Source organism: Alligator mississippiensis, chromosome 6, assembly GCF_030867095.1.
Source record: "Alligator mississippiensis isolate rAllMis1 chromosome 6, rAllMis1, whole genome shotgun sequence".
NCBI classification, from domain to species: domain Eukaryota; kingdom Metazoa; phylum Chordata; order Crocodylia; family Alligatoridae; genus Alligator; species Alligator mississippiensis.
In genome coordinates, this window is record NC_081829.1 from 46,879,023 (window position 1) to 46,995,985 (window position 116,963).

A 116,963-nucleotide genomic window follows, 5' to 3' on the forward strand; every position below is an offset into this window, starting at 1 on the left:
AACCAAACCCTTTATTATGTTAGAATTGTTTAAGAAAGGAGTTCTGTAGTTTGGGTTCTTTGGTCTATCCCTTTTTAAAAAGCAGGTTACCTCATGATTCCCTCTGTGAATATGGGAATTAAATTCACTAAAGGAAAGCAAACACAAACCAAGACTTTAGCAAAAGTGAGCATTAAAAGAACAGTGGATGGGGAAGTTTGTGAAGGAACAATAAGCCTTCCTGGCTCCCAACAGTTTGTAATGGGATATGTTTGACAGCCAAGCTTAGTTCCATAGTGAATTCTAAATGTTAGAGACTGTTTGTGCGGAGGAAGTGAGCATCCAAGGAGTATTACTGATTGGCATACAAGGAGGAAAAGCATATGCTGTGAACAGGAGACTGTCCAGACATGTGTCCTTTGCTATGGGGAAGAATTTCAAAAGCTTACAAGGAAAGATGGATGTACAGGTTTATGGAAAAACAAGGGCTGTGCTATGCCGATATTCAAGTCAAAGTATCCACTTCACTGGGTACTGGTTCTCAGACTAGGAGGGTTTAGAAGTGGATTCACAGGAGAAAATAGACTAAACAAAAAATAAATAAATAAAATAAATATATTAAACAGAGAGAAGTTTGTTTTGTCTGAAAAGTACAGTTTCATTTTGTTTTGGGGATTGTTGAGTTAAAAATAGTAGTCATGTTTTTGTATAATGAGGACCTAAACAACATGTTTAAACCTTTAACTGAAGTCCCTGTAACAGGTCACCTGGCTAACCTGGCACCACCAGGCTCATCCCAAACAGTCTCTCTCTGGGCTTCACCACACAGGCAATAACACCCACAGTTCCTTTGCACTGCAGAAGTGAGTGGAAGACATAAACAATCCAATGAAAGTTTAAAGCCCCAGCTTAATCGACACAACAGAAAGTATACACAGTCCACAACAAACCCCCACAAGCATAGAATAGTTTTTGCCTTCTAGTCACATTTCTTCCCCAGGGAGACCTGCCATTCCACACCAAGTCCACATCCAGATCCTCTCCTACACATCCTCTTCCTGTCCTCTTTTATTTTTGAGCCACCCAGTCAACTTCTCTTCATTTTCTGATTGCCTGATCCAGCTGCAGCCCCTTAGACCCTAAGCCCTAGTCAGGCCCTAACGAGTTCAGACCTAATTGCTCCAGACTGCAAGCCTGCAGCCTGTTACAGTCTCTTACTATCCTTTTTGGTGGGCAAATTCAAATGATTTTAGCAAGAAGTTTCAGTTTTCTCCAAACAGCAATTTTCAGCAAGCTTGCCATTCACAGAAAAGTCTTATTACTTCAAGGCTGCCTTTAAACTGCGAAGGGGAAATAAAACTGATTTCTGGGCCTTGTCTAGGACTGGTTGATCTGAATGGCTTCATCTGGAGCAAGGAGCAACCAGGCCAGAAATAGTGGCTGTAATGAATTAATAGTTGTCTTAGTAATGGATATTCCTTCCTAAGAAATCTTCAATATGTTAGCCCCCAAATTTTACAAGATAGTAAATTGAAATAGTTTTATCCTTCACTGGGGCTAATAACATTTGAGTCAAGATGATTATATCAGTCAATAAATGTACTAGAGTATCTGAACTGGGAGATTGGAAAGTTGTGTCCAGTCCATATATAATCTGAACAAAATTAAGCACAGAACCATCCATCAAGGGTTTGATTTATTTATTTATTTATTTATTTATTTATTATGTCTGTGGTGGTGGTGGTGGTGTATGATGTGGTCCTGGTATAGGCAACACAGCAGGGAAAGCTCTGGCACTGGTCTTGATGTCTGGCTGTGGGTTTTGCATGCTGAATTGCTGGCTGGAAGGTTATTAGTTCAAGGCTGGGTGTGTCCACAGATCCCCACGTGGGTGTGTGGCAATTTTTTTCCCACCACCACATATGGCAAGCTGCCATGGGCCCTACAACCAATGGGACTAGTGGCAAGGTTCTGGAGCTGCAAGGTTCAGGCACCCAACACCGAGGTCCAGAAGTAAGGCCCATGCTTCCATGAGAACATTCAGTGTGTCTCTCAGGAAGGGGAACTTGGTGCAGCAAAAGTGGGGGGTTTCTTCTTTTTAAATTTGTGGGCATCTGAGACTGCTGAGGTCCAAGCAGTGAGGAAACCAGCAGCCCTGGAGGTTTGTTGTCTACCTCTGGGGCTGAGCATCATGGTGGGCACGGGAAAGGGGTATGTTTGGGGCTGCCTACAGACTCTTCTTGCATAGCACAGGGCCGTTCATCAAGGGTTTTCAATTTGTGTGTGTGTGTTGTTACCAGATTTGCCCATCTCTTTGGAGTGTGCTCATTTATTAGGGATATGTTTCTAAGTTCTTTGTAATTCTATCAACGGGCTGCTTGTGTTACTTGTGTTTCTATATGTAGCTGTTTCTCTCCCTTCTGCAAGCCCTCACCCCCAATGGAGCTAACTTGCAGGACTCAGTTTCAGTGGGGCTGGGTTCCTCTAGTCACCAAATCAATCAAATAAACACACTGACATGCCTGACCCAGCTGGGTTGATCAGCATGGACAGGCTGACACCCTCATATGCCAGGAATCAGTTCATTAAGGTAACAATAAAATGCAGTCAGACACAAGCACACAGTGAACAGAATACTTCTGAATCTGGCTGGGTGTCCAGCTGACACCCTCATGGGCCAGCATTCAGTTCATTAGGGCACATCTGAGCCAACCTGGGTTAATCAGCCTGTATAAGCTGATCCCTTTATGTGTCTCAAACTCAGCATGTCCCCTTATGCGTCCCAAACTCAACACATCCCAATCTGTCCTAGTAGTGGTAGCCTCTTGGTGAGCAGACCCCACAGTATTTCTGGGCTTCACAGGGATCTTTGGCTTAGGTAAAAGAAGTGTTGCTGCAGAGCAAGTGGGGAAGGAGAAGTAGAGAAGGAAAGATAGACCCAGTTACCACCAGTTTGACTATAAAAGTTATTTATTACTAAGTATATGAAATGTATAGTGGTACTAGTAGTAATAGACATGCAAGGGAAAACAAAAAAAAACAATTACAATATTACCCTGGTTTTATTGAGTATTTAGGGAAACTTAGCTCAAGCTTAACTAATACAATTCAGGTTCAGAAATCTATGCCTAGAGAGAAAAAGAGAAAGAGGGAGAGCAATAGCTGGGATCTCACCATTCCAATGCACTCAGGTTGTTTGCTGACAGGTGAAATTCTCAGCATGATCCTTGAAGGTTAAACAGACGATGGAAAGAGACAATCTGTTTCTTTCAGCTTCTTGAGAACAACAGCGGATGGTGTCAGAGAGATTTCTCCCTCTTGAAGCATACTGCTTGCTGCTTTTACAGATTTCTATACCCTCAGTTCACTTTCTTCAAAACATTCTTTTAATTGTGTAAATAATTATCTTTTCTATTGACAAGGGGTTATCTGGTTTTGAACATCTCAAGAAACTGTTTAATAACCAGGAAAAACATAAGGTTAAGGAGTAACCAGACACTTAGGAGTCAGCTTGAAATTCTTATGAATAGCAGATATACTGGATGGGATACCTCATTGTTCCTTCTCAGATGGCTTAGGTATGCTTGCAGCATCAGGGTTTTGTATTTTTACCTGTTGTAACCCTTAACCATTGTTTAAATGTTGCCCATACCCCCTCTGACTCGGTCTTTTGCCTCAGCGTTCCCTAACCCGGTGACTGAGTTTTAGTCAATCGAGTTTAAATAGGCCTCCCATAGTGGGACTGGGGAATGTACAGCCCAAGATGCCTATTAAACTTCTCTTCTGCTTCGTTCTGGTTAGATGAGGTATGTGTGTGTGTGTTGGGGGGGAAATAGAAAAAGTCCATTGTAAGTCCAGCAAGCAGGGTGTTAGGCCTCCCTCAGGAAGACAGAGCTGACAGGTAACAGTGTGTGTGTTTGTGCGCCATGTGGGTATGTGCATACATATGAATGTGAGAAGGAGAGGACATGAAAACAGAGACAGATGGAGATGGGTTGGAGATGGAAATGGAGAATAGGTACAGACTGTGATGGAGACAGTGACTGAGACTGAGTAGGAGGTAGAGAGAGAGATGGAGGTAGAGATTGAGATGGAGATGGGATGGAGATGAAGATGGAGATGAGATGGAGGCGGAGACAGAGATGGACACAGAGACAGAGAGGAGAAGGAGATGGAGATTAAGGCAGAGACAGAGATGGGATGGAGATGGAGATGGGATGGAGACTAGGTGCAGAGAGAGAGAGAGATGGAGACACTGACTGAGATGGAGATGGAGACAGACTGAGATGGAGATGAGATGAAGACGGGGACAGAGACAGAGACAAGGATGAGAAGGAGATGGAGACAGAGACAGAGATGAAAAGGGAGACAAGATGGAGCAGGAGATGAGACAGAGATGGAGAGGGAGACAGAGACAGAGATGGAAATAGTGATGAGGTGGAGATGGAGACAGAGACTGGGTAGAGAAAGAGAAAACGATAGAGATGGAGACTTAGAGGGTGATGAGACAGTGACTGAGATGGAGATGGAGACAAGATGGAGATGGAGACGAAGAAGGAGGGGACATGGAAACAGAGACAGTGACTGAGTAGGAGATAGAGACAAAGATTGAGGCAGAGAGGGAGAGAGATACAGGGATGAGCTGAAGGTGGAGACCATGTTGGACACAGAGACAGGATGGTGACAGAGATGGTAACAGAGACTGAGACATGATGGACATGAAGCCAGAGATGAGATGGAGACAGGGACAGTGATGGAGAATGAGATGGAAACAGAGATGGAAGCAGAGACTGAGATGAGACAGACATGGAGATGGAGACTGAGTAGGAGATGGAGATGGAGACAGAGATGGAGACAGATGGCGATGAGATGGAGATGAAGATGGGGACATAAACAGTGTTTAGTAAGAGATGGAGAAGGAGGCATAGACAGAGACGGAGACTAAGACAGAGAGGGAGACCAAGAGGGAGATGAGAAGAGATGGAGATAGACAGGAGACAGAGACAAAGATGACACCGAGATGAAGAATGAGTCAGAGATGGAGGCCAAGTTAGAGATGGAAGTGGAGATGAAACAGAGATGAAGACGGAGCCGAGATGAAGATGGGGACATAGAGAATTTGTCAGAGATGGAGAAGGAGGTGTAGATGGAGATGGAGATAGGGACAGAGATGGAGTCCAAGAAGAAGACAAGACATAGATGGAGATGGAGATGAGAGGGAGACAGAGATAGAAATGGAGAATGAAACAAGAAGGGAGAAAAAGGGACACGAGTAACATAGGGCCCCTTCAGCATGGACTAGGGCAACTGGTAATAGATAGGATGGCCAAAGCAGAGCTTCTAAATGATCTCTTTGCATCTGTGTTCCTGGACATGAATACAAACATGCATTCCATTGGGACTTTAGGTAATCGCAAGATAGATACCAACCCTCCAACTGTTAGTGCTGACTAGTAAAGGGGCATCTGGAGGGGATGAATGTATTTAAGTCAACAGGATCTGATTGGAATTAACTGGAGTCCTAGTGGATCCACTGGCACAACAATTTGAGCACTCTTGGTGCTCAGGACAGGTCCCAGAGGATTGGAAAGGGGCCAATGGGGTCCCTATTTTCAAGAAGGGAAGGAAGGTGGAACCAGGTAACTATAGGCAGGTTAGCCTCACATCTATCCTTGGCAAGACCTTTAAGAAAATTGTTAAGGATCACATTTGTGGGGGACCAGCAGGTAAAATAATGCTAAGGGGCAACCAGCATGGGTTCATAGCAGGCAGATCCTGCCTAACTAACCTGGTTTCTTTTTTATGACTGGGTCACAAAATGCTTGGATGAAGGAATAGAGGTAGATGTTATTTACTTAGATTTTTAAAAGATTTTGACATAGTGTCACACCAAATTCTTGTAAATAAACTAAACAGTTGTAATGTAGATTATTACACAGTGCAGTGGGTGGAAAATTGGCTTATGGGACACACTCAGAGAGTGGTGGTGGATGGGTCGGTTTCTACCTGGAGAAATGTAGGCAGCAGAGTCCCCCAAGTCTCTGTCCTGGTACTGTTCAATATCTTCATTAGTGACTTGGACAAGGGAGTAGTAAGCACCCTGTCCAAGTTTGCTGATGACAGAAAACTATGGGGGGAGGTAAACACACTAGAGGGCAGGGAGTAAATCCAAGCAGATTTGGACAGGCTGGGGAGATGGGCAGAACAGAATAGGATGAAGTTTAATAAAGATAAGTGCCATGTGTTGCACCTAGGGAGGAAGAATCATTAACACTTCTATAGCCTGGGAGGCACCATTCTAAGTAGAACAACTGTGGAAAGGGATCTTGGAAGTCGTAGTTGACTCCAAAATAAATATGAGTCACCAATGTGATGAAGTAATAATTAAAGCAAACCACACTCTTTCTTGCATATGTAGCTGCATCACAAATGGATCTAGGGAGGTGATACTTCCCCTCTATGTGGCATTGGTCAGGCCACAGCTGGAGTACTGTGTCCAGTTTTGGGCACTGCACTTCAGGAGGGATGTAGATAACCTGGAAAGGGTTCAGAGGAGAGCCACCCATCTGGTTAGAGGTCTACAGAAAAAGTCCTATGAGGACTGATTGAGGGACATGAACCTATTCAGCCTCTGCAGGAGAAGGCTGAGAAGTGATCTTGCGGCCCTCTACAAATTAATGGGCGGCGGGGGGACAGCAGGAAATAGGGGATACAATGTTTACCAGGGCATCCATCAGGGTAACTGGAAACAATGGCTACAAACTGAAGGAGATATTTAAGAGGAGATTTGACAAACACCTGGCTGGGGTCATTTGACCCCAACACTCTTTCCTGCCCAGGTCAGGGGGTTGGACTCAATGATCTAACAGGTCCCTTTCAACACTAAAATCTATGAAATCTATAAAAAAGACCAAGTAGGAGACAGAGACAGAGATGGAGATGGACATGGAGAAGGAGAGGGAGATGGAACCAGAGATGAGATGAAGACAGACATGACAGAGAGACTAAGAATGAGTCAGAGACAAGGACCGAGTTGGAGACAGAGACAGAGATAAGACAGAGATGGAGAAGAGGTGAAGATGGAGACTTGAGTCTGAGTTGGAGATGAGATGGAGACGGAGATGGAGGTGGAGCTGGAGATGAGGCAGAGACCAAGACTGAGACTGAGATGGAGATGAGATGGACATGGAAACCTTCACCGAGTCAGAAATGGAGACAGATGGAAATCAAGATGGAGATGAGATGGAGTTGGAGACAGAGATCAAGATGAGATGGGGATGAAGATGGAGATGAAGATGGAGACAGAGAAAGAGACAGAGATAGAGACAACACAGAGAAGGAGATGGAGGTGAGACAGAGATGGAAAATGGAGATAGAGATGAGATGGTGACAGGCATGGAGACAGAGACAAGAAAGAGATTAAGATGGAGATGGAGACAGAGATGAGATAGAGATGGGGATGAAGAGAAGATGGAGACCGAGGTAGACATGGAGATGGGATTGTGATGGAGACAGAGATGGAGATATGGAGATGGAGGAGGAGACAAAGATGCGATGGAGATGGTGATGGAGATGCAGATGGAGACACAGATGGAACCAGAGATGAGATGGAGACAGAAATTAAATGGAGGCAAAGAATGAGTCAGAGACAGAGACTGAGTTGGGTACAGAGAGGGAGATGATACAGAGGCAGGGAAGAGGTGAAGATGGAGTCTGAGATGGAGACAGATGATGAAGGAGGAGTTGAGATGGAGACAGAGATGGAGAAGTAGATGGAGAAGGAGACGAGACTGAGACGGAGATGGAGACAAGATGGGAATGAAGATGGAGAGGGAGACAGAGATAAGAAAGAGATGGAGACAGAGACAGACACATAGACTAAGACAAAATGGAGACGGAGACAAGACGGAGATGGAGACTGAGATGGAGCTGAGAAGGAGATGGAGATGAGGACAGAGACATGATGGAGACAGAGCTGGAGATGAGATAGAAACAGAAATGGAAATGGAGACTGAGATGAGACAGACATGAAGACGGACACCGAGTAGGGGATGAAGATAGAGACTGAGATGGGGATGAGATGGATATGAAGATGGAGATGAGATGAAGACAGGGACATGGACAGTATTTAGCCAGAGATGGAGAAGGAGGTGTAGATGGAGACAAAGACAGAGACCAAGAGGGAGATAAGACAGAGTTGGAGATGGAGAGTAGAGGAAGAGCCAACATCTCCATTTCCTTTATTTTTCACTCAGCTAATTTATGTAACTGATAGATAACATTTATGTAACTGGGAGGATACTGAATTAAGTGTGTGTGTGTGTGTGTGTGTGTGTGTGTGTGTGTACATGTAATTATGTGTGACTGTGTTATAAATAAAAATCTATTTGTTTTTTATTTGCCAGCATTTCGTTTCAGCTGCAACAGTCACTATCATGGCTGCTTTAAAATTTATTAGACAATTTCACTTGAAATTTAACTCTGGATATGGCAGAGAGAGATAAGCCTTTGAATAGAAGCATAAAGCATTAATCTTTTGGTTCTCCAATTGACCTCAATGAAGCTGGCATTTCATGTTTATTCTGGATCTTTCAGAACTAAAGCCTTATATTCAACGTGTGAACAGCACAAAGATAAATGATTTCTTCAGCTTCTGATTAGAAAGGTCAAGAATCACTGGACCATTACCTATTAAATACATTACTCAGACTTTTGTAGAAAGCAGTGGGGGGTCTGGAATACACGGTCACTAGTTTCATGGAAGGACGTAGGCCTTTGTTCTTTCCTGTGCTGCAGTAGCATGAACATGCTTGTATCCCTTTTGTACCGTATTTTCTCACATATAACCCACACCTTTTTTCAAAAACAAGTTGCTAGAAATCTAGTTGCACATTATTTGTGATGAAATACAGCAATGCCATTTAGCTGCCAGCCAAGATGGAGAGTGGTGACTAGCCCTAGGCACCCCCAGGGGGATCCCACAACACAAGACTCTGTCTGTCCCCAGCTGGAGTTGTAGCTAGCTCACAGCAGGCTGGGTCAGAGAGCAGGCTGTCTGTCCTTGGCCAGGCTGCCACAGGCTCTTCCTCCAGCAGTCACATAATATGTATTCCACCCCTTCCCTCCTCCCTCTCACTCTGCCCAGGTCACCACATAGGCGTTTTACAAATGCCTCACATTCCTTATTGCAATATTGTGGTGTGTAGCTAACAGTCAAACACCAGCAGCTGCTAGGATGCTAATGGAGCAGTGATAGGCTCTCCCAACCCTTTGCATTGCTGGCTACATGCCACAATATTGCAATTAGGGATGAGGTATGCACAAAGCTTATGTGTGGTTTTTTGCATTTTATAACTTGTTCTTTGTAAAGATTACCACTTTTTATAATTTGTTATATTAAATTACTTTGTATTTTCAAGGAAAAGGCTTTTTCCCCTCTATTCCACCTTCCTAAAACAAGTGCGTATTATATTTGGGTACATATTGTAGGAGAGAAAATATAGTAATTCATTTCTTACTGCCAGTATGAGAAGAATGGACAACTAAGCAGCATTCAAGAGAAAATCAGGTGCTGGATAAAAAAAGCTGTCTAAAGAGCAGGTGACAAAAGGAATCTTTCAATGGCAAATTACAAGTGTGGTATCTTTTGCACACGTTGTCGGACCTCTGCTAACCATATTGCCTGTGCACCAGTTAAACGGGGAGGTGCTGGCTGATTCTGGTAAACAAGCATATAGGCCTCGTGCCAGTCCTTTGTAGCAGATTGTATTTCACCCACTATTTATAAGTAATCTGACTAAAAATACTGAAAACAAAATTCCTAGTTTGATATACTAAAGGCAAAACAAAAAAAAGAGCTATTGTTCCATATGGTTAAATAGGATATTAGGTCACTATTTGGAGTATTCATATATAATATGACCAAACTTTTGTTAAGCATCTGATAGACTCATGAAATTTATTTGAAAAATCAATTCTAGTTGGACAATAGTCTTGTCACAGTGGATTGAAAACTAGCTGAAGGGCAGTGAACAAAGGATTAAGGATAAGGACACAAGCCAGTGCCTCATATTGTGAAATAAACCAGGGAGATGCTTCAGAATACAGCATGGGATTCCATTTTAGCATCTTTGATAAGGATTACAAAAGAAGAACTGAAAGTTCAGTTTTTAATTCTGGAGATGATAGTAGATTGGGTCATGCATAGTACCCAAGAGACAGAAATATTTGAAGGAACTGACATATATGAAAATGGACAAGTAATGCAAAAATGAGAATCAAACTGGAAATATGCCAGCTATGTAAGGGAAAATAAACATAGATATTGAATAGGATGGAGATAGTAGGCAACTAGAAATTCCCATGAAGACCAAAGGGATATAGTAGATAGCAAATTAGATATGAGCTTGCAGTGCAAATATCATGTCATAGACCAAGCAGGGTAAAATCCTTTATCTGTAGCTGCACCTGAATATTGTGTATATTTCTGAATTCGAATTTTGAAAAATATACTACCAAATCAGAAGGGATCTGAACAGTAATAAGAAGTAGAGAGGAAATAAATGACTGAAAAGGAAGACATGAATGTGCTAAATAAGATCATGATCATGGGAGTAAGTGTATGGATGTAGTCCATTTGAAAGACTACCCTAGACCTGAATTTTATAGATTCATAGATTCATAGATGCTAGGGTCGGAAGGGACCTCAATAGATCATCGAGTCCGACCCCCTGCGTAAGCAGGAAAGAGTGCTGGGTCTAGCTGACCCCAGCTAGATGCTCATCTAACCTCCTCTTCAAGACCCCCCAGGGTAGGGGAGAGCACCACCTCCCTTGGGAGCCCGTTCCAGACCCTGGCCACTCTAACTGTGAAGAAGTTCTTCCTAATGTCCAATCTAAATCTGCTCTCTGCTAGCTTGTGGCCATTATTTCTTGTAACCCCCGGGGGCGCCTTGGTGAATAAATACTCACCAATTCCCTTCTGTGCCCCCGTGATGAACTTAAAGGCAGCCACAAGGTCGCCTCTCAACCTTCTCTTGCGGAGGCTGAAAAGATCCAGTTTCTCTAGTCTCTCCTCGTAGGGCTTGGTCTGCAGGCCCTTAACCATACAAGTGGCCCTTCTCTGGACCCTCTCCAGGTTATCCGCATCCCTCTTGAATTGCGGCGCCCAGAATTGCACGCAGTACTCCAACTGCGGTCTGACCAGCGCCCGATAGAGGGGAAGTATCACCTCCTTGGACCTATTCGTCATGCATCTGCTGATGCACGATAAAGTGCCATTGGCTTTTCTGATGGCTTCGTCACACTGCCGACTTATGTTCATCTTGGAGTCCACTAGGACTCCAAGATCCCTTTCCACTTCCGTGCCACCCAGCAGGTCATTCCCTAGGCTGTAGGTGTGCTGGACATTCTTCCTCCCTAGGTGCAGCACTTTGCATTTCTCCTTGTTGAACTGCATTCTGTTGTTTTCTGCCCACTTGTCCAACCTGTCCAGATCTGCTTGTAGCTGTTCCCTGCCCTCCGGCGTGTCCACATCTCCCCATAGCTTTGTGTCATCTGCAAACTTGGACAGAGTACATTTCACTCCCTCGTCCAAGTCACAGATGAAGACATTAAAGAGTATCGGTCCAAGGACCGAGCCCTGCGGGACCCCACTGCCCACACCCTTCCAGGTCGAAACCGACCCATCCACCACGACTCTCTGGGTGCGACCCTCCAGCCAATTCGCCACCCACCGGACTGTGTAGTCATCCAAGTCACAGCCTCTTAACTTGTTCACCAGTATGGGGTGGGATACCGTATCGAAGGCCTTCCTGAAGTCTAAGTATATGACATCCACCCCTCCTCCTGTGTCCAGGCGTTTCGTAACCTGGTCATAAAAAGAGAGTAGATTGGTCAGGCACGATCTGCCTGCCCTGAACCCGTGCTGATTTCCCCTCAGCATAATTAAAATGACAGCTATGTGAGGGAGGCATATATGCACATCTGCTGTGTATGTCTGGTAAGGAGATGATTTTCTTAGGGTGAAACAAAAAGTGTTTTTCTGAGAAATTAAAGATGAAACTGCAAAAAGGACATTTTCCCAACAATGAAGGCTTTAAACTATTGACAGGCAAAATATAGCTGCCAGGCTGGACCTGGCCCACCAGCTCATTCTATTCAGCCTGTGGGGCCCCTCCAGAAGACAATTATTACTGGCCTGTGGCTGCCCCTCTGAAAGCTAGTGGGAGGTGTGGCTTTTCAGAGGTCCCATGCCATTAGGCCAGGCTGGGTGGGCTCTGTGCTGCCAAGTGTGGCTCCCGGCACTCCATCTGGGACCAGGCCAGGCTAGCTCCATATCACCACATGCAGCTCTGGAACCATGCACCAGAGCCATGCACTGCTGGGGGGTCCCTGCCTGCTGTTAAGCATCTGGGGGCCATCTCCCGCACATCCCCTCACAAACCCTAACCCCCCACAAACCCCATACCCCCCACACATGCACACCCCTCACACCCACCCACCAACCCACATATACCCCTCCACATCCTTCCACAAGCCCCACACCCACAGCTCCCCACACACAATATACAAGAGTAAGTCTTGATTTTGAGTTATTATGCAGTCACCTCTATATACACTACACAAACGCACATATATCAGGTCAAAATATTTTTTTAAATAAAATTTAAATGTTATAGTGGATGTTTGATTTTTAGTGTATGATTTGTTTTTTTCCAGTTCCAAGATGGCAGACCCCTCCCAAAAGGAATATTTCTGGGGCCAAGGGAAGGACTTCCAGTGGCAAAGGTCAGGGGTTAGGGACAGGACTTCCAGTCCCAATATGGCAGCCAGGGGGCAGGGTACCACTGTGGCCCTCGACAGCTCACCAAAAGTCATTAAGCCCTCTAGCCAAAATAATTGCCCACCCTTGTTTTAAACTGTAGATTAGTTTCCTAGTGCTTGTCAGGGGTGTCAAAGTAACCCAGGCCAAAGGTCAGATACAGACAATGGGACACCTCCCGGCCTGGATCTGCATGGCCAGCAGCAGCTACAGTGGGACCAGGGACAAGAGGCAGCAATGGGTGTCTGAGATAAGTAGCAGGGTGAATGAGGGCTGTATCTACACAGCCCTAACTCAACACCCTTCTCCCTACCCATGCCATACTGTTGATTACTTAGAAAGTTTAAGGGCCATAATCAAAATATTAGAAAAGTAGAGGTCAATATGGAGTCTTGGACAGCAGTTGAATACACTAGGGGTCAACCACCTACAGTCCACAGGCCAGAGCCATCCTACAGAAATTAGATATGGCCCATGGCATAAGTACATGTAGAAATTTGCAGCCTGTGGTGGGGCCTGGTTTGCAAGCAATGGCCCCCAGTGGCCAAAAGTTGCCAAACTCTGGAATATACCAGTCAGAAAATTTAAGTTATCTAGAAGGAAAAATGACAGAATTGTCTCATACAACTTCAAATGCTCTTTATGTATGCTTCCAAACAACAAGCATATATTTTAGGGAAGAGGCCAAAGGAGACCCATCATCATCAAATAGTGGTGCGAAGTAATTACATGTTGCAGTTGCTACAGTTACTGCCATGGCTTAGAATGCAGTTCTGCAGTCTACAATAACACATTCTAACATTACTTGGCTATTCCCAAATATTTTATTCCAGTATCACACAGTTTGAGATGGATTAATATGATTGTAATCTTATACTGGCCATTTAGTTTTACTGAAAATCTGCTTCTTAATACTTTTGAACATCTAGTTCTCAAGAATAGGATTTACATATAAAGCCTTTTCTAAGGGGATTACAATTTTCTCCAGAATTTTGTAGGTTGCAAAAATTAGCTCTGTTTCCTGCACTGTACAGGCAAGAAAATATTGCATGTCATCTGCCTCCTGAGAGCTAGACTGTTGTCCTTGATGTTGTGGAGATCAAGCATTTCAGCATCTTGTGAGCAACTTCCCTAGCTGTGAGAGAGAACCTGTATCTTTCTCGTCAGCATGATGTTGTCTGAAGCACTGACACAGAAAAACAAAATAAAACAATGTAAGCAAATGGGAATAATAAAACACAGAAGAACTCTTTGATAGGCATAAAGTCCAAAATCAGCTCATCATAGATGGGCTATTTTTACGAAAAGTGGTTGTGATTATTTTAACACATGCAGAACCATTTTTTAAACTAGTTAGGATTCTCTATCTTAATTTGTCTTGAAATTAATTATTGGCTACCCCCTTGCATTGATGTAGACCAGAAGGAATTCCATTGAAGTCATTGGAATTATATTAAGACTTTGAGAAGAGTCCCAGACCTGTTTAACTTTCATACTTTTTAACAGCCTTAGCATTTTCTTATCAGTATCCTTTACTGTGATCAGAGTATATCCTGCCCACCTTCCCTCAAATTCATCCTCTCCGTATATTCTGTGATGTACTTAATACTATCGTTTTAGTCCATCAATGTTAACTTAATTGGGACACTGGTGAAAAATGCATCCTATTTAAATAGGATTTACATATAAGAGGAATAAAAAGGGTTATAGAAACTTACTTTCAAAATTACCTTAACTTACATGACGTTCTGAATCTATTTTTTGCTAGCTGACTGATCTGATTTTTTGTTTTTTAATCCCATCAGGATGTACCCATTAAACTGGTGGCAAAATGTGTTCCCCTACCAATGACTGTCTGTGGACACTGATTCTTGAGCCCAAGAACAGAATATACAGTAGCATTAGAGCCTGCAAAACAAGTTGATGGGAACTATGTTGTTTCTGAGTGGAGTGAAATCACAGTTTTGTACAGCAGGTGAGTTTGGAAAAATATACATCATAGAGTAATATATGCTACCCTGTGAGGTCAGGCCAACTCTCAGGATCTCAATATTGCACTGTTAGACAGGAGGGTGTGATACAATTGCACATATACAAACACACAAATCAATTTGGCTCATACCCACAAACACACTACCAACTCAGGCACATACACATCCAAACCAGCCTAGGCACATGCATATCTATCACCAATTCAAGCACATACACTATACACCCCAAAAGTCAGACAGAAATCAATTGTTCTTACCCGCACACTCAGTACACATAGAGGTCACTAATTTGTATATCATGCACACAATGACACACACACACACACACACACACACACTCACTCACCAGTTCACACACATACAACCCACCTACACATACACACAAGTAAGTTCCTAACTTGGATGGTATGGTATGCATGTGTGTGTTTAGGGTACCTGGGGGAAGGTTAAGGTGAGAAAGAGAGAGTTAAAGTGTAGGGAGTGAAAGTTGCCAGAACTGGAATTAGAACCGGTAGACTAGAGAGAAGCTGGCTAAGGAACTAAGGCTTGGGTTTACTTAAGATCAAGTGGCCCCAAAGTTACTCAAGGTCACTGGTGCAAGGGAAAAAAGCCTGGTGGCAAGGAGGAGACAGCCAAGAAAGAGAGAGCGACAGAAACCTGGGAGCTTGGGGATGGAAACTGAGGAAGACAGCTGAGATATTGGGGGGGGGGGGGGCCGCAGATAAGTGGTGGCAAGGAGGAGACAGCCAGGAAAGAAACTGAGGCAGAAACCTGGAAGCTCAGGGGAAAAGGCAGTGGGGCTAAGACAGTGGCACAGAAACAGGGGATTTGCAGGCAGAGAGGAGCTCAGGACAGGTGTTTGAGGTGGCGGTGAGCCAGAAGCAGGAGAGGGAGAAATGAGACAGAAGTTAGAGGGGTGAGGAGCAGAGATTGGAGCAGGGCCGGACTGTAGTAAAGCAAACCCAACTCAGGGGTCCAAATAACAGTTTTATTTAGCAGACAGCATACTACACAGCCCCATGAAGTTATTGGTTCACACACTCACATGCACACAAGCACTCACAATGGCAGCAAGAGAAAGAGACTCAGTGGAAGGGTCCAGGTAGGGAAGAGAAGCAGAGTCCAAGTCCTTGGTTGAAAATGGGGTGGGGGTGATAGCTAACTATCCAGACTGGAAAGGGGTCTTTGTCCAGTAGGAAAGGGGTCTCTGTCCAGTAGGTGTTGTGCAGAGGGGAGTTGCTGGCAGGGCCTCTGGGTGGATAGGTGGTGTGGCATGGTGCTGGTCCAGATGGAGAGGGCGTCCCAAGGAGTCAGTCTTCACTACCCCTTTTTATGGGGCAAACTACCTCTGATCTCCTATGGGGAGGGCCTGTCCAGGTAATGTCAGTCCTGTTCCAGAGGGTTCCAGGTGTTCTTACTGGGCATGTGCAGTCTTGGCACAATGGTGGATTGCCTCATCTTTTGTTTTTTGAATGCTGAGGGTGGTTCCAAGGGTTGCATCATTGGTCCCGGTATTGGTGTTGATGGTTCAGTCATTCAGAGGGAGCTATTTTTAGACCTACTGCCATTGTCTCTCAAGCACCCATATTCATCCCCATTCATTCAGGAATGAAGTGACATAGAAGGGGTAGGTATGAGTCATAGGTTAGGGGACACAAGATGAAGGCTTGATATTACAAGATGGAAACTTGACATGACTTATTTTAACTTACATATGTAGGCCTAAAACTGTAATCACACAATAGAAAAGCATTAAAAATATCAATACAAACATAATACCTATCACTTATAAAACAGTGGATATCTATATCAAAATAGCAGGGCACTTATTTTCAAAACAGGGAGATAAAAATAAAACTTACTACCTAAAATAAAAAGGTAAAGCTTATCCTACATCTTAGCTTACTTATAGTTATCTATAGGGAATGCAGAGGGAGAGAACAAGTCAGAAATGGTTGGGGAAGGGAAGGTAATGCATTTTTAAGTAATAAAAAAAGAAAAACGGGGTTTTACTACATATAAATAAAACAAAGATCAAGTGTGCTACATGAAAAGATTTCTCTTCTGTTTGAGCCAGTCAGCTAAAATAGTCTAGTATACAAGTTTGTCTCCAGTACTTGTCAACATTGGAAATGGAAGGGTTGGAAATTTGTATGTAAACTGGAGCTGCTTCTTTGTTAGGTGGTGAGAAGAAATTCACACCGCACCTGCCAGTGCTCCCTCATCAAAAGTACTCAGGCCCAAATCCTGTTAAGTCTTTAAATTGCATATATGTGCCAGCTGGACAGTTTTTAGACACTTAAATCACTAAACAGCATCCTAATAAACTCCCACAAAACAACATAGCTCCTGTTTGCATACCAAAATTTCTGATGTTGCATGTAGGCATTTCTGCCTTAGCCTGAAATGTTCCCTGCAGTCCATTGTGTTGACAGAGTTGCTCACCTGAGCTTAGAAGAGATATGAAGCAGCCAACCAAGGTGCCTAATGCCACTTTCACTCTCTCCTGTTCCTCTTGGGATAGGGCAGCTGTTCTACATAGTTTCCTGTAATGCATGCAATAGAGAGAACCACAGTTAGGGATTGTTAGACATAGAAACAAGAGCGTGTAGCCAGGTGGTGGTAGTGGTGCCTGGGCAGGAATAATTTTAACATAGATTGTGATAATAATAAAGTAGTAGATTTGTAACCATGTGATCCTTGTTATTGTAACCTATGTTTACTGAAAACACCATTTTGTGTATTCTTGCCTGACATGAGTTGCTTGCTTGACATAAGTGAATGAACCTTGTATAACTTTTTTGTGTGTGAGTGTATGTGAAAGGGTGAATGGTGGGAGAAAGGTATAGAGATGGGAAAAGGAAGATTTAACTGTTTATGTAGGCAACAAGGCACTGAATGTGTAAGTTACCAGTCAGTAAACTAATTACTGGATGTCTGAAGAATCCCTTTGAGGCCTAGGGCACAAAGGAGAAAACCAGGAGAAAGAATGCTGCACATCCTGCCAGATGGGCAGCAAGGATACTTCAAGGCTGAGATACCAACTTTATGAACAAACTGACCTTGAGCTGAGATAAAAAGACAATGGATGAGAAACAACTGTAACGACAGAAATTGGCCATGGAAAACCCCAAAGTGCTGAACAAAGGATGCCAATCCCTGTAAAAGAAAGACTCTGAAAATGCCAGGTTGGGTGAGACTCTATCTTGACTGCTGCTTTCTTCGGAGCACAGACGTGTCTGTTCACCCCACTCCATCTTCTCTGAATAGGCCTGGGCTGGCCACCCAGTGCTTCTATTGAGAAACCGAAGCCGGTAACTATAATATCTGAATGGAACGGTTGTTTTGTGTTTGCATATGTCTATGCGTAATGATGTGTATGATGATTTGTGTGTGTCTGTATGAGTGGTGTATCTGAACCTCTATGTCTGATTCATGTAATCAATAAACACAGCATTTAGCCTTATCCCCCTTTATAAGGTCTTGCTCTTAATTTGATATATTGGATTTAAAGTTACAGGTGCCCACCTTTGGTTAGGCAGGCAAGATTCTTTGGGTGAATCTGATATATTTTATTAGGCCAACTTAAATAGTTGGAAAACAATTAGTAAGCAAGCTTTCGGGTTCAAAAACCCTTCGTCAGGCTAAGGAAGTTTCAGCAGTTAGTGTGTGCTCTTCCTGGATGGAATGAAAAGTAAAGAAGCCAGAGGCTGGTCTGGTATGCATACAAGACAGGTAGTCAGTGAAAATGTAGATTGATGAGTCAATGGGTGAGAGACAGGCTGGGGGCGGGGGGGGAAAGAGAGAAGGTGGATGAATAGTGGAGAGATACCTGGGGAGTCAGATGTCAGGCAGGTTATAATGTGTCATAAATCCAATGTCTATATTTAGTCCATTATTTTTAGTATCCAGGAGGTTGATGAAGTGGAGTTCATAGGCTCGTCTCTGGGAAGTGTCTTGTAAGTTTCCTTTGAGAATCAGGACTAAGAGATTGGAGAGAGAGTGGTTTTCTTGTGAGAAGTGTGCCCCCACAGGTAATTGTGTATTTCTGTCTTTGATAGATTTCTGGTGTGCATTCATTCTGGTGCGCAGTTGTTGTTTGGTCTCTCCTACGTATTTTCCATCAGGGCATTTGGTGCACTGGATGAGATATATTACATTTCTGGAGGTGCAGCTGTAAGATCCAGGAATGCTGATGGCTCTGTTGTGGGGTGTAGTAATTGTGGGGGTGCTGAAGATGTGTTGACAGGTTTTGCATTTCTTGTCCTGGCATGGTCTGGATCCTTTTGGTGTGTTCTGGGCTTGAGGAAGTTTGCTTCTGGTGATGAGGTTAGCGAGGTTCAGTGCATGTTTGAATGCTAGGGTGGGTGGCTCTGGGAAGATCTTTTTAAGAATAGGGTCTCTTTCTAGTACAGGTTGCAATTGTTTGAGAATTTTCCGTACAGGTTCGAGGGAGGGGTGATACGTCATAACCAGCAGTGTGTGATCTGTGGGGGGGTTTCTTCTGTACTGCAGCAGTTCTTCACGTGGTATCTGGGTGGCTCTTTCAAACGTGCGATCTACCTCTCTGGAGCAGTGTCCTTGCTGGGTGAAAGCCTTTTTAAGATTGATGAGGTGGGGATCCCGGGTGTTCTTTTCAGTACAGATGCAGTGGTATCTGAGGGCTTGGCTGTATATCACAGCTTTTTTGGTGTGTTTCGGGTGATTGCTGGTTTTGTGCAGATATGTGTGTTGGTCTGTGGGTTTCTTGTATACTGTGGTCTGTATTTTACCCTTCTGGATATTGATCCTTGTGTCTAAAAAGGGGATGTTGGTGCTGGAGTATTCTAAAGAAAGTCGGATGGAGGGATGGTGACTGTTGAATTTCTGGTGGAACTCAATTAGAGATTCCTGGTTCTCACTCCAAATGATGAAGATGTCATCGATATATCGTAAGTACAGCAAGGGTTTGATGGTGCAGTTCTTGAGGAAGTCTTCTTCCAGGTGGCTCATAAAAAGGTTGGCATACTGCGGGGCCATTTTAGTGCCCATAGCTGTTCCCATCGTCTGGAGGAAGTGTTATTAGAAGTGAAATTGTTGTGTGTGAGGGTGAAGTGTATAAGCTCAGTGATATCTTTGGGTCTGTATTCTGGGTTGTAATCTTGTTCCTGTAGATATGTAAGGCAGGCATGGATGCCATCCTGGTGTGGGATGTTGGTGTATAGGCTGGTAACGTCCATGGTGGCTAGGAGTGTGTTGCTGGGAAGGTGGTCTATGTTTTTAAGTTTCCGTAGCAAGTCTGTGGTGTCTTGGACAAAACTTGCTCTGTGGGTGACAAGCGGTTTTAGGATGGATTCAACAAAACCTGATATTTCTTCAGTTAGGGTCCCATGGTTGGATATGATTGGTCAGCCAGGGTTCCCTTGTTTGTGGATTTTAGGGAGCATGTAAAAAGCCTCTGGGTTAGGTAGTGGGGGGATCAAGGTCTGTAGTTTTTCTTGTAATCTCGGTGGAAATGATTTGATGGTATTGTTGAGTTTTTTGGTGAAAAAGGTTGTAGGATCTTCTTGTAATTCTTTGTAGTAGGTGGTGTCAGAGAGCTGTCTCTTGGCTTCCTTTATGTAATCCTCACGGTTTAGGATGACTATGGCTCCTCCTTTATCTGCTGGTTTTATTACTATTTGGTGGTTAGATCTTAGAGATTCTATGGCCTTTTTCTCTGGTAGAGAGAGGTTGTTGTGGTGGCGCGTGTTGCTGATTACTTCATTGTTCATTCTTTCCCTGAAGTAGTCAATGTAGCGGTCAAGGTTAGGGTTTCGTCCACTGCGAGGTGTCCAATCTGATGTTTTTTTGGGTTTTTTGGCATTGATCTTTTCTTGAATGTTGTCAAAGGATGAGTTGTCGTTGGGTGTGGGTTCAGTGTGGTCGTGGAAATATTCTTTGAGGCGCAGGCATCAGAAGAATTCTTCTAGTTCTCCACATTAAAGTATTTTATTAGGGTATTTTTCTGGACAGAAATTTAGTCCTTTAGAAAGGACAGATTTTTCAGTTTTGGTAAGCGTGTGTGTGGAGAGATTGATAATATTTGTGGGTTGGTTGCTGCTTGCAGTTTCATCAAGTCTGAGGTTGGAAGGTTGGAAGGTGTTGGTGTTGTTCCTCTGATGGTTGTTTTGTGGCAGGGGAGCTTGTTCTTGGAGTAATTTGTCCCATTTCTTCTTTTTATGTAGGATGAATGCTGTAAAAAGTTTTTCGTAGTCTCTTTGTATCTGCTGTATATTGTCAGGGAACATGCATGGATTTCTATCTTTTAAGTTGTTGTAGTGTATGACGATTTCCTTCCTGAGTTGTTCTCTTTTGGAGTAGAGTAGGTGAAGTAGATGATTTCTAATTTTCTCTGAAGTTCTTCTGCATAGCTGTGCAGCATATTTGGAGTTGTGTGTAGTGGTCAGGGGATTGTAGATGTTTAGTCCTCGGGGAATGAAGCTGTGTTTCTTGCAAAGGCTTAGAAAATATATGTCGCTGTTGAGTCTGGCTTCTTTCTTTTCCATGTTGTACAGTTTCCATTTCAGACGGCTGAATTCGATATCTTCCATGTTGCAGGGGTTTAGGTTGTAGCCACGTTGGTCTAAGGATATAGGCAGACAAGGTTCCTTGGGTGAATTTGATATCTTTTATTAGACCAACCCAAATGGTTGGAGAATAGTTATTAAGCAAGCTTTCGGGTTCAAAAACCGTTCGTCAGGCTAAGGACGCTGCAGCAGTTGCTGCATGCTCTTCCTGGATGGAATGAAAAGTAAACAAGCCAGGGGCTGGGCTGGGCTGGGCTGGGCTGGGCTGGGCTGGGGAGTCAGTTGCCAGGCAGACTGTAATGTATCAAAAATCCAATGTCTGTGTTTAGTCCCTGATCTCTAGTATCCAGCAGGTTGATGAAATGGAGCTCATAGGCTCGTCTCTGGGATGTGTTGTGTAAATTTCCCTCGAGGATCAGGACTGAGAGATTGGAGAGAGAGTGGCCCTCCTGTGAGAAATGTGCCCCCACCAGTAATTGGGTGTTTCTGTCTGATGGATTTCCGGTGCGCGTTCATTCTGGTGCGCAGTTGTTGTCTGGTCTCTCCTACATCCAGGAAGAGCACACAGCAACTGCTGCAGCGTCCTTAGCCTGACGAACGGTTTTTGAACCCGAAAGCTTGCTTAATGCTTATCGATATATGGGAGATGACCAAACATGGAAAGTTGTGTCTGTCTCCCCAGAGTAGAACACAATTGGACTGCAGGTTGCCAGGCACCCTGGCTGCCTTCTTTATCCTGTTTGGAGTCTGATTCCTTCACAGGTGCAGTAGGATTGGGCACAGAGGGAAACTTAGGTGCTTTAGGGGTGTAACAGAATTAGGCCTCCTGAGAGACTTTGCGATTAATGGCAAACTGAACGGGAGGCATGTCTCATCATGCAGCTGGCCAGCCTGTGTACCTGGCAGCAATGCCCAGTCCCAAAGGTGGGTTTTTAAAAACCATTTGGAGTAGAATTGCCCTTCCACCTCTTCTGAGGCTCAGACAGCTGTATAACAGGATATGCAGCTTCCTGAAAAGGTATAAGTAAGTACTTTTCTTTGTAGTGTTCTCCAGCAGCTTCCCTGCCTGAGGCATCCCCTTGTGCCCACCTTAAACACCTTGAATACCTCAAGGAAACACTAGCTCTACTCAACATGTTTAGTTTTGTGCTCCAAAAATGTACATTTGGTTCTTAATTTAGTTTTAAATAGCATTGTGAAGATAGGCTTTCCCCTGTATCTTAGGTCCTGCCCATGTGAAAGCCCTCCTCTTCATATTAAAAAACTTAAGCGAGTGTTCCTGTGATCCCTCTGCACTGATGTGTGTTTGACTCTGTTCCAGTAGCTTTTGGCAAGGATCAGAGATTTGGAACTTCTTTTTTGTAATACTGTGATCTTTTTTTTCCCATTCATTCATCAGGCACTTGTGTCATAGTGAAGAGAAGCAGCTTGCTTTACTAGACAGGGCAAGACATCTGGGTTCTATTGCAACCGTGCTGGTTGATATTAATCAATTCAACTTGCCTGCTTCCCTTATTTAAAGGAATCTTATTTAAACTAAGTTCAGACTGTAAAACTAGGAGATAATAGTGTTTTTCTTTCCAGGCTAACAAATTCTTTTCTTCCCAGATTATTCAAAAGTTCACCTAACACAACTTCTGGAAAAAGGTGAAGTAATTGCGAGATGTATGCTCAAACTTTCTGTTTTTTATTGGAATCAGCACAAAGAATACTTTGATTATATCAGGTAAGAAAATAGATGAAGAGTCAATGGTGCTAATTAAGAGAGGTGCAGCATGGATATAATAACTTGACTCTAGTTGGTATGAAAATAAACGTACTAAATGAGTCACCCATTTCAGTTTTACAGCAGAAAGTCTGAGTACTACATTTCCTCTTCAGGAATAAAAGTGACTTTTTATTTAAGATAAAAGTTTGCTTTTGGGAGGGCGTTGAGGTGGATGTCATCTTCCTGGACTTTAAGAAGGCCTTTGACACTGTTTCCCACCACATTCTCTTAAAAAAACCTAGGTGATCAAAAAAACATGCATGCCTACACAGCCAGATGGGTGGCAAATTGGCTAGATGGTCACTCCTAGAGAGTGGTGGTGGATGGGTCATTTTCGACCTGGAGAGATGTGGGCAGTGGAGTCCCCCAGGGTTCGGTCCTGGGGCCTGTGCTGATAAAGATGTTGAAAAGTAATCTGGATGTGGGTGTAGAAAGCATGCTGTCCAAATTCGCTGATGACATCAAGATGTGGGGCAAGATGGGCACGCTGGAGGGAAGCGACAGAATCCAGCTACATCTAGACAGGATAACTAAGTGGGTGCATGAGAATAGGATGGAATTCAACATGGACAAGTGCAGGGTACTGCATCGAGGGAGAAGGAACCAGCAACACACCTACAGCCTGGGGAACACCCTTCTTGTCAACACAGTGGCAGAAAGAGATCTTGGAGTCATTGTTGACTCCAGGATGAACATGAACCGCCAATGCGAGGAAGCAGTCAGTAAGGCTAACTGCACCTTGTCATGCATCTACAGACAGTGGCGGTGGTGTAGCAAAATCCCCAGTTTTTCTTTTTTTTTATTTAAAAATATATTCTCTCCCCTTCCCCAACCATATCTGACTTTCTCTCTGCCCTCTCTATCCCTTATAAGTAGTCATAAGTAGTCATGGATAATGTGACAAGCCCCTTTTTATATTTTAAATAGTGTTCTGTTATTTTTGTATTTATTTTTACTGTTTTATATTGATATTGTATGATTTAGGCCTGTTCCTTTAAGTTAACCAAAGTAATGTCAAGCCTCCCTTTTGTTATGTCAAGTCTCCATTTTGTGTTCCCTGGCTGGTCATACCGTATTTTTCCCTATTGTAACTGTGTTGCAACTATGACTCATACCTACCCCTCCTATGTAAATTGGTTCCTGGGTGAATGAGGATGAATGAGGGTGCTTGACACATAATGGTAGCAGGGCTAAAAATAGCTCCTGCTCAATGTCCAGACCACTGCCTTGCATTGACTCTCCTTGAAACCACAGACCTACTCCCAGGACCCAATATTTGACAGATAAGGACCCTCCAAGAAACCAGCAATATAGAAACAAAGAACAGAATAGAAACCAGAAACTCCACCATTGTATTCCACCAGACAATGAGGACACCTGGAACTGCATGACCTCATCTAAACAGGACTGGCCTTTGCCTGGGCATGTCCTGCCCATTGGCGTCATAGGCAGCCCACCCCTATAAAAGGAGTGGTAGAGTGTGACCTCCTTGGGACGCCCTCTCCATCTGGACTAGCACTACGCCATGCCACCTATCCACCCAGAGGCCCTGCTGGCAGCCCACACTGTACAACACCTTAATGGAGAAGACTCCGACTTGCCATCAAGGTTCAACTCACAGCCTGGATAGGTAGCTATCAGTCACCTTCCTCCAAGTAAGGGACCTGAACTCTCTTTGCACACCTGGACCTCAAATCCCTCCATTAAGTCTTTTCTCTCCTGCTACCATTGTGTAGGTGTCTGTGAGAGAGTGTTTGTGTGTGTGTGTGAACCAATAATTTTGTGGGGCTGTATAGCGTGCTGCCTGTTTAATAAAACTTATTTTGGAACCCCGAGTTAGGTTTTTGCCTTACTGACCTCCTGACCCTGCTTCAGTCTCTGGTCTCTGCACCTCTGACCTTCATTCTCTCTCACGGTCATCTCGTCTCTCTCTCTGCTGCCTCCAACCTCCAATACCCCCATCTCTCTGACCTCCATCCTGGCTTAAACCCCAGTTCTGCTCTCCGGGAAAACCCTGGCTTTCACAACCCCTCACCTCCACTCTGCCTCCCGGCTTCTGCCCCTTTATCTTCTGGCTAGCAGCTTTACCAATCTCCTCTGGCTTTTGCTTCATCCATTGCCCTCTGCTTCACTTGCTCCACTGTCTCCTGGCTGTCTCCCTCTCTCTTGGCTGCCACCCAGATTTCTCCCCCGACTTGTGTCTCACCTCTGCTCCAGCTTTCGTCCCGGTTTTCTTCCGTCTCTGCCACTTCTCTGGCTTTCTCCCCCATCTCTGCTGCTCCCCAACTTTCTCTCCCAACTTCTGCTTCACCTCTGCCCCAGCTTTCTCCCCCAACCTCTCCTCTGCCTCCCCTGGCTTTCTCCATCTCCTAATTCCCTCTGCCATGTGGCTTTCTCCCCCAGCCTCTGCTCCACCTCACTGCCCCTTACCTTTGCCACTTCTTCCCATTCCTTCCAGCTCCTGGCTGCCTCCCAGCTTCTGTCCCACTGCTCCTTACCCTGCAGTCTCCATCACTTCTCAGTGATGCCCTGGCTTTCTTCCCTGGCTCCACTGCCCACTACGCTGTCTCTGGCCCTGTCTTTTTCCCTCAGTTCTTCCCAGGCCTCAAGTGACCCCAAGTAACCCCGGGGCACTGTAACCCCAAGTGCCCCCTAGTTAACATGCACAACCACTGAACTACGTGTTTGAGTGTGTGTTTGTGTGTGGATCCATAGTGTTGTATGTGCAGTTGTGTGTGTGTGTGATTTGTGTCATGCCCTCCTGCCTAACAGCGTGATGATATTGAGATCCTGAGCATTGATCTGGTGCGTGTCAAGTCAACAGTGGTGGTGTCTAGAACCCAGTTCCCCTGCTTCCAGGGCAAATACTTTAGTCTCTAGGCTACTGGGCTAAAAGCTGTACTGATCCACTGTCATAATTTCACTTCTGCACACAAGAAAAGCAGAAATGGGAGAGGGTAATAGAAATAGTCCCAAATGGCATTAGTGGCAGAAACAGCTATGGACCCACCAGTTGGCCCTTTATTCAATATGCTATTCAGATACATGTTACATTTTCTGAACACACCTAATTTGAATTCAAATTTCTTAATTGCTTGAACAAGCTGGCTCATTAATTGATAGGGCTTTAGTTTTTTTTTTACTCTTTGCTTCCACAGTTATGAGAGCTCACACTCAGAAGAGGAGAGAGGGTGGGAAGAACATTTCCTTCTCTCACGCAGTTTGTTCATGGAAATTTTAATTCTTGCCAAACTTGGGTTTATTTGATTTTTACTTCTCCTAACTTTTGGTTTCTGTAACCTTACTTTTCTAGTTAACAGATTATTTTTCTTTCCTTTGGGAAAGAAAGGGGACAGGGCAAAGCAGTAGTTTTACAAAGAAGGCAAAGCAGTAATTTTGAATAATTATTGTTTTTTATGTCATTTCAAAATAAACAATGGTAGTCATTCATTTTTAGAGAACATTATGGGAATGTTATGCAGCCCTCGGTCAAGGATAGCAGTAGCTCTTCCAAATCAGTGGGAAGTTGGAAGGCATCTTTTTTAGCTGCAACACTGAGTTTAACACTGGTAAGTCATCACAAGATTCACCTTATGGAAGACACAGGTTTGAGATCATAGCTGAAAAACTTTTCAAACCAAACACTAACTTATACTTTGGAGACTTCTACTGCATGTACACAGCCTATCACTATGTCATTCTTGTGATTGGTTGGTTCACCAGGAGATGAATTCTGTAAGCAGTGCCTTCCTCAGCTAAATATAAAGGATAATATATTTTTTACCTGCTCTGAAGAAGATGGCATCATGGCTTACCCACCATGCCCAGGATGTTATTTTGGAAGTAATTTACACTGATTCCATGGATCTGTTCCTTGGCAGAGTTGCAGAAGTTACTGGCCATCAGCTAATGAGCTTGTCTACTGCAAATGCAAAGAAAGATCCCAGCTGCAAGACCTGTAACATCAGTGTCAGATGTTAATTACTTCCCTGTTATTTAGGAGCCTTCGAACCTCTGTTGTCCATTTCCATAGTCAGATGTTCTCTTCAGAAGCATGTACATGCTGCTGGCACCAAAAGCAAACACAAGTTTTCAAATTCTTTAACAGCATTTTTAATATTTCTTCTTTCCCTCCTTCCCCTTCATCTCCAAATGCTTTAAACTATTAGGAGTCCTGGTTTTCTTCCTGACAACTGTTTATATCCAGATTCTGCAATAATGTTTTTGTTTGTTTCTTGCCAAACATAACAAAATCCTATATAAACTGCTTTAGCAAAATAAAAATAATGGCTTATAAATGGTATTTAAATAGGCATTCATTTTCATCTACTGAACAAATACTGGGATAACTCCAAATAGTATGAGAGGTTGTAATTGCTGCATGATTCAAATCTCAAAAGCTAGAAATGTCAGCATTTCCAACTTGTTGTTTGACAGTGTTATTTATACTAGCTAATTGGAAACAAAAACCATGTTTCAACATAATAAATATAATAGAAAAATACTTTATTTATATTAATGTATAAAATGGTATACAATCATATAGAATATATAGATTACATTTTAATAGCAATTGTATTCATATGTCATGAAACCATTTTCTCGTATCAAAGATGTAGTTTGTAAACTTCAAATAGTTGTATATCTGTTCCTGTTGTTCTTAAATGACTAATTAAAACAGATTTATGATGGAGATCATTCTGATTAATAAAAGTTATAAATCATCAAGTCAATACACTGAAACAGCAAATATCACATAAATAAAAACAACACTTGTCCTTTACCTCCAAACTATTTAAAAATGTATACTTCTTTAAAATCATGCTGAACCACCACATATAGTAAAGTACAAACATGATTGTTATATACTAGACTGTAAAAAAAGATCCTTTTCCTATTAAGATAGAAAGCAGGTGCTCTGTGTTAATACAAAATGGCAATTTAAATGAAACAGCATAATTTTTAAATGAAAAATGAAATTTATGATGCAACATAACCTAATTTTTCAGTTTTCCATAATTAGATTAATACTTTCCAGAACTAGTACAGTGACTTTCTAGTACAACTTGCTAACAATCCTTCTGTTAAACAGCCAACTCTACACACAAATGATCTATTGCAAATAATGAGAAAATCCCCTTAATATAGTGTGCTGCTTTAAAAGTTAAAAAAGATGCTGAAATCCAATGAAAAATAGCTTTATCGTCTTATCTTTAGTAAAGAAGATGATTAGTATTACTCATCTTATAATCATGACACTTGAATATATACTGCATACATTATCTAACCAAAATATCTTATCATAATGCAAGAAACTGTTCTCATCATTGTCATAATATAGATATTTGGCAATTATAGCACAGGAAATACTTCAACATTTTACAAAGTGCATGCTTCCAAAAGAGCTTTGGTAGTTAGAAAAGCAAAATCAGGCAAAATAAAGTGCAAAGTTAATACAGAAATAGAACTCATCATGTATGAATCATTTATTTTGCTGAATTTTATTTCAGATACTATAAACCAACTGGTTTTAAAAGGACAACACCCAGGATCTTTATATCATGTCCACAGTTTTTTATAGTACCCTTTTACATGCCCAGTAAAAAAGCATCCCTTCCCTGCTCACTGTTTCTTTTTTGATTTCCCAAATAACACAGGTATTTTTTTTTCCCATTTCTAAAAACCACGCTTCCATTTAGCAGTTATTTTACTACTTTAATTCTGCACCTACACCAGTTTGCTTCACTCCAATAATCTAGAGTCCATGGATACACTTGAAGCACATGGGAGCTACACCTACATATCTCATGGCAGAATTTGGTCACAGTGATTTAAGTTAACGTTGTTTCCCCTGATGGAGTAAATTCATTTTTAGGTCCTACAGAAGTATTTAATAATAGTGCATGATATTTTTTTTTTGGTGACACAGAAGTGGATTTGTTTGTTGTGTGTAGGAATCTGGAGAGCATTCCCTGACATTTTATAAATGGTAAAATAGAGAAGTCTGATTGAGAGCCTAAACTACATCACAGTATCCTTTAACTTTATTATTACAGTGCACTTCAAACCTTCCCACCCCACCCCTAAAAGTGCAAGCCATTCGCTCCTGTTTACATACTCTTACACGTTGCTGTCCTCCACACCTGATAATATAACTATTAAAGTGCATCACAATCTCATTGTGTCCAATAACTGTGCAGAAACTTATACTTGTAAAACTATTTTTTTTGCTAGAGAAACAGTAGCACTGCATAACACAGAATTCCGATCTTCAGATTGTTTAGACAACATCATGCTTATTAATGAGCACCTCTAAGAACCTGATTTTGGCTTTTGTGTGCTTGTATTCAGAGTACTCTTCGGCCATTGGTATGCGATCTTCCTTTTGTGGACTCCTATAAAAGGCAAATAACACCCCATCACATTTTATTATGAAAAAAAATGGATTTTAATTTTTTTCACTGGAGATTAATGCATTTTATTTGTTTCTAATTTTCGACACCCACAGATAATATGACAAGAGCAATAGGGAAGCAGGATTATACTAATGGCTATTAAAATATTGAATTGTGATAATAAGCTTACTGCACATAATTTCTTATCAATGGTGTAATTGCTAATTCACTCTAAGATACGCAGACAAGGTGTTCCACAATTTTGGAAGATATGATTACCAAAGTACTGGCTGAAGCAGGCTGGAATGGGATAGCAGGGAAGTCTGGAAGCATTTGAACTCTGTAGAAATTACCTTCATTTCACAGGGCCTCCACAATTTGTTCAGATCCCTGAGACTCTTTCAGGTTTGGGGCCCTTCATTTTTTTATCACGTTTTTTGGAGCATGTATGTTTGGAGCAAGTAGCTCTTCATTTCACCCTGCCCCAGATGTGGCCTGATGGATAGGTGTTATAGACATGAAAGCCCATTGATCTCAATAAGACACTAATTGCTTTCAACAAAACTTACTTAGACCCAGAAATTACAGAGCAGAAATTCCCAAGCCTTCTGACCCCCTACTACTTATTGATGATACTGTTCTGTTTGTGGAAGAGTACATGGAAGGATTGGTAAATATCACATTTTATTGATAAATATCACATTATATCTAAAATAAGATAGGCTAGTTCTATATTGTAGAATTACATTTTCACATCACATTATTTCTAAGAGCAAAGTGTGACGGTAGCAAATTTACATTGCTCAATTGCTTAAAAACTCCTGAATTCATTTGAGTTATCACACAGATAACAATTACTTAACTCACATCTTTCAGGTGAGTCACTCCTACATAAGAGCACATACTTTAATGGAAACATATTAATAAGCTGAAATACATGAATGCAGTATTGTTTACCTTCCTGTTTGTTTGAAGAACTGTTCCTCAAATTCTCTCAGGGCTTTGCGAAGCCTTCTTTTGTCTGCTTTTGCTTCTCTGAGATGTTCAAGCAGCACCGGCCTGCGAAGGAATATTTTGAAGTTTGTATAGACCTCAAAATACTTAAGAAGTTGACGATCAGCTATCATCTCTGGAGTCAGGTATAGACATTACACTTTCACCAGTATAAGTGATCAGAAACCAGTACATACCCATAACAGACCAAAAGTTCAGCACACACAAACTGGTTTGGACATGGTGGAAACCAATCTAAAATTTCTCCTCCCCTTCCAGCCCCCACAAAGGGCAAATGTGTATTTTGTTCACTACTGTGCCGCATGCAGAAAGCAGTGTAACTTAGATCAATTCTGTCTTGGGCTTTTTGAATGACTGTACCCAGTGTGGATACACATAGACTCCCATTGAGTTCTGTGGTATCTAAGTGCAGAGATCAACTATCTGGTGTGAGAACTTCAAAGAATTCTAATAGTTTTCCTTAAAGGGTAATAGATTTCTGACATTAGAAGTTTAAAACTGATACTTAAAATCTGGTGTTATATTCACTCCTCAATAAGATGAGTCCATTTGCACCATTTGGACCTAATCCTATGAGCATTCTCAGATTTATGGGTACACAGCATCTAGGATTCACATACCGTCTTGCAGGATCAAGCACCTAATTAGCACAATAACTGCATAAGACCCACTTCATCAAATATCTGTTGCCAAACAGTACTGCTTACTGTAATTCAGCAAAACTGCAAGTAGTAGTAAGAACTAGGCAGGGCAGCATTTGCAGGACAATGTTAGGAGACAGAACACCTCCAGAATATGTCCTAGGTAGTATTATTTCAAAATAATGAACTGCCCTGAGATACCATTTGTGAACACACATAAGTTATGAATTCCGCAGAAAAATATGCCATCTTTATTTTCACTCACTTGATAGGACCTAAGTGATTTAATTAATTATTTGTTTCTCAGCCAAAAAATAATAATAATAAAGGGAAGGAAATAAATCAAATGATCCATTCTCTGCATGCATTTTCTTGAATGAGTGAAAAGGTTCAGTGACATCAGCACATGCGTCTCACAAGTGAATATGTTGGCATAACCTGAGCTGTCCAATGAAATACAAAACAAACTGCATCTCTGCTTTGTTCCTCTAGAGTTGGCTGGCCATCCTTCTTAATAAAAATACTTTATTTAATGAAAAGTTTGACAGGATGATGCTACGAAGTGGTGAAAATATATAAACATCTATACTAAATCAGACTATAAATTTAAACCTATATTTAAAGTCTATTGTATAATAATAGATAAAATAATATTCTGATTCTTTGCTCAATTTGCCTGTTGATGCTAACAGAAAAGGTGTTTTATTTCACATCTGTGGCACTACTATTACAAAAAATGACATTTAACTAGTATGGGCATGTCCAGATGAGTGTGCACATGCCTCTTGCCCCGTCTCAAGCCCCTTTGAGATGCAGTTAGAGGCATATGCGGAAATGAAAAAACTCTCCCCGTGCTGCAAACTTAAAATTAGACCCCTGGGGTCTAAAAAAAAAAATTAAGTTAAAAAATGTGGGGCAGGAGATGCTCTGGCTGCCACAGTGTCTCTATGGTTGGCCACTTGCCCTGGTGCTGAAGCAGCTGCACTAGGGCTCCAGTGCCCATAAGTAAGGGGTCGGGGGGCTGGAGAAGGGGGGAGGGGATTATGGGGGGACCCCTGCTGGCTTCACCCACTCCCCTAGCCCTGCCCTGCCCCAGCCCTTCCCCCTGCCTGCCCCCATGATCCCTCCAATCCCTGCCCTGCCCAGCCCCAGTCCCAATCCCAGCCGCACCCACCGCAGCATCCCAAGTTTAAAACAAAACAAAACAAAACAAAACAAAACCAAACCCCCCCAGCACTTACTGGCAGTTTGAGCTGCTGTGTCACTGGGGCCCTGTCCACACAGTGTGGGGGAGAGGGACAGCCCCAGCTGAGGCTCTCCTTCCCCCTGCTGCCCTGTGTTGCCTGGGGCGGGGGGCTCTACCAGGAGGCCCCAGAGCCCCCCCAACCCCTGTTACTAGGGTGACTAGAGGCTTTTTTTTTTTTTTTTTTAAATGAAGGTGCCTGGGGTTGTGGAGGCAGCCATGGGGGTGCAATTGAGGGATAGGGTCAGGTGGGGCAGCCATTGGGGGGTCTGGGGGAGTGGAGGGTGGGGGATGGGGTAGCAATCAGGGTCTGGGGTGGGATATGTGGGCCTTCAGGACAGGTGGTAGCCCCTGCAGGGGCCATTTGGCCCCTGTTGAGGGACTGTAACCCCTGTGTGGGGCCATAGTCCCTGTGGGAGGGCAGTAAAATATATATTCATGTTTCATGAATTCATGAATACATGTATTTAGAGTTCACTTTATTATTATGACAGAGACACTGGTAGGCTCCCGCATTGCTTTAACATTGTAGATATATCAGTAGAATATTGTCCAACTGATTGCTGTCTCTGTCTCACTCTCTCTTTTTATAGTGGTCTTTTTTTTTTTTTTTTTTTAACTTGTGGAGGAACATGGATTTTGGGCTATTTTACACAGTGACTTTGGGATTTTTTTTTATCAGGGATTTTTCAGTTTTCCAATTGGGAACACCAGAATTCCTGCTAGGGAAGCCAGTGGCAGAACTCTTCCTGCTCAGAGCTGGCACCTTGGACCCAGCTGGCTTGGGCTGATCTCCAGGCCAAATGGGGCCAGAAGGACATGCTTTGACAATTCAAAGCAGGCCACCACACCCAGAACATCTTTTGGGCAATAGCTGCCCAGGTGGCTGAGCAGGAACTCACATGGCAGTAGTGCTGCACACAGGCCAACTCTGCAACCACAGTCCACTGGCAGCTGGCCCAGAAGGGCAGATTCCTCTACTGGCTGTGCAATTCCCATCCGGGTCTGGCAGGTGCGCAGCAGGTCACAGCCCGGCAGCAGCCTCTACTGCCAGACTGCTGCAGTGGGTAATGGGTGCAGGGAACTCTCAGGGCTGCTTCATCAGTCCAGCCGGCACAAGGGGTAGTGTCCCCAGGTACCAATTGGCTGGGCCCCAGAAGCTCCTGAGAGTGAGTAGCCCTGAGTTACTTACCAAGGCAGCTTTTTGTACTGTGGGGCCAGGACAGGGCAGCTTTTTATACTGCTGGGGACAGCACAGGTGCTGGCCCCGGGCTCTAGCTCTCCCTGGCTGCAAATCTGGGAGGAGCCAGGCAGAGTTATTTTGCCCCAAGTGGCACAATTTGCTCCATAACAAAGTGCATGCCTGAGCACGTGTGCTGAGGCAAAAAGCCCTGGGTCAAATTTGCACCGCTTCTATTTGAGCTACTGCAAGCACACATGCTTGCATGTGTGGATGCACCCTATGACTGTAAGCATAAACTAACCTCAACCACTATTGAAATTTCTTTATCTTAAATTATCTTGCAGTTGCCTCTAGGAATCTAAGTAGATACATTTCTGAAATAATTGATAAAAAGAGGTAAGTCAACAAATCTTTTATCTGTCATACCTATTTATAATTATTTCCCTTACTTACTGATACTCCCCTGCCACTTTTTTCTGGACTTACGCCATTTTCTGTTTGAATTGCACACTGTACATGAAGCCACAGGTAAGTTCATCAAACAAGTATCCTGTATTTGTCTCCTCTCAAGCAAGCAAGTAACCAGTTCCTTGCATCTAGAGCCTCCAAGCTGCTCAGCTTGTCACAGTAAATATAGATCACGCTATACCTCCAGGATGTACAGAAAAGCTTTAAATGTAAGAAAATGGCAGCACTCACATTGTGGCCTCATGTAAGTTGGATAAAGACAGGGCTGTTTGCTGGAATGCCTTCTTTTCATCCAAGGGTGAAATAACTGCAGGCTCATTTTCCTCGTGTGAAAAACATAGATGCTCCTCAACAGGAAAGCAAGATGCTGATCTGGATGATAGTTCCCGGTTGCTTTGAGAATGATCTTCATCTGAATCTTCTTCCTCCTGCTTGTAATATATAATGTCATTATCAGATCAACTACCTGCACTATATCTTTGTAAATTAATGAGATGATTATTGTAATTAATTCAATTATCACCAGGTACATCTTTACTGAAATGAGGTGCAAGTATAAAAAAAATAAGGGCTAAAAATGTCTTGAAATTTTCTCACAAACTCTTGAAAGCATTATGTTATAAGGTAGCTTTCAACATGAATCTGATTTCTTTGGGTAGTTGTAACAATTAATTTATCAACGCTGATTAGTCATTTGAGTAAAATTTTGCATCAGTACGTGTTTAAACAAAAAAGACATTGATCACAATCCTTCGCCCCTTCTTCTCTTGCATGTAGTCTCACTGAGATCAACAATATTATGCACATGAATAGTGTGACATGACTATCCTTTGATAAATTCTCCATACAAGGAACCTGAACTATTTAGCACTAAAAACAGGCTTCATAAATTAAAGTTTTAGTATGCATAAATCATTGTTTCAAAGTTATTTGTAGAGTTACAAATGTTAACAACCAAAACAGAATGTCAATGACACCAAAATACAAATACCTGCCCTCCACATGCACACGCACTTTTAGCTGTTGTTTGTAACTAAAAAAAAAAAGTGTGAACAATTGCTCATTACAAATATACGCAAGGAAGCTTTACAAACATTCTGAAATAAAATATTTATTACAAAGTTAAATCCAGGATTTTCAACGTCATCTAAGAAGCTTATTGCCATGGCAATAAATCACCTGTTTTATGCTTATAAGAATACCCCTGCCTGAATTATTAAATACAGATACCAGGACTCAGGAATTAGTATTTTCTTTGAGATGTGAGGAGTAATTTACAAAGGCCTAGTATCTGCTAACTTTGGTCATATGCAGTGATGTCTCACTCTGCGAAAAGTACCACTGAAATGCATGGAGAAAATGTGTACAAAAAATGCAACACAGTGTCAGTGAAGATGGAAGACTCTGGACCAGTTTTTCTATAACAATAATTTTAAACGTATTTCACATGTTGCTCTATGTGCAACAACCGGAAATTGCAACAATATGAAACAACTGGAAACAACAACACGCAAATGCTCAGTGCAACAATCGGAACCAGAAATGTGGAAAGGAAGAGAAAGGCAAGCTGGGGATTTACTTTACTATGATGATACATTAATACAATATTGATTAAATTTTAATGTGTGTCACAGTGTTTATGAATGTATTTTTAACAAAAAACTATAAAGACTTAAGTCTAAGATGACACCTAATAATTAGATTCTATATATGGAAAATGTATAAATTTGTTATCATTTTCTGGGTACTGGATCTAATTATTGGAGGTTTGCCTTGAATTTGTCTCCTTCCCACTGCTACAGAAAAAAAAAAATAATCTGAGGGATCAGGTAGCCCCTTTGCTCTCTGCACCCCGAATTTTTCCTCCCTGCATCCCCTTCTTCCTCTTCTTACTGTAAGACCCTGTTCTCCGTGAGCAAATTTGAAAACACTGTCCTCGAGAGATACTTGTCATTTACATGTAGTATCCAGAGACTTTGCTCTTCCAAAATTGGTGTATTTTTACTTTTTTTAAACTGCCGCTAATTTTAGCACTGATACTCCATAACACACTTTTAAGCAGCATGTTTGTATCTACTTATACAAACTATGCATGGTATTATTCCAAAGTGAAAAGGCCGTATACCATATCATTTACTATTTAACTCATTGGGCTAGGCCCCAGGAAAGTCAACAGCATTTCAAGCCATGCTGACCCCACAGCTGAATACTGCTCAGTATGTCTGTGAACCCCATATACAAAGGATCCATGTGCTAATTAGTCTTCCACTCATGACAGGAATTGGGTCACAAGTGCTGAGATAATCCAAAAATGTATATACGGATGAGACGGAAGCAACCTGGTCCAGCTCTACTTCACAGAGGGCAGGGCCACGCTAATATGCACCAGGCTGAGAGAGGGGGCAACCCAGGGATTCAGGGTGAAACATTTGATGATGTTTGCTAGACTTTTAATTTAAAGCTGGTCAAGGAATAACTGGAAATGGCAAAGGAAGGTGCAGCTCAGCTGTGGAAGTAAAGTAGTAAAAATGTATTTAGTGTAGTGGCTCACCATGACCTGAAAAAGAATCAATGCTGAGGAGAACTGCATGCAAAGGATAATCTCATATATCTTATTCAGATGGGCTGCATTAAATAAACTTCGTGGTAGGATTCCATCAGCATTTTCTTGGCCTCTTTTGCTAAGATCAAGCTGAAAGCCTGATCGATGTTTTAACTCAAGGTATTTATGTCAGGGTGTAAGGAATGGAGAAAGGAAACCCAAAGCTTAAAATAACAGCAGTGGTGGCAAATAACCAGGAGGTGGAAGGTGAAAGGAAGAGGTAGAGAAGCAGAAAAAGAAAGACGATGAAGAAGATGGGAGCAACAGTAGAAATAGCAATAATGAGAGAGGCAGCAACAAAACAGGTGACAGGGAGTAGAACAAGGCCAGAGGGAAGATAGGCAGTGGAGAATAAGAGATAGAATAAGAACAGGATGAGGTACATCAGCTGAGAGGCAGAAAGCAGCAGAAGTATAACGGAATGCTGACCCATCTGGAGTAGCATGGTGGGAAGACATGGAAGTTGCACTGAGAGATGTTAGGGAGGATCACAGACTGCAGATAAAAATAATATCAACCAATGCAGACAGAAGTGATGGATAACAAGGGATGCAGATGGGAGCAATCAAGACATGAGTACATAGATAAGGTTCTGTCTGTGATATTGGAGGTGGAGATGGAACATCTCACCACTCTGATTCCTTTCCAAAACAGAAATACTTAGAGTTTACTTACTGGAACAGTTAAGAGTAGGAAAAATGTATAGCGGGAGACCTGAAAATGAGGGGGATGAGTCGGAATCAGAGCCAGAGAGTAGGCTCCTACCTTTAACTCCTTTGATCTCCAGCCCAGAATGGCGAGATAGAGGTGGAAAGTAGTGGGAAGGCCGGAAAATGGCAGTCTTTTTTTAATACAAAGGCCGTCAGGAAGCTTGCAAAAGTGACAGACATGGGGGGAGGGAGAGGGATGGGGAAGAGTCCACCACAGGGAGCAGCAGCTCTGGTGCACCTTAAAGGACAGTTGTGCTCTTTTTAAAACAAGCACAATAGCACTGATTATAGCATCAGGGACAAATGATCAGGGACAAATGAAAAAGCAGCTGGAGGCACACTACTATTCAAGAATTCAGAGGTGAGAGCAAAGCAGGTGGAAGACATTATCAGACTGCAGTTAATGATATTATCAGGCAGGTAAGTAGCATTAGATGTTTTCAATTTATATGTACCACCAAAGCAGGAGGGGAGGAAGGCTCTGCTTAGAAAGCTAGCAGTTTACATGGTTAGAGGGAGCCTGTGGATAATAATGGAGGACTTTAATGGCATAATAGAAGTGGGTGACAGTACAGAGGAAGGGGGAGATGAAACTGTTCATCCAGATTATAATAGAAGAGTCACTAAGAGATGTGTAGGAAGGAGAGAAAGTTTTCACTAGATCATACCCAAGTGGAAAGAAACAGTCAAGAATTAACTCTGTGTTTGTATCTAAAGAAATAGACATAAGAAAAAAACCGTAATTGTGGCATCTAGTGATCACCAGGTGCTGAAGACGGAACTGAGCCCCACAAAGAAAAGGGGGTGTGGAAGTTAGAGGTGGACTTTTGATGGAAAGTGTGCTAACACATATATTATTGGGTCTGCAGGGTACTGCCCGTTCCTCTGGTTCTCTCCTGCCACGACTTTGATCTTATTAAGGGAGGAAAGAGATGGAGTGTTAATAGATACCTGCAGAGTAATGACGCTTGACCCGTCACGTGATTCCAGGTCCTTTATTCTCGTCTTTCTTTTACAGTGGCCCAGACCACAGGCAGCAGCCCGTCCCACTTGCCCCCTCAGTCACACTCATGTTCTGGAGAGGATCACCAGCTTTGCAGTCCTAAAGTTAAGTACCAGCCGGTGTCCCGCGGTTCCAATTACCTCATTAGCAGCTCGCGTGAACAGTGCCTTTTATTCTTCACCGGCTGTTCCCCCTATGTGGGTAATGGTAACTTGCAGTCTTAACCCAGTCCCTCTGGGTGCGAGCCACTCCTGCATGTGGCTCAGCTTATTGTCTGCTAATTGCCTCGTTAGCTGTGGAAGCTCACCACATCTCTCACTGCCTCCCCATGGCTTGTGCTGGCTCGGCTCTAGGAGCTCCCTCGCTGCCAGAGCCGGCGCTTAGGATCCGGGACTGTCTCCCCCTTTGCTCTGGGATCGTTGCCAGCTTCCCATTTTGGGTCCCAACCGGGGACCACCTCTCTATTTTGGTATGCCTTGGCCTGTCACTGCCCGGACCTGCGCCTTCTTTCCCCTCCAACTCACCATGGCAGCTGGAGTTCCGTCACAGGCATCAGGCATCTCTACTGATCTGGCAGCTGTATGGTCCCTTCTCCACATCTCTCTGAGTCTCAACTCCGCGTCTTTCTCCGGGGCCTTGGGAAACCCCTCTCTTCCGGTGCCTGAAGGCATCTTTTCCAGGGCGTCGTCCTTCCTTTATTCCCAGAAGCCAGGTCCCATTGGCTTACCAGTGGTGTGGGGAGTCTCTCTCCCCCCTGCCACACCTGGGCATCGTGACTGCCAGCTGAGGGGATTTTCCCCAAGTAACAGGGCTCCAGTCAGGGATCCTGTTACAGCATACATCAGAGTATTGAGAAGTGATAGGGGCTAAACTAAATAGATTGAGAAGCACCATAGTTGGAGTGGGGAACTGGAGGGACTTGGAGAAGTTGAGCCTTCAAATAAGAAAAAGTGCTAGGAATCCCAAAGGGCATTGAAGACAAATACAGCATGGGAAAAGATGACAGCACGGATATAGCAAATACTTTGGTTATGGGCTGGAAGGACACTGTCCTTTGCCAGAAACATGGCAGCTATGAAGGCTGTGCCACTGCCAATTATTCTATATTGAGGAATTGTATTCCTACCAACATGGGAGCAGATAGCAAAAGTGCAGAGGGAATCTGGAATGCCAAGGACAAAGGTCGGTTAGAGCTGAATTGTACAAAGCAAGAGGAACGGGTGGTCCCAGTTTTTTTTTGTCTATGTGAAATATGTAAGTGTGGTGTGCAAGGGCAAGGGGAAAAAACACAGATCACCTTAAGCAGCTACAATGTTGAGGAAATTGGGAGTATAATCAGACCTCTTTGAAGAGTCCATGTGTGTGGCAACTGCTGATTCATTATGTCAGAATGGAAGGGTTCATGCAGGAATAAAATAGGCTGGAGGTCCTAAAGGATCATAAGAAGTTGATGAAAGTGGTAAAGAAGAGCTGGTGGGAAACTTTGCAGAAGGACAAGTGAAGAAGATATGGGGAGCAGTGATGCATAAGGAACAAAAAGGGGGGAACATGTTGACCTAGTGTGGATGGTTGTAAGAAATATCTTGCTGGTGAGAGGTGAAGCATAAATGCAGCCTGATGAGTGCATCAAGGTGCCCAAGGAAGAGTTGTGGTGAACATATGGTGGGACATAGATTTTAGGAGTTTACATATGCAATGGTGGTGCGGGAAAGGATCTGCCACTTTCTGAGTGTCACCAAAATAAACCTGTTGTTAGAACAGGACTGGTACTGTATCAACTCATATCAAAGGGACCAAATTAAATGTTACTAAGGACTTTATTAGCATGTGTTAAAACTAGTTTATGGAAAGTAAGAAACCTCTGGGTTTTTAAGGGTTTGGCTTTCTCTGGGGCTGCATACTACATTGATCAAGACAGAGAAGACGTGGAGGAAAAAGGACTGGACACACTTATATCGTTGTTTCACTGAATGAACAGAGATGACTGACGGAAGGGGCAGGTGGTTACTGAGGTTTTTCATGGGGTTCTGTATGAAGAAAAAGAATTCTGTAAGGGTCTTTTGTGGAAATCTGATGTATGTTGTTTAAGGCTTTAATATATATAGTTGTATTTTTTTTGTATATTAGCTGTTTTTGCAATATGAAGTTTTGGTAAAAGAAAGGTGCTCAATATGTGAAGCTTGATAAGTGGAGAATGATATGTCTTTTTAATAAAATGTGTAAATAAGAAAAAAGATTCCCATTAGTATGTTTGCCCCATCTGGGCCATGTGTTTTATAGTCATGCTCAGTGTTGGTTGCATTTGATGAACTTCATAGTTGGTTTCCATTACTAAGCAAATGCTGCATTTGTCAGCAATTTGACAAGTAATTCATTTAATGCGGTTACCATGTATGCGAATATATATAAAAAAAAAAATCCTTGTCTTGTATTCAAGAAAATGCAATAATACAGAGAACGGTATATTCGCAGAAGAGATATATACCGAATATACAGAAGATGGAATTAGGCAAGGAGCCTCCTGCATTTGTAGGCAAATATTTATCCAATGATTCCACAAACTACTTAAAACCCTCACACACAACCGCAAAACACAAAATCAGACACAATAATACCCTACAACATGCCTGCTTCTCTAAGAACAGGGAAGTAGCTGCTTAACAGGAAAGTAGCTGTTCTGTGTGTTGTATATTTATTGAGTTATAACAGTTAAAAGCTGAATGCCATCACAAACATTTAAACATTGATTCAGCAACTGATGCACTATATAATGGCCCTTATTTCCAGGTTAAATCATGTAGTTTTTTTTACTATTTGTTTGAAATATCAACTTCATGCTGTCAATATGCTCTTCATAAGCAATATGAGCATAAGGTCACAACACACCAAAATCAGTATCTATCGTAGTTTCTTTACCAAGCTATTACTTAGTTCTGACTTACGATAGTTGTAATCAAAGATGGTGTAACAAGAAGTTTCTTAATAATTCTGTATCTGTCATACAGAGGCTTCATAAGACTCTTCTGTTCTTTTGTTACCTAAAAAATAAACAATAAGAAAGTATATTTTTCTCAGAAACAAAAATTATGATCTACAATACTTGAGATACATTTATTTGCACCTTGAGTTCAGAAGTGAACTTGGCTTTGAGTGTATTCTTTTACTTTGTATCATTTGAGTACACTGGCATAATTCACGGATAGAGTGTACATTCTGAAAAAAGTGCAGTCCTATTAGGTAGTGAAAAATGTAGAGTTTCCTCGAGCCATTTATTCTGAAAAACAGCGATGCTGTTACATTTCACATTCTGTGGGTGCCAATATAGGTATGAGTTTTCTGTGTTTTTTTTATTTTTAATGAATGCGAGTGTCGGGAACAATTTATTTAAAAAGAATACATTTTTAGTTAGGGTGCTGCTGGGTCCAATCCAATCAAAAGTGTCCTGTCCAAATCTTTGCAACAAGCCAACTAATAGCTTGAAAAGACTGGCTAGCATTGAAGCTCAAAAGGTAGGATATGGGGGATGGAGCACCAACAAACACTGTTCTTAATGTTAAATTGTCAGAAAGGAATCACCTGCAAATGAGTTCATCACCTTTCTGTACTTCACAATTCCTTACTGTCAAACTTTTCAGTCTCAAATCACTAATAACTGCACTGCCTGTGTATGTACACAAATGCAGATAAACGAAAAGACATTGACTGCCTGAAGTCATGGGCAAGATTTGTTTAGAAGTGGTATATTATCTGGGCATGTGAAGCAAGAAGGAGGTTGGAGGACTTCTGCTGGATGCCATGATCTACATATTTAATTTCATCCAAGTACAGAGCATCTCAAACACGTCCAGTACCATATCAACATTCCCCACTCCCAGATGGTCCACCTTAATAGTGGAAGAATGATAATCCTTCTATGACCAATCTTCACTTTTAATTTGGTTGCGGCAGTCAGGCTTTTTGGTCGGAGCCATCTTAAGGACATAATGTATACTGGGGACCTCTACACTTTAAATCACAAGACCATTATCCCAGCAATTGCCTTTGAGAGCACATGCAGATGCCGTCACCATTTAGTGCGAGCACATATTTGAATTATGGCTGTTCATGTGCTATTGCTTTGGTTGTCTCCATTTTGTGCCTTAATGTTTGTGTTCTCTCTGGGGCCACAAGTCCCACATGGCTTGTTTTACCATTAACTGGTGTGTCTTGAAGCTTGGACCTGTGCCCTAAGTATTTGGGCCCTGTGGGCCTCTGCCTTAAAATAGCACTACTTCTAGAGCAGGATGGAACTGTCAGCTATCGAGACATAACTCCTGTTTGAGACAGATACATTTAGAACTTGTCATTTATTGAGTCGCTTTTTCAGGGAAGCTTGGAAGAACCTGCTGATATCAAGATATGTATGGTCTCTTAGAGCAGGTGCTGTCAGTAATATATACAGACCCCCAAAGTCAGTGGCTTAAACTCATCGTTTCCCCGTGTACCACCATGAAGGCATTCTGGTTCACACAGATCAGCCCTTCAGAGTCTTAGGTAACTGAGGCACAGAAGTCACAGACTTTCTAAAAGTTCCCAAATCTTACTCTTTACAAGTGACACACAGATCTGGAAAAAAACAGTGACGTATCTGACCTAATGTTCCTGCCTCGTGTTCTTTTCTAAGTGTGAAATGCTTTTACCTTGGATCAGAACTTCCTAAGGTATTCAGCATTTTTCCTGTTCGATACATATGTTCTCAGAATCATCGACTCTCTCTCTCTCTCTCCCCCCCCCCCCCCCCCCCCCCGGCCAACTGTCTTCTTTAACAGCTGGTTCATTGATTAAAAACAACCTATGTCTTTTTTGCTGTTCAAGCTTTGTTTGTCTCAGCACCACTGTTTAAGGTCAACCCTAAGGTTACCTTCAAATATCCCAGCCCATTTGAGCTGTTGTTTCCCATCTACATTACCATGCTGCACTCATAGTGGGCACACTAATTCAGAAGGGCTGGATTCTAATGGAACTTTCTATCCATCTATGTTTTGCTCTGATTTTGGCAAGAGTCAAGAAGTGAAGTACAGAAGGGTCGGAAGTGACGTATGGGAAATTGAGAGATTGCCACTCATGGAAGTTTTGTACCTCCAGCCTACAGTGCCCAGGTAAGCGTTGATCACACAGCAGGGAGGGAAGTTACAGCAGTCTGACCTTTGACACTCACACCAGGAGAGCTTCTGGAGTCAGCTAAGTGGATTTTAATGCAGAGGGTTAGCAGGTTTGAACCAAAGGGTGACTTGACTCTGTTGGCTGGGTCAAGACCTACCTTTAGCATTACTACACCTTCTGAGTTTTTCCTTCCTGCCAACACCTGTTTTTTTCCAGCTTGTTGTACAGTCCACTCCTTCCAAATCTTCCACATCTTACTTTCCCTTTATTCCAGAGAGGATGGAAAAAGCTAATTTTATCTAGGCAGCAGTAACTCCTATTGCTCATAGATGTTAGATGTTAGGTGTTAGGGTCGGAAGGGACCTCAATAGATCATCAAGTCCGACCCCCTGCATAAGCAGGAAAGAGTGCTGGGTCTAAATGACCCCAGCTAGATACTCGTCTAACCTCCTTTTGAAGACCCCCAGGGTAGGGGAGAGCACCACCTCCCTTGGGAGCCCGTTCCAGACCTTGGCCACTCGAACTGTGAAGAAGTTCTTCCTTATGTCCAGTCTAAATCTGCTCTCTGCTAGCTTGTGGCCATTGTTTCTTGTAACCCCCGGGGGCGCCTTGGTGAATAAATCCTCACCAATTCCCTTCTGTGCCCCCGTGATGAACTTATAGGCAGCCACAAGGTCGCCTCTCAACCTTCTCTTGCGGAGGCTGAAAAGGTCCAGTTTCTCTAGTCTCTCCTCGTAGGGCTTGGTCTGCAGGCCCTTGACCATACGAGTTGCCCTTCGCTGTACCCTCTCCAGGTTATCCGCATCCTTCTTGAAGTGTGGCGCCCAGAATTGCACGCAGTACTCCAACTGCGGTCTGACCAACGCCCTATAGAGGGGAAGTATCACCTCCCTGGACCTATTTGTCATGCATCCGCTGATGCACCATAAAGTGCCATTGGCTTTTCTGATGGCTTCGTCACACTGCCGGCTCATGTTCAACTTGGAGTCCACTAGGACTCCAAGATCCCTTTCCACCTCCGTGCCACCCAGCAGGTCATTCCCTAGGCTGTAGGTGTGCTGGACATTTTTCCTGCCTAGGTGCAGCACTTTGCATTTCTCCTTGTTGAACTGCATCCTGTTGTTTTCTGCCCACTTGTCCAGCCTATCCAGGTCTGCCTGCAGCTGTTCCCTGCCCTCCGGCGTGTCCACTTCTCCCCATAGCTTTGTGTCATCTGCAAACTTGGACAGAGTACATTTCACTCCCACGTCCAAGTCGCTGATGAAGACATTAAAGATTATCGGTCCAAGGACCGAACCCTGCGGGACCCCACTGCCCACACCCTTCCAGGTCGAGACCGACCCATCTACCACTACTCTTTGGGTGCGACCCTCTAGCCAATTCGCCACCCACCGAACTGTGCAGTCATCCACATCACAGCCTCTTAATTTGTTCACCAGTATGGGGTGGGATACCGTATCGAAGGCCTTCCTGAAGTCCAGGTATACGACATCCACCCCTCCTCCTGTGTCCAGGCGTTTCGTAACCTGGTCATAGAAAGAGACTAGGTTGGTCAGGCACGATCTGCCCGCCACAAACCCATGCTGGTTTCCCCTCAGCATAATTTGCCCTGCCGGGCTCTCACAAATGTGAGCCTTGATAATTTTTTCAAATACTTTACCAAGGATGGAGGTGAGACTGACCGGCCTATAGTTGCCCGGGTCCTCCTTCCTCCCCTTTTTGAAAATGGGGACCACGTTAGCCCTTTTCCAGTCCTCCGGGACTTGGCCCGTGCGCCACGAGCATTTGAATATTCGAATATTCACTCAACTAAGATCTTCTTTAGGTACTGCTAACCTTTAATAATAACCTGTCCAAGGACTGACTCAAGGGGTTTTTTTTGATGATATCTCCAACAAAAATCTTACTTCTGGCATATTTCCTGGACTATCATAGCTAAAACAACATTTCAACCCTACTTTTCACAGACAGACATGCTGATACATGCTTAGCACAAGGAACATAAGAAATACAACTAAAATACAGTCAAATGGTTTTAAAAATGAACTAAAATTAAAAGTTGTATGGAGACATTCATCAAATCATCACATCTGTTGTGGGCCAAGGTTTCAGACAGGACAACTCTTTGTCCACATACAGTTTTGGAACTGACAGAAACATACACAAGGGCATTAATATATATCTACACCAAAAGCTGATAAAAGTAGTAATAGTAAGATGTGTTAGCCACCTGTTTTGGAGGATCAGAAACAAGCAGTAATTTAACCCAAAAATGTGTATAGTTCAGAGAGAATATTGAGACACTTCTTAACATCCAATACATTCTTTTCAAACATTTTGCATAAAGATGAAATGCAGATTTACTAAATACAACAAATACAAAACAAGTCAAATGATTACACTACTTCCAGCTACACTCATTTAATCATACTTTAAGGGTTACGTATGACCTTTAGATAGGCTCAAAAGTTCAAACAAACAAACCCAACAAACCGCCCTTCAGGATCTTAGAACTGAATGGACAAAAAACATATATAAATCAAAGTAATTCCATTAAAATGAATCCCTTAAATTTATATTGAAAATGATGCTCTTGATATCTGGTTCTAACTCTGAGCCATACAATTAGGGTTCTCTTTATGACTAGATTACAACTGGAGAAGAAATTGTGGCATGGTAGATATGCCTTATAAGTTCTAATCTAACCCATTTGTGCACTATCAGCAGTGAAATCACAGCAGTATAGCCTCTTTGGCCAAAGACATACCCCAAGGTCTCAGCCAGACTTATGGCTGAAGGTACACCAGCTAGCTAGTTAAAGCTATCTTGGCTGTTTGAGGACTGGATGAGGGCCAATGTTGTGCTCATCCACAAGAAGGGCAGGAGGGAGGAACTGGGTAACTATAGATCGAGCAACGTAACTTCCATCCTAGGGAAAATCCTAGAAAAGTTCATCAAGAAGTCTATCTGTGATAAACTTCCAACATGGCTTCATTGCAGGCAGGTCTTGCCTTACCAGCTTCATCTCCTTCTATGACCAGGTAACTCACCACCTGGACACGGGACAGCAGGTTGACATTGTATACCTTGACTTCCAAAAAGCCTGATTTATTAGCCCACAATGTCCTCACGAGAACATTTAAGATTGTGGGCGTAACTCTAAGACAGTCAGGTGGGTGAGACGCTGCTGCAGGGTAGAACCTGGATCTGTGTCATCCTGGTGAGAAATGGGCAATGGTGTCCTGTAGGTATGGGCGCTCAGTCCAGTACTATTCAACATTTTTATTAATGATTTGGATGTGGGGATGAAGAGCTCACTGGCCAAGGTCACAGATCAAACCAAGTTATGGGGGAGCATGGTCATGCTTGAAAATAGGTTATAGATACAGGCAGACTTTGCAAGTTGGGCACTTTGGAATGTGATAAAGTTCAATGGTGAGAAATGTAAAGCGCTCCACCTTGGGACAAGCACCCCCCAACATACCTACAGGCTTGGCAGCACCAAACTGACTAGCACCATGAATGAAAGGGACCCAGGGGTAATAATAGACCACAGTATGAATATGAGCCGGCAGTGTTTAAAACTGGCATAGAATCCTTAACCGTTTAATATATCGGCAAATTTGTCAGGGATGTTTCTTCAGCAGTTTCTTTGTTGTGCCATTCTTGATGTTGCTCCCATTTTGAAAAGGAAACTTTGTCTCTGTCTTCCCTAAGACATCAGGGATCTTCTTAAACTGGGGGAACATGAAATGTTTTTGCAAAATAATTCAATGTATTTAAGGTACTAATTGTCAAATTAAAAAGAGAGACGGCTTCCTAGAAAATATCACATCCATGTCTGATTATTGGCTTTGATTATCAAACTAATTGCAAAATTCCCCACTTGTGGAGGCAGCTCCTCAGGGGCCTGTACACAAAGACGTAGCCTCCCACATCTCATTTATGAGCATCCCCTCACTTCAAAAAGGACAGTGGGGGCACTTGAACTAAAGCTCATCAAATGCTTTAGTTCAAGTGCTCCTGCTGCCCTTCTGAAGCATGGGGACACTGATACATGACATGCTGTGGCGCTTTAGTTAGAAGCATGGCCCCCCACTTTTGGAGCATGTGTAAAAGTGCCTCTTGCTCAAAAACTGATGACACCAGTAGCATTAATGATTAGAGCTGGAGCAAGAATTTTTCCACAGCACTGTAACTGTGGGTCCATTTCCACAACAACCTTCAGTAACTTACTGAGTCAGATCTCACTAATACCTAAATATTGAACAATGGCAGTTTTGCAGATTTAGCTCTTGGTAACATCCTTAATTTAAGCATATGAGTAATCCCAGTAGTCATTTAAAATTCATTATGTGCTTAAGTGCTTTACTGGATCTTTGCCTATCCTGCCACATACTCTCTCTAACAGTAAAAGGAGTGCCTTCAGTACATAAAAGAAAAATATCACTGTCATTTTCTATGTCTGATATTGTGCCCTGACCTGTACAGCTCCTCCAGAATACTCTGCATTTTGTATGTTTCAATATCAAGCTACAGATAAGCCTGCAAACCACTTCTGTCTTTAACACATCTGAGATAGGTTGAGTATGTACCTGTAGAGGATCAGGGTAGGGCCTCCAGAACTGTTACCATTTTGTGCGTCATAGATCACTACTAACGAGCAATATAATGCTACAAAACAATAATTTTACTTCTTTTATTTTTTCCCCACAGTGATCACAGTTCAGAAGTTGCAAGCATTAACATTTATATTCAAAGGTTGCTTTGAACAAACCAATATAACATTGACTATGTGTAATCTCAAAAATATAAGCTAAAGAAATAATAAGCAATGATATAATATTTTAAATTTACCTATCTCTACAGGTCATACTTGCATGTCATCAGTGAATATTCCCAAAATATAGTAGATATTTTGGAGGACTGATTTTTTTTTCCCCAATGCCGTTTGCTTTTTTGTCATATCCTATTTTAAAAAGTTATTTCTAAAATGATGCATCAAGGTTATATCAGAAGGATACAAGTAGCCATCTACTCACAGATATCATCTTTCTAATTTAACTCTGATGGAAACATCCTTTCCTGCCCCTGTTGAAATCAACGGGAGCTCTGCATTGATTTCAATTTGAAAAAGGAACCAAGGTCAGGTGAATGAGGTTTAAGAGATTCACAATATGCGTGACTGGTGTAATCCAGACTGACTGAAATCAATGGAAGACTTTAACTTGTTTAAATGAGCTATGGAATAGGTGTTTAGACTAGATAATACAGTATATCAACTCTACTGTCAAGAAGCAACATTACTTGGGGCATGATCCTGTACTGTGTTTTTCCTCAAGGAAAAAAAAAAACCCATCATATCTCAGACAAGTGGCTTAATGATCAGAATCTTCTCTTGGATGAATGTGACCTTACAAAATCTCTGAATGTTTGATTTAATCTATTTATTTCAAGATACTTGACTGACAATTCAAGAATTCAAGAATAGAATTCACCATAAGACGTCAAGTGGGTAAGGTAACTAGGAGGGTGAAAGTGCTAGACTTTAGGAAAGCTGATTTCAATGAACTCAGGCGATTAGTCAAGGATGCACTGCAAAGTAGGAGTTTTGAAGTGATGGGAGCCCAAGAAGGGTGGCTGTGCCTTAAGGAAACGATCCTTTGGGCACAAAGCGAGATGATCCCGATGCGAGGAAAAAGAGGGAAAGGGGCCAGGAGGCTTCCTTGACTGACCAGAGAAATCCAGGGCAGCCTAAGGGCCAAAAGGGGAGCACATAAAAAGTGGAAACAGGGAGAGATCACCAAAGATGAATATACCTCCTCTGCTCGCACTTGTAGGGAGGCAGTTAGACGGGCCAAAGCTACCATGGAGCTGAAGATGGCATCCCAAGTAAAGGACAACAAGAAATTGTTTTTTAGATATATAGGGAGTAAAAGGAAGGCCCAGGGAGGAATAAGACCCCTACTAAATGGGCAGAAGCAACTGGTGACGGACAGGGGGGACAAGGCTGAACTCCTCAACGAGTTCTTTGCCTCAGTCCCCCTAAGCAAGGGGCACGACAAGTCTCTCACTGGGGTTGTAGAGAGGCAGCAGCAAGGCGCCAGACTACCATGCGTAGACCCTGACATGGTGCAGAGTCACTTGGAAGAACTGGATGCCTTTAAGTCGGCAGGCCCGGATGAGCTCCATCCGAGGGTGCTGAAGGCACTGGCCGACATCATTGCACAGCCACTGGCGGGAGTATTTGAACGCTCGTGGTGCATGGGCAAAGTCCCGGAGGACTGGAAAAGGGTCCCCATCTTCAAGAAGGGGAGGAAGGAGGACCCGGGCAACTATAGGCCAGTCAGTCTCACCTCCATCCTTGGCAAAGTCTTTGAAAAAATTATCAAGGCTCACATTTGTGAGAGCCCAGCAGAACAAATTATGCTGAGGGGAAACCAGCACGGGTTTGTAGCAGGCAGATCGTGCCTGACTAATCTGGTCTCTTTTTATGACCAGGTTACGAAATGCCTGGACACAGGAGGAGGGGTGGATGTCATATACTTAGACTTCAGGAAGGTCTTCGATACGGTATCCCACCCCATACTGGTGAACAAGTTAAGAGGCTGTGACTTGGATGACTACACAGTCCGGTGGGTGGCGAATTGGCTGGAGGGTCGCACCCAGAGAGTCGTGGTGGATGCGTTGGTTTCGACCTGGAAGGGTGTGGGCAGTGGGGTCCCGCAGGGCTCGGTCCTTGGACCGATACTCTTTAATGTCTTCATCAGCGACTTGGACGAGGGAGTGAAATGTACTCTGTCCAAGTTTGCAGATGACACAAAGCTATGGGGAGAAGTGGACACGCCGGAGGGCAAGGAACAGCTGCAAGAAGACCTGGACAGGTTGGACAAGTGGGCAGAAAACAACAGGATGCAGTTCAACAAGGAGAAATGCAAAGTGCTGCACCTAGGCAGGAAAAATGTCCAGCACACCTACAGCCTAGGGAATGACCTGCTGGGTGGCATGGAAGTGGAAAGGGATCTTGGAGTCCTAGTGGACTCCAAGATGAACATGAGTCGGCAGTGTGACGAAGCCATCAGAAAAGCCAATGGCACTTTATGGTGCATCAGCGGATGCATGACGAATAGATCCAAAGAGGTGATACTTCCCCTCTATCGGGCGCTGGTCAGACCGCAGTTGGAGTACTGCCTGCAATTCTGGGCACCGCACTTCAAGAGGGATGCAGATAACCTGGAGAAGGTCCAGAGAAGGGCCACTTGTATGTTTAAGGGCCTGCAGACCAAGCCCTACGAGGAGAGACTAGAGAAACTGGACCTTTTCAGCCGCCGCAAGAGAAGGTTGAGAGGCGACCTTGTGGCTGCCTATAAGTTCATCATGGGGGCACAGAAGGGAATTGGTGAGTTTCTATTCACCAAGGCGCCCCAGGGGGTTACAAGAAATAATGGCCACAAGCTAGCAGAGAGCAGATTTAGATTGGACATTAGGAAGAACTTCTTCACAGTTCGAGTGGCCAAGGTCTGGAACGGGCTCCCAAGGGAGGTGGTGCTCTCCCCTACCCTGGGGGTCTTCAAGAGGAGGTTAGATAAGCATCTAGCTGGGGTCATCTAGACCCAGCACTCTTTCCTGCCTATGCAGGGGTCGGACTCAGTGATCTATTGAGGTCCCTTCCGACCCTAACATCTATGAATCTATGACAAGTGAAATTAAGTAATCTGTAATCGCTGAAAGATGCATTAAGGCATTTGAAAAGAGAACATTATCCTTACTTGCAAGTAAAATTTTCTAAAGGCAAAAATTAAGTCCCTAATTCAAAAAAGCAGTTATGGTCATTCTAAAGTACTTTGCTGGATCAGAATCCAAGAATGGGGAAATATTTCAGCCATCTTGCTTCATATGGTAGGGAAGCAGGATTCAAGAAAAGCCTTGGTTAATTGTAATAAAATGACTTGCATATGCCTGAGGCTTATTTCACCTAGTACTTCTCATTGGGTGCGACTACATGTTCATTAACGTGCCATAGTTACTGAGCATTAAGTTTAGTACTACTGGAATGCTACCACACAGTGTTGTTAGGCTACTGCACAGTTAACATCTTGTGTAGACACACTGCACTTTAGGTCTTCACCTTAGCACAAGAAGAAATTGATATAAAAAGATGGAAAGCAGTTCAATGAACTCCTACGTATCCTTTTACAGAATTTTTCCAGCCCATTTTAAAATGTGTTGCAATTACAAATTATGCATAGACAAGGACACCAGAAATGAAAGAGCTGGAGTGAATATGTTTTCAAAAGAAGGACGTAAAATTAGAATAACTGATATTAACATAAAGTGAAACCTTTAAAGTAATTTTGGGAAAAAACTTGCTAAATGTATTTTGTGTAGTACCTTCTACTTGTAATTTTTTGTTTAGATTATATCAGTGCAAAGAACATGGAATCGACTTCTTACATATTAAAGAAGACCTTGTTATTGCTAACAGGGCACGTCTATACATGCAAATAACGTAAGATCAGCCCTCACTTCCTGCAGCCCTGCACTGGGCACTGAGCTAATTGTTGCTGGTAGGGAGTTCAGGGCCAGGAGAAAGATATCCCAGCCCCCTCCAGGAGATATAACTCCGTGCCACTGAGAGCTGCTGCTGCTCGTGTGGGCTGCACCACCGGAGCCCAGGTCCCCCTGCCCCAGAAGCAAGGAGTATCCACCCCTACTTCCCAATTGTGATCAGGGAGTGGGGGTTGGGAAATTCTCATCTCCCAGTCCCAGCCCAATAGTCGCAGGGCCCAGGTTGATAAGAAGCTTTCAGCCCAGGCCCCACAACTAGATAAGAATCTCCCAGTCCCCACTCCCTGACTAGTAATTTCCTGTGACAAGATAAGAATCTCCCAGTCCTCTCCAAAGGGAAACATTGTCCCTGCCCAGGGTACAGAGGCAGAGCCACACCCAGGAAGAGGCAGCTCTCAAAGGCATGCAGCAATATTTTGCCTCCTGCTGTCCAGCAGGCTGGGAGCATACATGCCATACTCCATAGTAACTAATTGAGAGTAAATTTGCTACTTGTATTTACAGTTAGCACTTTTTATCACGATTACAGAAAATCACTGTGCAGTAAGCGTTTGCATGTGTAGACTATGACACTTACTGTGCAGTAATTAGCTCTAATCTTGAGTGAAGCATCTTGTGTAGACACACCCACAGGAGAGAAAACTAACACAATTCCACATATACTGCTTACAAAAACTGAGTGGTTCAAATTAAAAGTTCCCAAATTTTCTAACTACTCACCCAAAGAAGCAGAACTCTCTTGATCATTAATGGATATAGAGAGAGTCATACTTCAAACCATATTGTAGCAGGTGTTTATATGGTACAATGATAAATAGATCCACAATTAACCACTTCATGTCCTACCTTTGTGATGCCAAATTTGACAGACCAAGCATATTAAACATATTAAAATTTGGAGATATCTTCAAAAATTAAAATGGAGGAAATTAATTATAGAATCAGCCTGGATTGCTAAATCAATTATGCCTGGATAGCACACGCATGTAGATTTATTAGGATAACACAGGAGAAAATTTACAGGGCTTTTTTAGCATCTATAAGGCTCGCAATTTATCTGCCTACTGCCTAGCCTATCTATTTCAAAGAACACTCATCTCTACTCTCTCTCTAAGTCTAGGGATTCTTTCATTTAGCCAGTTTTACTTGAGAGACTTCTCAACCAACACTTTTACAGACTGTCACAGGCAGGGGTCTGTAGGAGGGCCGTGATCTCTTTGAGGCCCCTTCCCATGCCAAGTGGGCCCAAGGGCACCCTCAGTTTCTCGCCCGCCACGTCTTTGATGTTTAAATATGTTAGGGAGGCTGCCTTTCTATGCCCTCTTGGTCACTTCTATGGATCCTACAACCCCGTGGTTTTCCCAGACCCCTCAGGGGTCCCGTTCTGTAAATGGTGCTGTAAGGGGCACCCTAGCCTTAGGGGCTACGCATGGCTCCTACCACCCCAATACCACGCCCCAAGCCTCACAGATGTAATGGACATTATTTTGTCCCTCTCTCTGATGTTCATGCCCTCTCTGGCACTGAGGCTTTCCTCAGTCCTGTCTCTTTTCTCTCTGTGCTCCCACTGACACTTGGGCTCTCCTCCACCCTGTCTCTCTCTCTCCGTGCCCCTCCTCCGGGCTCCTCAGTAAGGCCACCTTCTCTAGGGCCTCCTTTGTAGCACTGCCCTCTCTTGCAGGGCCTCCTCTGTAGCGCTGCCCTCTCTTGCAGGGCCTCCTCAGTAAAGCCACCCCTTTCTGGGGCTCTTCTACAATGCCACCCCTCTCTGGGGCCTTCCCTGTAAAGCCGCCCTCTCTCTGGTGCTCTTCAGCAGTGCTGCCCTCTCTCTGGGGCTCTTCAGCAGTGCCGCCCTTCTCCAGGGTTCACCACAACTGCTACCCCCTCTCTGGGGCTCACCACAGTGCTACCCCCTTCTCTGGGGCTTCTCAACTGCCCATCTCTGGGGCTGGGGTCTGTGCACCCCAAAATGCCGCACCTTCACTGGTGCTGGGGTCCTCACACTCCGCTGTGAGTCCCCTATGAGGATGCTGCGCCTTTACTGGCGCCGGGGCCCTCACACTACTGTGGGTCCCCTATGAGGCCGCCTCCAACCCCTAATAGCCTCACCCAAACCACCGGTGATAAACAAACAGCAACACAAAATACTAGCCCTCCGGCTATAACTCAAACTGAAGCCGTCCGCCCATAACAACATTCACTCCTACCGGAGACCCTTTATCTCTCAGCAAAGTTAGATACTGCTCCTGGGTCAGGCTTCTCCTCTCTCCCACAGCAGAGTGCTCCTTCCTCTATGGCAGCTGGCAGGGAACTGCCTCTGGCCTCAGCTCCTTGAGTTTATAAGGGAGCCAGGCCCTGCCCCTTTCCAGTCAGCTGACCTTCCCTGGTTGCCCCGGCAACCCACAGCTGGGCTCCTTATTCACTCACTGCTAGGGTCCCTTCCCTAGCAGTTTCTCCGCCTTAGGAGCAGGGCACCTAAGTGGTCTGTGACACAGACATTAATGCTGATACCAGTATCACTGAAACTTGTGTGATTCCCAAGAAAACATGGTTGTTATTTTCAAACACAATTTACCAAAGATAATCTATCCATATGGTTTTACCCACATACGCAATTAATGAGGAGCGCCATTGCATGACTGGCATGTGGTGAGGGGCCTGCAGCCAGGGGCTGCTCTGACCTCGTTTGGTGTGCTGTTGAGTGGTGAGCTGGGGCAAGAGGGTACTCCAATGTGGGGCTATCCAGCAGGCAGCCCCCGCACTGAAGCAGCTTCATGCCCCAGCCAACCCCATCAGTGTCTTCATGTGCATGACATAAAAGTATTAAAAGCTCTGCAGCAGGATAATACTTGTATTTATAAGTACTGTTCTGAGACGGAGTTTATTGGTTTCCTGCAGTTAATTAGGCAGCTCCACAGTAAACATTAGAGCAGGGTCTCAAATGTAAAATCCTATGCAAAAATAACTTCTTTTACATTTCTTGCAGAAATTTGGTGAAGCCATTATTTAAGGACAGATATTCTGATGATATAAATCAACTTAACTCCTTGGAAGTCTAGGTCATCATCATAGATGTCAGATTTACTTCAACTAATAATTTTAGGGTTCCCATACACAAGAAAGTAACTACAGTGCATCAGAGCAGACTTGATAAATGGAGCCTGCTGCAGACTCCAGCATCTAACTGTTAATGTTGTTTGTAATCCAAGTGTTTTGCTCATCCTGTTTTCCAGGAGCCTTATGATTCTAGTAATGCAGCAAACTGATCCCCACAAGCCCTAGGTCTGTACTTATGATCTCCCAGACTCCACAGATCTTTCATATTTTATAACTGTGACTGATAAAATAGCACAAAAATACATTAATGACTACAACGTTAAGGAGCAGATTTTGATATATTCACATAAATTACACAGCCCTTTACTACATTTGTGCATCTATGTCAGCCCCACAGTAAAGCATCACTGTCTACACGAGCACCTATATTAGGGCACAGTAAATTAATTCCATCATAGAATAGTATTGTCTGGAACAAGTACTATCCTACAGCAGAGTAATCTATGTTCCACAATGCATGTGTAAATGGTGACCGGGGCTGGATGGGACTCAAGGGTGATACAGTGAGAGGGCTGTATTGGAGCACGGTCATGTGCTAGTGTAACAGGGGCTCAGGTAGGAGCCCCGTTACTGGAACAGTCACAGGAGCAGGTAACTGGGTGCACAGGTGGAGGGGAGGTCACACCAGGGGCAAGTCGGGATAATTAGCCAGGCGCGGCTGATAAAACATGGCAGTGAGCAAGCACAGTTTGCCTTTGGGCATGGAGAAGACAGAGGATAGACTGTGAAGAAGAAGAAAAAGAAGAAGAGACAAGGGAGAGTAAGAGAGAGAGAGAGAGAACCCAACTTTTAGCTTCGGAGAACGCTGGGTCTGCCGGTCCCAGGATGGGGCAGATGGATGCTGGGGCGAGGGAGAGCTTACCAGCAGCTGCAGCCAGTTCAGTGAGTCCAGGGAAAGCCAGGAACCGGTGGGATGAGGGGGACACTGAGGGAGAAGGCTCCGAGCTGGAGCCCTGCAGTAGAAGCAGCCTGGAGCCTTCCGCCCCACAGGGATGGATGTAAACAGAGCCCAGTACTCACAGACAGTGGCGGGGAACACAAGGCGCAGAGAACGTGCCCAGCTAATGAATCAATTATCCAGGACTCTATTGCTACAAATTAACCTAAGTTGTGCAGGATGCTCGGGACTCCCGCGCTACTTATCAGCCTTGCCAATGTTCCCTCGCTAATGATGTAATTAGCGAGGAGAGTGCTATACTGTAACTACCTGAAGGGAAATAAAACTTGCATGGTGAAAGCATATCACCTGGGTGGTATGTGGTGTTTCTCATCCCAAAATAACACTGAACATCTCTTCCTTTTTTCAATCCAAGTCGTGGCAGAAGAGTTCAATGAAAGACCGAGCTAGACCCACCTCACACTTTCACAGTGAGCCCTGTATTATATATAGCACCCTCATGCACCAGCCAGTTGCTGTGCCACTCACTGCTGCCACCCAAATCCCAGGTCTGACCCTCCTTGGCCCCCTGCCAGCCTGTGACTATATTGTCCTGGCTGGAACTGCTGCAATCCTGGGTGCATGTGTCAACGCTGCACCTGGAAGCAGACTCCAACATGAACTGCACCAGAATTTATTGTGTCAGGGTAATTCTATTTTGTAGATGTACCCCATATGTAGCCATTGGCTTTACTTGGACCAATTGTGGAGTAAAAAAACTATTCAGAATAATTAAGAAACATTAATCTTTCACATTTGACTTTCTATCAATTTTTCCCTAAAATAGCTACAATTAGTTAGTTTCAGGCTATAACTTTTAAGAAGAATCTAATCAACATTTGCCTTTCCTTTAATTGGATGAAGCATTCTTTTCCAGATCCTGTTTCACAGTTGGTGGTGGTGCATCCCAGACCTGCCTTGCACTGTGGTGAAAAGTAAAGTGATTTCAATAATATGCTTTATAATTCTGAAAAATACTATGAGTCTTGAGAAGGACCCTGAAGAATATAAACCAATTTAAAAGAGGAAAGAAAAAAAGGAAAGAAAAAGAAAATTAACTGTGCCATGGCAAAAAGATATGTTGAATGGATTCACAAACGTACAGAAGTACTACCTGCACGTAGGAGAAAGTAATTGGCCATGGTATCAATTTGGCATTATGTAGTAAGAATCTAACCCTTGTGCAATAGAAGCCAAAAGGACAAGCTAACTAGGCTGGAGATGCTTATTTGAACTCTGATTAAAACTTCCCCAAAGATAGGGGACTGCATCTCCAGTATTATGGCTCAAGGCTAGGTTCAATTGGAGTACTATTTTTAGCTATCAGTACCACACACCAGAGGCCACATGGTCCATGTGTGTGAAATTTATATAAAACAGAGAAAGAGCTAGTTTGGTACTCAGTCAGTTACTAAGTGCATGAGACCAGCTTACCATAGATCAGCGGAACTCACTCATTTCTTGGTAGATGTGACTGTAATTATATACTTTATAGTGCTGAAAAAAGAAATATACTCTAAAAAAAAATATGAAAAAAAATTCCGGGCCAGGTTCCCACTCTCAGTTCTATATGTATAACCCCTTTGAATTCAATGGGGCTGAACAAGTGTACCTGAGAGCAGACTTTGTCCCCTTATCTTTAAAAATATTGGCCACAGTGAATAGACCTTATAGCTAATGGGATGTAGCACCATTAGCACATATTTTGCTGCAAATAGCCTAGTGTGAGCTGTTAAGTGGCATTTCTTCAGGTTTAAAATAATACAGTCAGATTTCAAGTGCCTACATTGGAATGATTTTAATATTGAGGAAAAGTATTTGAAATATGCCACACTACTTTATTTTGTTTTGGAGTTATTTTTTCCTATAACTCAGGGGTTGGCAAACTTTTGCCATGATGGGCAATCAATCTCTGCCTCCTGAAGTGTCCTAGCTGCTTACACTTTCCCTGGCTACTGATACCCAGCCCCGCTACAGCAAGGTTTAAGTGCAGGCACAAGAGAGAAGTAGAGAGGAATGCAGAAGGGGTGATGTTGAGGGGATGGATGGCATGACTCAGCTGCATGCCACCTGGTCCCTGCTACCCAAATTGGGTAAGAGCTTCATAGGCTGGATCCAACCACTTCACAGGGTGGATATGGCCTGCAAGCCATAGGTTGCTAAATCCTTATGGTACATGATAGTATCATACAAACCCATGGGCTTCAATGACACACTGCCTTAGGGTAAGAAACATAACGGCCAGTTTTGTAGATGAGTGATTTGTTCTTACTTATATAGTTTCTGTAGACTGCAGGTCCGATCACTTTTACTCTATGACCAGCTGTGATAGAATGAAAATATTCTATGTCATCTGAAACAGTTACAGGGGGGTTTTTTATTACAGTTCCTTATTGTTTCAGTTATTGCCATACACCTCCAAACATGATAAATCTATTTCTGAATCTTTCTGAACAAAAATGGACCTCTCTGCCTTTGTTACTCTTCATCGACTTGTCACTCCAGAAAAATTGTAGTCACTAGATGACATCATGTGGTGCTGAACCTGGGGGATATCATTGAACCATTGTAGTTCAGTATACACTGGGTATGTCTACATGTGACGCTAGGTCACTATAGCAATGTGCTATGGTGACATAGCATCTGCAGACAAAAAACTGTGATACTGCCAATACGTCACTGTAGTGACATGCTCCCTTATGCGTCATGTTTCCACGCGCATCATCACGGTGACATACTGCCTAAAAATAACTGTGTGTGGCACGTATGGCACAGTACAAGCTGTTACTTCCAAAAGGAACTACTAAATAACAGTGCAATAACAATGGCGCCATAGAGACAGAGCGCTGAGTAGGACACTAACAGTTAAACAAAATTTAATTTCTTCCCTAGAGGTGAATATTCTACAAGAAACAGACATGCCTATTTTTTTTGAGATACCTTTATGGTCTCGGGGACATTAAGCTGTTGTCTCTTCTCTTTTAATTTCTTCAATACAGTATCCATGGTTTCTTCCACTGATGACACTGGTTCAGCACTTGCTGCTTCCTGTTTCCCACTCTCCTTGTTTATTCCAGTGCTTTGGTGTTGCCCATTTCTTTGGGGTGCTTTGGAAGCACAGTTTTGTTCTTCTGACATTTTGAGTTTAAATTCTGTTTAAAAAGATAAGGTAAATGAGTATTTAATAAGTGTTTGCAAGAAAGGTTACCTCTAACCTACAACAAAAGCATACCCCATTATCTTTTATGGTACTGTAATCACACCACACCCATTCAGGACAGTAATCCTATTCTTAAATTTTTAATGTTTCTCTTTTTTCCTTGAGACCATTTGCTAAATTGGTTTGATCAGGGATTGGGTAAAGCATGAATAACAGAACCTGCCAGATGGTGCTGAAGTGCCACTGCCCTAATTTAACACTACATCTCTACCTAGCATAGAGAGTGTGATCAGGGACAACAACCCTTCCATGTCCCTGGGCAGATCGGCATGAAAGCAAACAGCCTTCATGTTGCTCTACAGTGCTAACTCCCACTTTTGTCACTAGGTATCTTAGGATCAAGGGAGTTATAAAAATGACATAAAAACACCCATTTTTCCTCCTGCCTCATGTAGGTCATTTCATCTCTCCATAGTTTCATAGATGTTAGGATCGGAAGGGACCTCAATAGATCGAGTTCGACCCCCTGCATAAGCAGGAAAGAGTGCTGGGTCTAGATGACCCCAGCTAGATACTCATCTAACCTCCTCTTGAAGACCCCCAGGGTAGGGGAGAGCACCACCTCCCTTGGGAGCCCGTTCCAGACCTTGGCCACTCGAACTGTGAAGAAGTTCTTCCTAATGTCCAATCTAAATCTGCTCTCTGCTAGCTTGTGGCCATTGTTTCTTGTAACCCCCGGGGGCGCCGTGGTGAATAAAACCTCACCAATTCCCTTCCCTGCCTATAAGTTCATCACGGCTGCCCCCGTGATGAACTTATAGGCAGCCACAAGGTCGCCTCTCAACCTTCTCTTGCAGAGGCTGAAAAGGTCCAGTTTCTCTAGTCTCTCCTCGTAGGGCTTGGTCTGTAGGCCCTTAACCATACGAGTGGCCCTTCTCTGGACCCTCTCCAGGTTATCCGCATCCTTCTTGAAGTGTGGCGCCCAGAATTGCACGCAGTACTCCAACTGCAGTCTGACCATGACACACTTTCTTGATTTATAAAATGGAGCTAATAATATTCTTTGTCTTCATACAGCCCTTTTGCCCAGGTTCAGTTTTACCACTTGAAGTTTACCACCTGAAATCAATTAACTCTCTTGGTAGTAAAGTTAAGGATGAGGGCACTTTTGCCAGATTCATGAGATGTAAGAATGAAAAATTCTGTGTGTTATTTTGAAGTATATTTGAGTTAGTGCTTTGATGTGTGGTGGGTTTCACATGTAGTTTAGCCATTTCACATCTATTTTCTTTTTTTCTAATGAAAAAAAGATTATATAATTTCTGGTGATAGTGCAGGCAAATCACTTGGTATTTTCAAAGGCATATTGGAGAGCTAGCTATATATTTCTCATTTCAATTCAATGGCAGTTGAGTTCCTAACTGCTTTGGGGTACTTTTCAAATCCACCCTAAACATTAACTGTTAGGATGACAAATAATTTGGATTATTAGGGAGCACTAGATTTGCAGCTGAATACAAAGGCATGACCTGTGGCCTAGCAAAGCTGCTGACCACAAGGCAGAATGATAGCTAAGCCAGCCATTTGCTTATGCTAAGTAACCATCTTAACTGTGTCAACCATTTTCTGAGAAAAAAAGCAGCAAGTGAATCTGTGTGAGTCTGTGTGCTGTGAATCACCTACAGTAAGGAATGAGATAAGATACAGGGGCCCCAAAAAAGGTGGAAGATGGTACATGAGACAGAAAACCATGTTAATGAAACAAACAGTAAACAGAAGCAGAGCTTGAAATGGGAGGACATATGGGTGGTACAAAGGAGGAGTGAGGGTGGAATAAATGTTAATAAACATGAGCCAAAGTGTATAAATGTGGAAAGAACTGTTGTTCGTTGCTGCTCCCTGTGTTCATAGACTGGGTGTCACCCGAAGCTGTCTCCATTCTGAATAAAGCTGTTGTGAGCAATGTGTGCTGGTGCTTGCTCCCTGCTTGCTCTGGCTAATGAGTACCAGGATCCATAGGCAATTGGATCATCATCTCCTTAGCCATTGGGCCTCACATGGAGTCAGGATCTAACATTAACATTAATAATTTTAACGTTATAACTGTAACAGCATGACAATGTAACACTATGATTTAATTCATGATGAGAATGCATCTAAAGCTAAAAAGGATTTTATTATTTTTAAATGGCCTTAAAAATAAATAAATCAATAGTGGCTACATTTTCCCCTAGGATAAGAATGTGTTACTTCCACAGACATTAATAAATCCCTGTACACGCAGACAGGAGAATTTGACTCTCTGGACCAAATCTAATTTCAGGCAGACTAAATTAATTGTTATGATCAAATAATAAGGGCTTTAAAACGGAGTTTAGAATATGAAGTCAACAAATCAGCTACAATATGAATCATGTCACCATAAAGAAGTCATTGACTTTGCAATTTGGATTTGTAATTAAAATTGTAATGTAGTTTTCAAGAAGGCTGATACTTAGAAGGGGACTCTTGGTGGGGTGGAACTGACTTTCCTCAAGCGCTAGCACTGGCTAGGCCTCATCTGCAGTACTGTGTCGTTCTGGGCTCCACATTTTAAAAAAGATGTGAAAATGTTAGAGAGGGTCTACAGTGGGCAACAAAGATGATCAAGGTCTTAGAAGGCAAGTCATATGAGAAGAGCCTAGACATGTTCCTCTTGCAAAAAAGGCACTTAAGAGGATACATAATAACAGTCTTTCCTCACTGTGAGAGACTGAGGTTGGGCATATTCTATTTTCCATAGGGAAACTTAAATCAATGCAGTAGTGAAAGAGAAACGGGTGGGAAAAAGTGGAAAAATTAGAAAATGGAAATGTAGATTATTATGTACCTTTGAGTTGTTTGCGACTTTTAGCTAAATCATTCATCCATTTCAGAACTTCGGGATTGGAAGTTTTGTCACCATATGAAGGCTGCACGTAAAAGAGAAAGAAAAAGAACACAGTGTGGTTGTTGTTGTCACCATTATGGCCATGATACTTCAAAGACAATGCATAAGCTGAACTTTAGGCACTGTGTATTTTTAGGTATTATAGCCTTATAATATAATTAGGAACAGTGCATAAGGCTTAGAATGTGCACAGCTCATTCAGAATTAGGATGTATGTTTTTTCTACAGGAATCTCTGTAATACTCCAGATGTAGTCATGCCAGTATTTTTAAAGAATATTTCTGAACAAAGATAGCATATGAATGGAAATCACAGTGCACTATGAGATATTCTTATTTCCTTCATAATAATAATAATGATAAAAAAGAATAGGCCTCTAATCCATCACTTCCACCCCCACCCCCATTCACTACTATGGTGCTATCAACTTTTCCAATCTAAAACCACTCCCAAAACCTCTTGGATCTATCAGGATCTAACCAGAACCTCCTTCCATTTAGCAATATGAAGAGGTTGAGTAGTCACAATCCCTTAACTTCAATTCATGTCAGGTTAAAAGCCATTCCCATGGGTGTTCTGCATGTCTTCTGAAATCTGAAGGAATTCTCTCATTCACAGATGTTTCAGGGGTGTTGCTTGTAGCCATGTTGGGCTAAGGACATAGGCAGATAAAGTTCTTTGGGTAAATCTCATCTCCCACTACCTGAAGATGGATATTTGTACAGGAAAGCTAGCAAAGAAGAATTTTTCCAACTATTTTAGCTGGTGTCCCATGGGGACAGAAACAAAATCCCTGGGAACCCCTCCCATGGTGACAGCTGAGGCTGGGGTAAGCCCCCAGAAAAAGAAAACTAAAAGCCCTAAGGAAGGGTCTTACTTACCTTCAACAGGAAAAGATGTGCTGCGCTGAGAAGAACTGCCGCTGCAGTTCATCAGCCGCTTTTATTTGTGACTGGAAGCAATGCTGGCGGATGATGTCACCAAGAACTGCCGCCCGACAGATTTAAAAGCCAGCAGTGGGGAAGCAAAGGGGGTGGCAGCAAAACCCAGGAGGGTGACACTGCCCTCCAGACTCCAGGATCATTGCTGTGGGAGATCAGCAGCAAGATCAAGTCGTGGCAGAGGAGTGCCGGGACCTCCTTTGGGGTCAAACACAGCCCAACACCCAAGTCTCAAGGACATGCCCTGAGGCCTGAACTTTTCTGCAAACTGAACATTCCTAGGTTCTTTTCATATGATCAAGGGCTTGGAAGACAAGTCATCTTTGTTGCCCAATGTGGACCCTCTCTAATATCTTCACATCATTTTTAAAATGTGGAGCCCGGAACTACAGAGTACCACAGATGAGTCCTAGCCAGTGCCGAGTAGGGCGGCACTATCACCTCACTGTCTTGCACCTAATGCTTCTATTGATGCATCCCAAAACCACATTCATCTTTTGTGAGGCTGCATCAAACTGCAGCTTCATATTAAGTCTATGGTGCATCAAGATTCCCAAGTCCTTTTCCATAGTGCTGCCATCCACCCATTTTATATTCATGTTCACGTTGATGTTTTCAAGGGGTAGCACCTTGAACTTGTCCACATTCAACTTCATCTTGGTAACTCTAGCCCAACTTTCCATTCAGTTGAGATCCTTCTGAAATGCACTTATATCCCCCAGTGTGTTTGCAATCCTTCCCATTTTTAGTGTCATCTGCAAACTTTTCCAAGAAGCTTTCTATGCCAGTATCCAAATCATTAATAAACATATTGAACAGTACTGGGTGCAGAACAAACCTCCATAGGATTCCACTTGAAACCTCCTGCTATTCTGACATTAATAATTACCCTTTGCATGTGGTTATGGAGCTGTGGTACTTTATCCAGCTCACAATTCTCCAATTTATTTATGAGAAGGTTGTGTGTGACCTTGTCAAAAGCGTTTCTGGTATCCAGCTACACTTTATCCACAGCATTCCCTTATTCCACACTGTCATAGGACAGGGTCCTCTGGGATGGCCGTGATACCCCTAGGTCCCCTTGACCATGCCAATCCTGCCCACTCGGCACCCTCTTTCTCGCCTGCCATGTCTTGGTGTACTATAGTAAATAGGGAGGCTGCCCTCAAGTTGTATTTTGGGCACAATCCTAATGGACCCCACTGAACCCTGTGGGGTCCTGGACCCCTTTTGCGTCTTCTCCAAAATATATGCCTCTTGGGACACCCTCAGCCTTATGGGCTAGCGGCATGACTCCAAACTACCCCTTTACCACACCCCAAGCCTTGCAGATGGAATTCACTCATTGTCCCTCCAAGGCCTTAATTCAGTTTGGCCTTCGGTCATCACTGGGCTCTCCACAGTCCCGTCTCTCTTGGCACCCCTTGGCTCTGGGCTTTCTGCAGCCCTCTCTCTCTCTCTCTCTCTCTCTCTCAGTGCCCACTGGTGCTGGGGTCTGTTCACCCTGAATACTGCACCCACACTGGTGCTGGGGTCCCCACACTGTAGTGGACCCCAATGAGGCCTCCTCCTTCCCCAAGCCTTAGCATGATCCTCCAGAGTTATAAGACAGCAACCAAAATATGAGCCCCTGGGCTGTAACATAACACAAAAAGTTCAGGGTGTGCTCTGCCCCTTTAAAAGAGTAAAACTTTTTCCCTGGCACTAAGTGCCTAATAGTCAAGGGTACACGGTGAGCTCCTGAATCCCCATTAGCCCCAAGAGCCTCATACCAGGCAGCTACAGTGTCTCTGGGCAATTCCACCCTGGAGGTTCCTTCCCTTCCCCTTTGCCTGCTGGCAGGGGAACTGACTCTCTAGTTCCAGCACTGGGGTTTATATGGGCCCAGGGCCCTTCCTCTTACAGTCAGCTGACCAGCTGCAGGTGCAGACTAATTCCCTCAGGCCTGCTGCCACAGTAACCTGCACCTGTGGGGTTCCTGCCTGCCTGCTAGGGCTCTCTGCCTAAGATTTTTCAGCCCTTAAAGGAGTACGCACCTTATTGCCCTGCGACACACGCATGTAGTAACTTTGTCAAAGAAGCAGACCAAGTTTGTTTGACACTTTAATTTTTCATAAATCCATGCTGTCTTTGCAGGTCCTTGCTATTTCCTGGTATGCTTCCTTTGTCATATGTCCATTCTTCCATTGCCCCTATACTTTTCTTTTGCATTTGAGGCATTTTAGAAGCTCCATGTGAAGCCACATTGGTCTCTTGCCATTCTTCTTGTGCTTCCATCATGAAAAGACAGTTTCTTGTTTGGCTTCCAATAATGTGCCCCTTAAAAGCTCCCAACCCTCCTGGGTACCTTTATCCTTCATAATATCCTTTCATGACACCATAACTATCAACTCCTTTAGTTGGATGAAATCTGCCTTTTTGAAATCTAGTATCCTAATTTTGCTGACGTCATGCTTTCCCTGTCTCAGGATCTGGAATTCTACCATATCATGATTGCTTCCTCCCAAGTTACCCATAACCTTCACATCCTCCACCAGTTCTTCCCTGTTGGTCACGGCAGATCAAAGTTAGAGGATCCACTACTTTTATCCTCCAGTTTCTGGATCAGAAAGTTGTCCTCCACACAATGTAGGAACGGGCTGCATTATTCTTCCAAAAGGTGTCCAGAAAATTGAAGTCTCACATCACTACCATCCCGTAGCTTTTGGATGGATTTGTCACCTGGTTGAGGACTGCCTCATCTACCTCCTCTTCCTGTTTAGGTGGCCTATAATAAATCCCTGCCACTATAACAGTGCCACATCTTTCACCTTTCATCTTCACTCAAATGTATTGTTTTACCGTCTTCTTCCTCCTGAACCAGTGGACAAGTATATGTGTTTTTGATATATAAGACACCACCACCATTTTTTCTTCCAACCCTATCCTGAAAGAGTGTAACCCTCCATGTTGACAATCCAGTCATAAGAGCTGAACTACCAGGTTTCAGCGATGTCAATCAGATCATAGTTCTTTTCATAGGCTGCAGCTTCCAACTCTTGTTTATTCCCCATATTTCTGTCATTTGTATACGTGCATTGGATGTATTTTGTATTTTGACCTCCTCACTTCCCTTTTGCAACACTTGTAGCTCTGTACCTCTTTGGCCTTTTCACAAAGTTGCATTGCTTCTTTGAGTCCTTTCACCTCTAGACTGTGTGCTCTGTTTCTCAAGCATAATATGTCTTCTTACGAGAATAAAGAAGGATTATCATTCTATAATGAGAACAGTAATTTAGTGTAGATGAAAAATTCAAGCATACTCTACTTGACCATTTTGACAAGATCCTGTTCACATATTTGGCAAGGAAAGGCCTTCTAAGGAAGAGGAACCTATTCTCAGCTAACAAACCTCATTTTATGGCTTCAGGAATGGTTAAGTAAGATGTAACTGAATAGTAGAGGGACACTGGGCAACTCACTGGAGCAGGTAGTGCTAATTGCCAAAAGATACTCCAGTGCTACTCTCCCATGGTCTGAATCTTTTGTAGCTACCCCAACCATACCATTCTTGGCAAAAGCAAAATCTCTGGAGTTAAACAATTTGCAGCAGAAGCAATAAATAGAATCAGCATAAGTAGAATAAAGAAACCACTCTTGCTGTGTTCTCCCTTTGAGAGTTGGTGTGAAAAATGGAACACTTAAAATGTTTTTCCATTACCATGCAAAGAAGAACTCTTAACCTTCTTGTTTCTTTCATTAAGAACTGTTGGGATTATCAGAAGAAATAAACCCTTTAAGAAGCTTTTCAGAAGCAGAAATAATGATGCTTGAGTGACCGTTCATGACTAGATTATGCTGATGCATAAATTGTAAAAAAGTTGATCCCAGAAATCTTAAACATGTCTGTCCTTGTTTCATACTGTTGGCTCTCTGTTTTTATGATATGCACGTACATACAGACATTTCCATTTTCATAAAAGATTATCACTAACATTTTCAGTTTTGACCATGATAATCTGAACTACTATTGAAGAACACTAGTTAACTATAAAATCAAAAAACTTCTAAACAACCAAGCATAAATTGAACTCTCACAAGAAAGTGCACCTGTTATTTGCTCTTGTCCAACAGCTATTTCTGAATCATTATCTGTTTGCTAATTTAAAAAAAAAAAAACAAACCAATTGAGCCTGTCAATGTGTGCAATTTTCTTTTCTTGCCATCTCTTCATTCTTGAAGGGTTCATGATGGTCTGACTACTCTTAAAGTTGGCTAGTATATTTAATTTAATGAATATAAGTAAGCTCCTCTTCAGTGATATTGTTCGCATTGTGATTTGCACAACGAGTGTCAAAGTCTTCTGTGCCTGGGAAAATCAAATCCTTACTAATGGTCTTCAGACTTGGGCACTCAAAAATGTAAATGTTTTCTGGGTTTCAGCTCAATATTCTGACCTGATTATTGAAAAAGTATATAAAATATGGTTCACTTTTTTAAAAAGATCTAGAAGTAGGAACATTTGCAGTCCCTTTTGTGCCTCTTCATATTTTATTCAGATTAAAGTAAATTTATACTGAAAAAGTGAATTTTTAAAAAGGAAATAATTTTGCTGTAAAAAAGGAAATTTTTCACTAAACTGTGGAAAAGATATTTCAAACCATTTCCTTCAAAGCCATTTTATTGTATCATGACAATGGAATCCTACTGCAAAGAACGTCTGGTTACTTTAGGACAGTTGCAGTCACAAGTATCTATTCAGTTCTGTAATTTCATGATCAAATGAAGAAAAGCTAGCAGATTTTCATTTTAATGGCTTCACCAGAATACCAAAAATTTTCTAATCAAAAGGAAGGAGCACAAAAAGGCCCAATATTGCACATCATTTTATTTGAAACAGTAGTTTTAATATTCAACCCTCTCCTCCTATTTTCCTACTGCTTATACTCTGGAAGTTCCCCAAATCATTTGTTAAATCCTCTGCCTTTTCCTCTCATCCCCCCTTTCATCTGTTTAAACCAATGATTCTCAACTTTTTTTTAGATGCAAGATGTTTTTAGATGAAAAATTATATCACTTATCTGAATTTATCAGCACCCCATCTGAGAATCTCTGCTGTATTGTCTCAGTTTACCTCTTTTTTTTAGATAAATCTAATGCAGGCAGGAACAGATGCTCCTGCTGCAGCAGCTTTCTGCTCCAGCTGCATGTGTGCCTAGTGGAAGCAGAGACATGTGAAACCAGGCCATAGCAGTGCCAGTATCACAGCCCTTGAAAGGGTGCCACGGCACCTCAGTTTAGAACTAATAGTTACAAGATCAACTTCCTATCCTGCTACTTTGTCTCCCATTTCACAAGTCTTTGAAATGACTTCTTCCCTTCCATACCTATTACAAGCTTTTCTCACTATCAAAACACAGAACTGCTTTTGTAGTTCTATAGTTAGAGCTTACAGAGCCTTCACTTGCTGGCAGTTATACTAGAGTTTATATTCCTGTGACAGGCTAATCGCTAGTCAGCAATCCAAACTCAAACAAATAAGTAAGTCTGAAGATGCTTTTGGTTTTAACATACTAACGTGCAACAGTTAGCAAAGGAATTATATGAACTCCAAGAAAACTGCTTTCCTTTACAAACATGTAAGCAGTGATTTACAAAGGATGCTAACAAGACATAAATTAAGATGATTCCATCATACCATGCATAGGAAAACTGCAGTAGTGGGCAAAACCTTAGAGACCTCCACTAGTACCACAAAATTCCCTACATTTGGGAAGATTGATTGGAGCCTTAGCCTTTGCCAGTCACTACATAAGAGATTTCTCTGCTGTAAAGCAGAAATATCAGGATACCAGTACCACTGAAGGTACAGCTGCAGTTTGCAGGGTAGTGTAGAGATACCCACATTGCCTTCAAATGAATTAGCTCAGGCACCAGTAGCTCAGTAGGGTCCCAGTAGTTCAGTAGGCTATAGCACGGAGCTCAGTAGGCTAATTGACTCTGAGGCTGAGCTCCATCCTGTCATAGACTGCTTCCAGTACCTGAGCTAGCCTATTTAAAGCTCTCTCTACTATATACGTCAGTTCATGCATAGCCACATATCAGGGTTTTCACTGATCCACAACTTTTATAAAATGTCAGTGTTTGGTTGTTGTTGTTTTTTAAATTAGGACTTGGTCTGCATGAATAAGAATGATATAGAGCAGAAGAAAATTTTCAAGCAAATGATTGTGTCTATAATACAAATAAGCCGATATTTATAAGTAGGGGAGCATTTATTTGATGTAAGAACTTCTAGGACATTTTAAGTGATTCATTCTTGCAACCACTCATACAGATAATGGTATTTCCAAACAAAGGTAACAAAAAGAAGATCCAAAAAAAGCAGCTCACAAGTATAGATTGTAGACATTTAGATTTTTCCATGATTTTGGAAGAGACACAATCTTACAGTTTAAATGCATTACCTATAATAAATACATGGAACTCATTCCTCTGTTTTGGAGCACTTACTCGATATTTTTTTTCCTGTTCAAACTTCTCTTCATACTTCCTAATCTTTCTCTTGAGACTTTGAAGATGTTTGGTAAGTTGTGCCACTGTCTGTAGTTCTTTTCTGTCCTCACAGTTACACCTGGAAGAACTTCTTGGCCTGAAAAAGGAAAGTTGACAGATATCTCTATCAACTCAAGTGATATATTTGTGAAATGACATGAATTTAGCTACACTGAACCATTTTTAATAAAAATTACCTGTAGAATATGACAGGTAGATAAAAGAAAATTGTTAAGTTTTATGAAGTTTAAATTTCTATTCCCTTTGAAGATACTGGAGCATGTGGTAGACAGCTAGGCCAGGAGTATCAAACTCATTTCATGCCCATAGCTGGCTCCAGTCCATAGGTCTCCTTGCAGGCCAGATCTAGCCAGGGCCACAGGGTGGTTAAAGCCTGGGGCACACAGCAATAGCAGCAGCAACTCTGGTTCTGACTCAGGGGACATGACACCAGCAGCTGTGGCTCCTTCCACATGCTACATTCCCGTGTGATCTGGAGGTGCTGATACTGCCATATGCTCCATGCTAGAGCCAGAGCTGCCACCACTATCACATGCCATGATGGCAACTCTGACTCTACCATGAGGTAAGTGGTGGCATGTTCCCATGAAGAATTACATTTCAACCAAATGGCATTTTGGAAGGGAAAATCTTCAAGCAGAAAATGTTCATATCAGTTCTACTGAAAATTACTTTTGGCTAGCTGAAACGGTGGAGATGCAGTGGCTAAGGCACAAGAGGTGTGATTTTAAGCCATATTCCAGATCTGTGCCAAAGATTGCCCCCAGCTGACCACGCTATAAATGAATATCAGGTCATTTGAACAGGGGAGTCAAAGGCAGCTGTAGGGGTGTGCGAAGTGGCCCTATTCAATTTGGATTTGGCCCAAATCAGGCACAGTAATTTGATTAATTGATTTGGATCACTGTCCCCAATTCGATTTGGGTGAATCCGAATCTGAAGATTTGATGCTGATTCAGAGAATCAGCTAGTTGGACATAGACACAGCTTTAAAAGTTTTTTCAACATACCTTGAGGTAGCAGGCCTGGTTTGTGATCGCTGCGATACTGGGGTACATGGAGTATCCCACAGAAGTGTGGGAGTCCCTCCACGTGCTCAGTGGTGAACCCGAAAGTGGACCAGAAGTACTTCCAGTCCACTTCCAGGTCTGCCAGGGAGCGCACTGCCCCTCCACCCCAGCTCAGCAATTGGCCACAGGGGGACCTCAGGTTCCCCCCTGCATGTTCCCCAGTGGACCCCAAAGTAGACCGGAAGTGCTTCCAGTCCACTTCTGAGTCTGCTGCCAAGCATGCTAGGGAGCCCCCTGTGATTCTGTGGGACATTCCATGTGCCCCAGCATTGCAGCATTCACAAGCCCCTGATATCTAGAGGTATGCAAAAAAAACCATTTCAAGCTGTCTCTATGTCCAAATCGCTGAATCGCTCTGAATTGATTCAGAGGATTTCAATTCGATTTGGAGAGATTAAAGGGTCCTTTGATTCAATTCATATTTGGCCACCAAATTGGGCTGAATCTCTGCCGAACTGAATCAGGGACCGAAGCTTTGCAGAGCCCCAGGCAGCTGGGCATATTACTCTTGTTTGTGCTATTGGCCACAGACACTGACACACCTTAACCATGCTAGCCTTATGGGCTGTTACCTTTGATCTTGACCTTTGCATTTTTCTGTAACAAAATAAGGGATTTAGTGGGTTAAAATAAGCTGTTCCAATTCTAAAAAGTTTGTTTAACTGATTTCATGGCAGAATATCTATCAAAATACAATTGTAAACTTGGCGGTGGTGCTACCTGCAGCCATGTCCACATTTTTGGGATCCTGGGGTGCCAATAGGCCTTAGTCTACTCCCACTCTGTCTACAGGCTGGGAGCATCACTCATTGGAGTGCTCTCCCATGGTCCTCCCCACACCAGACCACACACTAAAAAACTATTTACAATAATTTATTTACAATAACTGAGAGATTGACAAATTCGGCATCCCATAAATAACAAAATATTTTCAATGAGCTCAATAATAATCTATACCAGCAGATAAAGCAAATACTTATCATATAACAAAAACAATTATGTTATCAACTTTAACACTCAGGCAACTTATAACAGGTATATACACTTAATCAGCCAGGTCTCCACAAGATCACTTTGCCTGCACCAAAGTAGTCCACTGTGCAAAGGCTGCAGTGGAGCCCAGGGAGCGGTGATCGCTCTGCCTTAGAAGAGGGGTGGCAATGCCATCATCTGGACAGAAGATGGGGGGTGCCCGTCAGGACTTCAGGTGTGGCTGCTCTGGAGACCACGGTTTCTTCCCTTATCCAGTCTTTCCTAGATGCCTGCAATCAATCACACCATTCCCCAGACACTTCCCAAGGCAGTTCCCCTGTGTTTGGCACCTGTAGTGCCTCTTCTCAGCTGTACTTTATTAAGCTCTCTGCTGGCGCTCCCACCCAGCCACAGTTCCCTGCTGCTTTCTTTAGCTCTTCCAGAAAACCTCCTCTAGCAACCCCCATCCCTGATTCCCTCCAGTGACTCCCTGCACTCAGGAATCTTAAGAGTGGGGAGGGGAACCCATTTGCACAATCCCTGCTCCTTTAGTAAAGGATACCAGGTAATCCTGGGTACTCAGTAGCTGGTGGCTCCTCTGCCCTCAGTAGCAGCTCAGTCACAATTCTTCTGCCAGTCATCCTCTCAGAAGCACTTGTCCTGGTAGCAGCCCCGTCTGAACCAGCTCTTCTCAGCAGAGGTTCAGCTAGCCTCTCCTCAGCTCGTTTTCCCTATTTTTTTCCTGGGCTTCCCGCCCTGGAGTTACAGCTATCCAATCACGTGCATGCATTCTGTGTGCACAGCCAGCTGCAGATCCTTGCCCCAAGAGTGCAAACACCCCGATTGAGCTTGCAAGCTCCAAGGAAACCATTCAGCACCTTTACGTAATTTAAATTTGAAACTTAAAGAATAGTGTTCTTTAACTAACTAAGGTTAGTTGCCATATGTTGCAAAGAACTTGAAAAAAGCAATTAATATTCCAGCGTAAGAGTGTTTAATACATTGGTGTGGCACTAGAAACCCTTCCTTACAGGCAACAAGCGTAATCATTTTGAAGGATCTTTAGTGTCTGGCTCTTCTGTTTCTAGTGTCTGGTTCCTTAGTGTCTGTGAATCAGTAGGCTTGATTACTATTTATTTGTATTTCCCTGAACTTTATTTCTAAGCCTTAAATCTTTCCTGCCTGAAATTAAATTTTAGGATTTCTGAAAAGGACTAACCTGTACTAGACAGAAGTGTACCACACTGCCTTTCCTTTCCAAAGAGTACCTCATAAAATAATTACATGATAATTGAACTTTTCTGTACTGGACCTTTAATAACCTCCTTCATCTGGTGCTCACTTAACAGACTATTAACCTTTAAAAATGTCATTACTAAAGTATAATTAACTAAAACTTCAATGAATATTGTACTTGGTTCTTACCAGAAAATGTTAGGTCCTATTTATGGTATTTCAAATTGATCATGACAAAATATGTTATATTAATAAAAATCCCATTATGATACTAGCTGAAAAAACCCCATCACAGTTATGTATTGTGAATTATACAAAGATAATAAAAATTAAAGTTATGATAGATTTTCTTACATCATGAAAAGCTGACTACTTGGCGGAGAAGGGGCAGACTCTGGGTCTAAATTAAACCTCTGGCTTTGGCTGAAGATAGAGCAGCGTGGTGACAGAAGGGGATTATCTCCATCAGTAATGTGATACAATAATCTACTTGTCCCTTGGGTGTGATGGTCTTCTGGGCCATTGTCTGCATCATTCTGCCAGTCTCTACGGGCTGGTACAGGCTCTATAACAACAAGATAAATCAATGTAGTGGTGAAGGTCACACATAAATATAATTAATTGATCATATATGTAAGAACCTGCACATAAAATGTTTATGGAAGATATAATGAATAATATATGGTAAAGCAATGCAGCACATACATTTAAAATGTAATAACAGTTAGAAAATAGAAAAGGAGTTACATAGGTAAAAAATTCTCCAGACTATAGCCACAGTCTATACATTTAGGGTCCTAGCTGGAAGTATACTAAATGGTCCCAGCACAAAATCTAAAATCCTGCAAAAATAGGATCTTAGCTCTTAGGGGAAGATATCACCCCTTAGAAAATTAGCAAAGTGAAATTCTACAGCTCATGTTACATAGGAGGTCAGGTATTATAATGGTCTTTGTTTAGTCTTAAAAACTATGCATCTATAAATTTCACTTCCTTCAGTCAGCAAGTGACATGTAAATCAGTGGGTACAACATACAAGACTTCTGACTGGTGCTAGGGAATCCACATTCTGCCCTGACTCGGCATGGGTACGAGCTGAGAAAGTCCCTATGCCCTCTTTTTTACTATCAACTGACAGGTAAAATAACTATACTAGAATTTTTTCTTTAATGAATATATATGAGAGCTTACATAAATTACATTTTTTTGTGCAATTGGGCTCCTGAAAGTGCTCTACAGTCATGAGTTAACACAGGTGCCTGGCTGCAGACAGCTTTTAATATGACTGATCATGCAACAAATTAACCCTCAACAAATCCGGTGTTAGATGAAGGTGGTTTAAAGCAGAGTGGCTTGGGGAACGTGTGTTACCTTGATGGTTAACTTTTTCATGAGGGCAGGGCTGGGCTGGTGCCAGCAAAGGAGGGAAGAAGAGGTGGATGGGGAAAGGAAAGGGAGCAGTGTGGAGCTGCTGGTTGGGAAGTGGGATGCAGGGCGGAATGGAGCCTCCTTACCTCGTGGCCCCCCCCACCAGCTACCTCAGCTGAGTTACTGGGGGGCTGGGACAGCTAGGCTCTGTTCCACCCTCCCATCCCCCAACTCCAGGTGGGCCTCTTGAGAAAATGCTTTGCCTCACCTGAGCTGGAGGTGGGGTGTGGAATGGAACCTCCTCACCTTGCAGACTTGGCCCAGTTCCCTGGGGTAACCGGGCAGGCCTGCAAGATCAGAGGGCTCTGTTCCACCCTCTCTCAGCTCCCTTCCCCCTCCCACTAATGGCTCCAGAGCTGGGGTGGGGTGGAGTGGGGAGAAGTGAACTGGGGAGAGGGTGCTGGAGCACCCCTACGCCACCTGCTAGCCAGGAACAATGCAGGCAGGCTTGATCCCCTGGACTCAACAGGCAAACCATGAGTTAGAGAAGGCCTCTAAATGTTTGTAGGCACCCTGTATTATCAGCTGAATGTAAGGATTCTGCTCTTGTACATAAATCCTATTGTCACAGCTTGGGGTCCCCAGGAATGGCTGATGCCCCTAGGGTTCTGTGACCATGTCAATTCTGCCCTGCAGGCACCTTCTTTTCTCTTCTGCCATGTCTTGTTGGTATAAATAAATAATAGGGAGTCTGCCCATGAGTTACTGTTGGACCCCACTGAACCCTGTGGTTTCTGGGACCGCTTGCTGGGTCCAGCTCAAAGTTGGTGCTTCATGGAACAACCCAAGCCTTATGGGCTAGATGCATGATTCCAAAACCTCCCATTCACCTCCTGTTGTCACTGGGCCCCCTGGCCCCTGTGACTGCACCCCTCTGGTGCTGGGGCTCTGTGGCCTCTGCAAATGCACCCCTCTGGTGCTGGGGCTCTACACAATCGTGTGCCCCAATGAGGCCTCCTCCTCCCCTAATAGCCTCTTCTTGGTCCACCAGTTTAAGAGACAACAGAAAAACAAGCCCCTGGGCTACAACATAACAATAATAATGGAGGCCACACTCTACCCCTTTAAGGAGGTAAACTCTTATTATTGTGTGCCTCCTAGCCCAGGTACCTTATGAGTTCTATTAATCTTACAGGCAGCAGCCCAGTCCATCAAATATCTCTAAGTAGTTTTTTTTCCTGCAAGAGCTCCTTCCCCCGGCAGCTGATAGAGAACTAACTCCCTGGGGCTCATGTGCGCCCAGGGCCTTGCTTCCTTCCAGTCAGCTGAGCGGGTGCAGGTGCCAGCTAATTCCCTCATTAGCCTGCTGCCCAGGCAACTTACAGCTGTGGAACTCCACCTCAGCTCACTGGGTTCTCTACCTAGGCTGTTTTGGTTCTTAAGGAGCAGGATCACCTTAGTGCCCTGCGACACCTATACATATAACAAGTGCTTTCCTTAAATAACTCTACATGGGTAGAGACAGTCATGTATATTAATTTACATTATATCATTATTTTCTTGTAAAATCCTACTGACATGCAAAAGTGGAGTCCATAGTATTTTTAAAAATTCATTCTAGGTTTATCTCATGGATTTGCCCTATAACATACATTTTAACATATTCCAAAAGATTCCTTATTGTATATATTTCTCAGACTTTTTAGCAACAGCAATTAAACGCACATTTTCTCCCAAATCAGCACATATATATAGGGAGGAAAGGGACCTCTAGGGTCCCTCAGCATGATTCAGTATTCCTACATTCTACTGAACAGATGCCTAACCAGCATCTTCTTGAAAACCTCCAATGAAGGAGATTCCAAAATGTACCTAGGCAGCTTGTTCCTTTGTCCAACTGTTCTTATAGTTAGGAAGATTTTCCTGAGATTATTAAATGTACTTTTCTGTAGTTTACACTTACTGCCTTATGTTCTGTTCTCTGTAGTTGCTCTTCCTCTTTTCTGTGGCATCCTTTTAAGTATTTGAAAACTACTAGCATGTCCCCCTTACTCTCCTTATCACCAAACTAAATAATACCCATTTCTCTCAACCTTCCTTATACAGCTTGCATTCCAACCCCTTTATCAACTTTATTGCTTGCCTTTACATGAACTCCAGTTATTATATTCTTTTTAAAATGCAGTGCCTACAGCTGGACACAGCACTCCAGCTAAGCACTGAACATAGCAATATTATCTCCTTCTTTCATGTCTTTCAATGTCTTTCACACAATACTTCTGCTAATGCAGATCAAAACTGTGCTTGCCTTTTTTTGCAAGAGTACCACTTTGCTGACTCAAGTTGAATTTGTCATCCACCATAACCACAGGATCCTTCATGGCAGTGCTATTGCTGGTCCAGTAATCTTATTCTGTATTTGTGGATTTGGTTTTCCTTTCTTAGGTTCAGTATCTTACATCGGTCTTTGTTGAATTTTGGCTTTTTATTGATAGCCCAGTTAACTAAGTTATCAACATCTGTTCTAATTCTCTAAACTGTTTGCAACCTTGGTGGTTTTGTGTCATCTGCAAACTTGATCATCCTTTTTGTCATTCACATGGATCCAGTTTTTACCAGATCCATTTACAAACAGAAATCAAGTAAATAGCAGATCTGAAAACCAGTCCTTCACCTCTACTTTTAATTAAAAATGAATTTTTCACCAACAATGTCACAAGGACTCAAAAGACAAAACGTCTAACTGCAGTTAATTTAGAAGACAAAATGATATGGTGACTGGATAAGGCTTCCAGAGATAGTGCGGCTGTGTTGCTTAGAAAGTCATCCCCGCATCTGTACGTGCGTTGGTGATTCCTCCTCCCTAGGTGCAGTACTTTGCATCATCTTTGTTCAACTGCATCCTGTTTTGTTCTGCCCACTTTTCTAGCCTGCCTAAGTCTGCCTGAATCCATTCCCTGCCCTACAGTGTATCTACTTTGCCCCATAATTTGGTGTCCTCCATGGATTTGGACAGTGTGCTCATCACGCCCTCATCCAAATCACTGATGAAGTTATTGAACAGCACCAGCCCAAGGACCGCATCTTGGGAGACACCACTGCCCACATCTTCCCAGGTCAATATCGACCCATCCACCACCACTCTCTGGGTGTGACCTCTAAGCCAATTTGCCACCCATCTGACAGTGTAATAATCTAAGTCACGGCCATTTAGGTTTTTTTTATGAGAATGGGATGTGACACCGTATGAAAGACTTTTTTAAAACCCAAGTATATGACATCCACCTTGATTCCTGCATCTAAGCAGTTTGTGACTTGCTCGTAATCACTTGGGGTGATTCCCTGATCACTTGAGGTGCCTTTAAATGTGCAAGGGGACTGCTCTGATGTGTTGTAATTACCAAGAACTGACACCTAGACTGGACTCACAAGCCAACACCTAGACTGGACTCACAAGCCAACACCAACCTTAATAATAACCTGGGCTCTATGAACTGATACCAAAATTATTTAAAACCAGTGGCCCCACACTAGGCCTGTGCAAATAGGGAACTATTTGATTTGGATTCAGATTCGGCCAATTTGGATGTCAGCAATTTGATTCAGAGATTTGGATCACTTTTCTGATTCAATTCAGCCAAATCGGCTTTGGAAGATACAGCGCCGACTCAGAGAGATTCAGCCATAGAGTATAACAGGGAATCCATGAAATATCTATAACTTTGCTGTATTTTGGCTGATTTGGATGAAACATGCAAGAGTGGTAGCCTCCACTGAGGGCATGAAGCCTGCCAAGTTTCAAGGCAATAGGTGCAGGAGTTTCTGCGGAACTGCACCTCAAACTCCTGAAAGCAAAACTCATGTCATGTGTGTGTGTTAAGCCACAGGCTGGTAGCCCCTGCTGAGACCACAAATCCAAGTTTCAAGGAGATACATGCAGGGGCATCTGGGAAACTGCACCTCAAACTGCTGGCAAGCAAAACTCGTAACATAGGTGACAGTGTGTGTGTGTGTTAAGGGACGGGGTGAAAACTGCAGGCCTGCTAGGCCCTGATGCAGCCACAAAGCCTGCCAGCTGTCAAGGAGATAGGTGCAGGGAGAGTCTGGGTTCTGGGGCCCTGCACCTCTAGCTGCTGACAGGCAAAACTTGTGACATGGGTGCTTGTGTGACTGTATCTGTCTTGGGGCACAGGGGGGTGAAAACTGCAAACCTGCTAGGTGCTGCTGCGGCCATGAAGCCTGCCAGCTGTTTCTGTCTTAGGGCACAGGGGGGTGAAAAAAACTACTGCCGGCCTGCCAGGCCCTGCTGCAGCCACAAAGCCTGCCAGGTGTCAAGGAGGTGTCTGGGTTCTGGGGCCTTGCACCTCTGGCCACAGGCAAGCAAAACTCGTGACATGGATGGGTGACACTCTATGTGTGTTCCTAGAACTGGGACTTCTACACAACATGGCAGTGTGCCCCAGTGAGGCCTCCCCCTCCCCAACAGCCTCAGTCTGGTCCACCACTGTAAACAGCAGCAGGTAAAAATAACTTAGTGACTCAGCAGTCAGCACCAGTAGCACCAGCAGCATCTAAGGTAGCCAAACTGAACTGTCAGGCCCTTGTTTCCTCTCAGGTAGGAGCACCTAGCGCATGTCTGTTAGGTGCTCCCTCGCTGTACAACTCTGTGTGTGTGTGTGAGTGTGTGTGTGTGTGTGTGTGTGTGCGTGCGTGCATGCTCCCTCGCTGTACAACTCTGTGTGTGTGTGTGTGTGCGTGCATGCTCCCTCGCTGTACAACTCTGTGTGTGTGTGTGTGTGTGTGTGCATGCATGCTCCCTCGCTGTACAACTCTGTGTGTGTGTGTGTGTGTGTGCATGCATGCTCCCTCGCTGTACAACTCTGTGTGTGTGTGTGTGTGTGTGTGTGTGTGTGTGCGTGCATGCTCCCTCGCTGTACAACTCTGTGTGTGTGTGTGTGTGTGTGTGTGCGCATGCTCCCTTGCTGTACAACTCTCTGTGTGTGTGTGTGTGTGTGCGTGCATGCTCCCTCGCTGTACAACTCTCTGTGTGTGTGTGTGTGTGTGCGTGCATGCTCCCTCGCTGTACAACTCTCTGTGTGTGTGTGTGTGTGTGTGTGCGTGCATGCTCCCTCGCTGTACAACTCTGTGTGTGTGTGTGTGTGTGTGTGTGTGTGTGTGTGTGTGTGTGTGTGTGTGTGTTCAGGTGCACGCTTCCAGGCACTGGGGCCTCTGCACAACACAGCAGTGTGCTCCAGTGAGGACTCCTCCTCCCCTACAGCCTCATTCCAGTCCACCACTGTAAATGGCAGCAGGTAAAAATAACTTAGGTGACTCAGCACCAGTAGCACCAGCAGCAGCATCTCAGGTAGCTAAACTGAACTGTCAGGCCCTTCTTCCCTCTCAAGAAGGAGCACCTTTTTCCCAGCAAAAAGTTGGAAAGACAACTAGTAGGGCAGAAGTGCTAGACTTCTAGAAGGCCATCTTCAACGAGCTCAGCAGGTTAGTTAGAGTGGGACTGAGGGGTAATCCCATCTGTGAGCTGGGAGTCCAAGAAGGGTGGGAGTTCCTCAAGGGACTGATCCTGCAGGCAAAGAGGGGCACCATCCCAGTTTACACAAAGGGAGGCAAAAGAGTCAATAAACCTTGGTTGAATAGGGAAATCCAGGAGAGCCTTCAGAGAAAGAGAGAGGCTTACAGGCTATGGAAGCGAGGGGGCGGCACCAAGGAAGAGTACACCTGCTTGGCTTGTGCTTGCAGGGCAGCAGTGAGGAAGGCCAAAGCAGATACAGAACTCAGGTTGGCAACAAAGATTAAGAGCTACAAAAAAGTCCTTCTTTAAGTACATAGGGAGCAAGAAGATGGCATAGGGCAACATAGGGCCTCTAGAGAATGGTCTAGGGCAACTCGCAACAGACAAGATGGATAAAGTGGAGCTTTTAAATGACTTCTTTGGATCTGTGTTCCTAGACATGGATACAAACATGCTTCCCAATAAGACTTTAGTCTGGCGTGAGAGAAATACCAATCCACCTATGGTTAGCGCTGACTTAGTGAAGGGGCACTTGGAGGGGTTGGACATATTTAGGTCAGCAGGCCCCAATGATCTTCACACAAGGGTACTAAAGGAATTGGCTGGTATCATAGTGAAATCACTGGTGCAACTGTCTGAGTGCTCATGGCACTCAGAACAGGTCCCAGAAGACTGGGAAAGGGCCAATGTGGTCCCTATTTTCAAAAAGGGGAGGAAGGAGGACCTGGGTAATGATAAGCTGGTTAGCCTCACCTCTGTTCTTGGCAAGACCTTAGAAAAGATCATAAAGGATCACATTTGTGGGGGACCAGCGAGTAATACAATCTTAAGGGGAAACCAGTATGGGTTTATAGCAGGCAGATTCTGCCCAACTAACCTGGTCTCTTTTTATGAACAGGTCACGAAGTACTCAGATGCAGGGGTGGAGATACATGTTATCTACTTGGACTTTAAAAAGGCTTTCAATGCAGTGTTGCACCCAGTTCTCACAAGCAAACTGAGTAGCTGTGATGTGGATTTTTTCACAGTAAGGTGGGTGAAAAACTGGTTTATGGGACACACCCAGAGAGTGGTGGTGGATGGGGTGGTTTCTCCCTGGAGAGATATGGGCAGTGGTGTTCTCCAGGGCTCTGTCCTTGGACCAGTGCTGTTCAATATCTTCATTGATTTGGATGAGGGGATTGAAAGCACTGTCCAAATTTGCAGACAACACCAAACTATGGGGCTCAGTAAATATACTGGAGGGCAGGGAGCGAATCCAGGTGGATTTGGATAGACTGGGGAAGTGATCACTGGGGAAGTGATCAGAATAGGATGCAGTTTAACAAGGATAAGTGCAAGGTGCTGCACCTGGGGAGAAAGAAGCTCCAATACACCTATAGACTGGAAAGTACCATTCTGAGTACCATGGCAGTGGAAAGGGATATCAGAGTCTTGGTCAACACAAAAATGAACATTAGTCGCCAATGTGATGAAGTAATAAATAAGGCTAACCGCACTTTCTTGCATTAGCAGGTGCATCATGAGCAGGTCTGGGGAGGTGAGACTGCCCCTCTACTCAGCGTTGGTCAGGCCACAGCTAGAGTACTTCATCCACTTTTGGGCACCACACTTCAGGAGAGAAGTGGATAAACTTAAGAGGGTTCAGAGAAGGGCTGCTCACATGGTTGAGGGCCTGCAGGTAAGATCCTATGAAGACAGACTGAGGGACCTGAATCTCTTCAGCCTCTGCAAGAGAAAGCTGAGAGGTGATTTTGTGGCTGTCTACGAACTCATCATGGGGGGGTCAGCAGGGAATAGGGTTTACCAGGGTGCCCCTCGGGGTTACTAGAAATAACACCCGCAAACTAAGGAAGAGTAGATTTAGTTTGGATATCAGGAAGAAATTCTTTGTGCTGAGGGTTGCCAAAATATGGAATGGGCTTCCAAGGGAGGTGGTGCTTTCCCCTACCTTGGAGGTGTTCAAGAAAAGATTGGACAGGCACTTAGCTGGGGTTATTTGACCCCAGCACTCTTTCCTGCCTAGAGCACAGGGTTGGACTCGATGATCTACAAGGTCCCTTCCGACCCTAGAACTCTATGAAACCTAAGAAATCTACCTATTGCGTGTCTGTTACGTGCACCCTCACTGTGCAAGAGTGTGTGTGTGTGTGTGTGTGTGTGTGTGTGTGTGTGTGTGTGAGATTAGGTGTGCCCTTACTGGCACTGGGGCCTCTGCACAACAAGGCAATGTGCCCCAGTGAGGCCTCCTCCTGCTCTACAGCCTCAGGCTGGTCCACCACTGTAAACAGCAGCAGGTAAAAATTACTTAGCGAGTGAGCAGCACTAGCACAGGTGCACCAGCAGCATCGCTGGTAGCCTAGCCAAACTGGCACAGAGTTTTGCTTTCAATTCCTTTATAAAAAAGAAAGTAAAGATGTTGTGTTGAATATATGTTACTCATGGTGTGTGATGGCTTATCTTGTGTTTTTTATGTTTATATGTTTATTAGGAAAAAAAACCCAGAATACTTAGAGAAATATATCTTAGGAAGCTTTTGGGTTGAAAAACCCTTTGTCAGGCTGAGGAAGCACCTGCAATTGGTGTGTCTCTTGGTCCTGGATGGAAGGAATAGTAAAGAAGCCAGAGGCCGGCCTGACACACTGCAACATGCCAGACATCTGACTTCCCAGGTACCTCTGCCCTTTTCACTGTGCTGCTAGATTCCTCTCCCCACCCATCCCAGCCTGTCCCTCACCCCTTGATGCCTCCATTTCCATTTTCACTGACTGGCGTTCTTGCCTGCATTGCATGCCAGGTCAGCCTCTGGCTTCTTTACTATTCCTTCCCTCCAGGACCAGGAGACAAACCAACTACAGTTGCTTCCTCATCCTGACAAAGTGTTGTTCAATGCAAAAGCTGGCATCACAGGCAGCTAATCTGAGCTCACCTGGAGCCTCACAACTCCACTGCAAGCAGCAAGCCTCAGACCTGTCAAAGACGTAACAGGTCTGGGCTTTCCCCAGCCAGGACTGTGTGCATGCGTGCATTAGCTGGAGGTTATGGTGCCTCCTACCCACCTTTCCCCAGGGGATCATTGGTCCTGGCATTTACAGGGCTGCCACACTGCCAGTAGTCCCTCCAGGTCTTACTACCCTGGCAGGGTGCAGTTTTAGTGGTAATGCCGAGGACCTCCTTCCCCATAGCCCCAGTCCATACCTGCAAGTTCGTCCTGACAGGGGGGTGAGCTCAGCACAGACATGTTCTTCTCCTGCTGGCTGGTGATGCAGTGAGTGCCCCCTCCAGCTGAGAGGAGGGCATTAACTAGTTTTTAAAAAAATTTAAAAAGGTAATAGGTGCAGACAGAGTGAGAAGGGGGGCACTCACTCCTTCTACAGGTGGAGCTTGGGGAACCCCAGCAGCAGGAGGTTCACCTTCAAGAACACCTGTTGCTCTACCAAACCAGGATTCAAGCAGATGTGGTGGGGTGTCACAACATCCCCAGCTATGCTGAACACCCTCTCACTTAAAACACTGGTTGGTGAACAAGACTGGTGTTGCCAGGCAACCCTGAACAGATCTTGCCACATCTGGCTGCAGCTTGCCCAGTAGACCAAGGGCTGTGGCTCCACATCCTCAGTGTGATAGGTAGCCACCAAAGCCTTGGCACTACCTGCCCAAGGCTGGGGTCTGGTGCATTTGGACCCCAGCATTGAAGCCATGCCCTTGGACCACATTGGCAGTGGCTGGCATGGATGAGACTTGCTGGTGCCAGTGCTGGTGCTGGGAGTGCTGGCACGGGAAAGCGGATCCCCCCTCTTCCACATCCGCTCGCCTCTGCCCTTCTGTCACCCTGACTCTGCTGACAAGCACCTGCATCCAGTGATCAAGGGTTTTGGTGCTACCTGTGCACATGCTCCCCTTCACCCTTGGGTCACACATGCCTGCCTGCATGTGGACCGTACTGGACTGCAAGGGATCCAACTGTCTCCTGATGCCCTCCTTCAGCCACCTCACCAGTGCCTGCACATCTGGTGACAGTGGCTTGCCCCAGCCAGGAACATTGATCCCCTGGAAGCTCTCCATTTGGTTCTCCAGTTCCCTCACTATAGGGATCACCTGGCTAAGGAGGGCATCAGCAGCACTGAGGGTCTTGGTGGCCTCGAGGAAGGGCTTGAGGACCACCAAGATCTGGAAGATGGTACCCCACTCAGCTTGTTCAAGGAGCCACTGATCCTGATCTCCCTGAGTAAGACTCTCTCATGGATGGCCTTCTGTTTCTCCACCAGCTTCTCAAGCATCAGGTATGTGGAGTTCCACCAAGTCTCCACATCCTGCATGATTTTGTGCTCTGGGATGCTCAGCTCTGCCTGTTTCTCCCACAGCATCTTGCCCTACTTGATGCTGCAGTGGAAGTAGCCCACCACCTTTCTGCATTTTGAAATGAGCTGGCACATAGTGGTAGTGGTGGTGCCACCACCAGCAGCCATCTCCCTCCAAAGCATCTCTGATTACAAGGTACAACCTGTGTGCCACACAGCGGATGTGAACAAAGATGGCATCATGGACCACCTTGACCATATTGCCCCCATTATCAGTGACCATGAACCTGCAGATGAGCTCAGCCTGCCCAACAAGCTACCCCTATACCATGCGGTTCATGGCCACCATGATCTGCCTTGCTGTGTGGGACTCATCCAGCACCTCAGTTTGGAGGAGAGCCTACCGACAGCCTGACTGATCGCACCAGTGCCCTGTGAGGGAGAGGTAGGCATGATCCCCACACCGGCTGCTCCAGATGTCAGAGGTGAAGTGCAAGGCTACCTGCAGCCCTACCTTGCACAGCTCCTCCCTCAAGTATTCCCTGCATGCCTCATACAGGGAAGGCACCACCGTCCTGCTAAAGGTGGTGCATGTGAGCACTTGGTAAGGTGGGGCCAGAAGTACCATGATCTGCCTGAACCCTGGCTGCCGTGTCACCTCTTTTGTGTTGTGTGTTTTATTTCCTCTGTGTTGCATGAATGCACTGGACTCTTCTTTGACTGTTTGATTGACACCAGAGCCGTTCCTTCCTGCTAGCCAAGAAGGGTGGCCAGCAGGATAGAGAAGACTATTTACCCTATTCCTTGAGGTTCAGGTGATTTATTTAACCAAGGGGCTCCCAAATTAATTGTTCAGTGGAGCCCTCCTGTTGCTGTAAATGTGAGATTGAGGGATGCCAATACCCTTGTTACAATTAAGCCAAGTTGTCATTTTAAAGATGATTTTTTCCTTTAGAGGGACAGTTTCTCCCTCAGATTTTTTTATTTATAAAGCCTTTTCCAAGTTCTTTTTGCTGGGCATTGTGAAATCTTTAAGATACTTGAGGTAAAACAACACTGTCGTTCCTTGAAAATACATTTAAAAGTATACCAGTACTTTTATACCAAGAAGATAGGAAACAAAACAAAAATAAAACCTGCATTAGTCAAATTTAATACTGAAAACCATTTTACCCCTCCCCTGCTATAGCTGCTATAATTGCAGGGCACTTTGCCTTTCAAAACAGACCAAATTTCAAATCAGGGAGTGACACACACTAAACATTTGTACTATCATTTCCTGGCTTAACAAACTACTTACTATGAGCTATAATCCTATTTCAGTTTCCAGTGAATATTAAAACTGCATTGATGGGGAAGGATTTGGTCCCTCCATTAAGATACATGCCTATATCTTCCCACATTTTAACCTTTTTATCTGTCCAGACTTTAGGAAATGCCTTCATTCAATTGTCTGGGGTAACCCCATCATTTACTCAATCACAGCAAAACCTTATCAGCTCCTTACATCTTTCTTTCTAGGTTATTTATATTATACCCACACTATTTCTGGATATATATCACCCCCATTACCAATAAGAGTATACTTTTACACTTCTAGCAGTCTCTGCCTTGCAACACAGGCACAGAGCAAACACACAACACTGTTTCATTCTGTGTTTTGCACAAACACCTCAACAATCCCTGCAATCTCTTGGCTTCACTTGTGTTACAAACGTTCACAGTTTCTAGCACAGAACTTAGTCTTCTGTGCTACTGATTTCTTATTGGATCAGTGATAGAAGTGGTTGTACTTAACCCAAACAGACCACAACATGACCTCAGGCACTCTGAGATCAGGATACAACTTTTCCTTAAAGCAACTGCATCTTTTCCCTGCTCTAGAGCAGTCATTTCTAAAATTGCATTCTTACTCTTTCCTCCTACCTGCTCTAGCATTCAAACTCTGTTAATCTGTTACTTTCTTCTTTCTTTCTAAACACTTTCCACATCTCTCTCTAGAACAGCTTCCTCACAGCCTGTTTTCCCACTTCCCTCTTTTTCCTTTCCCTCTCTCTATCATGACTCCTTGATTTCTGAATCTATGTAAGGAAACAAACCTTGAATGAGTGAACCATGCATCTTTGCTTGTGAATATTGCTTTTAACTCCCTCACATAGGACTGTAACAATACAGGCACCAGCTGTGGGAGGCAGTTTCAATCATAATGGTTTTCAACCTGTCCAGATTCAGCATCTTTTAAGAACTGGATCTCCCATATGTGCCAAATCTGGCCCAAAAGAGGGAAGTCAGAGAACCAGGTTTCTACCCTTTCTACTCAGGTCTAAATACTGGAGTATACTAGCTCTTCACAACAAGCGAAAACCAGTGTCTTGCACCAAAACACTAGATTCATAGATTCATAGACGTTAGGGTCGGAAGGGACCTCAGTAGATCATCGAGTCCGACCCCCTGCATAAGCAGGAAAGAGTGCTGGGTCTAGATGACCCCAGCTAGATACTCATCTAACCTCCTCTTGAAGACCCCCAGGGTAGGGGAGAGCACCACCTCCCTTGGGAGCCCGTTCCAGACCTTGGCCACTCGAACTGTGAAGAAGTTCTTCCTAATGTCCAGTCTAAATCTGCTCTCTGCTAGCTTGTGGCCATTGTTTCTTGTAACCCCCAGGGACGCCTTGGTGAGTAAATCCTCACCAATTCCCTTCTGTGCCCCCATGATGAACTTATAGGCAGCCACAAGGTCGCCTCTCAACCTTCTCTTGCGGAAGCTGAAAAGGTCCAGTTTCTCTAGTCTCTCGTCGTAGGGCTTGGTCTGCAGGCCCTTGACCATACGAGTTGCCCTTCTCTGGACCCTCTCCAGGTTATCCGCATCCTTCTTGAAGTGCGGCGCCCAGAATTGCACGCAGTACTCCAACTGTGGTCTGACCAACGCCCTATAGAGGGGAAGTATCACCTCCCTGGACCTATTCGTCATGCATCTGCTGATGCACGATAAAGTGCCATTGGCTTTTCTGATGGCTTCGTCACACTGCCGACTCATGTTCATCTTGGAGTCCGCTAGGACTCCGAGATCCCTTTCCACCTCTGTGCCACCCAGCAGGTCCAGCACACCTACAGCCTAGGGAATGACATTTTTCCTGCCTAGGTGCAGCACTTTGCATTTCTCCTTGTTGAACTGCATCCTGTTGTTTTCTGCCCACTTGTCCAACCTATCCAGGTCTGCCTGCAGCTGTTCCCTGCCCTCCAGTGTGTCCACTTCTCCCCATAGCTTTGTGTCATCTGCAAACTTGGAGAGAGTACATTTGACTCCCTCGTCCAAGTCGCTGATGAAGACATTAAAGAGTATCGGTCCAAGGACCGAGCCCTGCGGGACCCCACTGCCCACACCCTTCCAGGTCGAGACCAACCCATCCACCACAACTCTTTGGGTGTGGCCCTCTAGCCAATTCGCCACCCACCGGACTGTGCAGTCATCCACATCACAGCCTCTTAGCTTGTTCACCAGTATGGGGTGGGATACCGTATCGAAGGCCTTCCTGAAGTCTAAGTATACGACATTCACCCCTCCTCCTGTGTCCAGGCGTTTCGTAACCTGGTCATAGAAAGAGACTAGATTGGTCAGGCACGAACTGCCCGCCACAAACCCGTGCTGGTTTCCCCTCAGCATAATTTGCCCTGCCGGGCTCTCACAAATGTGAGCCTTGATATTATTGCTTACAGTCAGCAATAAACTCAAAACTCAAAATCTCAGAAACCTCAAAGCTTAAGACACAAAATCTCAAAAGCCTCAAGAGAAAACAATCTTACAAGCATTTCTGCAGGAGAGGACCTGCCTTCAGATACCTCCTCCTTTTTCACCCACCTAGCCCCATGATCACTAATGCCTGGTGTGGGGGTCTTCTGCCTGAACATACTTGTTCCTGGACTTTGGTACCCTACAACAACCACAATGACAACAATAACAACAATCACAATGATAACAACAAAAGTGCTGTGGGTTCTCACGCCCCTGTCCTGTAGGAGTTCCCCTTAATAATGCCAACCCTTCACCAGGTATGCCCGTCCCTCACCGGAGCAATTTCTGTAATGCCAACCCTTCACTGGGTATGCCCGCCCCACACCGGGATGAGTTCTATAATGCCAACCCTTCACTGGGTATGCCCACCCCTCACTGGGGCAAGTTCTGTAATGGTGACCCTTCACCTGGTATGCCCACCCCTCATTGGGGTGAGTTCTATAATGTCGACCCTTCACCAGTGTGGAAGAAGAAAACCCCAGGCCTTAATTTCTACTGACTTCTTGAGTTAGTACACTATTTGCTAATGATTGCTTTTTCCCCGCCTATTTTGCAATCTGCTCTTTCTCCCGCCCTTTACCCTTGTTGAGCTGAGTAGACCTATGAGGTCAATAGGTCAAACCATAGTCTATGCCCTCTTGCAACTTTCTGGTTCAAACCAGTTTTTCTTTGACTTGTTATATCTTCTGTCATGTGACCTAAATTGAAACATATAAAAGGCTTGCTTCAATTGTCTGTTGTGGGGGGGGGGGGGGCCATGCGGGACTGATAAGAGGAAGTTCTGTCTGTCTGGTGCTCTCCCCAGCAGCTGCTTCTTTAATAAAGGTCTCTGACAACTTTGTGACCAAACAATAGAGTGAAGCCTGTTTCTCCCACAATTCTTGGTGCTGTGACTCAGATGGCAACGCCCAGCTGAGAGTACTGACAGGCTTGCGGACCGTTCCCCTCCAAAACCCCAGGCACCAAATCAAGGTAAGAGACCTTTTGAAATCTCTAAAGGGGTTATCGGTGGAGGGCTGCCCGTGTGGGTCGGGGAAACCAGTTCGAAGCTTATGCCATCCGAACTTTTGAAATACGAACTTGTCAGACTCTCTAAAGGGTTTGTATGAAACCGGTTTACAATTAAAAGAGTAAAAGGAACAGTCTAGACCAAGGAATATAGAAACCTGGGGAATAGTGTGAGTGTTTTCCACGGTGTAACTGACCAAAGCTGGGACTAAAGAAATATTCTTGAACCCCGTGCCTCAGTGCAGAAGTTCCCTTGTGTGAAAGGAAAGAATACAAGCTGCTGACCAGGTCTGAGACTAAGGTTGGGTCTAGCCACCCCAAGGCTGTCTAGAAAGGCAGACTTGAAAGCAAGGGGGACCAACTGGAACTTCATGACCCAGCGGACAGGTTTATCCTTTCCCCATCCATGGAAACTGTCCGGGTAACCAGCGGTTGATGTGACCAAATAACTGTTAAGACGCTGCTTCGTGCGCTGCCCTCGGTTCAAAATTGGCACATCAAGTCCCTTTCCCTCTTCTCTGTGTGAATGCCCTGTGTGAACTGAGGGACGGGGGGCTCTGGGTCAAAGGATGTCCCAACCCCGGCAAAAGGAACCCCAGCAGGTTATATGTATGCGCATTATGGTCAAAAGTCATGTAAGTTTTTAAATAAATGGAATTGGTATACCAGGGATAACCCTCCAAAACAATTTCCTTCAGAAGGAACTTTTGATCTTGATAAACTGATCCACCTCCAAAAAGTTCTAGAGTCATGAAGTAGCAAGACCTCTCAAACTCAATGGGATAGCTGTTTTGACTGATATGAAGAAAGTAGTAAGAGGCAACAAGAATCCCAGGTAAGGAGTCTTAAGGTCTCCCAAGAAAAACTAAAAGTAGAAATTAAGCAATTGAAAAATGGATATAGCCCTGGCCAGGCTAATCTTCCCTCAGCACCTCCTACCCCTTTATATCCCCAACTAACTCATGAGACCGAGACAGAGAACGAGTCTGTAGAAGATATTCTAGAAAGTACTTCTTATTTGGCCCAACCACCACCTTACCCTGAACACCTTCCACCTGAATTGGAAACTCCACCTTGTAGTCCAGAGGGTGCTTCTGCAGGCTCATATTCCCCTGTGGGTTTAAATAACAGTCACCCTAAAAAGGGCCCTATTATTCAAGTCCTGTTGCGCCAATTGCCAGGTGCACAAGGCTTGGTAACGGTACATGCCCCTTGGACACGTGGAGATTTAAGAAATCTAGTTAGAGAATTTCCTAACATCAAAGAAAAGCCCCAGAAGTTTAAAGACGAGCTCCAAACTGTTATTAGCTGTTACAACCCTACATGGCCTGATATGAACCAACTTTTGCATGCCATACTTCCTTCTGAAGTCCCACAACACCTAACAGATGAGGCAGACTGGCAAGACTGGCAGACTGGCAAGACCCTGGTCATAGGACAGATCTCACAACCTCCCGATGCCGTTTACTAGAAGCCATATCTGTCGTATGTCCTTAGAAAACTGACTGGGCTAAAATTAATAATTGTAAACAGAATAAAGGAGAGTCTCCAGCAGACTATTTAGACCGACTCAAAGAAGTTTTTGAAAGACACTCAGGAATAAATGAAGCTACCCAAAATGCTCAGGAAGCAATTGCAGCCACATTTGTCCAAAGCCTGCAGCCTAAATTAGGAGACCAATTGTGTAACATCTGTGTGGCCTGGCAAACAAAACAATTAAACAAACTAGTTATGATTGCCAACCATTGTTTAGTGTGTCAAGAAAGAAAGAAAGAAAATAATGAAGCCCAGTTAGTGGCTTTGCAACTTCAAACTTATCACCCCAGAGGACAAGGACCGGGAAAAGGGAATTCACGAGGCTGAGGAAGGAGACGTGGGTGCTGGCAGATGAATGTTTCCTCTACTGACCATTCTTCCTGTTTTTACTGTGGTCAAACCAGTCATTGGAAAGGAGAATGTCCCAACAGACCGCATACCTCTACCCCTTCAACAGGAAACTCTGCAGATCAACAACATCAGCAATTCTCCCTGCCTCTTCCCCAAAATTCTTTATCTCAATATTAGGACCGCCTGAGGGATAGTAACTTCATCCTTTCACCACTCTTACCCATTGATCAGTCTGGACCCTTTGTAGAATGTACCATAGCAAGGAAAAGGGTAACTTGCCTTGTTGACACAGGGGCAAGCCGTTCCGCTTTGTATCTTTTTGATCTTCCCAATCCACCTCTTTCCAATGATGTAGTTAATGCTGTCGGCATTTCTAACAAAGTAATTTCTCATCCTGTAACTCAACCCTTGTCCGTTACTTTTGGTCCTATCTCTGACCACCATGCCTTCCTTTTACCCCTGTTAATCTTTTAGGTTGTGACCTACTTTGTAAACTTGGTTGTACTATTTATTGTACAGCAGATGGAATTTTCCTTGAAGTACCAGCAGAAAATGAATGCACAGTTCTTGCTGCTATGATTGAACCAGCAACCCCACCTATTTCTACAACAAACCCTGATTTCAAAGAAGAAATCCTTAAACAGGTTCCCCCCTATGGTCACAGCATGCTAATGAAGTTGGGCAGATACACACCACTGAACCTGTTAAAACTCGTCTGGATCCACGAAAGCAGCTCCCGCACATTTCCCAGTATCCTCTCAGCAAGGAGGCTGAGCAAGGAATCGCGCCAGTCATTTCTTCCCTCCTTCAACAAGGTATCTTGATCCCCACTTCTAGTCATTGTAATACTCCAATTTTGTCAGTTAAGAAACCAGGCAAAACTACTTATTGCTTTGTGCAAGACCTGCGAGCGGTTAAATCTGTTGTTTTACCTATTTTTCCTGTAGTGCCTAACCCAGCTACCATTCTTTCTTCCATCCCACCGGAAGCTTGTTTCTTTACTGTTGTAGATTTGTGTTCTGCTTTTTTTTCAATTCCTACTCATCCAGATAGTCAGTTTTTGTTTGCATTTACTTATAAAGTCTTTCAATATGCTTGGACTAGACTCCCACAAGGGTATACAGTGTCCCCTTCTGTCTTTTCACAAATTTTGAGGAAAGATTTAGACGACATTCAGTTCAAAAACTGTTCTGTCCTTATCCAGTATGTCAATGATCTTTTGCTTGCCTCACCGTCCTTTGAAGCGTGTAAAATTGATTCTCTACACCTTTTGACCTGTCTTGCTCTAAAAGGCCATAAAGGTTCTAAAGAAAAACTTCAGCTCTGCTTACCAAAGGTTCATTATTTAGGCCATGATACTTCTGCTGGAGAACGTCACCTTTCAACTGTGCGAGTTGAAACAATTCTCAAAATCCCTCAGCCCACAACTGTCTCTCAAATGCACACCTTCTTAGGCATGGCCAGATATTGCCGCCAATGGATTTTAGGCTATGCCTCAATTGTAAAACCCTTGCAAAATGTTACCTTAAAAGATGCCCCTGAACCTTTGCGGTGGTCTCCAGAAGCCAAAAATGCCTTTTCTGTCATTAAAACTGCCCTTTCACAGGCACCCACACTGGGACTTCCTGATTATTCAAAGCCTTTTACACTCTTTTGTCACGAAAAAGATGGCTTTGCTCTGGGATACTTACTCAATCCCATGCAGATAAACATCATCCTATTGCCTATTATAGTACAACCTTAGATCCTGTAGCAACTGGGTTTCCACCATGCCTTCGGGCAGTTGCTGCTGCTGCCATTCTTGTAGAATCATCTGCAAATACTGTTTTAGCTTCACCCTTAACTGTTGCTGTACCCCACTTAGTGGCCGCACTTCTTTTAAAAACCAAAACCCAACACCTTTCAAATGCCCATTTAACTAAATATGAAATTATGCTACTTTCTACAGCCCACATTACTTTAGTTCGGTGCCCTGTACTTAATCCTGATTCCTTCTTACCTGCACCTTCGGATGGCGAGCCTCATGACTGCCTCACTGTTACCGCTCATTTAACTTTACCTCGAGTTGATCTTAAGGACATTCCCATTCCAAATGCTGACCGAGTCTTGTATGTTCATGGGTCCTGCCTAAGAAATTCCAAAGGCTCTCTTGTTGCAAGTTACGCTGTATGTTCCCAGCATGAAGTACTCAAAAGTAGTTTTTTACCTACCGTCTATTCTGCCCAAATTGCTGAACTTGTTGCCCTTACTCATGCCTGCACCCTTGCTAAAGGTAAAACTGTTAACATATATACAGATTCGGGTTATGCCTTTGGTGCTGTCCATGATTATGGGCAATTACAGAAACAACATGGGTTTCTTACCTCAAATGGTACACCCATTTGAAATAGTTCTTATGTAGCCACCTTATTAGATGCCCTTGAATTACCTGTTGCTGTTGCTATTATTAAATGCGTTGCTCATCAATCTTCCCAGGATGAAGTTAAGCATGGAAATACTCTGGCTGACTCTGCAGCCAGAGCTGCAGCCCTTTCATCCCCTCACGCTGAGCAATTGTTCTTTTCCCCTACCTATGAGCAATCTCCTATTGCAACTCTTCATGATGTTGCACTTCTCCAAGATCAGGCCGTAGATTCTGAAAAAGACACCTGGAGACTGCATGGGTGCATATTACACCCTAGTCACCTTTGGTGCTCCCCGGATGGCCACCTGGTTGCGCCCAAGGTATTACTTCCCTACCTTGCTCTCATGTACCACAGAGTGGCCCATGTGAGCAAAGGGGGGATGATTGCAGCTATTCAACCTGATTGGCATGCTCCAAATTTTCCTTCCATAGCTCAGAACTACTGCCAGGATTGTCCTGTGTGTCAAGCCCATAATGTAGGCAAACCTGTTAAAACTAAGAAAGCCGCACATCCCCCACCTTGGGGACCATTTGTAAATATTCAGATTGACTTTATACAAATGCCAAAATGTTGTAAATATCAATATGTACTTGTTATAGTTTGTATGTTTTCAAGTTGGATTGAAGCCTATCCTGTGACAAGAGCTGATACTAAAGCTGTCACTAAAATCCTTTTAAAGGACCTTATCCCATGATTTGGAACCCCACTTACCATCAATAGTGACAGGGGATCTCACTTTACTGGGCAAATTATACAAGAAATATGTAAAGCCCTGCAGATTTGATAGAACTTTCACTGCCCTTATCACCCACAGTCAGCAGGTGCTGTAGAGAGACAAAACAGGATACTGAAAAATAAACTAGCAAAAATCTGTGCTGAGACTGGTTTAAAATGGCCAGATGCTCTACCATGAGCATTAATGAGCATGAGATCCACCCCTAATCGGAAGGCTGGACTCAGCCCACATGAAGTCCTGATGGGGAGACCTATGCGACTTCCATCCTCCCCACCCTTACCACCTTCTCAGGTTAACATCCATTTAGCTGATGATCTTGTATTACAATACTGTCAAGCATTAATGAAATGTGTTAAGGCCTTTCGTTTACAGGTCCAAGAAGCTTTACCCAGAGAGCCTGAAGAAGCCTGCCATTCCTTACAGCCAGGAAATTAGGTTCATGTAAAAATCCACCCAAGAAAATCAGCTTTAGAACCTCGCTGGAAAGGTCCGTTCCAAGTTCTTCTCATCACTAACACTGTGGTAAAGTGTCAGGGACAATCTACTTGGATCCACACATTGCACTGCAAAAAGACTGTTCCTCCTGACAAAACCAAGGATTAGAAATTAAGACTCCAAGAAAAGAGCCCATTAATAACCGAACATGGAGTCCCTCCTATTGACTATTTGTATTGGACTTTTAAACCTGGCCTATGGGAATGTGTTTTTGTCTTTGATTAACCAAATTAGGATAGACTTAAATGTCTCTCATTGTTGGATATGTAGTCATGTCTCTATCCATTCTACTGGAGGGATACCCATGATACCAGTACCCTTGAATGCGACCTAAATGTCAGCTCCTTATTATTCACCCTTTCATGGGAATGAAACTTGGCAAGATATAAATTGTAACCAAGCTGACTACGTACGACTAGCGTATACCACCCCTGGAAAGTTTTGTTGGACCTGTAATGGATCTCGTGTTGCAGTAGGAGTCAGTAAGTGTGAAGTAGAATTTAAGGTAAATGGTGACTGGCTCTCTAACAGTTCCTGGATACCTGGTTATTCTCCCATTTCGGCTTGATATTTAGGTTATTATTCAGTACGGATGTTAAAACCAGTTTGTAACTTTGCAGTTACCACACTAGCTGGTCACTATTTTGTATGTGGAGATAAGGCCTATAAAAATCTTCCTTCCGGTTGGGGAGGAACATGCTATGTCTCTACAGCATATCCTGCCTTTACTATTAGATGTCACTTACCTAAAGGAAGAATTCGTAATGTTTGCAAAATCACAGAAAATCAAAGGTTTTGGGGTATAATGTTCCCGAACTATGGCACAGGCTTAGCTATGTCCGAAATAAAGAAAGTTGCAGCTTCCCTAGAGAAAATAGCTAATGCTACCGCCATTGGTTTTCGTGAAATAAGAAATGAAAGAAATGAGAGAAATGACCCTACAAAACAGACTCGCCTTAGATTATATATTAGCTAGCAAAGTAGGTGTGTGTGCTTTAATAAAATCAGAATGCTGCGTTTATATACCAGATGCTTCTAGTGCTATTGAGAACCAGGCCAAAATTATTGAGAAAGAAGCTGCTAAACTACACCAAACCGATCAATGGAGTCTTTGGGACTGGTTTGGCGGATTTGGGACCAAATTATTTTATATCGCAATCATGGTCCTTGGGTTTATTCTCTTTCTACAAGTACTACTTGTACTTGTTGCTACGCAATTGTAACCTTAGTGCATCCCACAAAAGACGCAACAGATATGTCTAACATGATGCTGGGTCAATTGAGATTAGTCTCACCGTTGTTCCAAAGGGAGCACTGGGAGATACTCTACCTAAGAACAAGTTTCACAGTGCCTCGAAGGATGTATAAGTCAGACTGTTCTCCCATTAGCTCACTTGCAGTCTGTTGCCCAACACACAGTTACAAAATTTCATTGGTTGTACTATAAGTACAAAAGGGGGTAATGTAGAAGAAGAAAACCCTAGGCCTTAATTTCTACTGACTTCTTGAGTTAGTACACTATTTGCTAATGATTGCTTTTTCCCCGCCTATATTGCAATCTGCTCCTTCTCCCACCCTTTTCCCTTGTTGAGCTGAGTAGACCTATGAGGTCAATAGGTCAAACCACCGTCTATGCCCTCTTGCAACTTTCTGGTTCAAACCAGTTTTTCTTTGACTTGTTATGTCTTGTGTCATGTGACCTAAATTGAAACATATAAAAGGCTTGCTTGTCTGTTGTGTGGGGGCATGCGGGACTGATAAGAGGAAGTTCTGTCTGTCCAGTGCTCTCCCCAGCAGCTGCTTCTTTAATAAAGGTCTCTGACAACTTTGTGACCAAACAATAGAGTGAAGCCTGTTTCTTCCACACCAGGTATACCCACCCCTCACGGGGGCAAGTTCTATAATCACAATAACAGTAACAGTGTAGGCATCCCTGCAATAACAGCAATACTTCAAATACAACACAAACACACGCACAGAATACACAAAGCACACTAGCTCACCCAACCCACACTTCTCACTCCGACTAACACCCACAATATGCCAGCATTCTCCATTATAAAATATTGCCCTGTGGGGTCAGGCCAACTCTCAGGATCTCAAAATTGCACTCTTAGATGGGATGGTGTGACACAATTGCACATATACAAACACACAAATCAATTAGGTGCATACATACACACTACCAAGTCAGGCACATACACATCCAAGATTACCAGCCTAGGCACATGCGTAACTGTCACCAATTCAAGCACATACACACGACACACACCAAAAATTAGTTACCAACATCCACACACCCAATACGCACACATGGATCACTCATTCACATATCATGAACACAATGATAAATATATTTATATACCTCTATCTATCTATATATGTATATTCACCAGCTTACACACATACCACCCACCTACACATACACACAGGTGAGTTCCTAACTTGGATGGTACAGTGTGTATGTGTGTGCTTGGGGTACTTGGGATACCTGGGGGGAAGTTTAAGGTGAGACAGTGAAAGTGTAGAGTTGACAGTGTAAGTGTAGACAGTGAAAGTGGGAGTGAAAGTTGCCAGGACCACGATTAGAACTGGTAGACTAGAGAAAAGCTGGGCTGAGGAACTGAGGCTTGGAGCTACTTAAAGTCAAGTGGCTCCAGGGTTACTTGAGGTCAGTGGTGCTGGGGTGGAAGCAAGGGAAAAAGCCCTGTGGCAAGGTGAAGACAGCCAGGAAAGAGAGAGGCAGAAATCTGGGTGATTGGAGCTGGAAACTGGAAAGCTGGATAATATGAGGCAAAAAGCTGGGAGATTGGGGAGGAGGGTTTGGGAGGTCAATAAGACAAAAACCCAACTCGGGGTTTCAAAATAACAGGTTTATTAAACAGACAACACAGTATACAGCCCCATGAAGTTATTGGTTCCCACACACACACACACACACACACACACACACACTGGTAGCAGGAGAGAAAAAGGCTTGGTGGAGGGATTGAAGTCAAGGTGTATAGGGACAGAGTACAGGTCCTTTGCTTGGGGAAGGAAGGTGGGTGATAGCTACCTATCCCGGGCTGTGAGTTGATCCTCAATGGCCAGTTGGGGTCTTCTCCAGCAAGGTGTTGTCCAGAGGGGGGTCGCCAGCAGGGCCTCTGGGTGGATAGGGGCTGTGGCATGGTGCTGGTCCAGATGAAGAGTGCATCCCAAGGAGTCAGTCTTCACTACCCCTTTTTATGGAGCAGACTACTTCTGATCTCCTATGTGGAGGTCCTGTCCAGGTGTGACAGCCAGAACCAGAGGGATTAATAAGCAATAATATATGCTTCTTGGAGGAATTTGGTATTTTGCCTAAACAGGTAATATTAGTTACTATAAGCTTGTAGGTTTGTAAACTGCAAATGTAACTTGTCTGTCATAAGTTTAACCAAAATGATAAATTAGCTGTTCATGGAACTGACTGGGCCCCATAGGCAAAGCTGCAGCTGTGAGATTAGCTGGCCTAATGGTTTTTTGCTCAGGATTCAGCCTTGACGATAAAACTGGATCCAACTGCCTGGCACACCCAACACATTCCAGGAAAGTATATCCCAAGAAAGCATATTCAAAGGAAGACTAAATGGGGTTGGGATTTAGGCGGAGCGATGTCAATTTCAAACTTAAAGGGGCTGTATCATAATTTGCTTATTGGATAAACCTGAGTCTGGGTAGAAACCTTTTATGATAATTTTAACACCTTTCAATCCCATAGGGTGATAGCTATAGGGTAACATTGTGAGATCAACAGATTGACATAAAACTGAGGTCAACAGATTGACATAAGACTAGGTATAAAAAACACATGCAACAGGTAACCAGCAGGAAGGAGGGAACAGAACAGTCATTTCTGTCCCACACCTGGACCCCAGACTCCCGGTGTGAGTGAGGATCGGATCCTGAGCAAGGGACCTTCCCCGGTAATCCCTCTGACAGCGTCGATCATCAGGGATGCCTGACTTCACTGGAATCACCTGGCATGCACCTGGCATTGAGAGACTATTGATAAGTTGCCAGCCCATGTCTGTCTATTTGTTGTTTTGAACAGCCCAGTGTGGCTAATACCCTCGCAGTGCCCAGTTGGCCTGTGACAGATTGATCTATTTATCTGTTATTATCTGTTGTTATTATTTACTATTAGCTCTTTTATACTGCCTTATCTGCTTATTGCATTTATCTTTCTGTTAACTGTTGTGTGTGTGTAAGCTATAAAAAATTTGCCTTCATTCCACACCCAACTTTTGCCTCCTCAATCCAAAACTGAATCAAACAGCCCAGTTGGCCTGTGATAAAATTGATACACTCACAGTGACCAGCTGGCCTGTGACACCAGGCAAAGTCAGCCCTATTTCAGAGGGTTCCAGATGCTCATACTGAGCATGTGCAGCCTTGGCATAGTGGTGGGTTGGCTGATTTCTGCAGCAGTCTCTCTCTTCCAAATCTTGAGCCAGGGAGAGTCAATGCAGGGTAATGGTTGGGTCATCAAGTTGATGGCTCAGTCATTCGGGGGAGCTATTTTTAGTCTTACTGCCATTGTCTCTCAAGCACCCTCATTCATCCCCATTCATTCAGGAACCAATTTACATAGGAGGGGTAGGTATGAGTCATACAGTTACAACAGAGTTACAATAGGGTATGCCTGGGCAGGGGACACAAGATGGAGACTTGACATTACTTTACAGATACAGGCCTAAACCATACAATATTAATACGAAACAATAATAATCAATGCAAAAATGATAGGAACAGAACACTATTTACAATATAAAAAGCGGCTTATTACAATAATAGCATACAGGAACTTAGCTTACCTAGTATTACTTGTATTCACTTATAAGGTATGGAGAGGGCAGAGAGAAAGTCAGAAATCATTACGGTAAGTTGAGGAAATGTATTTCAAAATTTAAAAAAAGAAAAACTGGGGGTTTTGCTACAATGGGATAATACAGGCATAGTAGGGCAGAATATACTCTATGGGCCAGATTTCAATCTCAGTTACCCTGGTGTAAATTTGACCATGTCCAGATTTATATCAGTATAACTGCTAACAGAACCTGGGACTACTGTGTTTCACCTAACTGTAATTCTAAATTAGACCATTTTTTTCAAAGACAGAATAGGAGCCAGTGCTACTAATTAGAAAAGCCAAAAAGCAAGAATTATCATAGCATGGTGTGTATTAAAATCCATAAGGAGCTGAGCTTTCACTAAAACCCAGGTTAGAAATAACAGCGTGGCAAATCACATATATTTGAGCTGGGTGTCATCATCTAAGATACTCTTGCATAAATGTAAATGAGCAGATGAGTGTTAGAGGTGTTGTCTGAACTGGGAGGGTTTTAACAGTTTAAGGAAGTCCAATTCACATCAAAGATAAAAGTTACAGAAGGTCTTAAACTGAGTATAAATTATTCTGAGTTATGAAACCATCAGGGTATAAAAATCATGTAAAATAGGAAAAGGACAGAAAGCACACCCTGCCAATACATAGAATGCAGGTTTTGTACAAGCTCTGAGATCTTGCCCCTGTAGCCTCCATTTTTTTTTACCTCAAGTACACGTCAGAAACTAGGTTCATTAGCAAATACCATAGCTGTTATATTAAATATTCTCCAACTTCTGTTTCAGCATTCAGAAAAAACAAAACACAAGAAAAAAACCCCTAAACAACTCAAAAGCCAAAATATGTCACTCTTTTTGCAGGCTATATTCTTGGTATGGATTAGATTTACAATAATTAGGGTTATAAGTGTGTATTCCTTAATTTTGCAGCTCATTACATCCATTTGAAAGAGTCTAAAGAAGAAAAGTGTATTTTATAAAAATATTTGTAAATAAAATTAATTGCCTTGTACAAAATAAATAAGAAGCTTCTGAAATATGGTTTCCTGAACTGAGCTTTTTATCATAAAATATGCCTTGCAGAAAAAAGGATTAGGCCTTATAATACTGACCTCTTTACCTTGATGTGGCCCCTACATAGTGCACATTTTAAACTTGCATATCATACAAATTTAAAATGTAGTGTGATATTCTTGATTACTTTGAACTATTTTTCCTAAGCATTAGTTCCTCTTCTGTCTAGGCTCCTACTTCTGTCAGTCCTGTGAGTACAAGCCAAGAATGACAGAAAATGATGCTAAACCTTACGGTTGTTTATTTGCAAGAACTGGTTTCCATGTTGAGGATGGACAGATGGATAAATAAACAAACAAATGGGACACATCTTAATATATAAGATGGACAAGGGAGATTGCAATCAGCATGCTATAAAAACTCACCTGCACTATCTCTCTGCTGATACATTAAATTAGAATCAATAATAGGAGAAATGAAGTGATATTGCTCTGACAAAAAACATTACAAAAATAGAATTACACGAAATGGCAGAACATCACACAGAATGCAGCTGTAACACAGTAAATAAAGACCATACTGTCTGAACATACAAAAACCCTACTGTGATAAAAGCAGATCAAAACTGAAAATGCAGGATTCTTAAAGCTTGTCTTAAAAGCAAGATTTATAGGTATGAAAAATAGGTTATCACTATTTATAAACAAAGGGATGACTTGTTATATTTCATAGCACTGGCAGCAACATATTGTGCCTCAGCCTTCATATTTCATCTGCACTTCTCAAAAGATGACAAATATTAGATTAAACTACAAGACAGCAGGCTATCTTATAATTGCAAATGAAAACACATCATGATATTTAGTGTCTTACCTCCATAACTGGCCCCATCATCTTGCACACTAGATTGAACAGATGAAGGGACTGGATCCTTGGAAGCCGGTAGCTGAGGAATTTCTTCCTGGGCTGGCAAAAATGCAGAGCACAAGTCAGTTTCTAGGGTTTGTAGCTTCAACAAAGAATTCTGCAGACAAAAGCAGAACATTGGGATAGACAACAGCAAAAATACAGTGCCAGGTCTTCAGTTCACTGAGCCCATTAGCAGTGTCACAGGAGGGATGCTCCACTAACAGTTCTTGAAGGGATGTGTAGGAGATTAAATATATATTATTCTATGTGTATCTTCATGTCATCCAGTCATTTCAGACACGAGGGAACAATGATTTAGTCAGCAAAAGACAATTTGTTCTAGGAATTTTTTCTGTCAAACTGGGGTGGTGTGTCTGTTTTCTTGTTCTTGGAGCAATATGATAAGCAAGTATTTCATTCATTCTGCTGACATCAGAATCTGATGACATTATGCCCCTCCCAGTTTACCATTCATAAAAAAACCTGTTTCTACAGCATATGTGCAGTGCACTGCATAGAACAAAGAATTACTGAGAGTCACACAATTTATTTCAGATTCTTTTTTATTTGCTCTTTTACAGATATTTCTTTTACATAGCACGGGTTCTATGAAGTTCCCAAATCATTTCTATCAGTGGCAAAAGCTAAATTAACAGATTTTTGTCACTGACTGCAGAGAAATCAATAAGGACAAGGCTGTTTATCTGTAACAGCACCTTATCTGTAATGCCCCCACAGGCTTTCGAAGGGGAGAGGGCAATCTCCGCAGGCCCCAAACCCCAGAAACAGACCCCCACGGGGTGAACTTACCTCCTGCCGGCCATAAGAGCAGGAGCCTGGATTGCAGCCACGTGAGCCAGCATTACGCCAGCTGTTTAATCAGCTGTTCCCCACGCGGGGAACTAAAAATAGCTCTGAATGACCAAACCATCAACACCAATACCTGGGCCAATGACCCAGCCCTTGGAACCACCCTCAGCATTCAAGAAACAAAAGATGAGGCAACCCACCATTGTGCCAGGCTGCGCATGCTCAGTAAGAACACCTGGAACCCTCTGGAACAGGACTGACATTGCCTGGACAGGCCCTCCCCATATGAAATCAGAGGTAGTCTACCCCATAAAAAGGGGTAGTGAAGACTGACTCCTTGGGAACACCATTTCCATCTGGACCAGACCAGCTCCATGTCACACTGCCTATCCACTTAAGGCACTGCCGGCGACCCCCTATGGACAACACCGAGCTGAAGGAGACCCCAACTGGCCATCAAGGACCCACTTTCAGCCTTGGACAGGTAGATATCACCTGCATATTTCTTCCTCCAATTTGGACTCTCTCTCTTTCCTCCTCTTGCCTCTTTAACCCCTGCTTCCAGTGTGTGTGTGTGTGTGTGTGTGTGTGTGTGTGTGTGTAAAGGAACCAATAAAAAAGAGTGTTACCATCTCCCCTGTTCAATAAAACTACTATCATTTGTAACCCTGAGTTGGGTTGGGTTTTACTGAGCCCTGGTCCCTTCCCTATCTTAAATTCCAGTTTCTCTCTCCCTCTCTCTAGACTCTCAGCCCTGTTGCTTTCTGCCGGCTCTCAGCCCTGTTCCCACCACTGTTTGCCTCCTCTCTGTTACCTTTCTGCAGCCTCTCAGCCCTGGTGCTTTGTGTAGGCTCTCAGCCCCACTCCCACCACCTTTTGCCTCCTCTCTGTCCCTTTTCTGCAGGTGCTCAGCCCTGTTGCTTTCTGCAGGCTCTTACCACACTCCCACCACTTTTTGCCTCCTCTCTGTCCCTTTTCTGCAGGCTCTCAGCCCCGCCACTCCCACCACCTTTTGCCTCCTCTCTGTCCCTTTTCTTCAGGCTCTCAGCCCCGCTCCCGCCACTTTTTGCCTCCTGCCAGCTCTCCCCAATCCCTATCTCTCTCTGCCTTCTCTTGCACTCTCTCTCTCTCAATGTGTTCTCCAGCCTTCCCCCACCCCCACAGCCCCAATCCCAGTTTTCCTCTCCCCACGTACCTCTCGGCTCCCCTGTAGCTTCCTTGCTCCAGCTCCAGCCTTCTCTCTGGCATTGCTCCTTTGCTCTGCTGTCTTTCTGCTTTCAATTAACACCAATTAACCTTAAGTTACCCCAACTTCCCTCCAGTCTGCCGGTTCTAATCCTGGCACTGGCAACTTTCATCTCAGTTTCCACCAGCAGTAACCTAAAGTAAGCCCAAGCCTCAGCTCAGCTCTCTTTCTAGTCTACTGGTTCTCATCCCGATCCCGGCGACTTACACCCTCTACACTTTCACTCTCTCTCGCTTACCTTAACCTTCCCCCAGGTAACCCAAGCACATGCATACACACCACAACACCCAAGTTAGGAACTCACCTGTCTGTATGTGTAGGTGAGTGGTATGTATGCGAACTGATATACATGTATGTCATTGTGTGCATGTTATATGAATTAGTGATCCATGTATGTGTATTGGGTATGCAGGTATTGGTAATTGATTCTGGTCTAATTTCTTTTGGTGTGTATAGTGTGTGTAGGTGCTTGAATTGGTGATAGGTGTGTATTTGCCTGGCTGGCAATTTTGGATGTGTATGTGCCTGAATTGGTAGTGTGTGTGTGCAAGCCTAGTGGGGGTGCATGCACCTACAGTGTGTGTATGCACCTAATTGATTTTTTAATGTGTCCATGTGCAATTGTATACCACACCCTTCTGTCTAACAGCATAATATTGAGATCCTGAGAGTTAGCCTGACCCCACAGGGCAACACACATATGCTTTTATTAGGCTGAAGTAAAGTAAGTAACTCCACTGCTAGGTAGTACATGGTAAGTACAAGTACTATCCTGCTGTGGAGTTTTTTTTACTCTGCAGCACTGCATGGGTAGCCCAACAATGAAGTACACTGATGATCCAGTCAGCACCTCCACAGCATGTTGAGCCAGGTTGGAAGAACCCCAGGCTAGCAGGCTGACCCCCAGGACCCCCTGTCATCCAGGGCTACTTTGACCTGGCCCAACCTACTCTGGTCCTGGGTATATGTTCAAATGGCATGCCCAGGAGCAATAAACTCTGGATCAATAAGCTTCACATTAATTTCACATGTAGATGTACAGTGGTACTGGAATGGTGGTTAATACATAAAAGGCAAGGATTTGTTAAGGAAATATCTTTTATTGAACCAATTATGTATTGGGTTAAAGTTAGACAAGACATTCTTTGTTGATTCTTGCAATTGAAAGCATGTCTAACTTCATCCCAGCGATATAGTTGGTGCAATAAAATAAATCATCCTAACAAATCCTTGCCTCTTGCATAATTTCTGGACCATCACAGTTACAGAATCACTTTAATATGCCTTTAATATATAAAGCATACCACAGTACAGCTCTCTAGAACTGATGGCTGTCTCAAGATTGTTCTATAATCAGACCCATTTTGGGAATGTAATAAGGACGTGGTAAATATCTTGAAAGTACTAGGAAGTTTTAAAGTGTTAATTAGTTCTCCTTAACTGAGGCATAACTTCTTGAGTGACTTGGAGATTGACAGACAGTTAAGGAATTTGGAAAGTAGATTGAAATGGTAATCCATTGATCATAGGAAAGTAGCCAAGAGACAGGCACAAGAAAGGAATGCTATCAGCTGACAGGGCTCCCAACCTCAGGGGAGCACCATGCCCAGTGCAAAACCTCTGGTCCATGGGGATCATGGCTTGGGCATGTGGGAAATCCCTAGGGTCAGATGATCCACATTCCCAGGATGAGGGAATCACCCCTATGGTGATCCTCTGTCCCTGGGGGTTTCCTACACCCCCAGAGCAGGGAGATCATCTCAGTGGCAACCCTCCATCCCTAGGGTTTCCTGCAATCCCAGAGAAGAGATTATGATCCCCCTGCCCTGGGTTCATGGGGCACCCCCATAGCTGGGAACCCCTCAGCTGGGATGCACAGGGCTTCCAGCTATGGGAGCTTGCTTCTTGCCAGTGTGCTCCCCCTGCACTGGTTGTAAGGTGCAACGGGATCCAATATGCAATCCCATAATCTCACCTCTTGGCATGCACATATGGCACGGCAGGAGGCACAACTACATGAATCACACATTAGATCCTATCTCACCTTAACCTGCACATGTAGAAGGGGCCTAACTGTATGATTCAAAGAAGGACATATGTATTAAGACATATGTCTTTCTGGTGATCTTTGGATTCACACATATTGTGGCATGTTTCCTCCATCACTTGGACAGACTATGAAAGAGTAAACAACAACGCAGCGAAAAAAGCCAGGGAACGCCGCTTCTGGAGCTATTACCATAGAAGGATAGAAGCTCCGGAAGAAAAAAAAGAAAGAAGAGATGGGAGTCTCAGAAGAAAAAAAAAGAGAGAGTGGCCAAAAGAGAAAAAGGGTTTTCCCAGAAGATAGAAGATAAGAGGCTTACCTCAGGATTTCTCTTGATGACGGAGAGAGCGGAGCTCAGAGAAGGAGGAGGGGTGGATCCCCAAAGAGGCATACCATGAGATGCAGCTGGCAGTTGCACTAAAAAGTAAACAAAACAAAACAAAAAAAGGAAGAGAATGAATTGACCCACTCCCAGAAGCTTGGAGAGGGCATCTGAGTGTTGGCCACAAGGATTCAGGCACACACAAAATAAAAGGTACATACTTATAGTAACAGATATAAAAAGAAAGCATATGATGGGGTTTGAAGAGAAAATTCTGCCCCAAAAGAAAAAAGAAGAGAAATCCCTGCGGATTCTGTTGCAGCAATTGGCCGATCTCTTAGAAGAGTGGTTGAAGCCACAGGAGGTATCCAAGGTGGAGTTATGTGACCAGATCCTGTTGGAAATTTTTAATAGATTTGGATGAAAATACTCAACGTTGGGTGCAGTGTCACTGACTGAAGTCGTCGGCAGAAGCATTATGCTTGGCTGAGGATTTCAATAGTGTTCAAGTGGATAACTACAAAGAGAAGGCTCCAAAGTCCGGAACTCCGCAAGTGGTTCGAGAGAATGAACAAAAGGAAACTCGAGAAAAGAAAAGACCAACTAAAGTATGTTTCAGGTGTGGGAGAATCGGACATATCACAAGGGATTATGCCAGATATTCTTGACTGGGTCCGTGACCAAGAAAGATCCCATTTGAAACCCAGATACAAAGAAGTGAGAGGAGTGACAATGGGCAGGTTGAGATGATGGACTGCAGCATCAGGGAAACACACTGGGAGGTATCAAAGGAAAAACCCACTGTGTGGGCCCGAGTTGGAGGGAAGAAAATAAGAGCCATATGGATACTGGATGTGCCCAGACATTGATTAGAACTATCATAGCTCCCTGAGGCTGAGCTTCAAGCGCAAATACCGTAAAAATGATTTGTATGCATGGCCAGTTGTCAGTGTACCCCCGAAGGAAATATCTGGTGGAAATCTTGGACACCACCCGAGAGATGCTAGTAGGTCTAGCCAATGACCTACCTTACCCGATGATATTGGGCAGAGACTGGGAGGAGATTTATGAAGTCCTAGACACTATGAGGAGACAAGAAGTCAAGGTAGGTTTAGCCAGGGAGAACAGCAAAGATTACACTGAGCCCAATGCATTGGATTTGGAGAGTTTAGCAAGCAGCTCCTGCTTTCGAGAGGCTCAACAAGACAAGGACCTGTTTTGATCAATAAGACTAATGGAGCTGGCCAAGCAGGATGATCAGGTAATTTACCCAGAGAGATGCCACACACTCCCTAGATATGAGTTGAGGAAAGGCCTGTTATATAGGATAAAGGTGGGGCATATAGAAGGGACAGAGGTACCGCAACTGCTGATACCTCAAGACTACTGGGAACCCCTCTTGAAACTCGCTCATGTGAATCCATTAGGAGGGACATGGGAAGAGCTAAAATGGAAACCAGGCTGACTAAGTGATGTTTCTGGCCCAGACTGTATGAACAAGTTGAAGATTATTGTAGGGCCTGCCCAAGTTGCCAGAGGGTCAGCCTTCAAAAACCACCATGGGTTCCCTTACAATCCATGCCAGTGCTAGAAGAGCCATTCTCCCGTGTAGCCCTGGACGTGGTTAGACCGTTACCGAAAAGCATGATGAGTTACCAATTCGTACTTGTCCTGATAGACTATGCCACTACTTTTCTGGATACCGTCCTGTTGAGAACAGTCACTGGGCCTCGAATAGTGGAAGAATTGCTTAAATGGGTATCCCACTTTGGTATTCCTAGGGAGATCATTACTGACCAAGAGACGAATTTTATGTCCCGGGTTATGCGGAATCTGTGCCAACTATTAAAAATAAAACACTTACGAACCATGGTTTATCATCCCCAAACCAATGGGTTAGTAGAGAGATTAAACGGAATCCTTAAAAATGTGACGCACAGATGTACACAAGAGGAGCTGTGGAAGTGGGACTTGGTCATACCCCCTCTGTTGTTCGCAGTACAGGAAGCCACACAATCATCCTTAGGATTTTCCCCATTTGAGTTGGTTTATGGGCATCGACCCCGGAGCCTGATGGACGTGGTCCAAGAGGATGGGAAAAAGGAGGAACCCCCGGGGGTGAGGCCATCCGAATGTCAGAGAATTGAAAGAACAGTTACGAAAGGCAGAAAATTTAGCCCAAGATAATCTTCAACAAGCCCAAGAGAAACAAAAAACTAGGTATGACCGAAATACGAGTGAAAGAGACTTACAACCGGGGCAAAGAGTGTTAGTTCTACTCCCAGATACTACAAGTAAATTTTTAACTTGTTGGCAAGGTCCATTCACGATATCCAGGCATGTTGGACCTGTCAACTATGAGATTCTCCGCCCCGGACAGAAAAAGGAAAAACAAATTTTTCACGTTAATTTACTAAAATTGTGGGAAGAGCGAGAAGGTTTAGTAGCTTCTGCTATGAGAAGGCAAGCAGATAATGAGGGTACAATGAATAGGGAACATCAAAACCAGCCAACAAGTCAAGAAGTCTGTCTAGTTACCCAGTTGTTGGTGAAACAAAGAGATCAATTAAAACTGCTTATACGGGAGTTTGGAGATGTGTTTAACAAGTATCCCGGCTGTACTACCGGGATTAGCCATTACATTGTTCACCAGAAGGAAGAGTAATAAGGGAAAGATGGTGGAGAATCCCGTATCATAGATATGAAGTAGTGAAGACACAGATAGACAGGACATTAAAACAAGGAATAACAACAGAATCCCGGAGCCTATGGCGAAGCCCATTGGTAATTGTTCCAAAACAAGATGGGTCCCTCCGTTTGTGCATTGACTTTCGAAAATTAAATGCAATTTTAAAATTCGATGCTTTTCCCATGCCCCAAATCAGTGAATTACTGGAGATAGTAGGACAAGCCAAGTACATATCCACATTAGATTTGACAAAGGGATATTGGTAAATACCTGTATGTAGAGAAGACCAAGCAAAGACTGCTTTTGGCATGCCACAGGGTTTGTACGAATTCAAGCGAATGCCATTTGGCTTGCATGGAGCTGCAGCCACTTTCCAAAGACTCACTGATTGGGTCCTAGCACCAAACCAACAATACGCAGCAGCCTACATAGATGACATTATAATTTGTACAGACAAATGGGAACAACATTTAAAAGCTCTGCATGCTGTCCTCCAAGAACTCAGGCAAACAGGTCTCATACCTAAGGCACACTTCCCTGGGTTGGCTAAGTCAGAAACTAAATATCTTGACTTCCTAGTAGGACAAAGATGCATGCACCCCTTGGTAGATAAGGTTGAAATGATATGAGGTTATTTGCCTCCACAGACAAGAAAACAAATGCGTGCCTTCCTTGGTTTAGCCAGCTATTACCACAGGTTCATACCACATTTTGCTAAGATAACTACCCCCTTGACCGACTTATTAAGAGGACGAGGCAATAGGCCTATAAAATGGGAAGAGAAACATTTAGAAGCCTTTCATAGGACTCAACAAGCTTTATGTAATGACGCAGTCCTTCATACACCTGACTTCACCTGTCCTTTCATTTTACAGATGGATGCCTCAAGTTATGCTGTGGGCGCTGTGTTAATGCAGAAAGTAGATGGGATAGAACACCCGATTGCCTATGCTAGCCAGAAACTTAACGCACCAGAACAAAGGTATGCCACGATTGAACGCAAGTGCCTAGTGATAAAGACATATTGGCAAGTGTGTGTAGATAGTTGAGAAGGTGTGTGAATTTTTCCTCTATAATACCGGAACTCCTAATAGAGAGACACAAAAAAAAATAAAAATAAAACAACAAATATATATAATAACCCTGTTGACATCATAAATTAGAACATATTATAATAACATCCAAGATGTGGCAGGCGGGAAAGTCAGGGTACTTATAGTTCTTTGGGAGATTATAAGAGGATACAGAGAGGCATCGTAAGCTCCACCATCACACTGACCAAGTAACAGTGAATAAAGCTATCTGATTTCTATTTGATTCCTCTTACTAGCAAACCTGCAGCGGTGGGACTTGCAGAAGTGAAGTGTTCCTGGAGGTTACAACAAGGACTTCACTGATTCTCACTAGTCAGCAGTTCCTTCTCCTCCTCCAGGGTACACCCTCAGATATCAGTCTAAGCAAGGCAGAAATGTTGACATGCTTCTTTCTTCTGAAGTCTCATATAAAAGTACTGTTTCCTGCTGTTTAGCTGGCACAGCAGCTCTACATGCCATTGATCCTATTTTGGCTCTCAGGTGACTGGGAAAAGTGTGCTTAGGAGAAACTGTGGCATAGCTTTGATACAGTGAAGACCTCTATTTTAGAAGAGTTTACAACGTTCAAATCCCCTCCCCGCATCTCTACATTCCTACAAAACCATTGATTTTAAATTATGCCTGATTTGCATGAATCCAGATAGAATCAGAATCAGTCTGTATATAATTTGACCTTAATTTCTAATGTAAATGTCCTTGAAATGACATATGCTAACATATAAATCTGAGCAATTTTAAACATTCTAAAGAAAACCAGAATGAGACTATTTATAAGAATATCTGTGTGAAAATAGTTGTTCAGGAACATTTTGAAAAGATCATCCTATGGTAGCCTTTTTTAAGAATCTTTGCTTTACATGCTTGAGAAAGAGAAGTAATTAAAATACTCTGTTGGGCGGGGGATATTAAACCTCCTGTATCTTTTAAACTAATTAAGCATTCAGAAGAACGGGGTCCATTCAATTAATTCTATTTCAGCATCACAGACAAAAAAAGTTGCATTAATACAGATCAGAGATAAACATCCTGTCTTCTTGTATTCAGCAGAAAACGAATTGTCATATTTCATAACTGAAAACCTAGGAAGTTTTCAGAAAAGTGAACAAAAATAAAAATAGATGCATTTCTTTTTGACTTGGAATACACTGAACCTAATAAAGTGCAGGGCAAAATGGATATAGATCAATGATTTTAAAAAATTAAAAATGGATTTTTTAATTTAAATAAGATTTTTTTAAATTTAATTGTATGGGAGGGTTTTGTTAAAAGACGGTTTTTAAAAAAAATAACTTATATAAAGATAGTTTTAATTTAAGATATGTTAAAGCTCAAAGGTATCATCATAGAATAGGGATTATAACTTCTAATTATATACTATTTGAGACAATATATTCATTTAACTTTTTTAGAAGTTTGATAAATAGGTGACAACAGGCCATGGACTGTATTAGGAAACTAATCTTATGGGGTTCCCAAAGGTCCTCTATAGATTAGCAAAGATTAAAGAAAACCACTCTACCCAAGGGGACTCAGTGCTCAGTCTAGAAGATGCCATTAAGCATCTCTGTGATGCTTAGTTTCAGTTCTCAAGCTGTGGATTTGTGTCTCCAGAGATCATAGGCAGACAAAGCTCTTCGGGTAGATGTGATATCTTTTATTAGACCAACTAAATAGTTGGAAAAATTGTATTTTGCAAGCTTTCAGGTACAAACACCCTTCTCCAGGTATAGGGAGAATTTGTCGTCTCCAGAGATAACATCCTTATGAACAGCAGTATATGGATATGGATTACCCACCCATCAGCCCTATTGTCTCTCTGCAAGTTTGTGTACACACAGTCAAGCCTTTAGCTTTCTCTCAAAATGCAAAGTTTCAAGAATTTAAATGAATAAAGGATATCAAACAACAAAAAATGCACCATTTGTAGAAAACAATGATTAAACCAAGGTTCCTGCCTGGTGATTTAAATTGTGTACCAGTTATACCACCAGTCATTGAAGGATGGTTTTCTTAGTACTGGCTGGTCTTAGAGTGGTCACTAGAGTTCTTTCTTCAAAGCACAGTTCTTCTTCACTTTCTGTTCTCACTAAACAGGAGTCTTGGTTAGAGCAGTGTGTGTCAATGGTGCCCCTGATTGCTTCCATGTGTGAGACAAATTCGTGAAAGAAAATTGTGTGGTTTTGTGTTGTACTTGTGTTCTTAAAATGGACATTTGGGATACTCTGAGAGGCTAATCTGTCTGCAGGTGATCTTTTCTGTGACAGAAGATGATACTTCTTCACATTAAGTATTTCTAGGTGACAGGGGTGGGATGGAGTTTTCTAGTATTGTAGCAAAACCCCAAGTTTTGGGGTTTTTTTCATTTTTTTTGGGGGGGGGGGTGTATTTATTTTAAAATGCATTCCCTGCCCTTCCCCAACCATTTCTGACCTTTTCTCTCCTTCTCTATTTCCTATAGATAAGTATAAGTGAGCTCAAACTTAGGATAAGCTTTAAACATTTTTATTTTGGTAGCAAGTTTTTGGTTTTGGATATCCATTGTTCTATATTGTATAATTATTAGGTTTGTATTGATTTTTACTGTTGTATATTGTATTATTATCATTTTTGTATTGATTTTTATTATTTCATATGGATCTTGTATGGTTTAGGCCTGTGTTTGTAAGTGAACCAAAGTCATGTCAATTTTCCATTTTATATGTCAAGCCTCCATCTTCTGTCCTCTGCCTGGGCATCCCATGTTGCAACTGTATGAGTCATGTATCCCTCCCATGTAATTGGTTCCCTGATGATTGAGTGTGATTGGGAATGATTGAAATACAATGGTAGCAGACCTCTACTGAATGGCCTGTAATGACTGGGCCATCACCTCGCATTGATTCACCCAGGAACCACGGATGTCACACAGGAACAGAGACAAGACCAGCATTTGAAAAAACAAAGGACCCTGCAAACCAGCAACTCTCACCATTCCAGACACCTGAAACTGCACATCCCTGCATGGAGCACACATGCTCAGTACGCCAGGGGCTGACCCTTGCCTGAGCATGCCTCCTGTCACTAGGGTCACACAAGGTCTGCCCCTATAAAAAGGGGCAGCGAAGACAGACCCAGTGGGACACCCTCTCCATCTGTACCAGCACCATGCCACACCACCTATCCACCCAGAGGCCCTGCCAGTGACCCCCCTCTGGACAACATCTACTGGACAAGGACCCCTTTCCAGCCTAGATTGGTAGATAATACCTGAACACCTCCTCCTACAATTTGGACTCTCTGTCTCTCTCTTTCCTCCTGGACTTCAGTCCCTGCACCAAGCCTCTCTAACCCCTGCTGCCAGGGTGGGTGTGTGTGGGTGGGTGCAAGGGAACCAATTTGGCATTGTGTCACCATCTCCCCTGTTCAGTAAAACCACTGTCATTTGCAACCCCAAGTTGGGTCATGTTTTACTGAAATCCAGTCCCTTCCCTATCTTAAATTCCAGCCTCATTCTCTCTCTCACTCTCTCTCAGCTCCAGTTCCCACCCTCTCTGCTAGTTTCCCCGATTTCCTCCCAATTCCATCTCCCTTTTTCTGCCACCTCTCAGCCTCTCCTTGCTTTCCTGCAGTCCCTGCTGCCTGCTGCTTTTCCTGTGATTTTCTGCTGTCCATCTCTCTGTTTTCAGGCTTCCCCCACACTGAAAATGACAGAAAATGGAGATCAGCAGTATCTGATTTAGGAATGTTTGTATCTTGAACCATATGACATTTTCAGTGCAGAACTGCCTTTCTCTGGAACAAACAGTCAATAATAAGATATCTTTAATAAGATCTATACTTTTTTATAATGCTATGGGCAAGCAGTTAGGAGTCAGAATGCGAGCCAAGAAGTGAATGTATCCTAGAATGAAAACTTGTCTATTTGGCTTTTCAGTAGATCACTAATAATGTAGCCTTGTATCCTTGTTGAAGAAAATGAATATTAATTGTATGTTTATACTGCTTTTATTTATTAACAGTATTGTATTGTAGTTTAAATTTGAGGACTTTTCTTTAAGAATTTTAAGTCCTATGATTCTAATTATGGAAGCTTTGCTGATTTTTCTACTGGGGCTTATATATTTAAGGACTTAATTCTTCATGCACTTCACCTGTAAAGCTTGGAATTCTGCCAGCAATGTAAATGGCCAAACCTTAGGCACAGCATAGCAATATATGTCAGACACAGAAGATGGCTTTTATTTACATTATAACTTTTAGCACCGATCAAAGCAGTAGTGACATCAACACAGTGGAAAGAAGTAAGGAAAAAAAATATCTTTAACTCCCTTAAAGGGACATATGGTAGGCTTGTATTCCTAAATATAAGAGCACTATTAATAGGCATAGAAGTTTTCTAGTTCATTTTGGTAACAATTCCCCTTCTTAGGTTCCCGCCAGGTCACAGTTTTCCTCCCTTTAGCTGCCCTATTCTACCTACCAAAATACTGATTACCTCCTGTTCTGTCCGAGTATGTTCATTGACTTTGCAAAATATAAAATCCCTTTACACTAATGTAAAGATATTCATTTTGCAACTGCTTTATAAGCAGGGATCCTGGTTTTCTCTGTTTAAAAGTCACAGCTTCTCTGATAATTTTTTTTTTTTTGCAACTTCTCCGATTAGAAAACCCCAAATCCACATTTTTCTGTAATTAAAATGAAACACCACTATATATATATCTATATAAATATAGACAGAAATATAGACACACACATATATATATATATACACACACACACACACACACACACACATACATATACACACACACGCGCGCATATCAGTTGTGCACATCGTTTTATTGATATATTTACAATTTTAAAGCAATTTGGAAGCCTACCAGTGCCTCGATAATTATAAAAAACACTAACAAATTGCCTGTCAAGAATGACAGATGAATTTTGAATAACAAAAACAAAAAAAAGGTCGCTGGCCTTCCCACCCACATCGCCCCTGCTCTGCCACCACCGAGGAGCAGAGCCAGAGTGCCACACTGCCGCAACCCCCTCCTGTCCATAACACTGTTGGAGCACTCTGGTTGTTTCAGTAACCAATCAGAGTGCTCCAACAGCATTACGGACAGACAGACTGACTGACTAAGCCCTTTATTATATTAGAATAATTCTAAATACCTATACATTTTGGCATTTGATTTTATTTTATTTTTTTATGATGAAAAATAAGAGTTTCCCTTCCCCCTTTCACTCACCAGGACATGGGTCCAGCTGCAGCTGTCCCCCACAGCTGCTTTGTGGTGCTGAGCAGCCCTGACATGTCCATGTCCTACCAATGCCTATGCCATTGCATCTCACTCTCAAGTCACAGCCCTCCCAGCCCTGCTGATGCCCCTCACTCCCCACTCATAGCCCCCCAGCCCTGCTGGTGCCCCTCACCCCTGAACCACAGCCTCCCAGTGCCCCTCACTGCAAAACCACAGCCCCCCAAGCCCTGCGGGTGCCCCTCACTCCTGACTCAGAGCCTCCTGGCCCTTCTGGTGCCCCTAACTCCCAGCCCACAGCACCCTACCCCAGGCCCCCAGTGTGTGAGGAAAGGGGTGGATGTGTGGAGAAGGAGGGGCATGGGAATAGGCAATGTGTGGGGTGCGAGGGAGGTACGTGCTCCCCTGAGATTTTTGTGTCCAAAGCAGTGCACAGAGCTGCAGCTCGGCTGAACATGGTCTGGGCAGGAGCCTCCTCTACAGCTCAGGGAGCAGAAGGAACTGCTTCACTGCCATGGTGAGGTGCGGCTGTAGCAGCAGCAGCACATAGTTGTACCCCCTGCTGCTGCTGGGCAAGCAGGAAGCATCTCACCTTCGTGGCCATAGTGGCACAGCGGTCCCTCTCATGCTGGGTCTCACCCACTGGGCTAAAGCACTGTGGTCCACTAATGGTGCTCAGATCTTGGGGGGCATGTTCCCCCCTGCTGCAAAACCTGTGATCCCCTGTCCTCCTAACATGTGGCCTGTTCCCCCTCCCCTCTGCCTCCATAGACTTGTGCAGAGGCAGCTCCAGGTAAGTCTCCACCACTACCTCACTGCCATGGGCATGCGTGCACATGCACATGATGCCCCCTGCATCCTACTCCCCCAAGCCCCAAGCAGCCCCTTGCAAGCTAGCACTCTTCCACCCTTTAAGGGGAAACCCACCATTTCCTGTGGCTTTTTTCCTTTAAAGGGGAAAATCCATGTGTTTCTCTGTTAACCAAAAAAATCCATGTTTTTCCACAGCAAATGGAAAACCCTGATCCATGTTTATAAGGTTTCCTACTTCCCAGAATAATTCAATGCGCTTTTTTTTTTTTTTTTTGGCTTCTGCACACTGATTCAGTTGCTCAAGTCTAGCTCAAGTTTGCCATTGTTTGTAATGTGCCCTAAGTGGGATGAGACAAGAATCAGTCTCATCCCACTTTTTGTGGTGTTGTTCAGCCATTTTAAAAGTGGTTTATGTGCACTGAACTTCTGTTGTGTTACAGATTTGAACTGGAATCTGATCACTTACACCAGTTTGTGTGTAATTACTGTCCCTAGCCTCAATGCATAACTTTAAACACAATTCATGTTTTTTACTTCTTTTCAGGTTCTTAAAGTTAGGCATAAGTTGAAACATTTTTCTAAATCAGAGCCATAAAGAAGTTGACAAGTTTGACTACTTTGAAGGCATCATAAAATTAAGTACTGAACATGATTTTTTTTTTTTAACCTATAACTGTAGCTGACTAGGAGTGCCTATACACATGCATCAAGGCCGCTCCATGGCAAAGTAATTGATTAGAGGAACACTGATTAATCGAGTCTACTGGAGTGTGGTAATTATCGTACTCCAACATCACATGTATCGGCATCTTCACACTGAAAAACGGAGGCTGGGGTACTGTAACTAAAGCTTTAGTTAACTAAATCTGACAGGATGGGGTCTAGTCTTCTAGGGCATTTATATACATGCTCCAGGAGTAGGGTGTGCTTCAATTAGAGCAGCTCTTAGAGATAAAAATAAGATAGCATGTGTGTGAATAAGGAAAAAAAACAGGCCAGGAATATCTTCAGCAGTTGAACAATTTGATCTTTTCACTTGTTACCTCACTAACTTTTACACAACAGGTATATTTTGCAGGTCCTGGGTCTGATTCAGGGATACACTGATGTCTGAATCAGATCCATGACCTGTAAGTATTAGTTAACAAGTACTATATTATTAACACTAGGCTTATCATTCTTTTTTATTCTGAGTCAAAATTTAATGTCTAGATAGTTCAGAGTTGTCAACTGCAGGTGCTTACCACTTGTGATAAATCAGCCAGTTTTCATTTACATACTTAAATATGGATTCAAGAGCTACTTAGATTTTAAAGCCTTTTTTGGCTGCAGTCCCTACTCAGTAGAACAACCTACACCTGTCATGACACAAACAGCTAGGGGAAAATGGAAGA

At 43.4% G+C, this 116,963-nt stretch overlaps 1 protein-coding gene and 1 pseudogene across 2 annotated transcripts; one reads left to right on the plus strand and one right to left on the minus strand.

Moving 5' to 3' along the window:
* The first annotated feature begins 10,559 nt into the window (after window positions 1–10,559).
* LOC132251245 (phytanoyl-CoA hydroxylase-interacting protein-like) lies at window positions 10,560–27,089 on the plus strand (annotated as a pseudogene).
* A 602-nt stretch (window positions 27,090–27,691) lies between these two features.
* Window positions 27,692–101,647, minus strand: FAM13C (family with sequence similarity 13 member C). Of its 2 annotated transcripts, none has more exons than XM_059729845.1 (9): window positions 101,273–101,647; window positions 73,349–73,559; window positions 69,654–69,792; window positions 62,161–62,242; window positions 59,072–59,283; window positions 41,310–41,405; window positions 34,284–34,480; window positions 30,461–30,562; window positions 27,692–29,503 (listed from the first exon to the last, which is right to left on the minus strand). In XM_059729845.1, exons 1-9 carry the CDS (start codon window positions 101,442–101,444, stop codon window positions 29,389–29,391), a joined length of 1,326 nt encoding a protein of 441 aa, XP_059585828.1. In that variant the 5' UTR covers window positions 101,445–101,647; the 3' UTR covers window positions 27,692–29,388. The 2 variants fall into 2 exon arrangements, with proteins under 2 accessions (XP_059585828.1, XP_059585827.1); XM_059729844.1 differs by having other exon boundaries at window positions 34,284–34,483.
* Window positions 101,648–116,963: the final 15,316 nt, after the last annotated feature.

What these genes read in the sequence shown, in the direction of transcription:
- FAM13C (XM_059729844.1), bottom strand. Translation starts at nt 101,444, where the DNA reads ATGTTCTGCTTTTGTCTGCAGAATTCTTTGTTGAAGCTACAAACCCTA. An exon ending in AGTAGTCAGCTTTTCATGAT is followed by an intron (nt 69,793 to 73,348) that starts GTAAGAAAATCT and finishes TTCCTTTTTCAG; the next exon opens with GCCAAGAAGTTCTTCCAGGT. An exon ending in CATCTTTGATTACAACTATC is followed by an intron (nt 34,484 to 41,309) that starts GTAAGTCAGAAC and finishes ATATATTACAAG; the next exon opens with CAGGAGGAAGAAGATTCAGA.